This window comes from Sinohyriopsis cumingii, chromosome 12 (assembly GCF_028554795.1).
Source record: "Sinohyriopsis cumingii isolate HCF-2022 chromosome 12, ASM2855479v2, whole genome shotgun sequence".
Lineage (NCBI taxonomy): Eukaryota > Metazoa > Mollusca > Bivalvia > Unionida > Unionidae > Sinohyriopsis > Sinohyriopsis cumingii.
Window position 1 is genome coordinate 52,906,214 of NC_142972.1, and position 121,896 is coordinate 53,028,109.

Below are 121,896 nucleotides of genomic sequence, written 5' to 3' on the forward strand. Positions count from 1 at the left end.
AACAATTTAATTTCACAGGCAGTTTTTCAGAATGGCATCACTTTGAAATGGTGTAACATATATCGCTCTTAGATGCTATTATGATCGAATGAATTTAACTTTGTTTTGCATAACGCGATTTGATGCCATATATATATATATATATATATATATATATATATATATATATATATATATATATATATATATATATATAAGATTGCTATATTTCACTAATCTGGATGTAACATGATGTTGCATGTTATATATATATATATATATATATATATATATATATATATATATATATATATATATATATATATATATATATATATATATATATATATATATATATATATACATATATATATGGGGGCCCCGAGTGGCCAAGTGGTCTAAAGCGCTCTCCGTTACAGATCACTGCCATCTCACCTCTGTCTGCGTAGGATCGTATCTCGAATTCGGCCAATGTGGGTATGTGAGAAAGCTTGCCAGTAGCTTCTCGAGGGCCGGGTTCTTCCTCCACCATTAATACTGGACGTCATATATAGCCTATCGTGTGCTGAAAAATGACGTTAAACCCTACAACAACAATATATATTTCTTGCAGAAAGAAATATTTCTGGCTAGGTTATGAAGTTTCAAGGTTCCGCCATAGTTCATTCTTTTTAAATCTTATATCAAAAGTAAATAGGATATTGTCAACCTGTTAAACGAATGACATAAATATGTCTTTGACTAAAATAAGAAAGAACTTTTTAAGATTTGGAACCTTTGCATATTTTATCATTGTGATGATTATTCAATATTGTTTGTCCAGACTCTAGCAGACTGGAATCGGATGAGCTTTAAAAGTAATTCAAAAAGGCATTTGCCATGTACTTTGTCTTGTGTGCTGTCCGAATCTGGGAGGACTGTGGTGTTTGCAAACGGAAATAATATATTTGGAATGTCCTTACCATACTCACTATTTAGTATACCAGCAAATATTAATGTCCATGAAAGCATGAAAATGATGTTGACAGAAATTAAGTAAGCGTTCCAACTCCAAAAGTGACCATGGGTCATGAGACATATGGGACAGTGGTAAATGTCATGGAACCAACTTAATACAGTAATGCAAAACGCGTTAAGATTTGTCCCTTGTGAAAAAACATAACCACGATTTGCATGGAGCTCTTCCTTTGTAGCATATTCTCTACAGTTTTTCATCATTAATCCGAAATGTGAAAATGTACAATAGCAAGAAGGCTCTGAAATTATGCAAATAGGTTACATTAACCCAGGTTTCATTTCCACAGCACAATTCACCGTTCTTCATATTACTGTGACTGTGAAACGGATCCTACCATAGAGTCACAGCCCGAGTAACTTGTACATGACAGGTGCTATTGGCTAGAAAACGTCGTGCTTCTCGGGTAGGACGAATTGTCATTACTTTACAGAAAACGAATCACTTGAAACGAAGATAATCACCCGAAATTGTCGCTTGGTTGTTGTTGTTGTTATTGTAGGGTTTAACGCCATTTTTCAGCACACGATAGGCTATACATGGCGGCCATTAGGCCTATTAATGGTGGAGGAAGAACCCGGAGAAACCCCGGAAAGAACCACCGACCCACGAGAAGCTACTGGCAAGCTTTCTCACATACCCACATTGGCCGAATCTGAGACTCGAACCCACGCAGACGGAGGTGAGATGGCAGTGATCCGTAACGGAGAGCACTTTAAACCATTCGGCCACTCGGGGCCCCTTGTCGCGTGGTAATACAAACCTGCTTTGCGGACGATGCAAAATTAACGTAATCGAGGGCATTCCAATAAAGAGTCATGTTTCCGTGCAAAATGTCTAGACGTGCTTAAAAGTTACAATTTGTCATTTATATGTGTAATATAATTAAAGATTGACGCGAAAAATGTGAAAAAATAATTAAATTACTGAAAAAATGTTTTGAATTGGTATGGCCATACTAACCTACGATCTAAACAAAGTATAAGAATTGCCAAACACGTATGTTTTATCCATCACACCTAATATTCTACACTTCTGGTGTTGGATTGTTTTTAGCATTCCTTCCACGAGTCACCAAAGCGTTCGACAAACGGACCCTAGCTATCGCATATGCAAACGAAATACTAAAATTGGTTTTGCTTTTCATATCCTCAATATCATTGAAAACTCTTTCAGTTTATCGTTACGAAACGGAGATGATCAGTACTACCACCAGCCCGCGAAGGCGTCCATACATGTGAAAGCGTACTCGTGTTTACAACCTCACTGTATCGCAACCATTAGGGAACCTAAATCTTTCTAGGATCTAGACAAGGATATGTAATGGAGCTGTATTAATGACATTTATTCATTCTGTACGTCAACGACTTCCTTCTGTGATACATTCAGCTAATGGTCATGCAAGTTGGGTTTTGCAATATATAAGCAATATTATGTTTAGAATAATGAAAATCTAGTAATGGTATGCACCCCTTTTAAAAAAGAAGGTCTCTTTGACCCATGTTTCATGATTCACTGACTTTGGTTACATTTTTGTTATTTTTAAAGTTCATGTTTTTGGTGCTGTTCCGGCTGGACTCATAAAACGTGTTGATTGTCTACATCTCTACTAGTACCACACTCTCACATCAGAATAGGTCATTAAAACCGATATTTCATATATTGATGGATTTATTTTAAGTCATTTATATTAAAGGGTGGGGGTGCACTCAATAAGCATGCCATCCAACCTAAAGTTATGGAACTTGGTCAGAGGATCCCACTTGATAAGTGCTAGAAATCTTTAACAAAAGTAGTCGTGTTCACCAATATTTTACACTTCAGTGATGCTGTTGAAAGTCTGTAGAGGCATACAACATTATGAATGGGTGCATCTCTGTTAACTCAGAAAAGATCCTTGCTCAGTATTCCATATTTCATTGGCTTTGTTATGTATCGTGCTTAGCTAATGACCACGTTATTTTTATGACTGCTTTTCGTTTTTGTTAAATATAAAATCATGAAATGTTCTGCGGCGATGCAACCCTATTTGTACTACATTCTTATCCCAAAACAGGTCTCTGTGACCTATATTTCACACTTAAGAGACTTTATTTAATTTTTTGTGTTTTATTTCAGTGTCCAGGTCCTGTCCCTGTTTGAGGGATGAATAGCTGATTAATTGGTTTCACCTCGTGCTGTTACAGAAGACCATTTAGACTGCTCGTTTTTGTTACTACTTCGGACAAGGGTTTATATTCAGCTAATGACCTCGTATATATTTACATGCTATGTAAATACTAATCCACGTAGAAATTATTTTCTGATCAATGCAGTTTAATATATGAGTACATTCTCTTTTAAGTGGTCAAAATTCCATATTAATGGACATACATTGGCAGTATGCGTGACAGAGTACTTGTAATAGGTTAACTTTCTATTGTACATGTGAATGCGTTAGAAATGCTTCAGAATTTCGCTGTCAGCAACCTTATGCTACTTTATATTTTTTACAATATTGCTCGGCAACTAAAACCCTGCCGGCTGAAAAATACATATTGAAAACAATAACCCACCCAATCTCTAACGTTCTCTCTCCACAGTTTAACTCACCCCACCCCACCCCAAAAATATATATATATATTTACGTTCCATGCTCAAAATTTCTACACAAATTGACCGGTCAACAACCATGCCATAATAAACGATATTTAACAATGATAAATACCATGCCCACTAAAATACCTTTGTGTTTCAAGAATAACATCCCGCTGAAGCATTTGTATAGACTTTACAGGTCGAAGAACCCAACGCTACAAAATATTAAAGTTCATGTGGATAAAGAAGTGCAAACAACTGACAGGAATAACATATATGACCATCAAGTAAGAGAAGCAGACACTGTAGTAGATGATCGCTGTGACGATCGTCCACGTGGAGGGCATCGATTACTTGATGATTACTGTGACGATGGTCCACATAGAGGACATCGATTATTTGATGATCGCCGTGACGATGGTCCACATAGAGGGCATCGATTATTTGATGATTACTGTGACGATCGTCCACATGGAGGGCATCGATTATTTGATGATTACTGTGACGAACGTCCACATGGAGGGCATAGATTATTTGATGATTACTGTGACGAATGTCCACATGGAGGACATCGATTATTTGATGATCGCTTTGACGATCATCCACACAGAGGGCATCAATTATTTGATGATTACTGTGACGAACGTCCACATGGAGGGCATCGATTATTTATGCTGCAAGAAGAAAAGCATTTATGTAGATGCTATTAAAGTAGTCTAAAATAAAATCAATGAATTAGATATTGAAAGGTTTGACCAAGAGATAAAGGAAATGAAAATACGTGGGTAGAAAAAAGATGCGACTGAAAAGAAAAAAAAAAAAAAAAACTAAGACGAAAGAAAATATGCAAAATATTCAAAATGCAGGAGCAAAACCAGTTGGACATTAACATATATAGAAAATAACTTTCAAAGTAATATTAACAGCATGCAAATTAAAGGTAACGAAAAATTTACCATTTGGATAAAGGGAAAAAATAACTGTTTAAAGAAAAGTCCAGTTATTGTAACGATTACTGCTACAGATCATTACACTGCCAATGATTCCAAGAAATACTGCCACTGCTTTTATCCAACTCAGAAAAATACTAGTAGCTGGCAATATTTTTCATTATTTCATTACTTTGTCAGCAAATGACCCCACCAGCACAACCACTTATTCCATATCATACAGCTCCTGCTAACCCCTATCTTTTAAAAGAAATTGCTATGGGAAGACCAAGAGTTGCTGTTTTCATGCCTATAGCTGTAGTTATCATATATATATATATATATATATATATATATATATATATATATATATATATATATATATATATATATATATATATATATATATATATATATATATATATATATATATATATATCTGTAATAATCATACATATAGATGTAGTGATCATAGATATAGCTGTAGTAATCATACCTACGTATGTAGTAATCGTACCTACAGATGTAGTAATCATGCCTATAAGTTGAGCAATCATACCTATAGCTGTAGTAATCATGCCTATAGCTGTAGTAATCATGCATAAAGATGTAGTATTCATACATATAGATTTAGTAATCATGCCTATAACTTGAGTAATCATACTTATAGCTGTAGTAATCAAACATATAGATGTAATAATCATACATATAGATGTAGTAATCATACACAAAGCTGTAATAATCATACCTACAGATACAGTAATCTTACCTACAGATGTAGTAATCGTACCTATAGCTGTAATAATCATATATATATATATATATATATATATATATATATATATATATATATATATATATATATATATATATATATATATATATATATATATATATATATATGTGTGTGTGTGTGTGTGTGTGTGTGTGTGTGTGTGTGTGTTGTTTACATACAGTAATCATACTAATCATACCTATAGATGTAGTAATCATACCTATAGGTGAAGTAGCTGCATGCCCATGTCTTTGGCGTATTCTAACATTAATAAGCATGTTATTGCAATTGTAGACAAAGTTTTGAAATGATATTTTAAAAAAGAAGGCATTGGGGATAAACAACATAGCCAGTCACATAAAGAAAATTAACAAAGCTCCTGTAGACTTCGGCATATTTTATAAACATGATTGTTTATTTGTTTCGTTAGACAAACAAACATTTTATGATCTATGTTTAATAAACTATGAGCTGTTCAAGTTTGAAGGCTGAGCTCTTGTAATTACAAGACTCTCACCATTTTCGTTCTTCTAGTCTTCATAAAGCGTTCTCACATTTACTTCTTTTTTATTTTTGTCTGTCTTTAGACGAATTGGTACAGACTGCTTATCATCTGCTTTCCTATTCTTTACCGCGTCGGCATTTATTGTAGTATTTGTTCCTTGATGAAATTAGGCGTTTATATCGAAAATTGTATCCAATAATATTGTCAGTTTTCATCACCATATCACTAGCTAAAAGTAAATAAGCGTAGCTTAGTCAAATGTTTACATTTGCAATATATTGATGAAATCTTATTACCCACCCAAAATATGCTTAAGCGCCTGAAATACTTTGATTTAATCTTGTAGAAGAAAAAAAACAATGGGTTCATTTGCACTAATATTGCTGTTATAGAATTAGTATATATTGCCTTTATAGCTGGTTAATTTACCATACAAAAATCTCCAATTTTTTCGTTCAGAATAGAAATTATCATTAAGCAGAAGTTGATTATATTTCGGTTATATTATGTATTATGTTAAATTATTTTGGATCAATCATGTCGCATCATGTCGCAATTTGGGATTTCAAACTTGTTCATCGCGGAGCGACACTGGTCACCGAGACAACCGTTCGTTTTCTAAAAGTAGACACACAAAGAGCTTTAAACGTTGCTACAGAGTTTTTTGCAATGATACCTATCTAAAAAATTGTTAGCAAAATGCCGAAAGGTTGTATTTTGTTTGTTGTGATGTATCATTTCATTGTTAGTAGTGAATGTGTCAAAGCTCGGCCTCGAGTTTTCACTTTAAACGCTCGAACTCAAGTTAAATCTACAACTGACAGTCCATCTCTTTTGCTGTTTATGGTCCATTGTCATGAGCACATTTGCCCAAAAATGCTATAAACACAATCTTTCAATGTATGATTTTGTGAGAAATTATCAGAAGACATAGTTCAAAGTTCGGAGGGTAGGGTATTATGAGAGGGAAATTTTGTAACCAATTTACGATACAGTGCTTTTCTAATTTTTTTTTAAATAACAAAACACTTTAGGAGATATTATGGTTGCTGGTAATTGTGCAAAACCTTTTGGATGGAAGGAGGTAAATGTCCTTTAAAAATAGTTGGATAGGGTACAGCGTGTTGTTTTCTAGATTTAAGGTGGTAGAGTTTGATTGGTTTGGCTATTGTGTAACTAGTTGCATGGTTGGATAATATCTTACATCTATTCATCAAATATTCTATACAGTTTTCAAAAGTGTAAGTGCCAAAATAAAATAAAATTTATAATCTGCACCAATAAAGAAATAAGGTCAACATGAAAGAATCAGTGCAGTAAACGAGAGACATATGCACAGAAAGTACAGGATATAATGTGACATTAAATTTTATTTTATTAAGATTTATGCTTATATAATTTGTAATTAAATATAGGCAATCAAATTATTTCACACGTGAAATGAAATCAGATCTTATTGATGTGACCTGGTGCATAGGACCTGAAGGAAGCCATTAAAAGAGAAAATAATATGAAGCAATTTAAATTGTTTAAAATGTATGCCCTGAGTGTCGACACCATCATACAAAAGGAAAACATTTTTAAAAGCCAGCAAAAACTAATAAACAATTTCCGACAATTGCAGGTGGTAAATATACCTGCCTGATTTAACTTTCTGAATCATCCAGTTATGTAGAAGACGGTCTCGGAATGACAGTGAATGGGTGATACAGGTAATTAACATTTTTTGATATCTCATCACTGTCAGCATTTCTAGCGGAGGCAAGTACAATTAGAAAGCTTTTAAAAAAGCAAGTAAGCTAGATCGATGTTAAGTAATCACCTAAGGATAAAATATGACTTTATAATTAAGTTTCAGTGTAGTTGTAAACGGGGGGGGGGGGAGATTTTCAACAATCTGGATATATTAACATCATCTATATATCATAACTTCTATAAAAAAAAAAAAAAAAAGATTCGCCATCTTTGATACCGGTTCACATTTGAATTCGAGGCCGTCTCTGAAAACGGAACAGCGGTTCCTTTGTCTATAGATTACACTGATTTTTCAACAACTGAATTATGAGCCAATCAACGGGAGTCTGTTGCATAATGTACCAGCCTTGGATTAAAAACTGACCTCATTCAACAGTGATTCATACCCACAAATGCCCGACCATTATTGAATTGGCACGCTTGCATTTATCGTTGCTAAATGCACTGCAACACTGTAAACAAAATAATGTGTTTGTTGTACCTTTTCTAGATTTCAACCTTGTTTCCATCTTTCAAACCGTTTAAGTCCAATCGGAATCGCTGATTTCACTCACTTGACTCACCTAGAGTATGTGTTGAGGGCTTTTCTGATTTCACAAGGGTCAAATATTATTTTCGAAGATTTGAGTGATAAGTACTACATCCTGACCGTGCCTTATGCAATAGAAAGTGTGTGTGTGTGTGTGTGAGAGAGAGAGAGAGAGAGAGAGAGAGAGAGAGAGAGAGAGAGAGAGAAGAGAGAGATTTGGATTTTTAACATAGTTTTAACAATTTGTTATTCCTATCGCTACAATGTCTTCAGGGTGGCAGTTTATGGTGATGTCTAGCACTGGGGCAACATGCCGCAGACACGTAGTGTGATGTCCCACCCAGTAACATTATTCTGACACCAGGCTGACCAGTCCTAACACTAATCTCTTAATTCTGAGCACCTAGCGAGGCAACTGTTAGTACAATTTGTATAAGTCTTTGGAATGACTCGGCCGGGGTTCGAACCACTAGGACACCTTAAATAGAAAATAAAAATAAAGATTCATACACCGGCATAGCAACTTGCTTTTCAAATTATTTTAATAGCATTGGAAGAATGGTTATTGGCCTGTAGTTCATTGGATCCTCTATTGTTGCTGTCTTAAAGATGGTTGTAACCTTTGCACATTGCAGTGTACCTGGAAAGTTACCACTCATTATACTTAAGTTTATACAATACTTTAATGACTGCATTGTTACCGGTTGAGTAATTTAAAGAGTTCGTTGACAGATGCCAAACAATCCATATGATTTTTGTTATACTCAACCTTTTGAGCATATCAAAAAATCAGCCTCGCTAACAATAGCTATTGAAAAATATCTATCATCAGGAATTCCGCTTTAAGAAATGAAAGAATGGCATCTATTATGCATATTTAATTTATATTGTGTGCTTGATGTGTGTCCGTGATTTACGGTTATAAATGGAGTTTTTGCATATCTGACGTTTGTTATAATTGTAAGTTGTAACCAATATATTTCTTAGAATTGAAGTTCAAAGCCTAACTTTGTTTACGAATTATTGTAATTGCCCATTACTCTGGTTAGTTTTCCAGGATATTCTATTACGTCTTAGGTCAAGTTTAATATGTATAAATAAGGGATTGTAAACCAATTATTTATTACTGTTTTAAGATCAGTCAGTGGAATCATTTACAGCTATGTTCGATTAAATTGTTAGAGGAATTATTTATTTAAGTTATCCATTAGATTACAAAGTGCTCATTGACCTCTGGACTTAACATTACTTTGGGATTATTGTGAACTCGTTCAAAGACAGCATTGTGGTAAATCAGGACATTTGAAACTACTGGCACACCAGGACATTCAAAACTATTGGTACATCATGACATTCAAGACTATTGGAATTCATTACGAACATTCTATATTTTTGGACTTGTATTAAGACATTAATGATCATTTGGAATTTAATTCACAATTCCCAAGCCGGTCTTAGGCCGATTGGACCTATGTGGCCCAATCAGGCCCTTCGCTCACAGGGGCATACGTGCTTCAGTAATTTAAGAAATATGTTAATAGAGAGAAAGTAATTTGAAAGCGATGGAAGAAATGTTAAGTCCAATATCACATAAAACTTATTTAAAAGTTTATTTCCACATGCCAGCCTCACGTGGGGCCCCGCTCCTAAATCCATGGGGCTGCGCCAAAATGATCCAAATCGGGCTCCGCGTTTGCAATGACCAGTACCGCACAATACTGTAAGCATTTCTTAAAATTTATTAACTTTTCTCATTGTAACTTAAATATATAAATAACTTGTTGATTTTATTAACGTATTGGTTTCGCTTTCTTTCTGTCATATAATTTAAGACCTAGAGTCGTAATACATCAACCTCCTTTGAGATGTTGGTCTGTTACTAAATACGAGCCTCTGCGATATGGACCCGACAACGCTGTTCAACTTAGAAAATCGAGTTAGATAAGCGCACATACGAATGAACAAAGACAAACGTATAAATATATAGGTATAAATATATACGTAAAGCTTGCAATGGGTATTAGGGACATAATTTGCCCTTTATAGGGATATGGAAGATCAGTTACCTGAATTTTAGGGATATGAGATTTCTTTCAAGAAAATTTATAAGTTGCTAATTTATTCAGAGATAATCAGCAAACTTATTTCAAGGTTACGGTTTCAGCGACAGCACATATTAGAACCGCTGTTTATTGTCTCGCTTTCCCAAAGAAGAGTCAAAGCCATGTTGCGATCGTCACCATAGGCGTCAACACATCTTTTGTAACCAAGTATACACAAAACGATTTGATGGATTTAATAAATCTTGGCATGTGGATTTTACTCTAGTTTATATATGGCTGATCAAAGATTGCCTGTTATTTCTTTTCAATATTTTAAAAGATTTTCGTGCTCGTTTTCTACATAGAATATAATTTAACATTGAATATTTTGCATAAGTACTTATTTACCCTCTTTTATTGACCTACATTGTCTCTGAAATATACTATTTTCATGGCTCATCTTTTAATATTTGAGCATCATTTCAATAATAAGTTACTTATTTTCGAAATTACAGATGTATATCCTTCTTCAGTTTATCTCGCTCGCGTTCTTACATTAACACTTTCCGTGTTTTATTTTCTTGTATGAATTCCATCATCTTCTTTTGTTTTTCTTTCAATAATCGATCATTACTTACATCAAACTTAAAATGTAGTTCACTTATTATGTTACGTTAGTAGTTCTTCTCTTCTATCCCGTAATATTGTCTTATAAAAGGGATAGCAATAGTTTTGCTTCTTTTTTCCATCAACACAGTTTCTAAATATAATTGATCACAGATATTAAATTGACATCTGGAATCTAACAACAACATTTATGCTAAACAGATGAGCGTTGAATATGAATTTGGTTATATTTTCATCGAGGGTCAAAGCAAATTCAGTCTCACAACAAACGTAAATGCACATCACTGCCGATATGAAAATGTATAGTCAAAATTTTAAAAACAAATGACAAAACCGTTATTGTATTAGGTTCATTAAGTTTTAAACCAAATTATGTTCATTTCAGTTTTAAACCAAATTATGTTTATTTAAGTTTTAAGCCAAAAATGTTAATTTCAGTTTTATACCAAGTTATGTTGACGTAAGTTTAAAGCCAAAATAGTTTATTTCAGTTTTATGCCAAAAACGTTAGTTTCAGTTTTAAACCAAAAATGTTATTACGATACTTTACTTATTTATAAATTTTAAACATTTTAGTAGTGGAATGGAACCTCTCCACCCAACCACACCAACCCCTCCAAAACCACACCAACCCCTCCAAAACCAAACCAACTTATATACCGAAACTTTTGCAAAATGTATTAGGATTTGTGACTACAGGACAAAAAGTTGAATAAAGAAAGTTAATGGTCAACGGCCATAAAGATGGGACATTTCATCAAGTAAATGAAAATAAATATAATTTGTTTTGTACGAAGAGATTCTGCTCAGTATGTGTGATATTCAGAGACGATAAAAAGATCAATAAAATGTCAATATACAAGGAAATAATAACAATGGAAAAATGTACTTTTCCCTTATTTTGTAGTTGAATTTCACCGACGCATTTGAGCGTCATAAAGGAACAAAAGGGACTCGTATATATTGTCACACACACACACGCGCGCGAGTGCACGCACGCACGCACGCACACACACACACATACATACATACATACATACATACATACATACATACATACATACATACATACATACGTACATACATACATACTCGACTGCAAACTACGGGTGATATCAATGTTATGAAAGGAAAAGAATATAAAGGTAACATTATCCGGCTTAAGTTTGATCAATAATTCTGAAGACCAAACGTGAAGATGACGATCGTGATTTAGAGTCTCTTCAGTGTGTCATCAAGATACTTCTGTAGCTAAGAGATGAGTCATAGGAACAAAAGAATTGCAAGAATCAAAATGGAGAACCCCAATTTGGACCTTTGTTGAATACCAACGTTATTAGACGTTGTTTTTAATTGAGCGTTAAACACAAGCACGCTGATTCATGTTATACTGTTAGAGAGTAACATATGTATTAAATTTCCCTTTATATGATAATCAATGCATTTATGAATTAATCCTTTTGTGTCAAACTCGTGCTTTTGAAACATGTTAAAAGTTTTCATATCATTTTCTTTTTTTTTGTTGAAAGCTTCTTAAATTTGTGACATATGTCAGTCAACCAAAAGATCGTAGAACGTTCAGGTTTGAAAAAAAGATTGATACTTGAAAATATGTTGCTTATACTGCTGATATTTAAAACTTGCTCAAAAACATTGTCTTAGAGTCTTTCTCAGTACAATAAAAAACACTCTGGTCTATAATTTAATGGATATGATTTGTCTAGCTTTCTAAAATATGTGGATGATAGTTTCCTTGAAAATGACGTACAAATCATTGTTTGAAGAAGCAGGTAAATAGATTTGGAATTCCCTACATTTTCATGTAGCTTTCTCATTACCTTCTCGCACGACTAGCGTATCTATTCATGTTATTGCCCCCCTCCCCCCCCCCCCGGTTATTTTATACGATTCCTTCTTTTACTATAATTTCTCTTTTATTACTCAGAAAAATGTTCCTCGTACATTTTCTGATGTTGATACCCTTTTTAATTTCATAATTAATCCAGAATTTATTTTTTTGCCATGTTGTTATTTTTCTAGAGGGACTGGTTTTTGATAGTAAACTCCAGATATTTACTTGTCAAAGCTTATGAGCGTATTGATTAAAATTTGATCCTATGTTCCGGTTAGCTTTTACTGCTTTAGGACTTAAAATGTTTGCATTTTATAAAAGAAAATCATTCTCTTGAAATAATCTTCTACGTATTTTAATTGCTATTTATTCTTCGTCGTGATCGGAAACATTACTTTAAATTACATTAAGTTACATTGCTCCATATTATCCGTAAGAATTATTGATTCAGGCAAGCATGTTAGCTGCGTGCGGTTTTCATGTGGGTTCAGATATCAAATTTGACAATCTGCAAAGTTCTGTCAAGTCATATGCTTTTTTTGACACTAATGCTTGAAGAATATGCCATAGAATGCCATAGAATGGTAGACATCGTAACATAAATTTTGGAACCCAGAAATCTAAAGTGAAGTATATGTTTTCATTAATAATTAATCACTTAACAGAAAATATCAAAATGAAGGAAAGGTAACAATCTTTCAGTATTTAAATATCTGATTTTTAAATTATTTTGGTTTTAATTATTTAGAAATTCTTTCATATAAAAAAAAATTATTGAGAATAAATTAATATGAAGATAATGCGACGATATTGTCGGTGACTCTTTTGGAAATGTATATCTTTTCTTTGATTGCGCCTACACATCTTTGTTGATATTAACATGCGGACATATACATTTATGTGGGTCGCGGTTTTATCAAGAAGGAAATGAAACCAGGATTTACAAAAACGACGATTGACAAAATTAACTATAATGCTGATGTTAATAGCAAAAAAAAAAGAATGTCAAGAAGGTGTTTGGTATTTTAAAATTATATTGGAGTAAGGTTAAATGAGATGGACCAGCGTTTCCTGTGTACCATATAATCGAGAAATTACTGACCAATGACCACAAAATTAACTATGGCAAATCTTGTGAAATGCTAGGATATATTTGTCTGTGTTATAATTGATGGGCCGCTGCCAACAAGATTATTTAGAAAATTCACAGAATCCTGAAGTACAAAACACACATGCAAGTTTTAAGTCGTACAGTAGAATTTCATCTCCGACTCTGTCACATACCCAGTTTTAAATTCATACAGTGTGTAAACTAACGAGATACATATTTGGGATAAATTTAAGAACACCACATTTTACGAAAACAAAACAAACATTTAAGATTCTTTTGAGCGGTTGCTTCAGAAAGTTTCAAATAAAAATATAATGCGCACTTCTTTGTTTTCAGCACACAAATATTTTCTAAATATGCCTTTTTAATTGTATTCCTGACAACATAATCTTTTCAAACCAGGAATTGGAGCCATACACTTTCCAGAATAACTGAGGTAAGTTCCAACTTGGTCTTCTGTCAATTTAAAGATGTTAGGAAACAATCGTTCTAAGAACTCACAATTGCTTATACAATAATTGTTGTTATTGCAGCTGCATAGAGTATGCATTTGAGTCGTGGGTGTTACAAAATATAAATATTTTACTGAAGTGGCAACCCCCAAAAATGTAGGTACAAACACCTTTTTCACTTGTCAGTGTACTTATCAAACCGCACAGTTCAAGTTGACAAGCACATTGTTCAATAAATTGATTTTGACTTGTATGAACTATTGATAACTATCTCCTTTGGTCGATATGACATTTATTTAGTCTCTAACTAATAAGTACACGTAACGCCTAGATTACTGTAATATGAAAAAAAATTATGTGTATAAAAATATTTCTGAATAAAGATAGACAAATTGACTTAAACGATCGAAAACCAACTTGTGTACACTGTACAAACAAAGAAACACTGCAGGTAGAATTTTCAAATTAAGGGAGTAATGGACATTTTGTACGAGGATAGATGAAAACACAATGAGGCGTTATTATGTTCGCGTTTTTTATTCCACAGCTTCGACTCTAGATTCAATGCCAGGGAGATTTGACATGCTTTTGTTTGCATTGGCCAAAGAATCAACTTGTTTAAATAGAAACTTATTGTATACTGTCTCTGTTTACAAAAACAAGTCTAATGCAATAAGTATACATAACCCTTAAAGGGTTATTTCAGATGATTCACAAGCCTTGACTTGGTACACAAATCCTTATTGGTAATTATAGCTTATTCTAACACATTGAAGGAAGTTTTATAATATTTCCTCATACATGTTGAACTCTTATCAACCACTTTCAGGTAGTCCGATAACTCCAGACGCTATGGCTCTTGCCTTGTAGGAAATTTTCTGGTTTCCTCTTCATTCTTATTTTATTTATTTATTTATTTATTTATTTATTTATTTATTTATTTATTTATCTATTTATTTATTTATTTATTCATGTGAATCAGATTGAGATTTCTATACCGCATCGCAATTTTTCATTTAAAAGATAGTATTTGTAGCTATGATTGTTTGCTGACAAGTTTTGACTGCTTGAGATAACTAAACATCTAAATTCCAAAACGTTTTCTAAAATATTAAATTTATTGTTTTCCCACAAAGAAGGTGAAAATTTATTTCATTTCTAGTTAAGTATCAATTTCATTCTAAAAAACATTACCTAGAGAAATTTACACTTTTAATCTTGATGTTCACTAGTTCTTCCAACTTACATGAACGCTCTCTAGGTACAGAAATGGGAGTAATGACGTCATGGAAGCTGAAGAAACAGGGTAATTTGGATGAATTTGGGTTAATCCAGGATTTGACAATCACTTGTCAGTGTACTTGCTAGAATCGAGGATCATACCGGGGATAGCAGAGGTTCAAAGTGAGCACTGTATGGAGGCAATGTCAAGAAATGTTATAAAATCAAAACCAACAATGCATACTAAATGTTCAAAATTTATGGAACTTTATCAAAACACCTAGTGTGAATCTATTCATTGGAACTTGCAGTAAAGTTTTAAATGATGGCATAGTTTTAGACATGGGGAAAAAGTTAGTATGATACATGTTTGTTACTTACCTAATATCTTAGATATATCGTTAATGAATCATATCACAAAAATAAAATGAAATAATTAACAGACTTGTAAAATGAAGCTAATTTAATTAATCCATTTCGAAATCAATGTGCATTTATTTAATTTGTACTGGTGAATATAAAGTATTGTTATCAGTGCAACCTTAATTATGGAGCAAATAATGTACTGTTCAATTTATGAAAGACAGCTTATTTGTAAATTCGTTACAATGGCATCAATGGTGTGTTAGTATGCAGTACTAATATATGTTTCTTTACTACTATTCTCCCATCTTTTATTACGAACAGCCTTCTTTCGCTCTTTTATTTTCTGTTTTTCTCAAGGTCTTGCAAAAACATACAAATGACTGCGTATTAAAACCAACAGTAGTAGAAAACACGTGTAGGAGGAGAAGGAAACACAGAATACAACATAAGGTTATGAATGAGATCAGGGCTAGATTTAAACATGGTGAGGCCCTAAGCTATGAGAACCTGTAGAGGCCTTATTTTGTATGTGCTAACTTAGAATATGGCTGTTTAACAAATGAACTTGGCAATTTTTACCTAATTATTACAATGTAAATTATGTAACTTATATAAAATATATTGCATAATTATAATAGAGAACATATTATGCAAAAAATCACGGGTTAAATTATTACTTAAATATAAATTATAATAAAACTATAAAAAAATATTTAAACAAATTCTGAAATTTTGAGAGGCCCTTTTAGACTATGAGACCCTAAGTTGTACATTGTTTAGCTTATGCCTAAATCCGGCCCTGAGTGAGATGCGATATTGTACCAAAATAGTATTTTAAATGATAGAAACGCCTTAATCCTATTTTTTGGTGATAAAAAGAAAACAGTTTATTACTAATTACATGCAACTCAATTCGCGTTTCTGAAGAAAACCTTAATTGCGTATCACCATCGTCCTTTTCATTGTCTTTATTTTCCTTCTCGCAGTCATGTTACTCAGTTGCTTATGATTCGTAAAGGTGAACAGATACGATGTCAAACAATTCATAATAATGACATGCATTAATGTCATTGTTGAATCTAAATTCATTGTACGGCCTTTATTTGAACAGCTACATACCAAATATACTCCTTAAAATGTAAAATTGCATGGGGAGAGTGAATTTATGTCAGAATTGAATATCTGATTCGCTAAATTTGATTGACTGTGACGTCAATGCAGTCCTATGGTGTGGGTTGTGGATGGGTGAGAGAACTTAGTATCAATAATAAATTGTAGAGTCTAAGAGCGTAGCTAATAATATTTTGTCTCTTATTTCTAGAATAATAAAAGATATCTATATCACATAAGTCTATCCACTCAATGGTCAACATTTCACCACAATATTATTGGATATATTAAAGCACAAATCGGTGGAAATTTTCCGCTACCTTCTTAGGGGAATTAACCAAATGGAGTCATATGGTTAATAATAATAATAATAACAATAATAATAGTAACTTTATTAAACGATTGTTAAGCTAACGTTAATCTTCCATCAGAAGAAAATAAGTGAATCCACACGTGTTTAACAATGTATGCAAAAGTAAAGTATCCTGAATGACTAGAAGACAATGGACATTACCTAAATTTTAGTTAATATCTATTCACAACATAAATTTGCACACATTCTTATACTTGTACTCACTCTCTATAAAGGCATTGCACTAGATACAAAAATTATATTAAAGAAAGCTAAAAACGGTAATTAGCTACCTCAATTACTACATACACGCGCATAAACATGTATACTCACGCGCACAGTCACGCGAACACACATATCTCAACCATATATCCAGTGCACATATTTCCTTCGATATTAGCACAGATAGGAAATAAAATGTAGCACAAACATTTCTAAAGTCATATGTTTTATACAGTAATCAAGTATTTTGTAGCGGTGTTATAACTTCCAAACAAGAGCCTGTAAGCGAATGTAGCATATACAAATACACACAAGATCATATTATCCATAGGCCAAAGTGGGCAACGTGCCCAGAGCCCCCGAGGCTCAAGGGGCCCTGCATATTATCGTCTGATTTCACAGGGAGTGTGGTTAATAGTACTGTAACATTTTCTATGGACATGGCAGGATGGCTATGGGCCCCTATGTTTGGCTGTGCCCAGAGCCCCCAAAAGGCCTTAATCCGGCCCTGAATACACACCGGCATAGAAGTTGTATAGCATCATGTGTGAATAAAGCCAATCTAAGGAATAATCTTATCTGATAACCAACCTGAACCTTGGTTACCTCAAACAATCCATAAAATGTTGTTTTAAAGGCTGCTGTACGATATGATAGAGCCTACTGTACGATATGATAAAACAGTCTGACACTGAATGAAATATTATGTTGATGCTTTGTACATTTTACATTTATGGTATAGATGCAGCCTCGTTAAATTTGTGCGTAGAACTATTTAAATAGAAATACCTATACTGTATCAGTAGTGCAACATAAAACTAGCAAACACCATGGAAACACGTTAATAATACATGATTGATGACGTGCAAAGCCTTTCATTCTTTGTTTTCAGTTTATCTCACAAAGGACAAGATAATGCTCAAATACTAACTTAACATTCTTCTAAAAGTGCTTTTTTGATTGTATCCATCGGTGTGTATATCGCAACCACCCTTTTCTTCCATTTCTCTTATCAGGCTCGTTTGGTTTCTCTGGAGGACTCACTGTGTACTGAATGTTTTCAACAACGGTGTACACGAATGACTTATTCAACGCATCGTTAAACATTTCACAACCGTGTTTAAAGAGTGATGTTTGTTACCACATGGACATATAAGTTTTGCCCGTGTCCCATATATATATATATATATATATATATATATATATATATATATATATATATATATATATATATATATATATATATATATATATACGTGTCAAGTGAACCGCCTTTTGTAGGGTAAAGTGGATATCATGGTACAGGTATTCTTTATGAGACCTTTTTTTCTCTTCAAGTTCTCGTTGTTTTCAGCCATGCGTGAGATTTTCTATATTCAGGTTTTTGTATATCTTATAGTTTAACCATAATATGTTTCTGATTTTGTCTGTTATAAGTTTGCAATTGTTGTTTCATATTTTCCATGTATGAAAAACCTTCATATTTATATATGAGACAATTCGGCAATATATGCTTGCTACAATTTACCAACTTTTATTTCATATTTTCGTTCCTTAAAACATTATGATTTTGATAGTCTGATAGATTTCAGTGTCCATATCAAAGCAATAAGATCTTCACTCATCAGTCTGTTATGTGTCTTCAGTTTTGGATGATAACTCATGGAATGGGTCTGAACAATTATTCTGACACATTCAGATACCGTATTTTGTTGTAATATTTGGCACTGCTTTTTTTGCAGAACTTACTTTTTCATTTTTTATCACATTCAATCATCATTTGTTTTCAAATTTGTCAGATAAGTTATGCTCATGACAAGTCCTGCACTGAATGTTTAACACGTCATATATTGGTTTGGCATTATGCTATTCTTATCCCTGAGATTAGTGACTTTCAAGTTATACACAGTGTTGCATACTGCTTTGTAGTTATTGTCATCAAATAACCTAATGAAAAATATTATTAAATTATATACTTATTCATGGTCGAATACCAAGAAAAGAAGTTATATTTTCCTTTATGCAATTCCCCTTCTAAGATAATTACATTATATCTTGCCAAAAGTGTAATATATATCGTGTCTCAGAGAGCATAAATCTTTGTAGACTGGAAATTCATATACAGTTTTAGTTGCGTATGGCGTTGTGATGATACGAAATGAAATAGTTACAATTATATCAATGTTTGTCTACATGATGTATATATTTTTGCAAGCTATTCATTCAAACTTTAAGTGTTATGCCTGCTTGAGCTGTATATTTGTTATTCCGCACTAAACATTTCCTTGTATGTATCGCACAATATGTTGTTATACAGATTTAGCGGATAACATATGACGACCATTTAAATTCACATTTAACGAATCTCTGAGAATAGATTATACCTTTTGGCGTGTTTGAGAAAACCATAGGCTTTCTAATCAATTCATGTTTGTTTCCCAATAAAATTTAATTTAAGCAGGATTGATTCACTCACTCTACCATAGCATTTCAAGACCAGTCTGTATTGTACCATTTTCATATTATTTGTTGGGGTTCGGTGACACTGCAGGTCAGCTGGTATTTGTGTAGCTTTAGTTGCTGTGACGTCTTTCAAAGTTAAAAAGTTGTTTTGTTAAAACGCTTGTGTTAATTTGAAGAAGAAACAAATGAATAGTACACTAATTGGTTAAATAGCTATATTTATGTTTCTAATTAATATATTTGTTTTAATAATTGTAAGATACATAATTGTCAGGTAGCAGGCTTTGCAGTGTCAAGGGAGGTAATCGATGCACTACCATTGACAAGCGGTGCTTTGGAATGAGTCAAAAGATTTTCTCATTTTGTTTATTTAATTACATTTTTTCCTCATTTAGTCACTTTTAATGAAGACTGAATTGCATACAAAATAATATTAACCAAGGTAATATATCTTATTAGCTCACCTTTAATCAATCTCCTCGTCGTCTTAATATCATCCGAATCACTACTACCACAAGTATATTTATCGTCATGTTCATCGTCCTTATTTTATATTAATATTATTATCATTATTATTATTATTATTATTATTATTATTGACATTTCCTCGACCATGCAATTTTAAGCAACCATACATCTGAATAAAATTTAGTCCCAAGCCATTTAACTGTGTATTTATGTCCATTGGCTGAACTATTTGTAAACTGGTAAAAGCCAACTATTATCCCTGTCAGGGGTTACTGATAGGACACACAAATGTACCTTATAGAAAATTCATTTGTTGCCACGAAAATGAATGGGACTAAAACTGGTCCAAATTTAGATCTCTAGTAGCTAAGTAGTTAATGTGATTTCCTGCACAATATTTTCGTGCGCACACAGTCATACTATCCTTTCGACTAATCTTTGGGAAATTAAAAATCGATGTATCGTAATTCTTTTTACTGCTTGTCTAGGCTTTACAAAAACGCAAGCAGACTTAAATTTACTGCAAAATTCCTGAACATTGAAACTTTATCCGTGCTATTGTTCAATCATATCAGGCAGACCTGCTGAAAGTTTAAACAGAGAGATAGGCGCTAGACGGCGGGTGGTTACTCCATTACTAGAGCGTTACAGCATTAGGGTACATTATGTTAGAGATAAAAGGATTAGAGTGAGCAAATAAAGGATTCAAGATTAATCATTCTCAATTTCCTTTATAAATATAAGCATCTACCGGCTGTGTTATAAAGTAGATTGTGCCTAGTAGAAAAAGGAATGAAGATTTTTGGTATAGACTGGGGTAAGTAATGCAAAAATGTCATCTTCTCTTCAAAACGTCTTATTATTAATTCAAGCTTTTGTATCTCTAACAGATATTGTGAGAATTATTTGTAGACATTCCTACTTAACCGTACCATTGCATTGCATGTTTGGTTGTGTTTTTTATTCTTATTTTATACGGTAAATAATGTAGAATGCTGGAATGAGAAGAAAAAAAAAGAGTTGACTTAAGAACTTACCTTAGCTTGTAAATGGATTATAACGTAAACAGATGCATACGTTTTATGCACAATATGCATGCTAACAACTGAATATGTAAAATGCATATGTATATGTGACGTAAATGCTGATTCAAGTATTTTCTACAAAACTTGGGCATAAGAATTCAGACTGTAAGTTCAAAAGAATATCATTTTAAATTATGTAGATGGTTATTTTCGTACTGCGCTTAATTTTTTCACATGGAAAGAAAAATAAAGAATAGGTTAGGGTACATGTCCACGGTTGATCTTTCATAACCTTTTGTAGGAAGAGAATTTTGTTGAGACATAACAAGAATGCTTCCAAGTTTAGCCCCGGGAACAAATTCATTATTTTAATGTCTTGGCTTTAAGTTCGTTGCTTAGTGTGTAAACGAAGATCTGATAATTTTTTTTTGCTTAGAAAATCTAAGCATATATTTTTTTTATTGTTGTTTTTTGTGTGCTTCCATGCCCCTTGTATCTCATTTGTTTACTACATGTGTAATTTAATTTGTCAGTTTCGTCTAATTTTAAATAACAACAGAGTCGCTGTTAAGATAAACATCGTACTTTAAGACGTATTAATTTTTTATTGGCTTTAAACTTTGGGTTCGGGGAAGATGTTTCCGACCGTGAAATTGCGTTTCTTTTCACAATTCATTCTTTTTTAAAACGTAATTGAACCAGCGTCTACTTACAACTTATTCAACTAATATATTGAGCTCCCACTTAGGAAAATAAAGGGATGAAAATGAACGTTCCTGACAATATTCTATACATCAGGTTTACAATATAATAATCACCATGGACAACAGGAAATTGGGATAATGAATGGATGTTCTCTCTCTCTCTCTCTCCTTTTCCTATCTAAAACTGGGAATATAGAATCCATATAAACCTTGTGTGTTATAGATAATGATCTCCTTTACTGGGCATAAGAGTCAATCAAACGTGTAGATAATGGTCTCTTTTATTGTGTTTGAAATCTAATGATAATTCTAGATAATGGTTTCCTTTATTGGGCATGAAAGTCAGTCAAATGTTTATCGTTTAGGCTTCTTTATTGGGCTTCAGTCCAAATTCTAGATATTCTTCTTCTGTATCCCTATATTGGGCTTGAAAGCCAGTAATGACAATTCTAGCTACTAGTTTTCTTAGCCCCTTTATTGGGCTTGGAAGCTCATACAAAGTATAACTATTGGTCTTCATTAGTGCCATTGAAAGCCAATGAAAATTCTAGCTTTTGCTTTCCTATATTATGCTTGAAAACCAATCAAACCTCTAGATATTGGACTTCAAAAATTAATTAATATTCTAGTTGCTGGACTCCTTTATTAACCATGAAGGCTAACCAAAGTGTGCCAAAAAATAGGGCCGCTTCCCTGGCATGTCTGAACATTGTGTGTTGTTAAACTTGATTTGCGGAACTTCATTCTTGTACTCTTATCTTCTTGTAAACATTATATTCCACATTATTATAGGTCCACCTGAACACTGAATCATTTTCAACCGTTTATTTTTAGATTCTAGTTGTATGGTTTGATTTTCTTGAAATGGAAACACCCCAAACCCAAGAATTTGTTACATGTCGATATTTAGACTATTTTCTCAGTCGTTAAGAGGTGACATAATTCCGTCCCATCGAGAAGCTTTTAAAAAATATATAACATTGACCAAATTCAGAAAATTTCCTGTAGTAAAGGCATGTTCAGCATGTGTGCGAGTTCATATTTTGAAATGCCGTGTAAGCGCTCCTTACTAGACCAACGATGAACACATCATGTTCCTTGAATAACTTTAAACTGGGGTGGGTGGGGGATAACAATCTTCATTTCCTTGTATGAATTAGGAAAGAAATTAGGCTTTCAAATTTTGATAACTGTAATCAATTCTTCCTCTGAAATCCAGATATTCTATATCGACAAGTATCTAATCATTGGGTAGCAGTGTGATGACTGAATTGAACGTCAAGGTACATAAAACAGAAGAATGAAGTAGACTGACATTTCAATACATGTCTAATGCCTGACAAATATAAAAATATAATCTATCTTCCTGTAATCGATAGACTCTCTCTGTCTCTCTTTCTCTTTCTCTCTCTTGCCTTATTTAATACAATGCAAGAACCATGGATCTTAATCAAGCATCCTGGTCCATATTTAATACAATGCAAGAACCATGGATCCTAATCAAGAGTCATGGTCCATATTTAATACAATGCAAGAACCATGGATCTTAATCAAGAGTCATGGTCCTTATTTAATACAATGCAAGAACCGTGGATCCTAATCAAGAGTCATGGTCCTTATTTAATACAATGCAAGAACCGTGGATCCTAATCAAGAGTCATGGTCCATATTTAAAACAATGCAAGAACCGTGGGTCCTAATCAAGAGTCATGGTCCTTATTTAATACAATGCAAGAACCGTGGATCCTAATCAAGAGTCATGGTCCTTATTTGATAGAATGCAAGAACCATGGATCCTAATCAAGAGTCATGATCCTTATATAATACAATGCAAGAACCGTGGATCCTAATCAAGAGTCATGGTCCATATTTAATACAATGCAAGAACCGTGGATCCTAATCAAGAGTCATGGTCCATATTTAATACAATGCAAGAACGATGGATCCTAATCAAAAGTCCTGGTCCTTATTTAATAGAACGCAAGAACCATGGATCTTAATCAAGAGTCATGGTCCTTTTTTAACACAATGCAAGAGGATATTCGTGGATGAGATGACTCACAAGCTGTATAACTTGAATATGGTTTGTAACCAATGCTTGTCTGAAAAATTATGTCCTAAAGTAATCCAATGTTGGATTACAACAGTTCCTAAAGAACGTCTCTTTTGACGCGGAAATTAATACTTTTCATGATCGTTGTCGTCTTCTTCTTCTTTGCTTCTTCGTCATCATCTTTGCTCTCTTCTTCCTCTTTACTTCTTCTCCTTCTTTCTGTATCTCAGGTGCGGCATAACATTGCACGCTATGCTATCCATATTGATGATAATTTTTTCTGAGAAAGCCAAACTAGCTTTATTTTTTTAATCAGACCTATACTGAACGTTTTGTATATTTCCCCAAAAGACGGGGAGAGAAGTATACTCATTGCAAAAACGTTGTTGCAATAGAATTCTTTCTTTATGTTGGCCTTGTTAAAACTTCCGTATAAAGCTTGTTACTAATAGTTGATACAGGCAAAGAAGTCCGGTGACGTCATGTCGGTCAGCAGTGAGTATCAGCAACTAAATGATAATGCTCACAATTCCGCAATAAATACCCGTTGCTAACATTGTTTAAATCTGAAATACCTTCCAGTTTGCTCAATTGGATGGAGATCATGATATCCTTCCCTTTTATCGTTCATATACAATTTAATTTATATAGCTGCTTTTGAGTAGAAAATGCAATGTTAGATTGACTGTTGTTTTGATACCATTTACTGTTTTATCTGATAATGAAAAGACATATGTATATCATTATACCAAACTAATATTTGATCATTGTCCACATGATATTGCACCCTTCCAAAACACACAAGGCAATCACCCTATACAACCGCTATTCTGGTACCGAAGTAATCACCATGTAAAAATTATCCATTTACACCATAGTTAACGATGCCATACACTAGACATGTACCACCCGCAGTGCCCCCTCCCCCCCGTAACCCCTTAAACTGCAGGGGGGGGAGGGGCAGTATTAATATCAAACAACTTTTTATTGAGAGGGCGCTCAAAATTAAGTTTTGTGGGTGGGGCAGAATTTCTTACCATGACAATGACCAGTCTGGCTTATAAGCCTCAACATATTGACACGGAAAATAACATTAAATTTAAAATAAATATAGCCAAATAAAAAAAAGAGATACTATCAAGCATTGGGCTCAAGTGCTGTGAATATGATAAACGTGCATAGGCGAACGTTCACGGTAACTAGGGAGAGCTGTGTAAGGAAATTTTGCCTGGTACTGGCTGTGATACCCAGCCATGCCCCCACCCCTCTCTCGCCCCCCTACCCCCCAATTTTTGTCAACCATAAAACAACGTTTGATTGTTTTTCTTCTTTCCTGAAATTTATTACTGTCGAGTAAATGGGGGAGGGGACTTTATACTTTATATTTAGGCCGGTACGACCGGGCATTTCTGGGCAGTGTAAACGGGCCTAGTACGCATTTATCCTTAATGGTAACACGTGACATTATTTCGTAAAATATTTCAAATTATGTAAAATAACATTGTACAGATCTCCAATTCGTGTGGGTTATATTGAAATACCAATTCACAGAAGTTGTCGTGTATCTTAAACAACTAACGTCGAACAGTATACATCTATGCTACTTTCAAAACACGAATATTACTCATTAATTGTCTCTGCTTATCATAATATCATTAAATCCAATATCATAAAACCACACGGTGGTAATAGAATTATTCTAGCTATTTTGTTTTGCAGTATCCTCTCTGTGTATATGGTTATGTTGTCTGAGAGTGCTGCTGTAGCATGTAGCTAAACCGAGACGTGTCACATGCCATTAATTTAAGATTATGTTCAGAGATATTATAAAATGATCAAGAAACATGCCCAGCTCCAACCCTAACTCCCATTAACGGCATAACATGGATTTCAGAACTCATGAAACACAACCCAACCGAGACAAAATTGTGTTCAACACATATCTAAACGTACAAGCCGTAGCAAATTATATCTACTATCTATATCAAATCTGACCAAGTTACCATCGAAATATCTTACAATCTTACAAGTACCACTCCCATCCTCCTATAGAAAACATTAGACGAAAGTCATGACATAATCTGACAACTTCGATAATCTGACAACTTCGATAATCTGACAACTTTGATAGTCTGAAAACTATTTTCTTTTAGGAAAAGATAATCAAGAAATAGTCTATGAGGGTTTTGCTCTATGACTCGAACCGTTAAAGGTTCCGCTCCGTGGTTGTTAACTCTTCAATTATCACAAATCAGAGAAATAAAAAAAAATTGAATACTATACGAACAAGCATATTTGCTTATCACACAAACTTATGTTTGCAATTATTATAGAGGATGCAAGGGGCAGTAGCCAACATTAAAATGGCAGTGTTGCCGGACAGTTTCTTCCCATCGAATTTGTCTCCACGACTAAGTATGAAAACATTCAAGCCAACCATTGTTTATACACGAATGGTCAAACAGACACATTCATCAAGATCATATATTAAAGATATTTTCATATTAAGACATGTCCGATAAATACATGGATTAGATTTAAAAAGATATCACAAAAACAGACTGCTTTGTTGGCTTTACTAGTCCTTGTTTTGCTCATTTATTCCGCTTTGACGCGTACTTGCTTATGTTACCCAACTATGCTTATCAGGTTGACATGCACCTGTTCAAGTGCTGTGAATAATGATTTACTCCAAAAAGAACTCCAAAGTTTATTTGAAATTTTGCTAATAATAACTTGTAAAATCTGGCATAGGCAGGTCAATGTCAAAAACTTTTACAAATATGTACGAAGCAACAAAGTTGCTGTAAATAGTTTTATGTGAATTACTTCTTAGTTTGAATGAACAAATATTTTTATGTAACGATAGAAATGATACATTATGCTAAGATAATTCGTCCTTATATTGCACTATCTGATGTTTTCTTTATAACAAATAATTTTTTTTATAAAAATAATTGTTTTATCTATGTTGTTCTTCCTTAATCGTTACAAGAAACTAAGGAGTGAAGTTATTTAAAGGGCGATAAGTTGAATTATTCATAATTGAATTTAAGTGTAAAATTCGCACTGATAAATTTCATTGAATTTGAGAATTCGATGTTTCTATTAAGATCACGATAATTATAATCGAAGTCTTCAATTTTGTTTTAGAAAATTTTAAGCTGATTAGATGATGCTTCGGTTTAACACCCACAAGATCCTTCTTGGAAAAAAATTAGCTTGTAGTCATAACGTAAAGTTAGACAGATTAAAAGATGAGAAATTTCACATGGTTTTCATTTTTCGAAATTTGCTAAAGACCGATAATAAAAGCATATATATATATATATATATATATATATATATATATACACACACACACATACAATTAGGCGAAACACTTGACTATTAAATATTAAAGTACAGATGATTTTCATTTTCCTACACACACACACACACACACACACACACATATATATATATATATATATATATATATATATATATATATATATATATATATATATATATATATATATATATATATATATATATATATATACATGAACGCATGTAGGTAGGTAGGTACAGATGTAATTATAGGTGTGTATGTTTAAGCATGTACGCATGTAAGTGAATGGTGGCTTTAAGAACATGGAATGTCTATCTGCGAAAAAGGTGTACCCTTCACCTAGAAGACGACTAATATTTGTACTCTTTATCGCATTCAAGATGAATGTCTTGATGCAAACATCTGAATAGCTATGATATTAGGGAGGTTTAGAACGGTATTTTGCATCTAGGCAGGTCAGACCTTTATCTGCTTACATTATATCAACACCTGGCGCTAAATCGATTGGGGTGGTGTAATTTGTTGCCTGGCGCTTTAAAAAAGCACAAACTATGTACGTCTATTCCCATGTCCCACCTATTTGAAGAAACATTCACCACGCATAAAACACTACATTCATTAGATCTATGTAATTTGGGTGCTATTTTGATATGAGAAAACACTGAGTAAACCCCTTGTTTAAACGTTCCTGTTCTATTTGCATACTTAATAGTTTCTCAAAAAGTAAAATATCTGTCATCTTGAATATTTTAAATACCTGAGTTTGTTTTCTTTTCCTTTCCTTGAATAAATATAGTATTACATGAATCCGCTGAAGGGTTATTTCCCCTCTATTTCTACGTTTGGTAGTACAATAGATATCCGAAGTTTAACAAGTAGTCGATTAGATTTTTTGTAGGAATTCGCAACATGAATGTACACATATTAAACGGGGAGGGAAAGAAATTAAGAAGCAAATCAGCAAAGCAAAGAAAATTTGAGACAACTTTTAAATGTGTCCACATGCCAATAAGAGTCTTGTTTTATGTATACTAATACGTAAGTACCTAATCTGGCATACTTCAGTGTTGATTGGCAACTGGTTTTTAGGTGTGTTTAGAATCATTTTGATAAAAATTGCTGTTGATCTCGATTTGGGTTTAATGCTGTTTCTCAGTACAAGACAGGGTATACATAGAGGAGTAAATGACGGGAAAACCCCAGGAAGAACCACCGACCAAAGGGTAGCTACTGGCAGCTTTCTCACATACCCACATTGGCTGAGCCTGAGACTCGAATCCACGATGACAGTGAGATGACAGTAATCTGTGAATTCACGCGCTTTAGACCATTCGATCACCCTGGTCCCTTAGAAAAAAATTTACAATCATTTTAAGAGCACGAGGTCCATGTGGGCCCGATTTCGCTCACCTGCGAAAATTTGTCTAAAAGGCAAATGTGATAGTAAGAAGACAGGTAACGGGGCTGGAATGATGCTCATTTGAGGATAACTTCCAATATTTGCGTCAAAATGGTCTTATTGGACATGTTGTTTAGGATTAACATGTTGTGTACTTTTAGTAACTTCATCTGAACTAGATAATATATTGACATCGTTCATATGAATGTGAATGGTGCTTATGATAGGATTCTAACTATGAAATTTGTCCTCATTGTGTCGGGCAGGTTTGGAGAGAAAGTCTCGCCGGACCTTTGATTTTTATTTATAAAAATATATTTAAGTGATTATATCCGTACTTGACAGAAGATGAGTATCATTGGTAGATTTTATGGCTGGCTGCTATCCAATGGTTGCCACATTTATCATTATTCAAGCTCAGCAAAATCTAAGGAGCATTATGTTTAATCGAGACTGGCTGAGCCATGAAAAAGAAAAGGTTGCAGTAGATTCCACACAATTGCTAAGGGATTCTGTTACGGGATTTCTAACCGGATACATTCTGGAGAAGCGTATGCTAAGAATAATTCCTACTAAATTTCATCTGAATTGGCTCTGCCATTCTAGGGAAGAAATCGAAAATATATTTTTTTAACGTGATTGCTGCGTAGGCTATTTTGTTTCTATGGGAGTTATGTCTAACATAATTATGTCAAAGTGGCTCAGCCGTTCTGTAGAAGAAGTTGAACATTCAATTTCTATATACTTGCTATTGAAGCCAAACCGTTGTTAGAGGACTCCTTGCATAAAAGTATGACAGAACAGAGCCTAGAGGGCTATCCTACTAGGTGTGATCAGATAATGCCCAGTCATTCTAGAAAAGAATTAAAAATATGTTTATTATATATGTTATTGAAAAGGAATTCACATTACCAGAGGATCTATCCAAGACACAATTTTGACAGAGTATATACTAAGAACCATTCCATCTTAGTTTCCAAGTTTAAACAAAACTGGCTCAACTGTTTTTGAGATGAGATTGAGAATAGGCATTGAATATGGCAGCAGTGGGATCCACACTGTTAGAAGAGCCACTCTGAACACAGTTGTGACAGAGCATATCCTAAGAAACAGTCCTACCATGATTCAAGAAAATTGGTTCCGCCGTTTTTGAGAAAAGATCAAATATGGCTTTCCTTATGCTTGCTAAGGAAGTCACCTTTGCAAGCGAAGCCAACCAGACACAATGTTGATAGATCATATTCTACGAATCGTTCCCGTAACATTACCACCAAGCTAGATCAGAATTGGTTCAGCTATTCTAGAGAAGAAGCTGAAAATGGGTTTAACTTATGGTTACAATGGAAAGGTCACTGTTGCTAGATGGGCCATCTTAAACACAACTATGGTACATCGTGTCCAAAAAGATTCACACTCTTGTATCAAAATTGGCTCAGCTGAACTTTTTTCAAAAAGTTTTCCATATTTTTGCTGTCAAACTCACTCATCTACTTCGGTATCCGCTATAAATATGTGTTTGGAACAGAATGTTTGAAGGATAATTCCTGAAAAGTTTGATCGAAATTGGCACAACTGTTTTTGAACGAATGTGGACAATAGGAATTGTGGACAGACAGATGGAAAAAGTATCATCTCTAGTGAATAAATGTAATGTAAAACAAATATAAAATAAATAAAACTGACAAATAATTAAATATGAAATAAATATATATATTAATCAGATATAATTAAATCAAATATACATAACATTAATTACAGCCATGAAAACACGAACACTATAATGCATAGACTGCTTCGACTTAAATCGTATTATCCACATTCTTGTTAGATTTATACCTATCATTTTTATACTACGGTATTGAAAAGCATTATTAGGTTTCCTTTTCCTTGATCATCAACGCCCTATAATGCAGACTGGTATACTTTTTTATTTAAAATGTTGATGTCGGTATATCATAGTCGTAATTTCATAGTTCGTATCAATCATCACATGTGTCTTGGCTAATATGGACTGTTGTTCATTATCGTATATACTCGGGTATATGTTGCCTATTCTACTGATTAGTCCTAACAAGCTGTACAGATCTAGATCTGCCTGCGTAGTGTTAAATGGTATATCTAAATCTGTTCAGTTTGCAGTTGGGCTCAGTTTATAAGCGAGTATATACGTTATATGCACTGCATTGAAAATCATACCAGGATTAGTGTTGTCCCTTAATTGTGCAATATTTCAGTTTGCATAATTTATGACATGCAATCGGTGTTTGATGTGCTTCTTGTCCTCTCCATGTTGTTTACAAACGAGGCGCCAAATGGAGCTGCTGAGATACGTAATCGCCGATTTGTAAACTTGCAAATCTATATTTAAGATAAATGTAAGTGGGAAACAATTTATGGACATATTCAATCAAGAGTATATGGAATTATTCATTTATCATGGCTAACAGTCACGTGATTGTGGCTCTTAAGGCAGTCATCATACTTTCAAGTCAGCTGTCTTCTTGAATGAAATGAATAGAAGGCATCATGTATACCAATTACACAAATGAAAATAATACTTCAGTACTCGCACTATGATCGTAAAAGTACGATACTGTACAGTTATTACCGCTTTAAGATATCACATCCGGAACTGAAAGAACTCCCTTTCACCTCTCCCCAACACGCTCCCCCCAAAAAAAAAAAATAAATAAGTTGCAGATAGGGTATATTCGAGAAATAGCAGATAATAACACAGAAATGCATTGTATAATAATCGAATCTTTGATTTGAAATATCTAGTTCAAAGCTAAAGTAAAATTCCCCCATTTGCGCAATAAAATATTTTCAAGCGATTTGAAGTCAAACGAGATATACATTTGTAGGCATTAGTAATAGTGCCAATGACTGCTATTTTAGTATCTTTTATTAAGTACATCTACGGAAATATTAAAAACTAAAAGAAAAAATATACACAAACCTCAAAATTAGCAGGTATTCTTTGTGGCAACGAGTTTTAAAAGTTTAGAATAGTATTGTGTCGCTTTCAGTTCCCGGTTGCCATATATCGAATGAGAGGATTTATATAACGTATTCAACCTTACAAATCTGAGAAACCAGAAAAAACTGCGAGAAGTGAAATTGCTGAAATTGTGTTCCTAAAAGACAGCACGTCAAGAGATGATGTGTCTTATATCTAAACTTTTGCACTTGTCCCTACTGATTTCAAGTGTTTGGTGATATTCAAATGCTCATAACATGGTACCTGTCCCTGGGTGATTCCTCTCAACACTCATATAACAGTATCATTACCCAGATGATTCCTCGCAACACTCATATAACAGTATCAGTCACCAGATGATTCCTCTCAATACTCATAAAACTGTATCAGTCCCCGGCTGAGTCCTCTCAACACTCATGAAAATAGTTTCAATCCTTGGGTGATTCCTCGCAATATTCATTCAGTATTATCAGTCCCCGGATGTTTCATTACGTTGATAAGTTAATACTTTATTTTTAAATGTTATCCTGAACATGTGTCTTACGTTGATAAGTTAATACTTTATTTTTAAATGTTATCCTGAACACGTTTCTTACGTTGATAGGGTAATACTTTATTTTTAAATGTTATCCTGAACACGTGTCTTACGTTGATAGGTTAATACTTTATTTTTAAATGTTATCCTGGACGTGTGTCTTACGTTGATAAGTTAATACTTTATTTTTAAATGTTATCCTGAACACGTGTCTTACGTTGATAGGTTAATACTTTATTTTTAAATTTTATCCTGAACGTGTGTCTTACGTTGATAAGTTAATACTTTATTTTTAAATGTTATCCTGAACACGTGTCTTACGTTAATACTTTATTTTTAAATGTTATCCTGAACACGTGTCTTACGTTGATAGGGTAATACTTTATTTTTAAATGTTATCCTGAACACGTGTCTTACGTTGATAGGGTAATACTTTATTTTTAAATGTTATCCTGAACGTGTGTCTTACGTTGATAAGTTAATACTTTATTTTTAAATGTTATCCTGAACGTGTGTTTTACGTTGATAGGGTAATACTTTATTTTGAAATGTTATCCTGAACGCGTGTTTTACGTTGATAGGGTAATACTTTATTTTTAAATGTTATCCTGAAGACGTGTCTTACGTTGATAAGTTAATACTTTATTTTTAAATGTTATCCTGAACGTGTGTTTTACGTTGATAGGGTAATACTTTGTTTTTAAATGTTATCCTGAACGTGTGTCTTACGTTGATAAGTTAATACTTTATTTTTAAATGTTATCCTGAACATGTGTTTTACGTTGATAGGGTAATACTTTGTTTTTAAATGTTATCCTGAACGTGTGTCTTATGTTGATAAGTTAATACTTTGTTTTTAAATGTTATCATGAACGTGTGTCTACATTTAAAATAACTGTTAAAAATGTAGGCTTCACGTTTATATATTTAGATTCACTGTGTTTACATTGTGAGTCACACATTATGATTAAAACCAAATACATGTACACATTTTTATTTGTCTGAGAACCAATGCATTGTCAAAATGGGTTAACCTTCGAAAACTTAAGATCTAATTTACGGTCTGGAAAAAGAGAGGAGAAATACAATCTAGCTGACATCAACAAGTGGTCATTTTTCAGTGTTAAGTTGCTTTTTAACACCTGTTCAACTTTCATCGACAGAACGCATTACTAACGATATTGAGAACAATAAATCTGACTGCAATGCCATACCGCTATCTTGTATTAAGAAATACGAGCTCCATATTTGTGAGAATTAGACGCCAGCATATTTTGTTTACAATGACAGAACCTGTCGCCATTGTTTTCCGTAACGTTATGCACCCAACTGTTTATTTTCAAGTTATGTGAGGATGTTAAAAAAGTCGAACTAGTCGAGATAGTAAATCAAAGATCTGTCAAACATGTTACTGTGAGAAGTAAGCTTGTTAGACCATAGCTGTCTCCTGAATTAGATACAAATCTACACGTAGTTTTCTTTAATGTTTTCTGGAACAGATTGAAAACAGCGGAGTGATATTTGCAGAATTTGCAGTGAATACTATGCAGTTTTGTTATCTATCTCTATACTGAAGAAAAAGCTCACAAAAAACAGCAACGAAGACAACGACAACTTTATTTCATACTATTATAACAGGATTGGGTATCAATATATTTTACTTTAAAATATACCAGTTTAATAAATCGGTTTAGAACAAAAAAGATAAAGAGGACCTGAATATTATAACTATTTGTATGTTAGTCTAACGCTCGTGTTTCCATAGTTCTTAAATTACCATTGACGATGCTCTATACAATTGATAAACGAAACAAATAAAAACAACAAAACAGATGGTGATGTAAACTATGTATTTTAGTATCTCTTTTCGATGGAAATGCTTCCATTAATATTTATTGTTTGAGTCTCATTTTTGGCAAATTATTGAACAGTGAAGTCGATCAATCTTTGGTATCTTTACAGAACGATTAAACACATGGATCGTCAGGTCTGTATTATGATACATGAATAAACATATTCATTTATTTGGTTCTCAAGGAAACAGCCAATAGTATATAGTATATGTTTACCAAAGAATATTTATGAATAAAACTAAAATTGTAGATATAAAGTGTATAATATGAAAAACATCGTTTTATATTCAATTCAGCGCTTTACATTTTGCGGTTTCCATTAATCATGTTTCATTAACCTGCTGATAACATCCAAATTAATGTAAGTTTTGAAATAAGTGTAGGTGTTTAAAATTTCCATACATTACAATCATATAATTGTTTACATCCAATATATGCACTACCAATTTTCGTTCTCTGATTCGAACTTGATTGTTTTAAACGTAAAAGACTTGCAAACGTGTTTTTTGGTTAGTACAAGTATAAACATTTTCATAACGCATATTCATTATTTATGAACCAGTCTGTTCGCATTTCTGCAGAATCGCTTTAATTAACATATATTTTGATAGCGATTGATATTCCCGATGTCACTTAATTAACGTTATGAAAATAAACTGAAATATATATTTTGTTTGTTCGATTTCAAATTTAGCATGTATATCTTTGCGTTAATAAATTCCACAAGTTAGGAAAATATGCTTATACAATTTTATGTCTACAAAACCACATAAAGCGCATTCATTATGAAGCAATATCCTGTTTTGCATTCATCTGATATCGGTAATACTATCCATCTATATATATATATATATATATATATATATATATATATATATATATATATATATATATATATATATATATATATATATATATATATATATATATATATATATATATATATATATATATATATATTTGTGTGTGTGTGTGTGTGTGTGTGTGTACCTCTACCTGAGCCTACAAATAAGGCTTTCTAACTTATTTAATTTGCAATAACAATATAAGAAAAATGATATATACTAGTCTACGTAAAATTCATAAATATTTAGGTGTACTTTTCCCCAGTACATGAAACAATTGTACCATTACCTCCAACACGATTCTCAACGCGGATAAATAATGCCCAGACCCAAAAACAAAGTTAGAAATTTATCTAATTACAAGAAATCAATAATTCAAAAGTAATTGCCTCAAAATATGATTTGATGATTATTTGCAATCATATAAAACGTAGCTCTGTTATTTTCCGCCAACGAGTACAGCAATTTTCCGCCCCACAGTTCGGAGAGAAATATTGTACAATACCGCTGATTTATAATCTTTCACCAGTTGTGTTACTTGCTATCATAGCAAACTTTCGTCGAGTATTTGATTGTATGATTAATGAAGTGGACATATATGATAAATTTAAAACTGGCTGAAGTCATAAAACAATGTTAAGTATCCGAGATGTCAAGAAGGGTAACGAACCGGTCTAAGTTTTGGTTATTATTACTGTCTACAGCCTATTCTACCAATAAATTAGGGTTAAGTCAAATTCGCAGTAAATTGATAAGTTTTATCGGTACAAAACCAATTGAATATTTTATTGGATAAAACTATTGAACCATAATTTTAAAAGCCGAATAGTTGTGATTGGCAGCTGTCTCTATGTGTCACCAGCTTTTAACTCCTGCAGGTCTTCCGGAGTCTCTGTGTTAGTTTGCTCTATGTTTCTCCTTTGTAAGAGTCGGACACTCCGCTAGAACTTGTATTCAGTCTTTCTAACGTTGATTAATTTGTTTCATTGGTTAAGAACCAAAGAAGGTCTGCAGTGTGTAGATAGTGTATAGCGCAATATTCATATGAATCAGAAAAAGTTCCGAAATAACTATGTCCTTTGCACTGATAGCGGTGTGAACATAAAATCGGTATGCAATGCAAAACATGCCGGTCGGTAATTAACCTTAGCAAATCAGTTGATCAACATTTTCACCATTAATGCACCATTCTCTACTTTACCTATGACCTACAGAAGAAGGAATATTATTTTATTATAATAACATGATGACTTATTTTTAAAAAATCACATGTTTTCATACTGTTACTTTTTGTTTGTGATCACTGGCATTGTCTGGGTTCAAAGCGCCCAGCGGCAATGTCCTTTAGTGGCGTCCTTCCTCTGCTAAAACAAACAGTTTTTATATGAATCACTCCAACCCCAAATCCCCACACCGGCCCAATATAAGATTTATGAAGAATTACTCCAAGTACACTAAGGTGAAGATGAAAATTTCAATTGCAACAAAGCTCTCGAGGGCGCCCATTCGTCCTGAGCCCAGGAGTTACTATCCCTCCCAACCTCACCCCCTCGCGCAGCCACTGTATGCGATTCATCTATATCAAGTGATAACCATTTTTTAAGGGACGCTATGGTATAACAGAATTATGCAATGCATGGCAGATTTTGGACATATGGATTTTCTAACTGACGCACAACTTATTTTTTTAAACTTTCATTTCCGCTTTTAAATCCCTGGTTAAATTATTATAATGGCAATGAAGTATATTAGAATTATATTTTAATCTGTAGAATTTACGTAAGATTCTGTATTAATAAACACGTTATGGTCTCAAAGCAATAGTCGCCGTATATATATATATATATATATATATATATATATATATATATATATATATATATATATATATATATTACGGAATGTCCAGTAATTGAATCTCGATATGGTCAATCGTCCGGCAGCTCGAGCCCATTTGCAAAAAGATGTTTGCATTGTTATACAATGATAAGCTCTGATACAATGGTAAGATGACGATGACAGTAGTCTTTTTAATATGAATAATGTATTTTCTCCATTCTAAAATGAATTTGAAAGAGTAGTTAGGGCAAAAAATAGATGTAGCCAAGACAATAATAAATTTCTCCAGCCTGAATAACTGAGCATAATCATTTTGTCCTTTAAGCAACAAATGAAAGTGAAATGATCCAAAAACAAGTAAGGTATGTTAAACTCAATGAAGTTTATTGTTGTTCACAAATAATAGTATTGCGATAGTTTTATTATGTGTTAACAAATGCCAGTCAGTGTGTACATATTGCAAAGATGTTTTATTTAAACTGTCTTTTAAGACGTGAATAAACATGCAATGATCTTGTTACGACACAATCTGGATTTTTATTGGATCCAGCATATTAGAATCAAATCATGTAATTCTACTCTCAAACTGCAAATTCAACTTAATTAAACTTTAATGTCTTTCATTGCTAATTGCAAATGTGCTTTACACGACAAGATTAAGTAAAATATTTGCATACAACTTTGCATTCGCAAAGAACAGATTTCTTCACCATCTTTTACTGTCATGACCCTACTATGAAATTACTTCTCCATGATACTGAACGTTTACAGACAGAAACTTCAACAATCGTGTATCGGAAAGCTAATATATCAAATTAGAACATGCTTAATAATAGACAGTGGTAAAAAGTGCCAGAAAGTGAAAACAAAAATACAGAAAAATATAGTGACAAAAAGTGGAATAAAGTTGTAATGGATGATAACATTACATTGCATAATTCAGCAAATATCAATGGCTTTGGCATTACAAGAATATATTCCAGACTGTGGATTCCTAATGCAGTGTTAAGGTCAAGGCAGTGTGTTAAAGTAATTTTCCATGAGCAGGCCATCTTTGGGCATATTAACGTCCCTTGATTGAACTGGTGGCTTTTGAAAATTGTAAGGATAACACGTCTAGCTAACAGTGAAACATACCACAAATACTCACACAAAAATAATTACAAAAGTACCACAAATACTCACACACAAATAATTACTAATGATAAATGAATAAAAGGTTCTTAAGCATATATAAATAATCAAGTCTGAAGGAATTTTACTAGATTCCAAATGTATTCAAAAAGGTTCTTTTGAAGACCAGGCTGGAGTCAAGTGACTACTTTTGGTACATCTGCAAGGCCCTTTGAATGATGAATTAATATGGTCGATCTATTTTCACTACCGGAACATAAGAAGCAACCATAACACGTGATTCTTTCACGTTTGCGCAATACATTAAATCTCTGTCCTAGTGGCAATCTGGTTTCCCTTACTTAAAAACGTTTTTTTGTGTGGCTGTGCCAGAAATTTTTGTTTAAGAGAGACACGTTCAACAAACTCAGTTAATTAACCATAAACCCTATTAGGAAAATTTCATCTGCGAGTTTTGACTTCTATTGCTTCAAGAAGAATACGATATGAGAAAATTCAAAACCTGTTAAAAGAGACAAGCCAGAATAACACTAGATACAATGAAAATAAAAGTAGATGCAAAATTTCACCTTTTGCAGAGACAATCTGCAACAAAAGTTTTTTAAAAAACTGTTTTCTTGTTGCAATTCCTCATTTTCAAGTTAGTTTAACTTTTGTTTGATTAAGTTACATAGAAAAAAAGTTTTGCATTTTAAGTTTGAAACAATTTACTTGCATGCTTATTTCAATTATTTTATAAACATCTACTTTTATTCTTATGGTGGCTTGTTAACTGTTTTAATTACATACACGTGGAAAGAAAAAAAAATCACCGTGAATACAGATGTAGTGTTGAGTTTACGATTCCATTCACTCGAGTCAAGCTCTGGATGACAGCAAGATTCTATATACTGGCATCGTATGTCACAGTTCAGACTTGACAACATTACAATGTAGACAAGACACTGGTGTGGACTATATTGTTTTCCTGGAGATTATGAAAAATGAATGACGTTCCTGTTTGTACTAAGCCATGGCAATGTTTTGCGTCCATACGACCCGTGTGCTTCAATAACTATCTCATTTCATAGCTGTCGGGCGGAGAAACATGATATATTTGTGATTATAGCATTAATTATTAGAACTATTTATCATGTATTATACCCGACCGCCATGAAAAATAAAAAGATCGTTCGGCTTCATATATCACACCAAATCAATGGATTTGTGATGATGTTTGGAAACTGTAGACAGTCTTAGTTGATGCAGGTTTTACTTTACTCCATTCATTACGTACGAATTATCACAGGTAGGCTGTAGTTTCCATTATGACTGAGATCGCGTCTTTCATGCATGCCGTTATGGGTCCGTTGATTTGAGAACCAGTCAGATGAATATGTAAATTTGATTCTTTCTTCTGATAAGATATGAATACAACATTTAAACAGCGTTTTTAAGATAGCCCAAACTATGGCACCGATGAAATATTACAATACTTTTATTTGTTAAAAAACAGAATAAATTTTCGATTTATCAACTATATTCTGATGTTTTATATCGCTTCTAGAATAGCAATATTTTTGTATTTCACAATAAAATAATCTGGGATTGTCTATTAGTGTCACTCATCGTCAATTTGAGTTTGATTTAAATGTTCTCTAATGACATTTATTAGTATTATGCAAGTTTTTTCTTGAACATTTCTTAGTTGAGTTTCAACACATTAAGAATTTCGTTGTAACCATTTATCTCAAAACATTTGCTGCCCAGGTATATTGACTAGTTTTTTATTTACGGCCCAACACAATTATTGGTCCACATACAGCCATATCAAAAAGTAACAAAGAAATAAAAAAGAGATCTTTCTACACAAAAAATCACTGCTCAGTATCATCTGTCTCTTTGTACTCGGAAGACTAACCGGATGGATAATTTGCTTTTGTTTAGAAGCGATTACTTTTCTTAAGCTTTCACTCGCACACAAAGCATGTACATCCTGATTAGGCTTCGAATATATGCAACACGTGATCTTGTTCTTTCATGATATCAATGCACACGCAATGCATATAAACAGTATATCTGTTGTCGAACATTGGTGTCTCAGAGGAAGGCATATAGTTTTGCAATCCGTGTTTTATATTTTGAAACTTATGTGTTTTAGCGGTGTAATAGATCAAGAACAAAACCAAAACAGAGCAAGCATGTTCAGAGGATATCCTTGTAATAATGCAAAGTTTGTAGACATTTTCGCAATGCGTTCTGTCGTAGTCGGCGTAACACGTAATCATTAAGACTGCCGTATGGTCTTGGCTCGCCATAAACTGGTCACTTGTGATGGATAACATTTCGTATTTGGGGACAGGATATCTTAACGTAGGGTCCAGTGGAGGAAATGACAAAGGGACAGACCATATACAAATTTTGCGAAATCTTGGGCCATATAAAATAGGTGTTATAAAATGATATTTTCCAGACGAGTTATTAATAAAGGCGGACTAGAGAGTACTATTTTTACTTCGATGGGAGTATTAAGATTTTGGTGTGAGAGAAAGTTAATCTGATACTTTAAGCTAAACGAAGGGCGTGTATTCCAGACGAAATTTAATGTTTTATATGATTTCCTTGCAATAGTTGACAGTCCATGTTTTCCCTTTTAAGGGGAAACTGGTACCTAGATATACACAAATAGTACTTTTCTCCTTAAGTTTTCAAAAAAACGAGGTCTGGAAAATTTGCGGGACACAGAAACAGAGATTCAGTTTCATATAAAAGATAGAGAGAGTCTCGAAAAAGTACAAGTAAAAAATAGCTCCATACCTGTGTACCACGTATTGGGAAAGGGAAGCAGTCAGTCAATTTGCGGATGAGTACGTGAAGAGGATGGGAAGAGAGAGACAGAAAAACAGACAGGCAGGCAGACAGAAGAAATAATGCAACGCTGACCTGTCAACAACACTGGTTTGGAAAGGGCCGGAATCAAACAGGTTATGCTGAAATACCGCAATTTTAGCTTGATCATTCACTGTCTCTGTGACGAAAGTTTGTAATTCTGTTTTTAAGAGTAAGTATATCATTCAAATGCCATGTTCAATTTGATTTTATGTACGCAATTGACAGAAGTTTATATTTTACATGCGAGGGCTAGTTTGTTCTATTCCATATCTTTGCTCAAATTTCGGTTATTCCATCAATTAAATTTTTACTTTAATTTGTATATTTTAATGAAGATTATGATTGCTGGAATTCTTATTGTGTAACTCTAAATTGTATTTTTTTGAAAAGAATATGATTGTGTGTATGTACCACAACACTTGTAAATTGCGCAAATATTTTACTGTTTCTCCTGCTTTCAAGAGAGATAGGTAACAACTACAGTACAGTATAAGAAAAGTGTGGATATTGTCAGGTCTCTTGTTATAGCATAAGAATAGATGTCACGAGGTCAGAACCTGCATTGTAAGCAACTTTGATGAGCAAACCATTTTTAGAAACGGCACACGTTACGAAGAACCCTTCATTGTTTTTTGGGAATACGCGAACATGCAGAGTACAAGGGTTGACGAAAAATGTTATAATTTCTTGCGTTGCATTGCAATCTTGCAGGAAACATACACACATACACACAGACGCACGCATACATATATAACACATTCGATTTTTATACAAAATTTAGAAAATATTTCATTCACTTTCTAAACGCCTTGTAATCATTTTGTTATATTATATTAACGCCTAAATATTGCGTGTACTGGATTATTAAACGTTATTTAGAGTTTTTAATGAGAGAATTTACTGTTGTAAAAATGATTTTGCTGCATACTTACTAATATCAATTTAGAAACAAAATACCTTAAAAGTTCTAAACCATAATATGTTGGTACTTTATGAAATCATTCTGTAAAATACTATCGTCACAAATAATTTTGGTAACTGGGCTGGAATGATTAATTCTTAAGTTTCTGTTATATCGCCAACGTATTCGATATTTAAGTATTCACATTATATTCTAAAACTACAGAAACGTAAAAAATTATGAAGTTGGAAGATTTTAAATAAATAAAATAATTATATATTTTAAACATATAATTTCTTAAGTGTTTATTTTTTCCATATTGAGTCATGTTTGATTTCATTTTAAACAAATCTTGCTGCGCCACAAGCTCCAGAGTCTGATTTTCTTCTTGCAGTTCGAACCCTTACCTCTGTGCACCCCAGTAATGTAAAATAACATCACCATCGCCAGGAGTCACACTTCTGTAAAAGGAGGCCATAATGATCTCAGTCTATGTATCTGACTCTCTCTCTCTCTCACTCTCTCTCTCTCTCTTTGTCTCTCTCTAAAAATTTTACCGGCAATAAATTATGCATGTTGAAAAGAACTTTACTTAAATAATCTGACCAAAATGATATGTTACAATAATTAACCGTAACTTCGTAAAATGTGGTGGAGAATCCTTGTTTAATAGATTCCTTTACAAATTATATGAACCGCTCCGGTAGCCTAGTGGTTTGAGAGTCTGTGGGAGGTCATGTGTTCGATCCCCGGCCGAGTCATTAAAAGACTTACAAAAATGGTACTAACAGCTGCCTCGTTAGGCGCTCAGCATTAAGAGGTTAGTGTTAGGACTGATCGGCCTGGTGTCAGGATAATGTGACTGGGTGGGACATCATGCTACATGTCTGCTGCATGATGCCCCAGTGTTAGATATCACTATAAACTGCTACACTGCAGACATCGTAGCGATATGACTGAAAAATTGCTAAAGCTACGTTAAAAGGTCCAAATCACACACACACACACACACAGATTATATGATACCTATACACTCCAAAACATTTTTCCAAATCGTATGGTTGCTCATTGTTTTTATTGAGATAAAATTTACGATTATGATCTAAAACATGAATATTATGAGTGCGAGCCTATCTTACAAAATGCACGTCTCTGACTCTCGTATTTTTACATTATCATTATATTATCATTAAAAACTTGGTTATTGAACCAAGTCAGCATAATATGTTTGCATAACGTTTTCACAGAAGGTCTGAAAAGACACAAAGACGCCAATCCAAATTTGTTTTCAAAAACACCGAACATATTGAAAAAGATATATATTAAATCAATCAAAACCTGTTATGATTGCCTCCTAGAAGAATATAAATTGATTTCTGTGTTCCGTACTTTTGAGGATCATATTTTCTGTATTTCTCATCCAATGTATTATATTGCGCCTATAATGTTACTTGGTGGATTTGGTAATGATATAAACAATTAATTGTGTTTTCAATGCAGCCAAACTTGTAACTACTTTTCAACATTTTAGCAATCCTTATCTTAGATCTCAGCGTCAACAATCCTTTTTTATGTTATTTTAGGAAAAAAGTTCAATTTCACAATTTCAGACAAGTTTGAAAGAAAATTTCCCTATTAGTACTGAGTTCCAGACATAGCCTACGATTGCTATTTTTCATCCTTCCAATCCAAACTACTTTCGCTTTTATCGATTTTATATACATGCCTCTGGCAAATATTTCTCACATTTTAAAGTTTGTATGAGTGATTCGTCTGTACCATCTGGGAATAAGAAAGTGCGCTCTGGTTATTTCGAGAATCAACATTCATTATCTTGTACCTTAATGACTTTTATAATTGCATCCCACTTTAAAATAAACTTACCAAAATGGAATTAGCACTATTTGTTCTGAATGGCTGGGGTTGCGAATAGAAGGAGTAGGAATCCTTGTATTTTTCATATTTTCAAAGTAATTTAACGAGACATAAATAATTTGAAGCCCCACAGCCATCTCCGAAATAAACCTCTCGGTTTAAGTTTTCATGTGTAAAAGCTGGCAAAGCATGTTTAAATCAATTGGCTATGTATTTTGATGCAAATTTATACAGGACACATCCAAAAGAGAAATTCGACAACAGTCTTTGATAAATTATTAATTTTATTTCCCTTCGGTTTGAAGGTGATAATGCCTCTTTTCTGGATAGGTGAAAGTCTTTTTGTTTCAAATGTCATGCCTCCTTGCAAAGAATTTATGGCACTGTCGTACAATTTAGGAATACAGAAGACATCGATTATTTCAAAGAAATGTGAATATTTACATTTCTTCTTGCATGGAGTTTTTGGTAATAATAATTTTGCTTGTTTTAAAGCATCTTTTTGGTCAGTAAATACCATGCCATAAATATCTATAATAATAAGCATATTTTTTTAATGAAAATCTTAGTTTCCAAAATAATAAAATATTTAACTAGTGTCCTCAAACACTTCATTCCTGTTTTCCCTTAGTTCGTGTTAATTTTGATCCAATAAGCGATGATCTATTTTTTCAGCGGCCTTTGTTTTATTGATTTCTTCCGGAATCTGTGTTTCGTCTTTGTTTTGTTTTTCCCTTATAAGCTGAATAACATACGTTTGTCCCTACTTTCCGTTGAAAGCATATCTATACAAATGTGTTCATTTATTAAATGCGTATGACTATCATCAAGTTTAGTGATGTCTATGCTATGTGGCTGAGAAATGCTATGCTTTAACTCTGCATTTTACACCTTTGAATATTTGTATGTAGAGTATTCAGCTTTCTTCACATGGAGTAGTTAAACTTTAAATAAATGTTTTTCTTGCATAAATATTCCTAATTAATAATTGAGAGTAATTGGAGCATGCTAAGAAAGGGATATTTTGTCTTTATATTTTCATTATGTACATCAAGTGTCCAATTTCTACTTGGTGAAAAAAATAATTTCGCTAGTTCGTTAGAGTTTTTCTTATGCCAGCTATATCACTTCTTTTCCATGTACATATCTCTTCATGTATCTACTGAATTATAATAACTACACAAATTAGTAACTGTTTGCCTTGCCTTGGGCTTATCTATAGAAAAATAGTTTACTGTATTCATCACAGGATCCACAACAAGATTAAAATCTCAGGAGCAAATAACGTCATCATTTTCAAATTTTGCAATCTTTTACATACTTCAATGGTAAAAGGATACCACGCATACTGTAGACTGACACGAATAATTACTAAAAACACGAATTGCTCCAATCAAAGAATGTTTTCCTCTTTCGGTGTAAAATTATTATCTTCATATAAGAAGATAACATATTTTTGTCGTTTTTTTGTATAGAAGTTGTGAAGATATGTCCATTCTTTTATCCTCTAGTCCTTGGCAGGTTATTGAAATTAGTGTTATGTAATCAGTTGACATATTAACATTTTGATTCTCTAACCGATATTGCATTAATGAGTTTATGACAAGAAAGTGTGACGTATCTAGCCACAAATTGATAGCTGGATAAAAATAACAGTAACTTTTATGTGCTGTAAAATAACAGGTCTGGGACTGATACAAATATAAATAAGAAGAACAAAAAGTCAAATGCATAAACAAGAGGACAAAAATATAATACAACAAAAAACAAAAAACAAAATCAAAACAATAAAAAAGATAAGATGATACTCGTTCCGAAGTAGATGCGATGATAAGCTTTCGAAGTGGTCGGTTTATCATCCTGCCTGTATCAATAAAAATATTGCTATAAATATGTGCTGTACTGTATCGATACCCAATCGGGCATTTTAAACAATCATCTTCGCTTCTGAAATTCAGTTTTAAAAATAACATACCTTGCTCGTTGAAGAACATTCTAATAGAACATGGGTCGGCAACCTACGGCACGCGTGCCACAAATTGGCACGTCAAAAGATTTTGTGTGGCACGCGAAAAATAGCCAAAAATCGCAGTTTAAACAGTGTTCCTCTCTTACTGGTGGCACGCGTTCGTTCATTTTGTAATTATTGCGGAAAAAGCGGCACACTATGTAAAATATGTTGCCGAACCCTTTAATAGAAAATAAGTTTTAATGCTTAATAGCATCTTTGAACTGATCGATTTTCTCAAATTATTCAACAATTGTACAAAGTCACCATCATTGTGTATATCTATGGAACAAGGTCATACTTTATCTAAACATCAGAGTTCTGTTATAAATACACACACAAACATACGCAGATGATTGTCTAGCATATGTAGTTAATCATAAAATCAGTAAACAGTACACGCCGTTGATTTACGCACGTGCCACGGTAGAAGGTTATAAATTAAGAAAATCAACAGTATGAACACACGACACTTTACCATGTACAAATTAGTTTACTAGCGTAGAAGAAAACTGGATGCGAGGCAGTAGTTATTTACGAAAACATACGCCTTCTTGTAGTTTATGACTCGTTTTAAATAATTGTACAACAATTTTCTAGACAAAGATTATATTTGGATAAGCCCGTTTCTATTCCAAGGTCTTAAACACTTTTGCGCCAGTGTCCAAGTGTTTTTAAGTTTGTAAGAAATAATAGCACATGGACTACACAGTCGAGTGCAAACAATTATTCATGATTACCAAAAGTTAGAGCAGAGTATTTTAAGAATGTGTTATATATATGCCTATACAGCTCTTTGGTGCAGTTTGCAGAGTATTGTAAGAATTTGTTTTACATATGCCTTTACAGCTCTTTGGTACAGTTTGCATATTATTGTAAGAATTTGTTTTACATATGCCTGTACAGCTCTTTGGTACAGTCTGCATATTATTGTAAGAATTTGTTTTACATATGCCTGTACAGCTCTTTTTTGTACAGTTTGCAGCATCACATTAAACAGGTGTCTAATGTTCAGCCTTTAAGAAACTCTAATGATATAGATATTTTAATGAGAAATCCTGGTTGTAAGACGGCATACAATTTATAAATGTTACATTTGTTACATCTTTATAACAGTCTGTGCACCGGTATAATGTGTATTGTGTTCTGTGTTTGCATTTATGCAGCAGATACTAACCTTGTGGATTTTTCCTAATTTCACTTATTTTTCTTGTACGTTTGATTTAACTGCAGGACCATAATGTAAACAACCAGTTAGCTAATTACGTCTCCGTAGATAAATAAAGGATAGTAGTAGTAGTAGTAGTAGTAGTAGTAGTAGAGTAGTAGTTTAATTCTTATTTAGTACAGCTTAGAATCTTGTGTAATTAAATTTTAGTTTCTTTTGCAATTATTCTATCATTATAATTTAGTCTGATTTCAAAGAATTTGCCATTGTTGGATCATATCGAAACATAATTGCGTCAAATTTTTAATTTGTATCGGTTACTGCTTTTTCCTGAATTGTTTCAAACAAAATCTTTGACTGACGATAAACTCATTTTTTTAATCTAGTTTTTCTTTCTTTCTAGCAGAACATAGGGTGAGGTTGATTTATTAATATTATTAAAATCTGAAGATTTGCTGGTCTGGAGTACCTACAGAACTCTGTCTTGGCATTTGCACCCATACGCATGCATATATGTCCGTTAACGCTTTCGCATAAAATTAATTTCACACTTGGGTACTTCTACATGAATAACGTACTCGCGCTTTACCCATTGTGCTTTAAATGTTGTGTAGTTTAAAAGTAATTCAATTCAAAATTTACAAATATAGAATTATTTTGCGTACCCTAAAGGGGTAACTTGTGAAATAAGTGTCACAGAAACTATTGTGTAAACCACAGCAAAATGATTAACTTTTCCGTGAATTTTATAGCGGTTATTCGTTTGAATTACGGCCTTTCATTAATATTCTGTGCTTCAGCTTTACGACTAAGTTCTTGTTTGGTCGAAATTTACAAAAACAAAATCAAACCTGTTGTGTCAAAGATAACTACAGGAAAATAACTTTTGGATAGTCATTGTTGCCCTTCCTTTTCCTCGATTTGGCTTTAGCGTGCACTTTTATCTTCTAATTACTAAGCAATTATGTATGATAATTTGACAAAAATCATGATCGATTGGTGTCAAGGATCTTTGTTCAGAAAACATTTTTTTTAGCTCAGGCGCAAGGTTAGTAAATTTTACAATTCTGTAACTTCGATGGGAATAAAGTCAGAATAATTATATTCTTCAATCCTCTTACCTTGACCTTTCCTTGCAAAATTTTAGTGACGTAAATGAACTCCAGGTATCGTGCGCTTGAGCTTGAGTTTTTGCACTGGAAAAAATTCCAGAATATGTGATCAGGCGTTTATCGTTTGGGTGCTTCATATATTCTCAATTGCAAGAGAAGACATATCAAGCTGTAATGCAGCTGCTGGAAGCCGAATGAATATCGAGTAATAGGCAATTCATCCTGCAGAAGTATGACATTTTGTTTGGTTTTATCCGCACTGTTAACCCTTGGTGGGCTATTAATCGCGCTTTTAACCCATTTTTGGACATATGGCTTCCTCGGCATCCTATAGCTCTGTATATGATAAGTGCTTTTAAAACTCACACATAAAAAGGTAATCCTTCTACGGTTAGTAATACCTTGAGAAACTGAACCCCTTAACATCTTGGCGACATGTCGATTCTGCGAAATTCAGAATGAGTGGTGTATGAATGTGTTTAAAATATTATAAATGTCAGTAGCAAGGTTGTATGCCTGGAGCATAAAAAAAGGTAAACTAATTTTATGATTTGGACATTTTTTGAAATGACTGACATGATCATTTCCAAATCGTAACGTGTTTTGACCTGAAAATAAATGACCAAAAAGTAGACGAATAAGACTTTCTGTTCTTGTGTTTTTATCTTAACCCTCCTCATTAATTAAAAATATTTTCGCTCATTTTAGAGATAAACAAATACGATTAAGATGCATGAGCTCATGCATGAAATGTTGCACAAACGCATCATAACAATGTACAGTTTCTGGGACTTTGTGCACAGATGATGTGTATCGGTGTAGTGGTTATATCCCTCCAAATATAACGAGCCGCATAACATGAAACCCGGCTTTGCTTATGTCGCACCATTAGGTATACAAATTTGCATCCATTTATCTGCACACCAGTGACGCACTTTTGAGGTTTTTCTTATATTGGTTTTAGCGGTACTTTTAACACATTATTGGCTATATCATGCCATGGAAATGGGAGCTATGTACCCTTCCCAAGGATATATCTAGGTAGCTGGTCTGCACTGGTTTGGCTGTGTATCGAACCCACGACCTTTGGATTATACGAGTTCAACGCTCTACCAACCGACACGCTTGTAGGACAGGGTTGACATAGTGTAAATGGTACTCGTTTATATATAAGTAACTGCATTACCCCATCGTGATTAAAATTTGCGAAAAATGTGAAGTTATCTCGACTTCAGGAAGATGTGAGATTGATCAATGGCCGCCCTTTTTTAAAGCCAAACTACACATATCCGTGATATATCTTTATGATTGTATAGGAATAGAATCAATTGATGGATCTCAAAACTTCGTTAAATAAACAAGGATTGATCAGCATGCTTCCAGATCTGTTTTGTTGTCCCTCACCGCACAAATAAACTATTAACAGCGCCAGTACTTTTTTCAGTAATATAATCGGTACAAATATTTAACTTTCATTTATTGTAGCTCCATGTTTCCATAAATTATGAGAGATTGCACTTCAAATTACTGTGAGCAATTAAATTAAAGTAAAAATAAACTATATAGCTAAACGTACATCTTGTCATCTTTATTTAAACCCGAAAACGGTTTATTCAATTAACATCATCTTTGGCCTGTTCTTCCAGGGCAAAGTCAGTTGAATTCTTAATCTACACGAATAGCTTCCAAATGAACTATGAACATTTTCGACGCTTTTAAAAAATAAAAATAACGAGAAATAACGATTTTATAAAAATATATAACACTTCAAAATACAAATGTTTTGCTACGTCTAAAAGAGCAGAAGAATCAACTTACTCGGAGAAACAATATCACCAAATAATTATCATCATTTAAAAAGATTTTATATGCTTGTGGACTTCTAAGGTGGCATAAGTGGTTAGAGCGTCCAGCTCGGAATAAATGATTACAGAACGTGTGATTTTCGTGTCAGTGTCAGGTAAGCTACCTGCTCTCACACGCTGCTGTTCGGAAACAATTCCTAAAAGGAATCATATTTACTATGGAAAACGGAATGGAAAAAACAAGGCCTGGAAATGTTTCAAATTAAAAGGTGACACTTTTGGCATTTTTTTTTTTTTTTTGCATATGTTGAATTATGTACACACATTTTGGTCAAGCTATAATCTGTACATAACCACTGTGTAGTATGTTTTACGTGTAAAATTATAGTCACAAAACAAACATTATGTTAGGATTTATATTTAATTATGTACAAATTCTTATTAATCCAAACAAATTTTGTCAGGCCGCTACCGGTCACCTTACATCAGTGAATCACTTATATTAAATTGCGGAGAAGTCGTGACGTGCTTCTGCTTGCAGAACATCCGGGTCTTTATCATACCTTTCAACCTTACGTTCCATATTAATTCATGTTCTTTATCGAACATAAGCTTTATGACCAATACATGTCATTATACAGGGCTTTCCTGATGAGCATTACTGCTACACCTAGGTTATTATCACACATAACATGAATGAATCAGATCACTCCGCGTACCGAAGTGTCGAACCAATTGCACACGTCAACCGGAAATCGTGACGCGCTGTCGACAATCTTGTCTCTTCTTGTGTACATTCCTAAATAAGCGTTGCGTCATATCATAACTAGGCAAATATTTTGAACATAAATTTATTTTGGACAAAGAATTCACTACGTGTCTAAAATCGATGCTTGTCACTGGACTCAGCCTACTCGTACAGAGGGGATGTTATAACTAGCACGTATTTAAAGTGATATATTTCCAGGAATTCCATGGAAAAAAATAAAATGTTAAATGTGTAATTAAATGATATCACCCATAATGAAATGCATGATATATAGATACATACCTATATAGTTGATCATCAGCTAGGGAATTTATCTTCTCTTAAGCCGCTTAAACAAATACCCAGACACCATATAGTATCCACTCATCTATCTACCTAATTGTACATTTGAACACCTTACAGATTTAGAGTGTATAATCTTCTTCTCTTTTGGCGGAAAAATCACGTTTTTGTCTCAAATTACGAACTTTGCTATCAAGACGACACTTCCTCTTTAAAAGTCAAGCAGGGTTCATGAGAAATCTTGATTTGTAATTTATTTTTTTTTTCAATTCAAAACGACAGTGCCATCGAATGTCGCGACCTTGCACTAATTTGAACATGCAATGGCGTGATTTATCAATGTAAATTTTAGGGATTAAATTTATGTTGTTCGGAATAAATTCTTGTTGACATGATATATCGTGTGATTAAAATCTCTAAAATCTTTGTACGTCAATGCTCGTCGAAATATGATGAAGTTTCTTCAATTGATTTGTCTCCACTTAACTTTTAAGATGTTTTAAATAAGTTACACTTTAAATTTTCATCTTCATCTAGGTTAAAACAGTAAACAAAATTGTTATAACCGTTGAAATGCAACCTCCATTCACTTCCAAGTCTTCGATATCTGGAGTAAATATAACAATAACAGCCCCCAACACCCCGCCAAAATAAAAGTTTAAAAGAAAAAAAATAACACTCAAAAAATCAAACATTCAGAAAAACTCCTCTCACAAACTTGCATAATTTCTGGCTTTTGTTCGTTTCGGCCAATAGACCAAACACCATATCATCAATTTGTCCGTCTGTGTGCATAACGTTGATTATTTTGCAACATTATTTCGAATACAGTGACCAGATAGAAATATTTCTCTGTGTCAGTGGTATCAACGGTCTTGTGTGTAAAACAGGATACATGACTAAACTTCTACTGTTAATTTGTGCTTTCTGCTGAATAAAAGACTAAGCAAATATGTCGTCAGTATAATCGTTTAAATCAGAATTGGCAGGGACTCTGGCAGTAATCGTTTAAATCCGACTTCGCAGATACTTTGGCAGTAATCGTTTAAATCAGAATTGGCAGGGACTCTGGCAGTAATCGTTTAAATCCGACTTCGCAGGGACTCTGGAATAATCGTTAAAATCAGACTTAGCTAGGACTCTTGGACTAATCTTTAACACTATCAACGTCAATTAGTAGTTGAATCAGCCTAAATAATACAAATAATGCATCCGAGTATAAAGTGTGTTTTCCTTAGTTTGTTAATCAGCAGGTTACAAAGATCAACTAATTGTTCTTCCGAACAATTTAATTATCGAACATTTAGCAAAAACATGAAATAAAACAGATTTTCAAACGAGGATAAAAATCTACAATATAAATTCACTGATCCGTGCATAGATGAACAGTTACGTACATTTTTTTCCTAAAATGATTTTAGAGGGCAAAGTAGATAGCATATTACGGTCTTTGAATTTTCATTGCTATTTGATGTACAAACTACAATTAGGGAATGTATTCATTGTCCCTAGTCGCCACAGTCGTTATTCTCTTTATACTCATATAGATCTGAGTATATATGGTCTGGAAATCCAACCTAACACCTTTGTGAAAGCTAGTTAATATTGAATATTGGAAAGGTTATTTATAATATTTTGTCATTTCATTTACTGACCAATGGGTGGTTTCCAAGCAATGAAAGGGGCAAACTGCTTTACTTGCTTTTAGTTGGCTGGGAACCATATTAACTATGCCTTGAAATACACTTTCATTATTCTTTCATACGCAGATGACATTGTCGTCTTTACGGTTTGCCCGAAGCCTCCCCCCCCCCCGGGATAATTGCTATAGCAGCATTGTACTAAGTGAAAAAACTTGTGATAAACACATCAAAGCAAACTTTAGACGTTTAGAAAAGGTGGTACTTTATCTGGAAATACGGAATTAATTTAACGGTGAGAAAAACTTGAAATTGTAAATACGTCTACGTATCAAAACTTCTGACATCTGGTTCCTTTACCAAAACACAGACAACATTGGCAGAACCAGCTAAGCTAAAATTGAGATGGTTTGACTTGAAAATTGCCTTGATAACTTTACATCTTTAAAAAGAAGCCATGATTTAAATCTTTTTGACAGTCTGATGAAACAATAAATCTTGAATTACTACTGTCAAGTTTCTTTCTTTATTCCTGCTTAATGCATTTTTTTCTTCTCCAAAAACGATATTGGGAAAAAAATCAACACACAATCAATTTCTTCATATGTAATTACTGCATACAACAATTACGTTAAATAGAGGATATTACATATACGGAAACATTAATCGAGTGAAGTGGACACATTGTATTGTCAAATGGCAAAATTCGTCGATTTTCATGGGTGTTCTCCACTCTGTGCCAATCTGATTGACAGCTCAATTACTACATTGATAAAAGAAGCTTTAAAAGTTTAAAAGAATTAAAAAATAATTATAAATTGAACATGTCAATCTCATGCTCCACACATTGCAGATTGATATTGCAGGGGTGGGGGTAACTAGAAACATATCTGAGATGTTCCGTCCGACATACGTCATACGTAATAACTTAAAGAAATTATTTTCATAATTTATGAGTTTTCTTTTAACGATTTTCGTTCCTCGTTTTGTTCTGTTCTACATTCAAACGTACATTTCTAGGTGCTAGCAAGTTTACAGTCTAGAAGGTAGTTGACGGTGTATCGAATGTTCGATTGTCACTTAATTTCAGTTTTCAATCAACTCTAATCAACGTCTAATTTTCCATCCTTTTTATAAGCTGTTGTGATGCTAGTTAAAACTGGTACTCAAATACTGTAGAACTATAACGAAGCACATGTTTGTTTTATCTTATTACAATGTATACCCTTTGTCGTAGAATATTACAGTTATACAATGATGGACGGGTGACACAAAGCACTAAGTCATGTAAGTCAGTCGTTGACAGTTTGCAACATTCAGGTAGAACACTAATTATTAAAAAGTTAGTACTAAAAATCAAATTTTAGCTGTTTGGAGTTCGTTTATAGCCATTTCTTGATGGCACCTCATTGACTGCATACATATACACCAGAGGGTCTACGGCTAACACATTTGAAGGTCTGTATCTTTACAGTACACCCTAATGTGGAGTGAGAGAGTGGAAGGGAGGGAGAGAAGAAGAAGAAGAAGAAGAAGAAGAATGAAATAGGCCTTTATAGTGGTCTGAATAACACACATAAGGGCATATATACTTCCTAAATGGAAACTATGAAAGTAATTCCAAAACTGCTACTGCTACTGTGGCGATAAAAGTAGTATCGTCTGGGAATATAGTTTGTATGCTGATCTATTTCAGTATGACACTTTTAAATACATAATATATATATATATATATATATATATATATATATATATATATATATATATATATATATATATATATATATATATATATATATATATATATATATATATATATATATATATATATATATATATGTGTGTGTGTGTGTGTGTGTGTGTGTGAATACCAAATAATGTTGAAAGTTGTATAAGCTCTACTAAAATAAAGTAAATTGGGCATATTTTTCTTGTCAAGAGTACGATTTTGTATATATATATATATATATATATATATATATATATATATATATATATATATATATATATATATATATATAAGATTTTTAAATTAAGCCCAACTGGATATTTTATCCAAAATTATATGGATCGTCTGAAGAACAGAAGCCAATCATTATTTTACATTAATATTACGAATTTCGTAATCAATCTTTACGTCGAAGACAAATGTTCTTTCCAATAAAGAAATGCAATTGCTACAATTTGAGCTTTTACGTTAATGTACTAACCATCATCCAAAATCAGTGAATTGAAAACTGTATCCGCAAATTCTTTTTTGTGTTATTGGAATGTGTCCACTTATTCCGTTTGGTTAACTTTAATAAATAAAGATTATCTCTGTTAAATTAGCGGATTAACTTGAAGTCCATCTTACTCATTTCAGCGTTTTCCACGAAACACTATGTCCAGAACGTTCTTTAATTAACAATGTAGACAATGTACGATATTTAATGTGGAGAGAGAGAGAGAGAGAGAGAGAGAGAGAGAGAGAGAGAGAGAGAGAGAGAGTTTTATATTTCAACATAATTTGGCAAAAATGAAAGAACTGATTTTTATTTATACGTTATGATCGGTTCAGTGGAAGCTAAATGCTGTACATAAGAGACAAACTATGTTTTTTTAGCGATGTCGAGGTTTGATACTCTATACGAAATAAAACCAAACTGCAAAACTTTGTTTTCTTTTAAATTGTTTTTATTGTTTTTATTGTTGGCATTGTTCTTGTTGCTGTCGTTGTTGTTGTACTCTCATAAGTCAAAGTTAGAAGCAAACATTATTCTTTTGTGAAACAGAAGCAAATAAACTAAAATAAGGTACACGAATGCAAGTGTCTGTCAATACAATCTCTTTGAATTTGATACCAGCTGCCATTTCATCAGATTTTAATTCAACGTGAGATTTAGACTATCCCGATCATCTCGGACTGCTTAATAAATTACTCCCATTCTTTACAACTCAACGCAATTTTATGCCGCAGGCTAAAAGGGAGCATACATTATTTTGCATCATCTTGTGGGGCTTTGACGATGTTGATCATACAGTCAGCTTAAAAAATAGTTTCTCAAATTGCAATTGGCTATTAAGTGTATGGCCGACTTTCTGTTTTACCTCGGGGCAAGCGTGTCTTTCTTCGTTCTTCTATATCAAAGTATCCACCCGTCCTCATTGCTTCCTGTTTTAGATCAGAACTTGAAAGGTGTTGCTCGGTAATTCATTCAAAAGTTTCAAAAACACAGTGAGGTTTTGGAAATGAAGAAGCTAACCACGGCCCTCAGACTTTTTCCTATTGTGTCTGAACAATGTTTCTTGCGAAGATTAACTTTTTTCTCCCACCCTTTGAGCTCATAAAACTAACGATCATAAGTGTTATTTGAAGGCTGTTAAGAGTAAATTGCATTGAAGGAATGACAGCACATAACATTTAATGTTTTCAGAAGGTTTCAGTCTTTAGGAGGAATACCGTAATTTTAGGTTTAAAATTAATCTCCTTCTGCTACCATGCACAGACACAGTCGACTGTTTTTAAAAGTCCACGGAAATATTAATTTTTCATTCGCAACTTCTAGGCAAATCTTACGATCACTCCAATCGTATAAATTGTCGATGTGAACCGAATAGATCTGGTTTTCTCTTTTTCTTTTTTGCGAGGAAATGATTTTCTGTAAATTACTGCTCCGACGTATATCAGATGCATATTTGTGTCTCTCAGAAAATATCCGAGGTGGTCCGAATGAATGTCGTAGGCACTTATATTTCTCCTATCATCCATTACACAATAGTGTATCTACAGAGCATATGAAAGACTTATAAGTGACGCATCATTTTAAAGTAGATGTTATAACTGTTAGACAACAAGGGAAAATATTTTTTATTTATTTTTGTCATCAAGACTTTGTGAAGTTGGACACGATTTAATTACTAAACGGAGAATGAAAACCTTCTTGACACAGATTTTGTTATTAATGAGTTAGATGAACTACTACTACTACTGCTACTACTACTACTACTACTACTACTACTAATAATAATAATAATAATAATAATATTAATAATAAAGATAAAAATATTAATAATGAATTATATTTCCCCATCTTATCTGGTGCTTTCATATACGCGTTTGATTTTTATTGAAAGACTATTTAGCAAGCATCAACAATTAAAATACAATCAATATCCTGAATTTGCATCATTTAAGTTAAATTATAATTTAATGATTTCCTAAACTTTCTTTCTGTGGAATAAAAAGGACATCAGAGTTTACAATTGAGAAGCAAAGAAGTGAATAGTTATCGTCTCTACTATCTAAATTCCAAATATTAGCGAAGTATAATACCAAAGACTACCCCAACATTTCAAATATATTCGAAGAATATTTTATTCTTTACGAAATCCTTGACAGAATATGTCGCATAGCCCCCCACCCCCCCCCCCACCCCCGCAAAGAAACAAGTAGGAAATCAGCTATTTTGAAATATCGAGTTATATTGATATTATATCATTCATGCATTTTTATGATGACCTTTCAAGGTGTCTTCACAATTCTTCCAAGAACACGTAAGTCTGCTCTATTTTCTATATACATTTCAAATGTCAAAGATTTAATAGAAAGATCAGGATAAATAAAACTATCTCTGCGTGGCATTCGTCAAGCATGCATAGATCTCAGTGCAATTTCTTTTAAATTGTAAGGTAATGTTTGGTGAATTAGTACATCAGGACGATACAGACGTAAAGATGCGGAGGCAAGCCGCATTTATTTATTACCTTATTTAGCTTTTTATTTATTATGCGTTCATCTTCCGTTAATCAGTTGAATTTAAATTTTATCTACGTATATTTATATCGCCAAATTGTCTATTTATTAAAGAAAATCCTTAATTTTTACCGTTCTCTGGTGTAGATAGATTTTAATTTAAATATTTTATCTTTTAAAAAAAATTCATTTACTTTCCAGCTTGAAATAAACACACTTTTCTTTGTTATGGCATCTATTATATTGCTGTCGCTCCGCTTCATATAAGTGATCTGTGTTTTAGTGCTTCATAAACGAGCAAACGCTTGGAATTTCGTTTATATACTTTTTTAAAAACCAGGCCAATTGCTATCCCCATTGGTGAGTTTATGCACTAAAAACTATGTATTTAAAAACCCGAGGCACACTTACCATCTATGAGTAGAAATAGCATAATTATTTTCATTAGCTGTATCGGCACTTCTTCTCGAAAGAACCAATATTATTACAATTAAATTTGTTTCGAGTACTCTGTTATGACAAAAAAATTCCTCCTCTCTTCACACCTACAAAGACATATTTTCTTCGACGAGTCCAAAATATGTTGAGTCTTTAAGAAACAGAAAATCAAAATCTAAACCAAACATTAAAACTGATTATCTGTGCCCTGAATGAATGCCAAAAATACAGTATTTTGCCTTACGGTAAATATTCAGTGTTTTCTCTTTTGTTCCCAGCGTTAAGATTTCTGTGTTACAATCCCAACAAGGTTACTATCCGATTGTTCGGTCGATAATCTAAATGCCTTAACTTAGTCACGCCCCAAACTCATCGCACATGCGCAACACCATCAGATCGCTACAGTAGGAGCAACTACAGGGTCTGTTGACGGTGACAAATGATTTTATGTGTTAAGGTAAATATTAGATCTCTCTGATAGCAGACGGTCAGGAAGGATACATGTTTTATATTTAGCCGAACATAGATTAAAATGAACGAGGGGACTCATTAACCAGACAATCATTATTTTTTTGTAGTTACAAGATTAGTCAAGATCTGTGTAACATCACAGCGGAGACGGAAGCAGACAGGGATGGACTAAGTGACACGCTGTGTAGCCATATCAGACGACAAACTATTTCATTCCAATCCACCTTGATTAATTGGTAATGTGACGAAGGTTTGATGGATAACAAGCGATTACAGACAGAAATTTGTTTAAATTCCGATCTGAGTTGATCACAGGCATTAAAGGAAATCTATGTGTCATAAAAACTATTTGCCTTCGCCCCTGGACACTTGTTAAAAACACACGTTTACTAGTCCAATCCGCAGTGAAGTGAATAGAGAAACCGCAATAGAAGGGGGATATAATCTAATTTATTCTGAAGTATTTTCTGCATGCCAGGAAGATGTAAAAAAAAAAAAACAACAACTTGTGGTGATAGGATAGTCGTCAGATTATTCAATGGATGTGAAATAAATACAAGACAGTGTACTTGAAACATTCACAGTGGAAACATGCACATGAATAATGTGATAATAGTGCACCCAGGCAGGTACTGTAACAGATCTTTTAACCTATGTGCTTAGTGACAGTAAGAAAAATGGTTGTTTAACACATTTCGCACTTACCAATATAACTCATGTTTATTATTATTCTACAACATACTTAATGTGTTCAATATATACTATCACACTAACATGTGATCTTTATCATAGATTGGAAGCTGTATGCACAGTTGTCCAAGGATTCTAGAATTCGTGCATATGTCTGAGAATTTCATCGCTATCTGAAATTTGTTAGTGTGAATGTGATGAAGTTATTCACTTTCTTATTCATGACGGGCATTAGTTTCACGTTTGGATTGTTTTTGGGCCTATTGATACATTTACCTCCTTCATCACTGCCAGCAACATTCATCCAGGATGGATTCGGAGGCCCTCGGATTCGAAAGAATCTACAGACCGTCGGTAACGTTTTGCCGGAACCCGCTATAAAAGCTTCTTTGCCTTGGATAGGATCAATAAAACAATATTCATCTGAAGCCGATTATAGCCCACTTTCACCTGGTCTAAGTAGTGCGGACAATAAGGCTCAAGTGGGTAGTTCTACACGAAAATCTGGCAATTTAGATACCATTAATCGGATCCTAAGTGATCAATCGGATTCTCTTGTGCATGCCGATTCCATGCAAAATAAACAGGTTTACAATGACACAAATGGCGAAATAACAGGTGACCACGCATCACGAATTCAAGACAGCATTGATCTAAACCGAAAACTGGAACACTTAGAAAAGTCAGGTGTTGAAATTGTACTGGACCAAAGAAAAAATGATAGTTTTAGCCAAAGTCCTTATTCATTTAACAATCATAATCAAACTGCTTCAAGATTTTCTAGAGATAAAATTTTAGCGGACGGTATATTTTGGGCGCCCTCGATAGAGCTCGCATGCCCTAGTGGGTTTTCTAGCAAGGATCATGCAAATTGGAAGAAGAAAGCAAAATTTGAAAAGATAGTCAAAATGGAGGAGGGATGCGGACGTATGCAAAACCGCTTGTTGACATTTCAGGACGCCAGCAAAGCATGTGCCCGATATAGACTTAACACAGACCAGACTCAGGGAGAGATTTATTCTTATTACCTTGGTAAATTATTGGGTATAAAAAACTTGGCTCCTTCCACTATACAGATTGTCAATTTCAGGGACAACCAGTGGAGTATGGTTCATGATCAGTTGATAAATTCCCAATGGTCTGAAGAAAAACCAGTTATCTTTGCCCAGTGGATAGACAATCTTAGCCCAGCTTACATTCCACACGAATTCAGAGAACAAGAAAACGGAGGTTTGCACACGGATCTTGATTATCTCAGTGAAAAAACCAAATCAGAGCTTTGTGAACTTTTGCAGTGGTCTGATTTGATAATATTTGATTATCTAACAGCCAATTTAGACAGAGTGGTCAACAACATGTTCAACAAACAATGGAATGACCAGATGATGAACAGACCCGCTCATAACCTGGAGAAAAGTTCTGATGGTCATCTAGTCTTTCTTGACAATGAATCCGGACTATTTCATGGATACAGGTTGTTAGATAAATACTCACCTTTTCATCAAGTGTTATTAGATTCATTGTGTTTATTCAGGAAGAGTACAGTAGATACTATAGAAAGGTTAGTGAAATCAGAATCAATCGGTGATGAATTACAGAAATTATTTGAAGCAAATGAGCCATTGCATAGGTATATTCCAAAAATACCAAAAAGGAATATCAAAATATTAAACGATAGACTTCGAGAAGTTTATACACGAATGCACAAGTGTTATTTGCTATATTCCAGGTAAAACAAGGTTAAACAACATGGGTTTTTATTGCTCACGAATATATTGTCTTCAGAAATCCATCCTTTCTTGTAACGTTGTTAGACTGCTCTCTCTTACTTCGTCGTTACTAATAACTGATAATTTATAGTTCCTCTTACATCTCGTCAAACGAGATTTGTTATATCTTATATGATGTAAACATACATTAAATCAATGGGACCAAGTCCCAATTTAACGGATTTTATCTTGGCTCATTCATTTTTTCCGCGACTCTACTCCTATCTTTGACGATAATAACATGCAGCAATGTAAGCTTGAACGCTCTCTTCGTTATGCTACTTATGTTATTTTACCTGAACAATACTTAAATCGTGATGACTGTCTTAAAGTCTAGTAAAATACAAGGGCACTTTTTATTGAATTTAAACAGGTGTCCAGCGACGTTACACAGTGGCAAGTAAATTGTCTGGAAATACAAATTTCGTACTGATATCACACAGAACGACAGTATTATCATCCTGCATGGGAGTCCGCGTTGGGTGTCACCTGCCTGTATCCGCTCACATCAGATTTGTTTAAAATCCAATGTATAGCATAAAAATATGGCTTTCCACGGACCCACCCCCACAACAACTCATACCGACCCCCATTCTCCTGTGAACCTTTAAATATTATTTTTCTTCTTGTCGTCTTCTTGTTTTTTGTATATAAAAACTAGTCTTGCCTAGTGTACATCAACTTATGTATTTATTCTCATCTTTTAATATTTCTTTACGAGACAAAATCATAATTTGTCATCTTGTTCAGTAGAGAATATATAGTCCCATTTTGTTCCCATAGAAGCTTATTTAACTATTTCAAGATAGGTATTCATAACGTTTTATCACAAATTTCCCAAATTAAAGGTTCACGGACGCATTGACATTTTTAATGTTATAAACATTCGTAAAAGGTTATACTTTATAATATAATTGCAACTTGAAAATTTTATTTAAGTAGAACCTTAGCTGCATAATTACAGTTTAGAAGAAGACAAAAATACATTAATTAGAAAATATATATGAACTAAATCATAATACGTCATTTATATTCAAAGAAGAAATCGGAAGATGGTGGTAGATTAAGATTATATGGTCTTTCTATTTGCCATTCTCTGCAATACTCAGGTTTCACCATGCTTCGCAAATATAGCTAAAGTAGGAATAGAATACGAAAATTTGCAGTCTTTATAAAAGTTATACACATTTCAATGACAAATCTTACATTTCTTATAACAGTATGACAAATGATACAAATATAACAATGTAAAAGAAGCATACAAGCCGAGTATGATTTGGACGACTGTGTTTTCCAAATCACATTTTAGCTTTTCATTTTCATTTTAAATATGTAAATATATTCTTTATAATTCTTATTATGTTGAATTGCTGCAGTTTTTCTTTCATCAATATTTTGGAACCAACGTGTTTTAGTATTATGAAACGAAAGAAGAAATCGAACGTTACAGTTTGTGTACACTTGTGTCCAGCTCAAAACTTTAATCATGGTATGTAGACCATAAGGAAATATCATAATGAACAATAATAACAACAACAACGAGATTAAGAAGAATATATAACGTCATTAAGTTAGACCGAAACTAAACTAGAAATAATGGCACCTAAAAAAAAAACGAATCATGTTTGTTAGAGGCAAATCATGACATTATCCTAAATAATAATAATAATAATAATAATATTATTATTATTATTATTATTATTATTATTGATGATGATGATGATGATGATTATGATGTTAATGATGATAAAAAAGGCACACGACAATATCGAGAATGCTACTACTGCTACTGCTACTACTACTACTAGTTAATTTATTATTATTATTATTATTATTATTGATGTTGTTGTTATAAAGTCTCTATGATTCGTCTCATACTCTATGTTGATGTTGTTCTTAACAGAACCCACTGATCTGAAGAAAAAGAAGTGGAAAAAATAATCTAGTTGCATGTTTTGTTGTGTTGTTGTTGTTGTTGTGTTGTCATTGGTTGTGCTTTTTATGTCATGGTTGTTATTCACTCAAATGCTTGTATTGTTCCTGAATTAACGTGTATTTTGTTAATCTATTAGTCCATAAATATGCAGTGTAAAATATACAGACACCAGTGATAGGAAATGAAAATGGTTATTCTTTTTTATTTGAAAAAAACAAAACAACTTAGCTTCAAGTAATCACAGTTATTTGCATGTTAGCTTTTCCCTTCGAGCAAACAGTCTACAAAATACCATGACACAGAAAGAAAACCTGTCTAATAGTATATGCCTTGTTATCGTTACCCAGTTTAAATCGGTATAAAATCTTACATTCAGATACGCGTACTTGAATGCAGACATGTACATATTACTCCCTTCATTCTATTGTAAACTCAGTCTATGATATACACAGTGCTCTAAAATTTTCAGTCGCTGAGGTAACATGGCATAAAATTAATATATCATTACATCAGGACTCGCGACTATGGTAAATAGGAACCTTTCTTTTCCGATTTAAACAACACACCCGCTCTACCCCATAAAAGAGTGGGATAAAACGATATTTTCGTTTAAACATTGTTTTCTTAATTTTGTATGAATAACATTTACAAAAAACTTCAAAATTAGAAATTAAGATTAGAAAAGAGGTCAATGGCTCATAAAATTCTTCTTTCAAGATACAAACAAATGTAAACACATTATCTACCTACAATTATGTCATAGTACAATAGTTGAAAGTTTGAATATTGCAGAGATTACGGTTGACACATGTGCATTAAGTCACAAAAAGGAGAAAAAACTTAGAATATGAAGGAAGAAAATCAATTTCAAGGTGCAAATGAGATATATATGAAGAAGAAAGAAGAAAATTAATAGCAAATGCCGGGTTCCCGTTGAAGGAATTAGTCAGACTTATCTTCTATAAGCATATAATTGCTTTTATAATCAACTATGAACTATAGACACAATTAGGATGTTAGAGAACAAGTACTTAGTTTAGTGTTTTAAATTTTTCAAGAAATTTATATACGGCGTCAAAAGTAACAGCATTTACTTAATATGAATTCGGAAAATTTCCATATTAAAGAAGTGTCTAGATTTAAAAAAGTAAGAATATTAAACTTTGATCGCAGTTGTACTCACAAAAGAAGAGAAATTTGTACCTGTGTTATTCAAGAACATATCTACATGAAGGTGAATCAAAATACCTTCTCCTTTAGAAAAATGCTTTCTTTACCTGTATCACAACATATCATTACATGACGAATCAGCTATCTTGTATTTCAAAATTTACATACTAATTCTGGTGTGCTGGAATAATGGAATACAACTATTTATTCTCGACCACACTACAGTCAAATCGATCTTTGAAAATATTAGTTTTTGTTATTATTATTAACTACTATATATATATATATATATATATATATATATATATATATATATATATATATCAAAGGATTTTAGTCGATTGACTGGTACGATGTTTAGAAAGTCATGATTTACCTGGCAACTGATTTGACATTACTGAATCCATATAATCTTCTTTTCAAACATGCATCTAATTCACTCATTTGTCGTCTTACCCATTCATCCATCCTTTCTTCCTTCCTTCACTCACAAGTAATTATTCTTTTCCTTCCTATCTCTGTCTCTGTCTGCCTGACCGTCTCTCCACTCTTTCTCATCCATCTATCTATCTATCTATCTTATCTATCTATTTATCTATCTATCTATCTATCTATCTATCTATCTATCTAGGGGACCCGAGTGGCCGAGTGGTCTAAAGCGCTCACCGTTCCGGATTACTGCCATCTCACCTGTGTCTGCGTGGGTTCGAGTCCAAAGCTCCGCTAGCGTGGGTACGTGGGAAAGCCTGCCAGTAGCTTCTCGTGGGTCGGTGGTTCTTCCCTGGGTTTTCTAGGGTTCTTCCTCCACCAGCTATACTGGCCACCATGTATAGCCTATCTTGTGCTGAAAAATGGCGTTAAACCATAGAACAACAACAACCTATCTCTCTCTCTCTCTCTCTCTATCTGCCAATCAGTATATCTATCTATGTGTGTGTGAATATTTTTGTCCCTCTCGAGTCTGTCGATCACCTTTTGTTTGTGCTTTTGTGTGTGTCTCTTCATTAATAAACTTACCCCATGATCAATCGTATCAAACTGTTTAGTAAATACTCTATAAATACTCTCTAAATGCTCTCCCTCCCTACTACGTGAGACTATTTTCATGATGAATAATACAGTACATGATGTTTTCAATCGATTCTTACTCGTACCCATCTTAAATAAGAGTATTTTCCTTACACAACTACATCCTAGCTGAGAACTGTTTCATCCTACATACAGTAAACATTTAAAACCACACCCTGCTTTTCCGTAGTTCAAGAACTTAACCACCCAAACTTGTATTGGTATATGGGGTGCACTTGAGTAAGATCTCACCCATTCATAAATTTCTGAAATTATCGCAGACGGGGTTGTCCACAAAGCATGAATGCACATATTGATCATGTTTAGGCATTGATTGGTATTTTTGGCAGATCTTGGGCGGGGGTGGTGGTCTGAAAATATGTACATCCAATTTCTGTACCAGATCAGATGTTTGACTGCACGCAAATAAAACATTCGATCTCCTTTTACCATTCCGAATGGCCGGACTTTATTGGCAGATAACTGATTGTACCATCAATACCCTTATACAAATCAGATGCGACCTCGATCATTCTAAATGTTACTTTGGCCATGTGATTCAATCCTCTGCGTAACTGTCTGGTGATGATTATCCCGTCGATTGACTGTTATCACGATTCAACAACGAGCCAAATTACAAAATGGATTAATTATCAGTGGTCTCGACAATTATCTTTGCTATGTAATACGTCAATTTGATGAAAGTTAAATGCATATACATATATGATATATATATATATATATATATATATATATATATATATATATATATATATATATATATATATATATATATATATATATATATATATATGCATATAACTTTCATCAAATTGACGTATTACATAGCAACGATAAATGTCGAGACCACTGATAATTAATCCATTTTGTATATATATATATATATATATATATATATATATATATATATATATATATATATATATATATATATATATATATATATATATATATCAGTTGTTTTATTTTATGCCAAATATTCCATTCTAATGACAAACATTCCGATATAAAACTGCGGTCAACCCCCAAACACAAATTCATATTTAGATATTAAAATAGTGTTTAAATTTCAGTGCTTCAGCTACTTTTAACAAATAATTTAGACATTATTATTATTATTATTATTATTATAGAAGACAGAAAGAACTGTTAACATATGCATCTTTCATTAAAAAAGATCGTAGAAAACTTTGAATGCTACAGCCTGATGTACACGACACGTTATCAATATAACCCGCTTCTCACTCCATGTGCGAATGCGCTTGATTTAATGTATGCAAATGAAAAATGTTCAAAATTTTAATTATTATTTCTGAATCATGCATGCATTTTTACCCACAATAGTAATAATAATAAGTAAATAAATTAAGACACAAATACACGAAAAATTTGTTAATGTACATTGTCTAAATATAGGCTATTCATTAAAATAAATAATACTTTTTCTATGCGGAAATTTTCTTTTATTGTTATTTTCAAGTTTAAACTATGCAATGCGCAAGAACATTTAGACAACTTTGCTAGCTCTGCTTCAACATCACTGCAAGAAATGGTCCGGTTGGTGTAGCGTTCACGTGGATAAATTTATTTTGTGTAAATTATCTAAACTAACAATGTCCTTCGAAAGTTTATGAATATATACTGATAAGTCACGTGTTGCATACAGTTTGGTCGTGTCCTTGGGTACCCATTGTTTGATACAATAATTAAGTAATAGTCAATGGATACGTGCTGACTGATATCAAGGAAGAATACCTGACATATTCGTATACAAAAAGCATAAAATAGATTGACAAATTTGAAGGCTAAGACAACGTCAGCTTTTCATTAAGTTTGGTTGACTGATTAATTGGAAGATTAATGAACGTATTCAGAGAATTCCTAGATTCTGAAGTTACAAAATACTTTGTAATGAGCGGCAATATCGTTACGTTATTGATGCTGCAAATCATTTGCCTATTATATTGACAACATTAGGCCAGAGTAAAACTAAATAAAATAAAAAATTTACGCATTTGCGAAACTCGTGCATAAAAGAAGCTTCAAAAATTCAAACTCAAGTTTTCTCAGTACATGAACAAGTCTAAAATTACATAGTTAATCAGATTTTAGCATTTGAGAAACATTTGATAAATACTAGACCATCCATACTTTGAAGACAAAATAATGTTTACACGCCGTAAATAACGGAACAAATCTTTATTGTTTTGAATTAAACAGTTTACGGAGAGGCGACATACAATTTGACGAATGTCAGATGAAACCATCAATGTCGCAATCAGGAGATGATGCCTGTTTGTTTACAAGTTTAGACAGATTAAAAGTGTGAACAATACTAGTTGTTTTGAAACCATTCATTACAGAAAACAGAAGCGTTAATTGATTGACTTCAAGCTTACAGATAATAATGTTTATAAAAAAAACAACATGCAGCTTTACCAATTACATTATGGATGCTCGCATGAAAGATAGCAGCATCCGCCTTCAGAGTAAGACGATCAAGTGGTTATATAACGGAGTCGATGACGCACTGAAGCATGAACTGCCTTAGGCCACAGATCGATGTCTAAGGTTCGAGCCAAGCAAATGGCACAGAGGTGACATATCTGAAGAGTTCGCCTTCCATCTGATGCACTATGGTTATCTCCGAGTACTCCGCTTTTCTTCACCCCGCAAAGGCGGCCTCCCGTACACTACTACTAAGTGTATGAGGTGGGTCGTAAATATAGAAGTACCTACATGTCGGAATGCGTAATCAAACTCATTTCTAGCCATCAATACATCTGAACATAATATTATGTCAGCTACAAAATAAGATTTTTCGAAACTCTTACGCTTTTCTTTATGTCACTAAAATTTATTACCAGAAATTTGTTGTTGCTGTTGAGTTTAATTATAGTAGCGTTCGCACAATTGTGCATGTGCCACTTTTTTCTGACTGCACCGCAGCCTGCTAGTTGTTCCTGGGGAAGGGGAAGGTGCCACCTCCCCCAGGCTTTTATGGATTCAAGGAACCCTGATAGTTTGGCCTCAATCTGTGGGTCCATAAAGGTCCCTACAGTTGAATGGTTGGCTGTCATTAGTGGGAAGGAGAGCTCGGGAACGGTCCTGCTTGCTTTACATCGCTGGTTTCTTGTTGCATTTGCCTGTTGTTGTTTTGTTTGTTTTTTTTTTTTTTTTGGGGGGGGGGGGGGTTTTCGAGATTTTTTTTTCTTTTTTCTTCTTCAAAATGTTCTAAAAGGAGGGGGATGTTCTATGCTGTTTATAGAGGTTCTTAGGAGATATCATGTATGAAGAGAGATTTTCAAGGTTATTATGGGATTACTAGTCGAGGTGTTTAGGGTGTGTTTCCTACGTTATGTTATTTATAAGTTTTTAGATATTACCTCTTTAAGTTATTTATTAATTGATGTTTTTAGAGATTGAATGTTATTTATACTTTATTTAGCAAGAGACCGGAGTCCTAGCCGATTGCACTGTTCGTTAAGGACATCTAGGACAGGAATCCTAGCTGATTACTCGGTTTGTTAAGGACATCTAGGACATCCGATTTTGCGGTTTCCTTAGTTTTTTATAGGTGCTTCGTAAGTGAATTATTTATTAATACTTTTATAAAATGGAATGATATGTTATGGATTTTTATGTGGTGGCTTCTAAATTTATTTAGCTAGTTACTGGGTCTTTTGGTTTTGTGGGGATAGTAATTATATTTTTTTCCTAAGTCCTGCTGAGTCTATGAATTGATTTATATTTTTATATGCTGATTGTTTGTTTTTATTAGAGTCCATAAGTAACTCTGGGTATGTGTGTGGTGATCCAATCTCTTTTTGGTTTTTGATAAATATTTTCCGAGCGGGTTGATATTTTGGGCATATATTGAATACGTGGTGTAGATCTTCGGTGGTGTGTCAGTTAAAGCAGTTAATGGTTGCTGGTTTGGGTCCTATAAACCTTCCAAAACTGCTTGCTAGTTTAGTTTTTCCAGTTATTATCCTGTTTATGGTTTTCTGTTCTAAGTAGGTACCCTTAGGTAGCTGTATGTTCCTATCTACGTTTTTGGGGGTTTCATGGTGCTTTTTACCTTTTGTGGAGGAGTTCCAAACATCTTGCCATGTTTGGTCTATATATGTTTGTGCTTCTGTAGAGCTATAGTTAAGCTTGATAGAGTTTTGATCTCCTAGTTTGGTTTTTGCAACTTTGTCTGCTGTTTCGTTGCCAGAGATTCCAATGTGAGACGGTATCCACATGAGCTCGACTAATTGATGTGCTGTGGTGATATCGTCGATTAACTGGCATGCTCTGTCGAGGAATTGTTTCCTAGAGTGTGTATTGCGATTTTGGATCGATTTGATAACGCTTAGGGAATCGCTTATAATGACTGCTTTAGGTATTTGGTTGTCTTTGATCCATTGTAGTGATTCAAGTATAGCCCAGAATTCAGTGGTGTAAATGGAGCAATAGTCAGGTAATCTGGATCCCGTTTGTATATTTAATTCAGGGATGACTATTGCTGCTGCTGTTCTTGGTGTGTTGTTTGTTTTTGGTCCATCGGTATATATTTTAACATAGTCCGGGTATTTTTGGTTGATTTCGTTTACCAGTACAGGTTTTAGTAAGTTTTCTTGTCCTTCTTTATTGCCTAATTTGGTAGCTTCAATGTTAATCCTTGGTGGTACCAGAAATTAGTGTTTGATAGCAAATGAAAAGAATGGACAACACTATTTTTTAAACCAGGTAATATTTTATCTTACTTGATACAGAGACCACTCCGGTGGCCTAGTGGTTAGCTTGTCTGCCTTGGATGTGAGAGGTCGCGAGTTCGATCTCCGGCCTAGTCATACCAAAGACTTATACAAATGGCATTAACATCTGCCTCGCTAGGCGCTCATCATTAAGAGGTTAGTGTTAGGACTGGTCGGCCTAGAGTCAGGATAATGTGACTGGGTGGGACATCATGCTACACGTCTGCGGCATGATGCCCCAGTGCTAGTCATCACTATAAGCTGCCATACCGCAGACATCGTGGCGATATGACCGAAAAATTATTAAAGCTGTGTTAAAAATCCAAATCACACACACACACACATATATATATATATATATATATATATATATATATATATATATATATATATATATATATATATATATATATACACACACACACACATACACACCCTTGATACAGATACATAAGTTTGATGCAATTCTAAAATATGTAAAGGCAGGTGATCTCGATCAGTTATTAGTTTCGGTTTTAATTTAAATTCAGATCAGTTTTCAAAGAGAACTTAACGTTTATTTGTGATCGCCTAATTATTCAACTTTATACAAAATGGCTTTAAATAATTTACCTCTGTTTAGCACCATAAACTTGTCAAGGGGATTTACACGCGTTTCACACCCTATTGATAGCTACAAACATGGTAGCTTTTAATAATTTGCAATGAATTCACGCTATTCAAGAGCAACTACTAACGATGAAAGAAAACAGAAGATTACAAGGATGGTGAATTTTAACATTTCTATCCTATGCGATTGTTCCTTGCATATGAACTAGGCCTTTCTCTATTGTTCCCGACAATCCGATAAGAAAATGGACACGGGGCCCGGATGCAAGGGTGGTGGTGGTGTCCTAAAATCTCTTAAAATATTTCAATAACTTGTCCAACATTTTAATATTCTTTACAGAATTGTTCAGGTCCTACTCCATCACCAAATTCTTGTGCAGTGTTTGAAGTTTTCCACATGTGTTCCTACCACTTGTTGGTTCCCATTAACACCTAAAATGTGGACAAATTAACGAATGCGTTTCCTTTTAGAAACAGAGTATCATGCATCTGTGTATTGTTTAGTAGCAGCAGTTAAAGTGGTTGCAGTAGTTTACATAAGGTTTTATGCAGACTCTCACGAAATTCTACTAAGTAAATTTGCATGTTTGCATAATGTACTTACGGGATAATTTACGATACGCATTCCTATTTGTTGCAAGTCATTATATATTTGCATTTAGTCTGGGCTTTAGTTTGCATGTCGAGTGGAGAGCAAGACAAAGTTTTTCAGTCTCAACTTCAATTATTTCCACTTCACGGACCTTTACTGCGGGTGAAATCATAAATTTCAATCTGGAGCTTGAAATACTTTGATGGGTTTTTTTAACGAATAAGTGTTTCTCTTAACCCGAAATGTGATCACAGTAGAAATAAAGTGGCTGTCTGCCTATTGTATTGGAGGTTTGCCGATAATGTTAGATATAAGATGGAATCATAAAACATAAGTACTCAGGAATGTGTTAACAAAAAAAATAGAGAACGGACAGGTAGACAAATAAAAAGACACAAAGACTACCATTCAAAAAGACTGACATATGCCAACACTGACATACACAAAGACTGACAGACACGATGACAGAAATAAAGACTGGCAACACAAAGACTGACATGCTCAAAGATTGGCAAAACAATGATTGACATACACAAAGACTGACACAGACTGACAAACACAAAAATTGCCATACACAAAAACTGGCAAATGCCAAGAATGACATACACAAAGATTGACAGACACAAATTCTGACAGACACAAAGACTCACACTGATATATATTAAAATATATCAAACATTTCATCTCAAACACTACAATTAAATTCAACGTTTGCAAGAATTGAACGCTTAAAATAAAACAAATGTATATCAGCTTCCAGGTGCAAAGTTAAGCTCTTAGTGCGACCGCCTGCATTGGAAGGTAGTCTTCTGTCTACAGTTTGCGGATTTTTCTCCTTTCTGCGTATTTATTTTCAATAAGAAGTTTCACCCCAACCAATGCCACAGAGAGCAGGTTTATAGCGAGTAAAGATACAGTGGAGACAGGCAAAAAAGTGCCAAACACACACACACACACACACACGCACACACAAACAAACACAGCCACATGCACACAACATTAATTCATTGTTCGAATGTTCATAAAAAACTAAGGTATATAGGTTTTTAATTTTTATATTTTATTTTTTCATAAATTTAAAATACAAACTCAATCATGTCTTGATCGTATCAAAACACACAAGTATAATTAAAAAAGAATTGTTTTGCCATGAACCAAAGTAATTACAAGGGTCCTTCTGCTGCCATGCTCATGTACTCATCCTATGTATGTAATGTATGAGTTTAAACTGTACTTTGATTTAAAGACTTTGGCAACTCACATTCCACTACAAAAAAAACTTATCTGATTGTTCTACTGTTAAAACATTTTTGACGACAAAAAGAAGGATGAAAGACACATCCAAAGTCTAAGGCCCTTTACATTGCTGCAAGGAGGCCATACATTCGTTTTCATAAAACAAGGATAAATATGTTTCAATGCACGTGATGTAACCGGTGATGGCAAAATTTCAAGTCTTAATCACCGCTTGCATGACAGATATATCTATCTTGTCAGATTACGTACAATCCATACATAAGCCCTACAGCTTACATAAGTGGCTGAAATGCTTTTAAAAATATGAATTAACATCAAGGAAACAAAACATATGTAGTGTCAAAATAACGATAGTCCTTAGTTATTTTCCTGCTGTGGGGATTAATGCTACCGTGGAAATACTTGCACGAAATCATACATCCATTAAAATCAGACATAACATAGAATGATCATGTAAGCACATACGAATCAAGTAATCAAAGGTCTTTTTAACCACAACATACATTTTTCATTACTGATGGTTATACATCTTTATTTCTCTTTTAGCACGTAAATGATATTTCCTTTGTCCTTCATGATTTGCACCGATTTACGAATATAAAGTGAACAGTACAATTTAGGGTTAATTCATACTAAGGCTTCTTGATTGTCTGAGCACCTTGAACATCGCGGGTTTACAATTAAAACAAAAATAATAAGACAAGAAAGATTAGCAATTATTTCGTACAAATTTGGTTTGAGACCTACTTTGGATAAGTATTAATATCCAAAGTTATGTATTATAATGCTTGAGAATATGTGTTAGTGTCTGCATTTCCTTCTCCCTCACTCTACGTTCTCTTAGTTGAAAATCAGCAGACCTACGAAATCAGACATCCATTGAAATCAGACCTAACACAGAATGATCATGTAAGCATATACGAATCAAGTATTCAAAGGACTTCTTAATTACAAAATGGCTGGGACCAAAGAGAAAGATGTTCACGGGTGAGCGTTTGTGACGTTCTGTCGTATTGGGGTGGGCTTCTCCCAATATAATTTAATTAAATTAAATTGAAAGTTCCACCCTGGCTCGTTAGGTTAGAAAGTTAAATTAGTGATGATGTAGATTTACAGCTCTGAGCCCCCAGTCAGCAATGCCGACGGTTAAATTATAGAGAACACGAAGATGAAATTCAATCAATAACAATTTAATAAATGTGATAATTTAAAAACGATAACTTCCAATCACTCGTCTTTCCCTCGACCAAGTGACAGCCTAATTCATCCCGTGATTTACAGTGTGAGTTCGATTTTCCCCCGTCCTTGCATCTACTCATCTATTTCTTCCCGCTGATTCTTCCTTCATTCCGTTCCTCTAACTCCCCCTTTGTCTCTGTTTCCCTCTCTCCTATCTCCTCCTCCAACTTCGCTCCCAGACTTCAACTTCTCCTGACTTCTCTCCTTTCTTCTCCTTTCCTCCGTCTCTACTATCTCCTCCTCCAATTCGCTCCTAGACTTCAACTTGTCCTGAGTTCTCTCCTTTCTTCTCTTTTCCTCCGTCTCTCTATCTGAGACTACGGGACCAAACTGAAACTGGTCTGTCCCTCAAAGCTTCCTGTGAAAATCCACAAGGCGTTAACAAATGTTTTATCGAACCTCACCTCACACTATAACGACAATTAACCATCAGATAGCTGTCGCTGTTTCGGCCGCGCATGCATACACATCGAAATTCCCACACACTTCTTGCAGGGTAAACAATGGCGTAATAACACAGTATCAGCGAATTGTTATACAGACATCAATACATTGCGTCACGTCAGTATATACACATATATATTTAATCTCATCGTACTACAATCTGACAAAATCAGACGCATGTCTGTACATTACAAATATTCAACAATGGCAAAATCTATAATCATATGAACATATGTGTTAGTCTACTATAAAATACCCACATAGTAAATTACAATATTAACTCTTACGACGGCTGGCAAGCTATATAATTCTTTACAAATATCAACTCATTTCTTCAAAATATGCAAACATATTAACAAAACAAAGTAATTCTTCGTACTACGATTCTAGTACTAATAAAGTATACATACGACCTACAATTAAAATGCAGTCGCATTCCACAAAGACAGAACAAATATCTACTGACCTTTGAAGCTTTCTGTACTTAGACCTTCCCGCTCTAAGATTTTCCCGCCATTAACGAATGGCTATTCGGAGTTACGCTAACCTCTTCGCTGGGTAATTTCTCTCAGCGAACTAACTTTTGCCGGAAAACGCAGGGATATCATTCTACCCAAATCAAGGTCTCCCCCTATCTCGATTCTGATTGGGTGGCGCTGTGCCCCTGTCCAATCGTCTTAGCGGCCAGTTCAACCTGTCTGTCTGTTTGCAGGGGAAAGAAGTTAGGACACTCCCACTTCTTCAGGCAATTTCTTTTGATCTTGGAAACATTTCGACACCTAGGTGATAATTGGCTGTCTGTGACTTCGCAACTCCGATGTCCTGTCCTTCGATTCTAGCCACAACAATCTTACGTAACGGATTAGTGCTAGCCTTCGGCAATGTTCGACATCAAACAATGACCCGTCAGAATTACCTTGATTATACATGTTTCAAACTGGGCTACTCTGGGTCGGGGTAAACATGACACCGTTCTAGTTAAGATAGCACAACCTCATAAACCAGTGTTGGCGTACCCCCTTTTGGGACCTCGGTCTTATTAGTGAACCCTTTCTGTCCTTGTTAGTGCGAAATTTAGTGATTTTTTTTAATAATGTGTAACCACTGAAACCCTTTTTCATATCACCGGTGGTACAGGTACCACACTTTGGGAAACACTGCTATAAACACATTTAATCTTTTTTTTTTCAATGTTTCTGTTTAGTGAACCATTCCCTTGATCTTCTCGTGTTTTCCATATGAGCCATAACTTTGAGATATCTTTCATGAAACACTAAGTGGATTATACGACCACTGACGTCACTGAAATGTTACAACCGTTTTTTTGTTGTGGTATTTTGTTCGTGTAACTTTCTCTTTTTCCGCTCTCTTTGCATAGATGAAGTGTTCAAATGTTCATTACGTACTTGAAATCTATTCAGTATGTCTACCATGAATGCGTTGAAAGAAAACAGCTATCATTTTGAACAAGACTTTTCATAGTAGATTTAAACTTTCAAAAAGCAACATAACAAGGACAAATAAACAATTAACACATTTATCATGCTTGGACTAGGCCGGTTAAATGACTGTGACGACTGTTTACAATTGCTGAATTTTGCATCACGTGCAGAAAATACTGATACATATGAGAGATAACTTGGATGTATCATTACTGATTGCGTTGGATGTTTGCCACTCGAAACACTGATTTGCATAATTTAAGATAAATAATACAAATACAGTGTCATGAAAATCAGATGCCGGTCGATAACCTTGAGACGACAGTTTGATCAACAATGTATCATAAATAGAGGACAATTTCTTTGACATATTTTAGCATGTGGTAAGAAAAGTCTCTCTTTCTCTCTTTATATATATATATATATATATATATATATATATATATATATATATATATATATATATATATATATATATATATATATATATATATATATATTTGCGAGAAATGGTCGACATTAAAGCAAATATTTGATCAAAACTTTGAAACAATAATTATCTTTCTATACTTTGTATACTTTGGAAACTGGTACCGTTCTCAACTATTCTTTTTCATGCATTGTTTTATCTTAGCTTGGAACCTATTTCATAGGCAGATTATGCAAGCGCATGTTAGGGAGATATTGTCCTGTGTACCCGTGAATTATGGATCATCGACAGGGGCGCCGAAAGAATTATTTCTGGGGCGGGGTGTGAGTGTGGCAAACATGTAGTCGTCAGCTAAGCTTTATGGATGCAGGCCAAACATCAGAAATGAAATCGGGAGAGGGGGAAGGAGGTGACAACGGAGCAAGCGCCGCCCTATCACCTTGCCCCTATGTGCGAGCTTTAAAGTTTGCTTTTTCCTACTGAGTTTTGCATCGAAATTAGTTGGCACTTTCTATATATGCATATTGAACGAGGCAATCTGATCATTAATTTACATATTTCCGCGGACAAAATACAGGACCCTAACATATAGCCACACTAGGGAGATTCACAGGAAGTTTCTGCAGAAGTCAGCATCAACAAAGGGTTTCAATTTCAGCTTCGTTTCACGTACAACAGGGACTTGGAACAAATTACCATCAACATTTGCAGAAGCCCCGGACTTGGTATCTCATACACAAGACCTTTCCAGCATCACATTAAGGGGTCCCCGCGCTTCAGGCCTAAGGTCGTTCTTATGAGTTTGTCAAGCTATATTCTCCGGTAAATATGAAACGCTGATACAGGCCGCACGTAATGCACGCAAATCGCGAAAGTTGATCTAGTCTAGACATAATCAGTGTTTGCAGTAGCATACCAATCGAAATACCGATACTCTGGCCCCACGCGGTCATGGTCGGCCCTAGGCCCTAGGCTCCTAGGCCCCGCGTACTCCTAACGCCGTCTTTGCACACAATGATCCAAGCTAACTAACCAGTGTACATTATAACAATACATGTACGCTCTAAATATTGCTTGGCACATTTGCAGTCAATACGATTTTTCTGCAGAATTGAAACTATAATATCGATTTTTTAATGTAACAACTTTTATTAATAACTTCGCAGATCAGGTAACCGGCCTGTTTAAAAGTAGTACATTGAATTAAAGCCCAATGAAACATTATTGATACATTGTATTTGTCGCGAGAGGTTGTCTCCATCCACAATTAGCCGATTACTAGGAGCAAACGTCTCGGAGTGAAGTGTTAGTGAGTTTCCATGATGCCATGGTCAATTAATAGCGAATTCAGATCAGAGCCGCATGAGTGTCCCTGTAGTACCGTAGTCCTTATTAAAATCTCATGGTACGCATTGGTGGAATCAATAAGAAGGGACTTTGCAGATACCGTTTATGTCGCCATGATGGCAAATGTGATGCAGTTGTACTGGCGAATGTGCCTTGAAACCATGAAATGACTGGCCTAAGGTGGCGTAGTTAAAATAGTTCCCTGTGTTAGGTGATAGTTGTATAGTTTCTACAGCGTAAATTGCTTACGGTGCGGGACCCTGATGAAGAGAAACCATGCAGATGTGCGTTGACAGATATTAGGCAAGTTGTGAGATCTGTGGTCTTGCTTTTGTTAGAGTAAAATTTATGTATAGAAAGGACACGTCGGGCCCTCTAATTTACAAATGAAATTGTATGGAAGTCTTTGGAAATTAGGGGTAAATTTATTACTTCTAGCGGAATCGCGTCAGAGTTTGACGCCACTCGGTCAAGCAAATACCCCTGGCTTGTAATAACAATAATTCAATATGAAATTTTATTTAAATATACTGGTTTGATGACACCGATCGACTGGAATATAACGGTTGAATTCAAGCATATCAGTAAATTCAGTTTCTTGCAGAGAGAAGCTTATACTTTCATAGTGCTTCCCATCGACGACCAGCGTTGTGATAGGATGATTGATTGGTTACTTCAGTTAGCACTCTCAGACTGTGACCCTGTTGAACAAAATAGGTAGATCATGCTTAACATTACCATATGTGACTCATTCAAAACGAACCTTAGTTAATATGTTAAAGTTGGGCTTTACTTATTAGTGCAAATAACAACGTGGAATGGATTCACATAAAAAAAAAAATTGCAGGTGGCACTTTATTATAATGAAACAAACGTGGCATTTGATAAGGATGTGTTAATTTTCCTACTAACGTGTCCCTTGCGTTTTCACATGGCTGTAACAGCCGTTCTATTGTAGTGCACCGTTTCTAAAGATATAATAATCGTTGTACATAAAACGTATTATTTGATATTAGGTCAGCATTTGCGAATCCCATTGTGAAGTTTAGTGGAACTCAGTAAAAGTCAATACTGTGTTCTCAACAGTGCTGCTAATCGTAACGACAATGGTTACCTGTCGCATTATCAAAGTAACTGCCGTGGGTAACAGTCCCGCGATTATAGTAAAGGTGGTGAGTAACTGTTCCTTGATCAAAGTAACTGCCGTGCGTAACTGTCCCATGATTAAAGTAACGGCCTCCATAACTGTCCCATAAAGTAACGGCATTGGGTCACTGTCCAATGATCAAAGTAATGGCTGTGAGTTACTGTCCCATGGTTGAATTAATTGTCGTAGGTAATTGTCCCATGATCAAAGTACAAATATTTGTTGCATCGACACGATTCCAACAAAGATTTTCACTGTACCCGAAGAATGGTGCTAAATGTAAACGCTTAAATGGACCTATATAGAGATTGAAATCACGAATATTGTGATACAGATTCCAGCAATGAAGGAAAGGGTCTTCAGCAGAAGAGCACACAGTTCTGAATTTTCCATCTATTGCAATAAATACAAATAGTTTTTGAGGCAGTAGCATAGGAATAAAACACAACCATGTTGTTACTGAATGAATGATCGTTAATAAATGGACGAAATTTCATATTGTTACATTGAAGTGAATTTCTGTGATTTGCACAAAGTGTCCTTAAAAATTAGATAAGGGCGTTTTTGTTTAATCTCGTTGAAATGCACCGCATCAAGATTTTAAAATGCAGATGAAAAAATTTTGCTGCGACTACTGTTCTTCGGCCAACCTCAGCATGTCTGTGGCATGTTCTCCACATTTTGTTTAAATCGATAATTTCATACTTGAATGACTCGCAAGACACATAAAACAACAAGTACACAATGTGAATCACACCTGCATGCAATAGTTAACGACGCACGAAAACAAACTCAACATGTTCAATAAAAATGACATGAGACCACCAGTCCATTGTGTGACAAGGATACAGACACAATGGAATATATTACAGCTATTTGCGAAAGAACTGCCATTATCATACAGAAATAAGCCGCAGAATTGTATTCTCACTGCTACTAAAGTCATAAAAGTGAAATTATGGGAAAATGACACAAAATTTACTCAGACCATTTAAGCCCTTATCAATCAGGATCTGAACCTTTGAGTGACAAAGACTATCTTGCAAAACTAACGAGTGCTCAGTAGAGTGCTCAACAGTGCTCACAACGCAGTACATTTTAACATTTTAGAAGGACGGTTTGCTGAGGAGGGTTGCTCTCCAGAATAAAGGGTTGTCTTGTATCAGACAAGTTAACAATTTATTAGAAAAACATTGTAAAATTTGGTACAAATATGAACATAAGTTTTGAATCGAAGATGAAAAAGAAGTGATGAAAAGACCCCAGAAGTATAATATGAACACAAGTTTTGAATCAAAGATGAAAAAGAAGTGATGAAAAGACCCCAGTGGTTACCTTCTGCTTTAAAAGTGACATGACTAAATTCCGAGTCGATCAATATTTTAATGCGGAAATATACTTATTGTATAACATTTACAAGGATAAATACAAAAAGGCATATTACGATACGAATATTTTCCTTTAAAAATGAAATCAGTTGAAATCATGTAATTGTGCATTTTAGTTCAAGTTATTTATATTCTGTCAGTTTCTTTGGTTCTTTATTTGGAACACGGAAGAAAGGAAGGTGTAATCTAAATGCAACAAAATACAACATTTTTTCTAATTTCTCTCTCCCTAGCCTATACATATAAAGAGCTCTTCTCTTTGTAGAGCAGACATAAGCTTTCATATGATGCGCACTCAAACTGGATGCAGAAATTTAAATCATATATGGCTTATGATTTTGACCTGAGCTTTTCTCGCACGAATCCGTCTATGCTTGTGGAATTTTCCCCCAAGTGATTGGTATTCTCGTATAGCATGAAGCATAATGTAAACTCTTCAATACAAACATTTCAGTTTTCAGGCTGACTTTCCACTAATTTAAGTCCAACCAACGGCTCAAGTCTTCATATCTTCAAAATGTTATAATTTAGTCATAAGTTATTTTCGCACAGAAATGCTAGCATTTGCAACATTCGCTCTGAGTGAATACGTACGCAGGAGAATAGTCCCCATACATAATATTAAAATTTGTTGAATTCGCTATGATTATTCGCTCTTTTTTCAGGTGGTAAAGTTTGACTTTTTATCACTCATCAAGTTAGGTGTTGTTCCAGAACGCAATCTTCCACACGCTAGAGTGGACTTTCTCACTCCCCTGCTTTATGCACATTACTCTTGGTAGTTGACTTCCTGTCATTCGTACGTTTCAGTAGCGAATAATGTCTTTTGATATGTCATTGCAAGTGTATGATCCATACACTCGTTCAGTTAAAGGTGTAACACGATGTACCCGATGACTAGGCTTTGTCAATTCATCCGATCTGGTAATATGTTTATCTTTCATTTCATATAATTTTGTTATGTTTGCCATGTGTTTTGTTACATGGGTATGTAAACATTTTCAAAAGATTTCACTTAGGACTAGCTCTTCTAATCTCATTCAAATTATTTCATTAAGTAGTCACACATTCCACCAGCTCAGTGTGAAGCCCGCTCGTCAAGGCTTTCTTGTTAACATTGACACAGAAAACATCTAACTCGGTGAGAGAAAAACGTTATCTTTTATAGCGACCTCGATAAAACATAACATTTAGTTGCCACAGTTGTAAATCACTTTGAGCAGGGTAATTCTCTCATAAAAGGCCCACTTCGGGTCCTAATGAAATCAGAGGTTACATTTTATATTTCAAAACGCCCTGACTATAAATCCGTTAACGTGTATTACTGTGTTATACACGGGAAGGTCATATCACTCTTTCAACACGAGAGACTATAAACATGGATTACCGGCTGATATGGGGTGAGGGTATAACGTAGTCATTCTTATTAGTGATATATCGATATCATGAAATTTATCAAAAGTAACTACTGCAATCGATTGGAAGGATTGAATGAAACAGTATATAGCGATTATAAAATCGATTGTATTGAAATATAAGGTTAATAATAATATTAGAGTTTATGTATGGATTCCAGTTTTAAGACATTAAGCATCTCGGAAAGAATGGTAAAAAGTCATGCCCATGAAGTCTATTATGGAGAACTCATTCACTCCTAATTATATTGACTGTCTTTGGCAAAATACAACGAATTTCACTGGTTAATGATAATATATACAATGATATCACTCATTTGTAAAATGCATAGGCTTTTTTTTTTTTTTTTGTCGTCTCTTTCTAACATTTAATAAGGTGCTTGATTCTCTTGATTGCTTAAATAACGATAATAACGAATTCTTAAGAGCTGACTAAAATACGATTGAGATGCCTTTCTTCCTAAAATCTAACATGCGTAACTCGTCTTTCAGTCATGGTTTTTGTCAGAAGTTCAGAATTTGTGTCTTGTTACCGAATCTCAGCGGTAAGATATTGAGGTGCATAGTGGGACTGGAAAATTATGGATTCCTTTAAAGACATGGGCTGGCGTGAATGTTTGATCCCTCAGGTAAACCGGGAACAAGTAAAGAACTTTACGAACCATGCAACTTTAAATCCATTTACAATGCGCTTGATTGCAAAATAATCAAAGAATGTTTGATTAAATAAGGCAAAGTAATTATGTTATTCCCGTCTTATCTTTCGGAAAAATGACTTAATAATAATCTAACCATAATTTCTAATTCCAAGACCAGGGAAATATAACATTTGACTCAACGTACACACCTTCGAGATCAAAGCTAAGCCGTTTTTACATCGCCAGGTTTCTCGCGCGTGTGTGTGTGTGTGTGTGTGTGTGTGTTAGAGCTTCAAAGGATCGCATCATCTACAAAGTATTTAAATGCAATAAATATTGTATTCCACGTTCTCTACTTAGGTATCATTATGTCTGACATTTAAATTAAACTGTGTGGAAGAAAGGGTATTTATTATTGGCTGCCATTGACCGAACAGTTTATTATTGGCTGCCATTGACCGAACAGTTGTAATGCCATAATTCTCAGATCCAAATGTCTATGGTTCTATGATTTTTGGCAGTCAGTTTTACTCTGTAGACATTCTTCTCTTGATGATATTGTAAATATTATGTCATTGTCCTTCAGATTTCATTTCATGCTTAGAAAGACCGAATCATGGTTACTCCTTAGGAAATTCCACCAACAATGAAATCGTGATTGAGTCCTAACATTCTGTATCTTTCCTGTGTAATATTGTGCTCATACAGTGTTTCTATGCCATCAGAAAGACATAAGGGGATGATAAATCCAGATATCTTGAAATTCATTTTGCACTATTCCAAAGAATAAAGGCAGGAAATTGTACCTAAGTTTTTATATTGATTTTTATATTCAAATGGAATACATTAATGTGCCGAACGTGCAGATCTACTCCTCAGATGGCACGTTTGTATGATGGCATGGAAATAAATATTTCTTTTTCTTACATCTGATATTATATCTAGATTCAAGATGTTCTTGATACAATAAACGTAATACATAGATGGAGATAATGGCAATCCTTGCCTGATTTTCAGAGTTTCTAGTTTTCTCTATGGGCTGGTCATTATGCTGCGCTCTATACACGACTTCGCTGGCATTTATTTATTTGGGACAACAGCCGTAAAACATGCTTCATTCTGGGACCACACCTGTATCGTCTGCTACTGATTAGAAAATATTTCGTGAAATCAAAGCGACATTTAATCCGATTTTACACAATCTAAGAACTTTACTGAAGTGACACTTCAGCAAGACTTGCTTATCGTCTTACTTTCAAATGTTTTAAACCGAATAAATCGCAATGATATTATACCCAGAGAACCTTTAAAGCGGTCGTTGAGTGTGTGTAGAAATATTCGATAGTAAAAAGTCGTGCTATAAATGCAGTCCATGTTCAATATGGAGGTGGTGTGAATACAAATAATATGGATATTACCTGCACCAAAATAGAACCGGTTGAAGGAAGCCAGTTGAAATGTTTCTGGATACTATTGCTGAGCAATAGCGTCTTTGAATTTTTGACAAAAGGTCAAAAAACAGCAATCATCTTTACTTCAGTTTTTTAAATGCAAGTATCAACAGGTACGGGAAAACGTTCAAATGAAACTTGAGCATTTCTGTTGATGGTAATAATTGAGCCCTGTTTTTACCCCACCCCAAAACATCTCTTTATGTCGTCATCAAAAAATATTTAATATCCTGAAAATATGAAGCTCAAAAATTTCCTATCATAAAATCAAAGGGTTCTATGGCTGAATTCAAACATGTAAAGTACGGATACAGTAACGAGTGAGTTCAAGATGTTTGTTAATATTGCTGGAAAAAAGCTCCCGCTGTGAACTATTTCTCTCTGTCGACTTCACTTGAAACAAATTTCAAATATTCTGAGTGGCGAGAATGAGCAAGTGAAAAGAGACTGACCATGCGGTAACAAAGCAGCCGTTTGAGTATTTTCTCATTGGACTAGGACTTAATTCCTGGCTTTGTGCTAAGACCATTACGAGCAGATTATATAAAATTAATTCCTAGCACGGATTGATTCTTTAAGAAAAGTCAAAGCAAAGTATGCGACCTTATTCGGTGACTCGAGAGCGTTTGATTAACTTTCACAGATTTGCTATTGATAGTAGTCAACATAAGTTGGAGTAAAATACATCGAAAACTATTCTTATGCGGGAATATTCAAGGTGAATGTGTTTTTTATAAATGTATTTCATTTCTTTGTTTTGTTAATAATATGCTTGGGTTTTGTTGAGCTGCATACCTTTGGAACGGTACAATCATTGCATCCAAATATTAATGGGTTCCTTTGGATGTTTCGTTCACGTACTGTCGAGACAATATAAAGATTCTCCAGCAACAGATGTATTAGTAAAGATGATCCAAATTAATTTCAGAAACTTGAAAACGTGACCAATATGGTACCTGACATTTCTATATAAAAGATGCGGTTTTCAAGCATAATTTAGTTAAAGGCAATTGATCAATTTATTTATGTTTCGGATTTGACGGCACTTTTCACACATATATGCTATATTATACAGAGCAAATGTGAGATGTGTGCCTTACCTAATGGCACGCAGAGACAATGTTGTACAGAAGTGTACAAGCACAAAGAGTGTTTATTCAATACATGTCGGGACATGAGGACGGCTGGAACCCATGTTGAGAGATCGGAAATAATGAAACAAAATTAATATCAAATTGCAGTCTCCAGGCTGTTTCAAAGGACTTTAAAAAAAAATAAAGAAGGCATCGTTCGTTTTTCAAAGATATTACTGATTCTGCCACAAGTTGATTATGCAAAAAAGTAATATAATTCTTCAATAAATGTCAGTGCTGTTATACAGGTGTTAATGTATTAATTTAACGTCAATGATATTATACAGGTGTTAATGTATTCATTTACGTAAATATCGCAACGTATGAGGTAATTTATATTTAGATAATTTTTTGGATTCGATATAAGGAAAAATGGTATGTCGCTTTTTCCCTAAAATTGTATGTAACATTTTCTTTTTTTCGTAACTTAGCAAACTTTCCTGATCCTGTGAAGCGTACATACACACAGAGATATAAATATATAAAGTGTTCGTATGAAGCAAATTTATGTTCCAGTTACGCTGGTAAATGAAATTGTGATCAGATGAAGGGGCAAATTTCTATCGATCTACGAAAAGCACATTAGTTTGAGCCAGAGAACAATTAATTAGATTTATGGGGACAGGCCTTGTTAAATCGCTACTGCAGTGATTCCAAATATCTGGTCGGTAGTGGTAGTGATTTTTAAATTAAGCATTCATTTACTTAACCGCGAGACGGACTATTAAGGACACGGCTAACTTCGATTTCCTAGTGGCACTGTCAAACTTGGAAAATTTCTAGAAACCGTTATTCGAAAACCAGGAAGGTCAAGTTGACCCAATTTTGGTGACTAGAGGAAAAGGCGGTAAATATATTTTATCCTGATTGGTTACGCTAAATAAGGAGCGTGTTTCCCAAACGAAATTTCCTAGCTGTAAATATTTCCCCATCGAAAAATCTAATTAGTCTAAGCTTTGCTGCAAGAGCAAAGGAACAGGGGACTCCGAGAGTCAATTTGGAAGAAATTCTCTCGTAAAACATTTGTCCAATGGGCCGGATGTCTGGAAGGTCGAAGGACTCAATTTTGGCGGTAGAAACGAACAACGCTTGAAAGTACAAAAAGGGGAAAATAGCTCTTCAGACGTATTCCCAGTAGTATCATTAGATGTACCTACGCACTGGCGTATCCAAGCATATGTGTATCTACATGCTTACATATCCACCTACCCACACAAAGTTTGAGGCCCAAAGGAAGACGAAACAGTAAGGAGGCTGGGAGAGAAAAAGAAAGGAAAAAAGATGCAGAACAGCTACAGTGAAATTGGTGTGAACCGGAGAGAAGCAGGTTATACAATTGTACAAGGCAACGACTTCGATTGTTCACTCGATCGTATGATGAACTAATTCTATCAGTAAAATAGACCAACTATTGTTTTATAAATATATTTGTGTTTTGAAATTCGGTGAAATATTTATTCCAGAAAGAAGTGTATCTTCCTAATGTGTTGTATTATCAACATTGTTTATACAATTGATTAAGTTTTGATTTTCTATGTACGGGGACTCTAGTCGTTTTGTTCTATATATCTGCTTATATCTCTATTTATTCTACCTATATGTTTACTCGATCCGGGCAATAACACCGAGGGTGATCATCTCCCAGATAACGAGAACCGAAAACAGCGGACACCTTGAACGAAGGTACAATCCGCGTTGTTTCCTTTTACTAGAACATGTGTACATCCTTGGTATATCAATGATACAGCGTACACATTGAATATATTGGATGCAAAGTGTGCAGTGGAACACGCAACAGAACAGCTATACTGTTAAGGCTTTTAAGCAATCCAATTTGCTTTTCAATTTCAATAAAAATGTCAGTGCATACGTGGATGTTTTTGTGTGGTCAATTTATTTATTAAACATGATACAGCTGCGTCTTTTCAGGTTAAGAAAAAAAAATTGACATCAAAACATTACAGATCCAATACACCGATCCACTTCAAGACTATTGATTTTCTGTTAACCAAGTCTGTTGTTGTTCCGCGTCACCTGATAAAAACAAAGCAATTTGCAAATCAAAGTCGAACTAAATGAAGACATGATAGTTGCCACCATCAGTACGAATCGTGTACTTTGGCTCAGTTCGTCGCCGTTTTTCTGAATAAATTTGCGCATTGGCAACAAAATGCAAACAGAGTATCTCCAATATTCCATATCAAATAATGTCCTTGAGTGAATTGTCTTGTATTTAGATCAGTGGTCTAGCGCTCAGTATAAGAGGAAACGCATATTACCCGGATTCTGGGGGACAATGGCGAGCGCAAAAAGTAAGGGACACGCATTCCCACATACATACACATGCACTCCGCGAGGTCTTACGATGCAACAGCTCTCGACACAACTACAGCTTTTGCAGAGGTAGATTTCCAAAATTTGTAAAATTGTTGACTATTGTTGTGTTGAAAACGTGAAATATTCCTTGTCATTGAGTGTTTTTATTGTATCACAATGAGTCACACCAAGACTGATAAATTTGCATGTGCTGGACTGTTACAAGAAAGTACATACTTCAAGAAATTAAATCTCTGTTGTCATGAGAGGCAAACCTTTGTAAGAAATTTAGAAATATGTCAGCCATCAGAGAGAATGCGTACTTTTGACCTTTAATGCAGCGAAGGTGAGACTTTTTTTTAGCACTTCATGCATTAAAAAGTCTAACGTTAAGACACATTATCAATAGTAACGCGCGCGCGCGCGCGCGTGTGTGTGTGTGTGTGTGTGTAAATACACGAATTCCTTTTAATAGTAACTTCCTTCGTTTCGTAGCTTTTAACTCATATTTTTTAACACTTTGTCTTTATATTTTTTCTTGTATTGACACCGAAAATGTTTTGTTGAAATATAATAAATTAGACGCGATCGCATACCACGAACTGTCATACTCTAACAATTAACTTATAGAGATTTAAAACTATTCGCACATAAACACATACTTGTATACACACACGCACACACACATATTAAAATAAATCAATACCAAAATTTTTTAAAGCCTTACTTTACTTTGTGGCTTCCTTATTCCCAAACGTTTCTGCCCACAATATTGTAATAATAAGCCGTATATTGGAACGTGATAGAGTATATACGGTCGACTGAGATAAATCTAGATAATATGCATATTTTACTGGCTTTTGGCTCATACAGCGTTGTAGTGATGGGCAATTTGGTGTTATCAACCACGAGTTTGATCTCAGTGATTTTATATCCACATATTGCTTTACTGCAGCAGTGTCATCATCAATTGGCTCTTGAGTCAGTTGATTTTGACTTTCGTTCATAATAAGGTCTTCATCTCCAGGCTTTGTTATATTCGATAGTGTATTTATGTATATGTAGTCCTTGATAAACGCAACGGACACACACGAGTCACTGATTCCCCCGAATCCATTTATTTCTGCAAGGTTTTTCATGGCAGCACCTCGCAGCTTCAAAACAATATATTGAATGATCTCGTTAGACGTTTTAAGTTTGACAGTTTGACATTGGAAAATCACATGCTTGCCCGGGTAGACGTGAACAACACGCCGGCTGGTAAACTTGGTCAAAAACAATTTGGTTGCAAACCTGTTCAGATCCACATCAGTGCCGCGTCGGATTGAGTAGCTTCCATCGATCAATTGCCTCCTTAGAGAGAGAGAGAGAGAGAGAGAGAGAGAGATGAATGAGTGTAAATGCTGTTGAAGTGTTCTGCCCGTGCTTTAAGTATCTTTTCTTTGTCAGTTGGCAGTGTGACGCTGTCAGCACTCAGTATTGGATATATTCCTTATGACTACGGCCCGCAGACTATATTTAAGGCATCATAGAAGTTCTTCATGTCATTCCTGTCTTCGTAGGACTGAATCGGATATACCTTATTTCTCAGCAACGGGTCTTGCAACACTCTGAGTCTCTGAGTTTGCATTGGACATTCATCCTTAAGTTGTCCAAGGTTGTCTTCATGGATTAGGAAGTGCTATCTTCTAAACAGGCTTCTAACTGACGTTTCTCATTCAGAGGTCTCTGCATGGCATCAACCTGCCTTCGCATCAAACCAATATTGATGATTACGTGTGCTGGAGACATAGGGTTTGTAATGCAGCTGAGTACGCAGAGTCTCTGAAGAATACAGAGTTAATCTCGATATTGTTGGAGTTTATATCTCTTGTATTTAGTAGGCTGCAAAGTACTTCCACGTATGCCTTTTTTACATCTCCTGATTCAATCCGGACACGTCGTTTGTTTGTGTCGTCTGCTACGCTGAATCTCGATACTGAGCTTGGAGAATATGAGCCAGTGGTCAGTTCAGCATTCAGCACTTCTCACGGTAATTTTACTTGAACACCCTGCTTGTCTCTGTTTCAGACAATGAGAGTGCTTGGAACGTGGGTGCATCCAGGACCTATTGTTGCGGTTTGGTAGGCGGAAGACTGTTGGTGAATCGCAGGCCGTATTCTGCGTGTTTCAGCAGCAGGAGGAGTTCGCTGCTGCTGCATTTTTACTTTTACCTGATCAGAATGCAAATCACAACTTGAAGCTCGAGAGTATTTGTCTCCTGTACGGTACAGTTGCGTCCGATACAACAGCTTTGTGTGTTCGTGATTTCTTTTATGATTACATAACATCACCAATAAGTATTGATGCAGCAGCTAAAATGGCCTTAATGTCATCCTTGATTCACCTAGAATGTGTATCAAAAGGGTATTGACGATGTAAAACAAGCCTGAAAAGTATATTAGTTCAGCAATGGAACAGACAGTGACTATTTTGGAAGGATTACCAACATATATTTAGGTAATTAGGAAATAAAATAATTCAACAATTTGCAGTAGCAAAGAAGTGTTATTTAAAGAGAGAAAAAAAACAAAAAAAAAAACAGAAATTAGAAATAGGAGTGTCAATATGCAGATCAACATTGTTCGTGGTATGAGTTAAGAAGCACGCATGATAATAGACTACATGAAACACAACATATATTATCTATGTTCAAGAAGAAACACACGTGTAGATAGACAGAAAAGATAATACAGAAAAGCACAAAATATAAATTTGATGCATGATGCTAATTTAAATATGCAACCGTTAAAAATCTACAATGCTTAAAAAGATTTACCATTTTACTTGCACGTCTAATTTCGTATTTTAGAATTTAGATGACAAATAAATTTCAGATATGATGCTTGGAAAGTGTACCAGACATTATTAGAATGGCGGAGTCGAGCAAGAATTTTGTGTTATATGTGGTTTTAAAATAGAAAAATTGTCGTACAAAATATCAACAACAAACAAGTTCAGTCTGAAACATGTAATCAGACGACCTCATAAAAATTAATGTTCTTAGGAAACAATTATGGTGCAGATGGAATAAAAGAGATATCCAACTACAATGCAAAAATTTAAAAAGATACCTCTAACATAAAGGCTATAAACTTGTGCATGAAATCATGAACCAGTTACAGGGAAATAAAATCTACATAAAACGTCTTAACATGGTTATGGATGTATTTAAGTTATGTGCATATTTTATTCAAACCAGATGCTGTAAACAGAATATAAATTGCACATTTCTTTTAGGTAAGAGTTTCCATGTGTGATAAAGGTATATATCTATACAACGATCTGACACGAAAACATCGTAACATTACCAAAGCCAAATAAAAGGGTGAAAAGATGCTTCATTGCATCGATAATTTCAAACAATTTGTAACACGACATGGAGCTTTAATCTAACGTATATTGAGTGTTAGCATTATAAACACCATAACATGATTGTATGTGATGTTACAAATTGTGGAATAACGGGGATAGGGGAGCGGATGGGGCTGTTGCCCATGGCGTCGAGATATCTGGGCGCCAAAACCACGGGCACCAGAGGTATTGGAGCGCCCATTTCCCCTTGGGCGCAATTTACGACACTGGTGTAAGGACAAATTTTATACTAGATTTGACTGAAATTGAATATAACAGCTCAGTTGATTATGTTGCTACCTTCTGTCCAGTATTAATGAAAAATGAGACCTACAGCAGACGATTGCGCTGTATAGGCCGTAATGTACTTGTAATATGTTCGATCATTGGTTAGAATTATTTATTCGTGCATACCAGAAAACCTTGTTTATAATAAGTGATTGCAGCAGCATTGATCATTGTTTATTCAACAAATCCTCAAATTCACGTGCCACATTTTTGTGTATACCTATCTCATCGTATTATTTCATCATATAAGATGTCATTGAATATTAAGTTGCTTGACTTTGAATTTTCCAAACACACATTTTGATTACTATTTATTTTAGGGACATTTTTTCATTGGTCTAAAAACAAGTAAGTGATTCATCAGATCGATACCATTGTACTAATACCATTTTTACCTTCCATTTTTTTAAGCATTTAACAATTTTTGTCAACCCTGAATTTATATATAATAGGATCAATTAAATCGATTTGCCTTGTTGAAAATATTTTATCCGTACATTTAGGAAGACAGCATTTTGCAGGGACAGATTTGCATTTTGAGATTCAAACTTTCTTACCTAGTTTTATTCAGGCGACTCATACGTATCGGTTATCAGATAAACAATGAAGTTCATACATACTTGGAAACTGCTTTCATAGTCAATGACATTAACTGGTAGCATACGTATCGATCTGTGATTATTATAGGTTATTGATTAGGATAAGGCAATACATCTATTCCTTTTAAGTGAGCTATATCCACATTTATGTCATATGAGTTCTATAAAATCTTTCCATAATATGCACTCCTTGTCAAAGTAAGTGGAAAGTGTGCGCCGTATGTTCTTCTACAGTAATACCTTGATCTTCCGGTTGTACATGTCTTTCCCTTCAACGACCTGTGCCTTTTCTTTATTTTCTCTTATTAAATATTTCTCTATAAGCATCGTGCATATCGTTTCCCTTTTTTTTTTTGGGATTTCACATTTTTATTTTCAATACACATCTATTACTGTTTTACTCTAATTGTATCCATTGATAAATATTTGGTCTGCCAGCGTGTAAACAATTTATGGTTGCCACTGGTTACCTACGTAACTAACAATGACTCTTCTGTTTGGAAATCTTGCTAGTGTAATATGTACGTAGACTGCTCATTTAGCCAATCTCTCAAAATAAATGTTTTCTTATGTACAAGGATAGATAGTGTCAAACTATGGTCCATGAAACTAATATAAACAGGAGCATGCGCACAAGTTCTGAATTCATCGTGTCATTTCTATCACCAATAAAAATATCCCTCTTTGTTTTGGAAAGGCGGACGAATACAATTTTGAAACTTAATGAATATGACATCGAAATATCTAACTCTATTGGTAACAGCAAAATAAAGCAATGTTCGGAAATATTAATCAGAAATTTACTTTATGGCTGGTACAGATTTGTTTCAGATTGTTTCTCAGGTGTTATGATACAAATTCAAGATATTTCATTGTTGTTAGATTTTTTAAAATCACACAACAAGAGCAAATATGAAATTTTCGGAAATTACAGTTACGTTATTCAGTGAAAGTTAAATATTTAAGACAACCGTGTTAAATTCAATGATAGAAAAGCACATGTTTAAATATAAATGAGACTGTATTGCCTTGATGCATTAAAAAGCGATGTAACATTTTAAATATTTCTGTAATAGTATGGTTTGACAATATCATTTCAATATGAATTTCCAGATAGTACGTATTTATTTAAATTTTTTAAACTGTTTGAATAATACAGATAATGTAAAATATTATATTTTACATTTTGTTTTTTGTTTCCCTAAAATCACTCACGGATGGATATTGTAACTTAATAATTTTGATCTTTGTCCTAAATTCACTCATGTATAATTAAAGTATATACAGTCATGTTGATTATTTTGCGCGACGTAATATTTTAACTTCTGACATTGTAAACTTTACCCCTTTTTTACGTCTGACATTGTAAACTTTATCCCTATTTTAACCTCTGACATGTAAATTTTACCCCCTTTTTAACCTCGGACATTGTAAACTTTACCCCTGAAGACACCTTTGTTTGATTAGATGCTATCTAGATTTGATAAATAAATTAAATTTATTTGTATGATTATTATATAATATCACCTTAAATTTATATGATTTGATTATCTCTGTTAGAAGCTGGATACAGTTAGTTTGTAAGAAGATAACAGTGTCTAGATCATCTTCATTCGATCATCTTTAAGTGATCTTATGGATCAGCTGAACAAAACTGTTGGACAACCGGGCGTGACGCCAGGGTCTCAATCTTTGATAAACCTTTAGTAAAGAAAGTGGAATATTCATTCTGAAAAACAGGGGAATAAAAAGAGATTTCTGGCTGAGACAGGAATCATATTTCTTAGAAAATGTATTGTGATGGGTAGGTGTTTGTTTTTAGAAGAAAAGGCATTTTTGTTGGGGATGGGATGGTGGTAAAGTACTTTGGGGAGGGGGCTACGGTGTTTAAGAAACATTTTTGGTTTATTTTCAAGTGAAAATAAAGCTGTTTGTGTCTGAGACAGAACAAATCCGGTCAATGCTTCAGTTGAGAGAATAATTACTGGTACAGCATGCAAAATGTATCCAATCTTACGGGGATTGTCACTCGTTTCTGGATGTCACACGTTTTCTAAGTTGATTGTTTTCCGAGGTTAATAAAAACAGTTACACATCCAAAAAGGTACATCGATAAAGCTAGAGTTCATAAAAGTCAGGTGAGTTTGAACTTGAACTCATATTGTTGCCTCCTGTACTCCTTGACATTTAAAGTTCCTGTAAGACGATTTCAAGGATCAAAGCACAGAACGATTTTTTCCATTTTCACTCAAATCTTTTAGTGATTTTGTGGTAAACAAATTATAATACATATCAATGAATATTTTTAGTCAAAATATGTCGTCTGAAATTCAACTGTCGTATTTTCTGATTTATTAATTTAAAAAAAAAAATCTTCCCTGCAGTCGCGAGAACTAGAGCATAGAGATGGTCAAGCGATACAAGAAAGCGTTCTTTCACCTTTCTATCGTGGTATTTCACATGTTTTAACACGGTGTAGTGATCTTTTTCTTTGTCAACCGTTTCTGTTTAATATTGTAAAGCTTAACTATCATGGTGTTCAGATTGACATTTATGCATTCCTGTTTTCATTACATACACCGCGTTTTGTTAAATAATAAATCTTAGATTTGTAATAAGCACTGCAATAAAAAGGTATATTTAAAATCAGTCTTCGGATTTCATTTTATTACAATTTTTCCGATTTTCGTACCTGATAATTCAACTCCAGACGACGTACACTATTATTTCAACTGAAACTGTACCCGAAGAATTGTTGAAATATCTCCTGATTGATCAGATTGGAGAGTTAAGTGTTTCGCACCTTTGTTAATTCTCGCAGTGAGTGTGGTGGCAAACTGACACCCTATCAGAAATTACCTTAATGGGATTACGTCGGATATTTATTGAAAATGTACCACAGAGAGTGAAGACTTCACGGAGATTTTCCATGATAAATTGTAAATTAGGGTATTGCCGTCTCGATGATAGGGTTTGTTAAACTTAATGCAAGTACCGCACACACTCAGAAGTAAAGAAAAGCTTACAGAGACAAATCTTTTAATGGGACTTACCTTTAGTAGCGCCCCTTATATATATATATATATATATATATATATATATATATATATATATATATATATATATATATATATATATATATATATATATATATATATATATATATATATATATGTGTATATATGTGTATATATATATGTGTATATATGTGTGTATATATATGTATATATATATGTGTATATATGTGTGTGTGTGTGTATATATATATATATATATATATATATATATATATATATATATGTAAATATTTTGCAATATTTACTCCGTACCAATAGTCGTCGAGACTTAATTTCGAAAATAGATTAATAAATGTGATAATTTTAGATTACATGGGTCCATATCTATAGGCTACAGAAATTGTGATAGTTCTACTTTTATCGGCTTTTCAACCCCAAACTAATAAATTAATTGTGCAAGTCCATACCGGTAATGGATAATTTAGGCTTTAAATACGTTCCTAGATTATCGTTGTTATAGTTATTATAAATGGTAGCAATTACATCGGCCCCACCTTTATGTACATGTATACAACTGTTATTACCACATTGCATCGCCGAGACAAAATAACGCTCAAAGCCTTCTTTGAAATACTTCTAGGGGTCACTAAATCGCCATTTCTAATTCAGTTTGAAGTACATTTAGGTCATAAGTTAAATCTTGTTCGCAAAACTCAAGCTGTAAAATGTAACATGAACGTAATAGCAGTCCGTGTTGGTCATCATTTTCCTAACGGCTAAGGTGCCACTTTTTGCTTCTTCGTCTAGTCCAACTACAAACACAAAGATACCTTGATCTGCCGTTGAATAATGCACTAGCAGATCACGGTCTATGTGGTTCGTTCTAATAATTACTCCTAACAAACCGCGTAGATCCGGATATGCCGGCGCATCATGTAATGGCGTATCTGGATTTCTATAATATGCAGTTGGGATCAGTTTATAAACGAGGGCATACCGTATTCTTTTCAAAGACGACTGAAGGAGCCATTATAAAAAGCCTGTATATTTTTTTCTGGAAAGAAAATAATACGACTGTTGTTGCTACTACTGCCTTTCAAACAATATGACAATATACTCAAATCCTGTGCTATCCAGAAAGATTTCCGCTTGGAACTATGGATACTGAAATGAAGCAAGTTACACCGAGTATCTTTGAAAAGTAACACAGTATGTCCCTCGCACATGTAGGACCATATGTGTTAACGATCTTCAGTCCTGCAAAGGATTTTACATTAAATGTAATTCTTTTCTTTTTTCCTAAGTAGTAGAACAGGTACTTAACAATTAGTAAGTCTAAATCATTGAATATCAGATACACTATTATCTTATAAATAATTCAAGTTGGCCAATTTCTTTTGTAAGATTTCATGCAAAGTGAAATACCTTCATCGATAATTTTAGCTCTACGTTAGTTGTGGTCTTGTGTTAAGAAAAACATTAACATTGCTGCTCTTTGCTCAATGTAAAGAATTTGGTCAAAAAGACTAAATCATTTGAACCTTTGCTTTGGGTGATTCAAATTTGTCTTTGTAATTTAGAAGCCCATAGACACAACGTGATATACATTCGTAACCAAACATATTAGAAATCCACGATACAGACTGATTTTCATACGGAAAGTATACAAACTATCGGTTTGTAATATTATATGATATGCTGAAAGGCAAAAGTAAGACAACTGGTCAGCAAACCTGTGAAAATAAACTTCACAGATTGTCTGGGAGTGCCGATGTCATTTTATGAAAGGTTAGTAACTGGGGGATTTTTTTAAAAAATATTTTAATTTTACCGGATAAATGACATTTGTGCTACAGGTGTGGCCATTAAAGATTGCCAGCAAAGACCTGTTATAGTAACACGATAACCGGGTTGGATTTCGAATTTACAACAGAATACTTTTGATGGTGATGCAGATACAATGTTTAATGACGAATGACTTGAATGAGAAAATAATTATGAGTAATACGTGCGTATAATATCCAAATATTGGACCAATTAACATAATCCGTACGAACTAAATAATAAAAATACAAATAAATGACCTTACACAGTACAAGGACAAGGGGTAAATGATTCACAGTGATTTCACAACGAAAGAATGATATGTTTTACTCAAATAGTAAAACTTATCTTACTCATAGTAAAAATGTATTCACTCAAATAGTGAAAAGGATGAAAACAAAGTGACAGATGTACAAAATATCTTTAGAGTCCAAAAAAAATACACTTGTTATTACAAACCCCAAGATTAGCCCACAGCTAAAAGATTACAAGCATGGAGTTACACACTCCGTCACCAGCACACTTGGCTTCCAGTGACACTGGTCAATCACGCAGTCAGTATTCCAGGTTGATCAACTGAGCAATAAGCGCTCACCAATCTCGGTCAACAAGGCCCGATCACCTGCTACTCGACCGGCAACACTGTTTATTCAGCTCTACGGCTGCTATGGCTCAGCTTCGCAGCTGGTATGGTCAACTTCTATGGTTAGCTCTGCAGCTGGTACCACGTCGACTCCGATCACTCCGATAATTCTGATCACTCTGGTCAGCTATACAGCTGCGACTCCGATCACTCTGGTCAGCTAAAAATACATTTAACACCGTGTAATATGCATGACACGGGCATATACGATAAAACGTAATGACGTTATATACGGTAAGCTACACAGATTACATTATCGGCACAATAATCACAAAACAATACACAAGTTCAGAAATGAACCTAACCGTGCCCTACAACAATCCTACGGTACTAAACGTTTCTTAAAGATGCAACTTTATATATTGCTAATATAAATCTCTTGCTAAGTCACAAACAAGAATAGAAAATATTTGCATGATACAACCTAGGCCAAAGCTACATAGAAAATATACAAAAATAAACGAGGTAGTAGTATAGTTATAACTTAAAAACAATAAATTAATATCTCACATACCTCTACAGCTGAAGATGTGCAAGTCCTTAAAGTAGACCGCTCATTGACAAAAAGTTTCGTAATGTAAAGACTTTGTCTTACGGTGAGGCATTTGTAGACAGACGATGCCGCTATACATCGTCTGTGCGCTGGAAGTTTTCGGTTCTTCCCATCAAAAGCACTTCGCACGTGGGGCATAAGATGAACCGAACTCACTATTTCGAAATCTTTGTAGAATATACATAAATCATTCTCGGGTATCGTTGTACACAAAAATATACGAAACCCGTATACATTTACTTAATAAATGAAAGGATTTATACAATTCCGTGACAGTTTTTGTTGCTGTTGTTTTGGGTTAACGCCATTTCTTAGCGCATAAGTTATACATGGCGGCCAGTATAACAGGCGAAGGAAGGACATAGGGAAAACCCCAGTAAGAACCATTGACTCACGGGAAGCTAGTGGCCAGCTTTCCCAATACCGCCATTGGCGGAGCCCGCCAACAAAGACTGAATCAACTCGATTATAAAGAGAACATTCCAGATTGTTATTCTTGATTACATAAACATCAATGATCATGTTTATATTGTATTTCCAAAACACACACACACACACACACACACACACACACACACACATGCATACATACATACATACATACATACATACATACATACATACATACATACATACATACATAAACATACATGAACTCGGAAATCTTTATGTTCTAGCCCATGTATTGAAGACATGGATTTCGATGAGACCTTTGACTCCAATATGCACAAATCAGTACTGATAGACAATCAATTAGTTGGCAGAAACATAAATTAAATGCAAATTAGCTGTGGATTTGGAAACACTCATGCTTCATTGACTCGCATCAGGGGCCCCGAGTGGCCGAGTGGTCTAAAGCGCTTACCGTTCCGGATCACTGCCATCTCACCTCTGTCTGCGTATGTTCGAGTCCAAGGCTCGGCTAGCGTGGGTACGTGGGAGAGCCTGCCAGTAGCTTCTCGTGGGTCGGTGGTTCTTTCCTGGGTTTTCCAGGGTTCTTCCTCCACCAGTTATACTGGCCGCCATATATGGCCTATCTTGTGCTGAAAATGGCGTTAAACCCCAGAACAACAACAACAACAACAACGACTCGCATCAATATCAACTGCTGATCATGCATATTTGGGAAGGTGGTCATCAAGAGATATCAATTTTATCCTTTTTCGCACTGTATCTTTATCTGTTATATATGGTTAAAGAAAGTTGACTAAAGAAAGTTGACTGTCTCTTTGACATCATTTGTCTCTGTTTGCCTTCTCTTCCTTATTGGATCGACTTATATACATCAGTATATTCAAAAGATTTGATAATATTTGAGAAAAAAGAATAATTTTACTCTCTGCTTCTGGGTTGTTCGTGTATATTTTGCACAGAAGCAAGAGCTGTTGAAAGCAAATTGTAAACCATGTTGACAGTTGATAACAATTACAGTCAACTAACGATATCGTGTGGATTTGTTGCTCTCTAGTTGTATGAAGTAAACGCTGCTCCACATCTACAACAACCTATGTCCATTTTGTAGTTCCTACCTAGCACAAAATTGTCAATTGCGTGATATATGCATCATCATCAGCTGGTTTGATTCGCCTAAGGTCTGGAAAATAAAAGAGCGATTCATTCCAATGCTCTTTTTTTAGCGGCATGAATGATTGCAAACTGTGTTCAATCATTTCAGGATTCTACAGCATGAAATATTTGTCTCTGATATTTACCTAGATCAGGTAGAGGTTTTAACACAGGTGTGCACAAAACGAAGGGTAGATACTTATTATTGGCGGGTTACTAAGTTAGGATACCTTATTTTGAAGATAAAAGAATTAGCACACGCAAATAAATAATTCAACATCAATCAGTCCCGACATTTATTACGACATAGACCGTCAGTGTCGTTTTGTCGAGGGAAATGTAGTATGGAGTATTGTTGTTTGTATGTGAGTATCGTCTTAATTTTCTATTTCTTCTTCACGATTACCACAAGGTTAATTGTTGTAGCCTAGTCCGCTATTCCAATACTGCAAACTATTTCATTTTAGACTTTCAATGTATATTTTACTTTTTTGCCATCATTCTTTTTTATCTTGCATAGAAAGGTTATTTACTAGTGAATGACGCAATTCAAACTATCTAACAGTTTTTGCGTGTTCAGATTAAAGTTTTCCTCAACAACATGCATACGACATCTGTATTTGCCATTAAACTGCCAAGCTGTATTATAACGAATAATGGATGAGTTGGTATGATTACATAAACTGTAATGAATATTAATCACCAAGTCTTACGACCAGTACACCAATTTGTGCGCTACTACTACCGCACGCGATTCGTACTTAGCTACGCGGGACGGTTTTTTTTTTTTTTTTTTTTTGGTGGGGTATAAATTTTTAGTCTAAAATTTGTTTGGTTCAGATGACAGAATTAATTGCCGTTAGTTATATGCGGTGACACACGTAAATAAATAGTTACACTTGCCATAGGCATTCGCGGCGATCTTTCTCACGTACAACTGAGAAAATCTAACATCCTGTCATTGCAAGCAACTGAAAAAGCATGGTATTTTTGAATACACATGAAAGCCATATTTATAAAATTCAGAAATTATTTACTTATCCCTGTTCTCGAAACCGTTACTTTGCCATTTCTTAACGTTACTGTTTCGGTTTTACATCGTAATTCCTGGTGTTACGTGTTCCTCTAGAAGACCTTGGTTTGACCTGGATAAACAAACTTTGATTTTAATGAACAGATCACGTGTTGCAGTATGTGATGTTAAACTATCGGTCGAAATTATGTGTGATGTCTATAAATAACTCATACATCTAGAATCAAGATTGACCGTTGACAAAGCTATGCAAGCAGCATGAATCATTCGATGTGAAAACAAACATATATCTAACAACAATTAATACACGAATGGTGATCCTTAATTTAGTTTGCTTATACGGGATGTGAATCATATTTCTAACGACTGAATATGTATAAAATGAGCCTTTCTTTTAGACGAAACTACCCTATTGGAAGTACAAATCTGTTGCTATATATTCCAATTGAAAAAAATTCGTGCGATTTATTTTCTTCAAGCTGAGTCAGCTTCAGTGACATCTTAGGTCATGTGAGCAGAGAGAAAATATTCCGATTGATCTTTGAAATTTCCTTCGTCATTGGAAACTGCCTAAATATCAGTGAAAGTTATGGAAACATCTTTATATAAGAAATTGGTGAAATGCTGCAAAATCATCAGATTCGGTCAAAAGACCATATATACCTATATCTAAACCAAGGCAAACGGGTTTTATTTATGCTGATTGTGACAAATTCAGTTGAGTGACCTACAACTCTTAAATTTGATTGTGACAAAACCAGCTGAGTACACTACAACATTGAATAGATCATTGTGACAAAACCAGTTAAGGACTCACGCTACTAATTCTGTTCCGATAGTAAACCTATGCAAACACCATGATTTTAAAAATTACATAACTAAACATTTTTGAGTGTTCACGTTACCTATATTTATCAGTATAGATGAAAGCTGGATGTCAGTCTCTGTTCAGAGAAAAGGATATAAGCCGCGGCATTTTCTGGACCTGCATGTGTTAGAAATATATGCTTTCAATTCCGCACCAAAGAATCAGGTGCTAATTTTAGAAATGAGTGTTCCAAACTCAAGCCTGATAAAGGACTGAAACTCCATCAACAAAACAATGTCTCTATTTTTATCACTTACAACTAGGATGAGCTCTTAAAAGATTCTTTTTACTGAAACATGTATTACATTATTAACCAATCATGACCAGCCAAACCCATATATACTCTATTTTGTGTTCACTCATTTACAGGCTGGTTCCCATTTGACCATACAATTAGTACCGCGTGTCCTTAAGTGCCATACACCATTTTAAGTTTGATTGTGACAAAATAATTTTTAACCTTGATATACTTATCAAGGTAAGCCTACGACGTATGTTAATTATAAACAACTTGCGCATATAAGTATTTTTTGGTATACTACAACATTATTTCATTCTTTGGTCACCTTACATTAAATTGATATAATGTTCCACTAACTATATTTCAAAGAAACTCAGTTATTCCCTTATTAATGTCCCATTGCAAAGACGTATACAGTATTCCAGAGTAAATGAAAAAGTGCAGAAAGACCCTTTGTCTTCGCTTCAACACTTCATGGCTCAATACAAATCAGAACAAAGGTATTCCCGTGGAACACAGAAATAGCGACGAGAATCACGCGATTTGAAGATAACTCCTTATATGTGGAAAGCTTTAAACTTAATATGATTGAAAAAAATGAAACGGCAAAACTTTCAAGAAGAATATAGATTTTGTAATGATATTGAAATGGTATAGGTGGCTTAAGAATTCATCCACAAATTCCACAGTATATTTTAAAATCGCGTATAGCCTCAATTATTCACTTTGTTTTTAAACTATTACTTTTCTTCCTTGTGACTCATAAAGTCCTCTGATTTCTAGAATCCAGCATTGATGACAATACTTTCTCGAACCTTGAACGTAGAGAATCAAGAAATACGGATCATTCCAAAAGGTAACATCTGTCCCCTGGGACACTCGTTATGCCGGTCATAGCTCCCTGGCTCACGACATTGTGCCAAAAATTCGGCTGACCTGAAGACATAAATGCCTTGTTCATGTCCTCGACCGTGATGATACATTAATTTCACACAAAATTGTTTGCAAAACCATGATACCAGGACAACAAGTGTCCGGTTTCTCCACTCCCCAATACAACTGACATTTTAACCCCAAAGTATTCGGATTACAAAAATAAATTAATTCAGCTATTGTATCATGAAAATAGGAAATCCAACCCATCAGTGTGTTGCTTCATTCTGATACCGACTGTTACATTTACAATGTGTAGAAAGCTAGTTCATGTGATTGGGGGGGGGGGGCGGGTATACTGTGGTTCAAAAGTTAATGTGTAATCTGTGTTCCGTTGTAATTAGCAAAGCATATTTCTCTATATTATTAGAATTATTTGTGCCATAGTTCTTTTGTAGATCGGCAAAGGTGAATCTGAGATAAAGCAATTAACACTATCGCTGAGTCTTTGGATAAGTACATGGATTACATTTATATTTGAATGGATTATTTTTTTACTCACTTTTAATATTAGAACGTTACGAGTTCGGTTTCATAAGAAATCCTTATTTGCAATGCACGATTTTATTTCCGAAACAGCCACTGAAGGTAACTGTGAAAACGTTGTGTGAAAACGTTGTGCTCTCTCTCTCTCTCTCTCTCTCCCAGAAACTAATGAAAACTGAATACAATTACAAAAACATCGCTTCAAAAATTTCTGTCATAGCGCAAATGTATGCTTTGCGTCATTTAATGCCTTTAGAAAGAATGTTATGCTTCAACGGTTTCCTTACAGCTTCTTCAACTTGTCAACGATTTGATTATCGTTGACATCATCAAAAACAATTGTGCCCAATCCATTTGTATCCTAATGTTACATTTAAATATGATTAAAACAAACAAAACCATTGTATTGTAGTTATAATATATCAGCGCACCTGTAACCATATAGGTTTTTGTTATTATACTCGCAAAATGTAAGAGTGCTTGTACACAATAAATTTGTAAATATTATGAATTATTAATCAATGCTCTCTCTCTCTCTCTCTCTCTCTCTCTCTCTTTTATTAATCAGTTCTTCAAACTGTCATTAATCACGACTTATTCTACAAATTTCTCATTATCTTCACACGCCGCCAATATATATCGTCCTGGATTCAACTTGTGCCTGTAATCAGTTTAAATTTACAAAGGGGCTGCGCACGTACAACTGCAATCCGCTTGTAACGTTGAACTCAGCCAGGGGCAGTAAAGAACTCCGACACAAGGTCCCCAAATTCTGAATCTCTCTGAACACTCAGAAGAAGGTTAGAATAATAGAAAGTTTCGGATTTTCTCCACCTAGCGTATTGAATTCTATCCGCATATTATATATATTTTTTTCTTTCTTTAATTAATTATATAATTTAATCAAAAGAGATGAAAGGACTGGTTCACATTTTATATCCCTATATCTGACAATGAAAGTCCTAAATCTCTTTGTGCTCGTCATTCTACACTTTTGTCGGATAATGTAGAGTACTTTGTATTCATGAGTTACGTCGCCTTTCATAAGAAAATGATGAAATTGCACCTAGTACATGATCTTCAAAGGACTGGAGATAACAATCACAATGTATTTACTAAGATTACGATTAGAACGTGGTTTCCAAATTTCAGAATAATTAGAATATTTTCACAATTGAATGAAGATAAACCAGGTAGACAGCACAGTCAGGGCTATTTGGATCATACAAAGCTACAGAGCGTTTAACTGGAAACGAATGCAAAAGAATGGCAATATACTGAATACCGTATTTATCCAGCCAAACAAAATTTATTGTAAATTGTCTAATTTTATGACTTGCTTACCTCCATGAGTGGAAAATTGACAGAGACTTGGAATTTTAAAGACGGTCTTTGAGAAAGACTCGTGCATGGCAATGCATTTCTTATGACGTCTATCTGTCTGAAAGTGAATAAGGAAGTGTATGTTAAGAATGTATTTGACTGTTGCGTTTCTTTCCTGGGTCAGTTATGTTATGTTTGCCGCATATGTTTTCCTTCAAACAACAAATAGTCGGAGACAGTTGTTATCGCTGGTGAAGTTATTTGTATGCATACTTGACTGTTTAAATGTCATCATTCGGGGTTAAACAGTCACGGTTTAAAACGGATTTCGGCGAAGTAGAACATGGAGATTTGTTGTATATGTTTATGTGCCGTGTGAACTGAGAACAAATTTGCATATTTCCTCCCTTTATATTTTGTATTGACTTTGTTTTGTTACAAATTTAAATGAACAGTACGGTGAACACAACAATGCCACCCAAAATACCTCAGACCAAAAAGATGTGTAAGTCGTTTATCTCCTAGGAGAAGATATAAATCTGTCGTGAATCTAGTAATGAAATATCGCACTGTCGTGCTATTTGAATGTTGTTATTACAAATAAATGGAGGTTGTTAAATGCTACAAATATGGAGAAACGCAATACAATATGCTAACGATGTAAATATTGCTACTTTATAAATCAGATTGATTAGTGAAGATAAAAGGCATATTTTACTTACTAGAAGAATTTTTGATTACATGTTTAATTGCGTACATAGTTGAACCATGACTTTCAAAGATTTCCATCATGCTAAAATGAACAAACAAACAGCCACACATATACAGTGTGGAAAATATCAAAGCAGGATTTTAAGACCAAAAACACAAAATGGAGGCAAATGCTACACAGACGTTAACCAAATCATCACAACAAATAAGCTACGAACAGAGAGCTAGAGCAAATGTTTTGTGGTATATGACGTGACTGATGTTTAGTAAATCATTACTGTCGAAGCGACGAAAGCTAAGAGGCGAGTATCAATTTGAATTTTATGTATTGCGATATATAAATAATTTAAACAGGAGTATATATTTTCTTAAATTATGCTTGGACTGCAAACAGTGAAAACAAATTGAGACGACATGCGACATGTTTTTAGGGAAAGCTTCAAAGAGCGAAAACCTGAAAAGTTAATTTGAGGAAAGAAAGGTGTTGTACAAGTGTTGTAAAAAGTAAATATTAAGGGTTTACTTGAGAACCAAAACAATGAGCACGCTTCAGTTTACTCAGACAAAAGAGTATCATTTTTGGAAACGTTTAAAAGAACCCCAAAAAAAATAAAATGCGAAAGTATTTTACCCAAACTGAAACCAGGAAATGGGTTTACGTTTTTCTAAATTTAATTGAAGAATACAATGACACTCATTAGAGATGAATAGCGATGAAGCAAGAAATGATGGACACAGATGACAAGTATGGATCAATTTATTCAGTTACTTGACAAAGTATACAGTTTGAGCACCAGCATTTGAAATCTGTGAAACTGAATTTCAAGCTAAAAAATAATTTTTAAACACTGTTCCCTTAATGACATTATCGGGAAAATATTTAAAATTGCAGAATTGATTTTAAGTGATACGGTTGTTTTGAGACTTAAAGAATTTAAGGTAAAATATAAAGAGGTCGTGTTTTCCAAGCAAGAGGTATATCTGTAAAACAAACAAAATGTTACACATTAAGAATGTGATAAGATGAGAACAACGTTCACGATACCCTAACAGGTCATTTAATGAAATTCCTGTAGAATTATAAACAAAAATATTTTTTTTAAATAACATCTACAATAAGATTACAATACAAACAAAGTGATACAATATGCAGCATTTAAATTTCTTTGGAATTTCATTCAAAAATAATTTTTAACAACTGCACAAACAACTTTACGTTTTGACTGGAATAAAGTTTTGCCATGTACAATTTATCATTCCATATCAAATTGTTACATAAATATTACAACACACTTGACAACCAAATGATCTTGAAATGTGTGTAAATATATGATTTCGGAGATAAAGTTTTCACCGAACATTTTAACTAAATTTTTATTAAGGAATGAAATTAAATTTCACTAAGAAATGGTACAGTCAATATTGAATATTATTGACAAACTCCATCGCATCAGAGATTATGTGTATCGCATGAACAGTCAACCATATGCTTTAATAAGCGCTACAGAAGGAAATGGAAACGTTATACAAAATACCAAACATTGAAAGAAAGTATAAAATCGGCGTAATCAAAATGGCAATAGAGTGTGGGAAATAAAAAGATGGCGAGAGGAAATCAGCAAAGAATTACACGTGGATGTGGAAAAACAGTAAAATGGGATCACGAAAATTTAATAGCACGTAAATAATGGAAAGCTAGTGCAGGCATATATACAATGTTGCTTTTATAGACCACAGAGAAACATTTTAAGACTCTAGTCACAAAACGTTTGTTTTAAAGAAATAGAATTCACCGATAATGTGATGGACGTCAGTTTACCTTACCTTTATTCAATAACTTAATTTGAATTAATTCAGTTCAATGGGAAAATTATTTATTTATTTATTACTTATTTATCGTGTGCACTACATGCCAAGCCACTTAACAGCGTCATCAGCAGCAAGGTGCGGGGCCTGCAGTTCATCGTGGAACTCGTCAGTGGACCAGTTGTTCACATTGTGCGACATGGTCTGTAGAGCTCCACAGCTACATGAAGAGTCAGTGACCTGGCTCAATCGTACAAGGTTGACTGCAAAACGACACTGTACTTGCAAAAATAATCATTCCATATAAAACGTGTACTACAACGTGAAAGATAACAAGTTACCACACTATAAAAGTGTCATTGAACTAAACACCATTAAAAACTTAAATAGGCAGTCCAACTTAGAGCAAAGGACGAAGTATATTGATACGAAGCGCATAGGGACATACGACACTGACAAAAATCTATTGAAATAAGTAGTTATTGATGGTTATAGTTGTGGGATATTTCACAGGCATTTAACAAATATAAGTGTTCTAGAATTAGTAAAACTCATATAAATGATTTCTCAAAAACCTTCTCTCCGAATGAAATAAGGTTGAATCCAGTTGTCAACAGCATAGGCAAGCAGCCCAGAGATTTCATTATCTTTACAGCAATTTTACTGACCGGAGATACATTAAACGTAGCAATAGAACAATGATAGATGATAGCATGTATCCACGACCATTGATGAAAATGATGTCAAAATTGTTGACAGTGGTTTTTATTATCGTAAAAGAGATGCAGATATAAATAACTTCTAGAAAAGGAATTTGACCGGTTACAAAATCATGGCTTTAGTCGTGGTTTTGAACATGGTTGCCGTGTTCATTTGACGGTGCGGCAATGGGTTAGACAAATCATCATGAACAAAATATAAACAGGTTTGCACCATATAAAAGATTCATAAGTAAAAATATTGATTTTGATTTTTGACCTGGGCTAACATGTTTGCTATTTTGAGATATGATTGCAAAAATTTGGTATTTTGTTTGGTTACAATTATAATCGGAAATACATCCAGTGACTGGTTTAAACTAGGATTACATTCTGCCATCAGTAAAAATGTAGAATCAATGTATTCAAAAAGCTGATAAGCAATCTGTGACAAAATAATAAGAAGTTGTAGAGGACAATACAGAAGGCAAGGTGAGTACAACTATATATAGAAAAAGGATGATGATGATGATGTTCCTCAGATACTTCACTTTCTCATAATAAGTGGCATTATAGTCAAAAGAAAGAATTGACCATGAAATAAACAGACAATGATACTAATGGCTGCAGATGCTATTCGATATTTCTTTCTAAAGTGGCTTGACTAATTTACCGTCTTACCTGGCGAAGGGACTAAACATTTAATTATTGGTTGGTGGAAGGGAAGCAGATAGGGATTTTCTGAAAATAATTTCGCTTCTCAAATACCTTGAAAACAAAATTTGAATAGCAAAATAAAATTTATTTTAAAGTTAAAACAAATACCATATCTCAAAATAAAACCAGAAGACCCTTTCCCCAATAATGAATCATATGTTCGGTCCCTAACTGAGAAAAATAATTTCTAATAATTATTTAGCAATTGTTAAAAATTGTCTGCTTTAAATGGTCTTTGCATCCCAATGTAGCCATACTGCCAACTTGAGAACTTCTACAGTTGTTTACATAACTCATTAATTCCATTCCTTTAAATTTAGTAAAAATTCTTTTCTTTCTTCACTGCAGGTGGAAGCTCTCATTCTTATGTGAGAAACATCTATTCTTCGTTTACCTGCGGATCAAATGGTTAATTCGTCAATATTATTGGAATGTCAACAACCTCAGGGATCTGTTTTACTGTCTTTAAACGACGGTCGATTCCCAAGGACAACTGTATGGTATCTCCTCTGCAATATGTGACAGCCATTTGTATGATGATTTTGTCAAATTTAATTTCACTAGCATCCCTTTTCCAATCTGGTCTACTATTACGCTAGGTGATAGAACTGTGTTGATGCTGCGTGTTCTGAAGACTTGAAGTGTATTAATACCAGGTTTCTCATAATATAGCATTTTTGTATTTAAAGGTTTCATTGTTTCAAATTATATAGTAGATCATCATTTCTAATAACGTCTGTTTTCTTTGTTTAGTTCAAACGTAATTGAATGAATAATTCACTTGGTGCGTTTTCAACAACACCAAATTAGGCTTAACTAAATCACATGCAATATTGCCAGTATCATAGAGTGTGGTTTCAATATTTGCAATTTAATCATCTACAAATACAGAATTTTCAAATTCTCTCACATCAAAACCTTCAACAACTTTAGCAATTTTTAAACAGGGAAGAACTTTGTCATCGATTAATCGATAGATAGTGGGTTAGATGGGTTGGGTATTTTGTTAATTTTGTTCAAAAAGCACAGATGATTCTGTTTTCAATGCTGATTAAATGGCAATGTTACAGAAACACACAAAAGCGAACCTCATAATATACCCCGGTGACGTGTCTAAGAATTACAAGATGACAAAGTATTTTCTACTTATAGCTCAATCACAAAAACGATTTAAGTTTTTTGGCAAAAAATAACGTTTGCAAAGCACATCTTGTATTGTTGGATAAATAGCATCTATCAACAGGCAAATGTTCAGAAAAAGACACAATCAGTATTACCTTTATTTACTATGCCTCACTTAAAATCTGTTCTCACTTCCTACAACATGCTTCTTAAGAAGTTGTTGAAGATGTCCTTAGGTCCGCGGAGGAACTGTACAACTATTTAAACCATTCACGTGCTCGCAACTGACTGACTGATAGCACGGGGACTTTTACCACACAATTTTTTTTAACATTGTAGAAGCAATCCTGAAGTCAAATTTACATTGCTAAATGCTGTCAACTTTTGACTTCTAAAATACACATTGTACAGTTCGGTCAGTAGTATAACCTTTATACATTGGAACATATCGGCTGAAGTAAAGAAAGGTTTCCGTCGCAATTTATTATGTGTTCTTGCTGTTGCATATATCAAGCTTTACAGAAAGATATTGAAGATTACGTTTGACCAACTATCAAACCTGGATATTGCAGAAGTTGCAAAACTGATTATACCAGTCGTTCTTGAGCCAGCCTTTAAATGTCCTCATAATAAAATATGGACTATTGCAGTATAAAATTATTACCCAGTAAATGTCTCACCAAAGGGGACATTTACCAATGAGAACTTATCGTCCAGATGAGTACATTTCTCTTTAGGTAACAAGCCCCCCACTCCAAAACAAAATGCGTCGTGTATCCCCGATGGCGATAGCATAAAATACATCAGTAAAACATATTATGTGAATAGATATTAAAGCTGTCACAAGTATAAACCGTGCTTGGCGTCGACTTTGTTGAGATATGCCCCTGGCATTCCAGTAAAAATTGCTTCTTTCTTGTATTTAAATTACGGAAACAAGAACAAATTCTCTACCATAGGCGGGTCTCCTTTCTGGACTTTAAACGTTTAGTCTGCACAATATTAAACAGATTAAAAATGCACAAGAGCTTCAGCTGGCATGTGGATAACGGCAGGCGAATTTGATAGCTTCAGTTATCAGCGCAGATGTTATTTTGACTTGTAGAGGTTTGGTGCAACCTTCATCGGAGCACAAATGAAACCGAGAAAACGCCAATGAGATAGAAGATAAGCACTACAGAAGACCTAGACATAAAATAATTTACCAACAAAGCAACAAAACAGACAAACAAACAACAAAAAAAACACACCAAGACATAGAGAAATTTAACAAAGCAAAGAAAGTCAAAATATAAAAAGAAGATAAAAAGCGAAACAGACAAAGCATAAACACTTCTTCGGAGGAAAGGAAGAAATTGAAGGACAATGAGATTTTAGACAATCTTGTAAATGCAGTAACTCAGAATAAACATACAAATATTTAGTCCTGCTAATAAATTTAAAATGTAATGCTGTATGCATTACAATAGGTGGAGTACGCGATAAAGAAACCTATTTTGCCAATCCACCTGATAGCAGAAACGGTAAACTAGCGATGTAGTTGAAATAATATATTTTGCTTTTGAATATTATATTTTCAGTTAAATGAAAACAATACCACTTTCATATTATAATGGATGAATTAACATAGAAAGCTTAATGACAAAACTTAACTCATGATTAGATAAATAAGTCACCTGTGAACTGAAATTATATAATCAATTAGCTCAAGTGGTAACGCAGGTAATGCTGTAGGTGTCATTTCAATCCAGTTTCGTGTCAAAAGCAATAAAGAAGAAATGAAATCTGGCATGGATGACACATCCTGATAGAAAATACATCATTTAGTCTCTCCCACGAAATGCTATGGCATATTGAAAACGAATTGCATGTCATGCAATTATACAGTACACAACGAAAAGAAGAACATTTTTTATTTCAAATACACCGAACTGCTTATACCGAAACTAAGCTTCATCCTAAAAACTAGAAAAATAAATCAAACATAAAGATTGATTAGCAAGTGCTTAGCCCAACCCTAAACCCACACATATAGAAACAAATAAACTGCAGTAAACTTTAATCTAAATTAAAAATAAAAAGTTTCTTTTCTTGTATTTTTTTTTCTTTCTTTAAAAAAAAAATAATTATTTTTCTAGGGCATCACAATCCTACAACATGAAATTAAGGACACTAACATCTTTTCCTGCAGCAAGGTCATCGCAGATTATATGTAGTACAACAAACGCAACTGCACTTAGGCACAGCCTCTCCTCGAGACAACAATGAGAACACCAAGATAAAATCCCAAAAACTAGAATATATAAGGTGGTCTAAAAAGCTCAAGACCATCAGGCCCGCTGCACAAGGCGGCAAAGTCTATCAAGATAGGAAAACTTACTATAACCCCAAAATTAATACCTAAAAGGTGGTCCAAACCCCAAGGACCATCAGGTCCGGCTGCACAATGCGGCAACCAAATACCTAGCGAAACTAGTTAGGACCCTACACTTAAGAATATATGAGGTGATCCAAACCCGAAGGACCATCAGGCCCAGCTGCACAAAGCGGCGCACCATCAAGTCTAGGAAAGTTTAAATAACCATACACAAAAAGGTGAACCCAGACCAAGAACCACCCCACCCAAATCAGACTCAATAGATAAAGTTTAAATAACCTACAGACTATCACTAAGCGGTCACTGGTGCGGTACCTTTAAAAAAATACGGCAGAGAATATATCTCCAAAAAATCCGTCAAGACGACAATTCATTAACCTTTTGCCAAGGGAGTCAAAATAAATTATACCCTGGATAAACCAAGGTGCCTTCCTAGTAAGCAAGCTCCTCCTTGACCGAACCTTCCTCCGCGCCACCCCCGAACATTAATTTAATAAACGTGCATAGCACATATTAAATACATGAAGGGAGAGGCACTTTTCCCTCTCTTCATGAACAATTAATTAACCCTCCACATGGGAATAAAAACCTAGGTGTCCTGATGTGACGTCATAGTGGCGACCAATCGCTACTGGTGTCACATACTCCTTGGTTGACACCATGCGCAGCTAATACAAACTGAATTGATACCTTTAACGTGAGTGTGTGCTGGCTCTATCTTACTCGAGTATAGCCTTACATTCAGGTCGCTAGGGTCTATGAAGCCAGTCATATTGACCCAAGACCTGACAGCTCATTTAAATAGTGCCTTTTATGTACAGTAATGCCTGGGGGATGAGGCTCTAATTCCTTCCCCCGGTATCAATTAAATAGTCCGCTTATGGACATTAACCAGACGTACATGCCCGTATGGGCGAAAACGTCTATAATTTAAATGATGATGATGATACCGAAACGACAACCAGTAAATTCATCAGGCGTTGAACATTGAGAGAAAACGCACCATGTAACGCGAATATATCTACAATTTTCTATTACATTATCGGGAAGCATATTATTGCATGTAGCCTACATTTGCAACGACCCACACCAATAACTTATCATTAACTATATACCGCTCCGGTGGCCTAGTGGTTAGAGCGCCTGCCTCGGAAGCGGAAGGTCGTGGGTTCGACCCCGGCCGAGTCATACCAAAGACACCAAAGACTAAAATGGTACTAACAGCTGCTTCGCTTGGCGCTAAGCATTAAGAGGTTAGTGTGCGGACTGGTCAGCTTGTTGTCAGGACAATGTGATTGGGTGGGACATCATGCTACATGTCTACAGCTTGATACCCCAGTTCTAGACATCACTATAAACTGTCACACTGCAGACATCGTAGCAATATGACTGCAAAATTGTTAAAGCTACGTTAAAAATCCAAATCACACACACACACACATCATTAACTATTAGGTTTATTATTCTAGATTCATGCACACAAATGATTATATACACACGACACATAAATTAACATAAACTTCAACAAGAAGATATAAATTGTGAATCCAAATACATGCAGAGAGTAGATTTAGTCAATCGGTATTGTCTTGTTTCGTATTTATTTTATTCATGACACAGGACATTCAGTTTTACAGATGTGCGTGAATGTGTATGCATATTGCACAGCTGAGCAAACATAAGATACAATTTGTTATGCAATGTATTGTGAATGATTTAAGCTTATTTTTATATGCAAGTGCACGTCACTCTGCCTTAAGTCTTCACAAAAATGGAAATTCTTCCTCCAGTCACTCCCATCTCCAAGTTACGAGCAAAACAAATAATGATACTATCCAGTTTTGATGGTCGTCTTTATAAGATTTAAGTGTTATTTGGCTCCGCTGGTTCCCATATTTGTGATGTATAGGTGCCCAAGTCTATTGGAAAGGAACTTTGTTACTATATGAGAAATAGGATATAATGCATTGTTATGTATATGATGACGTCACGTACAAGACCGTCACAGCTGAGTTACAGTATATCTCAGGGGTGGTCTCATTTGTGTTCGACGGATTAAGGAAAATAAATGTAGCGTGTCATTACCTGGGCATGGTGGATGAAGATATTGATTTTCTATGTGCGATCCATATTGGTTGTATGAACTTAAAGCTGAGAGAACGGAAACAGAATTAAGCATAATTCTGAAACGTTGCGTTAATTCAAGAGGGAAAGATAGAATTATGCATAATTCTAAAAGGCTGAGTTCGTCCGGTGCACAGATAATATTGTGAGCAGATAACATGTTTACCTCTTGACTCTAACTAGATACTTTGAACTAAACTATCGTAGAGGGAGTGAAACAGCCACCGATATCATCGGATCTCACCGCCATCACCACAACAACCCCAAACAACAGCTACTACTACTTCTTTTTCTTCTTGTTCTTCTTCTTGTTCTTCTTCTTTTTATTGTTATTATTATTATTATTATTATTATTATTATTATTATTGTTGTTGTTGTTATAGCCTTTGAGTCTTCAAAACTCTATAAACAGATAGTTGTTGTAACATGATTGACTCGAATGTCTGGTTTTAGTCGATATACATTGCTTAATTGAGGCCTGAAGTCTCTCGAATACCTGGCGTCAGTCGAAGTACTGACCAAGTTCTCAGTCGAAATAGATACCTGGTGCGGGTCGAAATACGTCGTTTGGGGCCAGCGAGCGTCACTTGAAAACCTGGTATCAGTCTTCATTTTTATCATAAGTATTAATAGTACTTGAAAAGCTCAAACATCGATCACTTGAATGCCATGTTCCACTCAAAGTCACACTTCAACCCCGACATACAAATACCATTTCAAACTTGATACTAGGACCCAATTCCAATCAGCAAGCGGACTTTCAGAATGTTGTTATCGCACGTGAATGCATATTAGAACGCGGAGAATTCAGTGGAACGATACTTATCCAAATTAATCCTTATTATTGGATGATAAATCCGATATTCTTTCACCAATAAGACAATATGTTAAAATAAGGTTTGATAGTGTCTCTATGTACAAAATGTTCGTTTACTGCTAGATACTAGAAGATGGCTTGAGACAGGCAAAGACCTGTTTCAGCTTGTATTGTTTACATTTTATTACGGAATCTAAGCTTATGACTGAATGACCATATGTTTTTGCTTATTGTTTTCTTTGTCAACGTGGTGGTGGGGGGGGGGAGGGGATTGACGCCATTGTCAGCACTTTATATGTTATACATGATGGTTGGCCTGTATATATGGTGGATAAAAAACTCGAATAAATAACCAGGAAGACCCAACGACCCAAAGAAAGCTACTAACCAACTCTTACATACCTGCGTTGGTCGAGCAGACGCGGACAGATGAGAGAGGCTTGTGCGAGTACTTTAGACCACTTGACCAGAGAGAGAGAGAGATCATTTTGCATATATAGGCCTACTGTGCCTTACAATAGTAAATCTCTTTTACGACGAGAAACATATCTGGACGACACAAACTATTTTTAGCTTTTATTAAAATTGTATGTTAAAGCCCTTGCCTTTCTTTCCATCAATATCTGTTTTGTAACTATATATCAACTCCCCCATTTCGCTTTCTCTACATCTATCATTTGTGTCTGTCCCATTCTCTCCAGTACTTACCTTCAATCAAGCTGCGTCAATATGCAATGTTGCCAATAAAGAACTTTTAGCAGCACAGTAGGTCATACTCCCCAATTGTTTGGCATGGTTCTCTTTGTGGGTGACTTCATGACCTCGACCTAGCCAAAAACTCAGAAATGATGGTTCTGTAGAAGCTCGGGCTGTCGAAGTTTAACTGTATATTAATATATCCGCTCTTGTTGAAAAACTACGTGGCATATTTTGTTTCAATGTTCAAGGTTTGTAGCAGGTTTTTCATTACTATTACTGAATGTGATACCGTTAATGTCATTAAAAATGCTTATTTTGGGTTGGAACTAATCTGGATGTATCGAACACAAAGATGAAAAATACGGTAAAAAATTTCAGACCTAATAAGTTTCTTTAATAATGAAGCATTTTTTTTCTCTCCATAAACAGACATTTCCTTACATCTGAAAATGATAGTCTAATATTAGAAAATTAGTCCAACTTTTGAATATTAGAATATCGACTTTTTAATAAACAGACAATGATTTTCTAATATTGGAAACCTACTTTATTGGTATAAATAGATTTTCTAATATAGGAATATGAGTTCACTTTCAAATATTGTAAAATCGTTATTTAATAAATTATTTCCTTTTGTCTGAAACTACGTTTCGGAAATCTGTTGGGGCAAATATGAGCATGTCGTAATATTTGTAAATGCTTTTAAATTGGAGAAAATCAGCTTGTGTCTTATTTAAAGGTACTATGACTAATTAACAGACAGACAAATAGTTGGGCGGATGAATGGATGGATGGATCGACGGATGGGTGGTCGAACGATAAGATAGATAATTACATGCAAGATTATTTTTAGCAAAATCTTGTCGAAAATTTCATAGTGCTTCATTGTATTTATATTAAAAGCTCTGAGTTTTGAAGAACAAGCTAAAGTCATAATAATTTAATCCCATAGATCGATATCAAGTTTGTTTCTTTCTTCTTCATAAATTTACAATCTTTGCTGTCCTTACCTTGACAACACAATGAACTCGGGTATCAGGCCTGAAATGTACACCATGGGTAAAATCGGAAATAAATAAATCAGGGAAGTTGTAAAAACCTATTTTATGATATTGATATTGGATGATTTGATCGATTCTGTAGGAGAAAAGTACTGATAGCATAATTACCCATGGCGGGGCTGTTTCCTGCTCTTAACACCTTTCTACCTTTGTCCTAATAATATATCGCTAAGGGACATATGAATCAACACCAGTGCAAATGTTGACATTATACTTTTTAAATAAAAACAAATACCCTCCCCCACACACACATTTTTTTATTGCAAACAAAAGCTATGTGTATTCTTACACAAACAAAACGTTATGTTTCAATTCTAGTGTACTGGATTTGTGTACGCCACGAATTTTCCCGGGGGGGGGGGGACAAAGTTTGAAGTTACGCCACTGAACTAATTTTCATCCATGCTGTTAACATTTTTCTGGTTAAAATAACATGCTTACGCCAAAGAAGCTATAATTAACTTTATGACACAAAGAATTCATGTCAACGGGGCAAAAATACATTGAGATTAATGCATTTTCTAAATACATGGCCAAACGGTTTAAAATATTTATTCTCTGTTCCTTTCTCTCTACCAATCCTCCTTAAAACAAAGCAAAAGAAATATATTTTGGTGGAATTTGAGTATCCATACAAGATGTGTGATAACAGAATGCTTACATATCCGTATATACATATGTTTACTCTGTCAACCCAATTAACGCGTGTCACCATGCCCAGACAATGATATTGTATTTCCATTTGATTTTATACATCCCACGATTGCAAATTTATTTCCAGGTAATTATCCTTTTGACGAAATAAGCTATATTTACACTTCTCGAAATTCAAACTCATTTTGATCACGAATGTTTAATATATTCTATAAACTTTGCTTTTCTCATTCTCCATCTTGAATAACTAATGTTTTGACATTAATCCACAAAACATTCTAATTCGGACGCTATTCAGTTCATCTGCGAAAGATGCAATAAAATTTTTATTTATTGTGGTTAATGAAATATGTTGTTTTATGATAGTCTCTAGTGTCATAAAACTTTATGTTGTTCTTCATCTCACTGTCTTAACACGAATGTATGCAAATTCTTCATTTGTTATAATAGTTTTCTCATCATATTTGTTTATGAGCTTGTTATAGCAAAATTTGTACATTGGTACATCAGCCATTTGGTTAACTCTAATACTCTAAATCCACTATAAATTAGTTTCCTTTATTTTAGTTTCTCATTTTTCAGTCAGATTAACACCAAACCATCCTAGAAAATTGTTGTCATAGCAAATGACAGATATTTCAGGAAATTTTTTATTTTTCATCTGTACTGACTTTCATTGGTTTTTATGGACTTTTCTGAAACGTTTATTTTTCATCTCAGTCTTTAGTTTGATGTTGATTTAAGCCATGGTTGTTGATAAAAAAGACAGCTCTATATATATTTCTAAGACTTAACCTAATGTAATGCTTTTAACATTGCTTTAAAATAACCTTTCTCTTTGTTTCTTTAACGCACATAATAGCTCTGCTACCGTATTTTATTTTTTTTTAGTTTTGTAATCATTTATCAACTTCAAGGGAGATAAATCATTTTCAATTGAAATTAATTTATATGGAGATAACGGGAATCGACATATCCACTTCTAAAATACAAATAGAATCATAGTCGTCTGATATTTATAGCAATATTCATTTTATTCTGCCTGTCTATAGTTTGTACGGGCAGACTTGGCTCATGGCTCACTTCTACACTATATTTGTATGTTAGCATTTTAGCCTAACTAGTTTGGCTGATTTGCTTGGGCGCATGTATGTAGTACCATGCTAAGTCCACCTCTAACTTCACCCCCAGTCATCAAGAACATGTCATAGTCTGTTAAAAGTTCAATTTCTACACTGTTATCTTGAAACTTACATAATGATCTAAGTCCCAGTACACAGTACTATTAAAGAGGGTCTAGTTTGTAATTTCCCATACAGGTATTTCTTAACCCCTCTGAAATGTTACAAAGCATCAATGTATCAATTTCTTTCCCTATACAATTTTCATCTTGATTTTCAAGTTTTGAAGGTTAAAATGTTCTTTGACATCATGAACATACCGATTAATGTTATATGCTTGAGTTGTTACATGACGATTAAAACTTTTCTATTGGAGGTACAGATTTTTCGTTATGCCTCTCAGAACTATATGTGAATTTGTACGTGCAAATGCATTTCGCCAAATATTTAGATTAAATTTTAATATACTGTTTCAGTGGTCTAGGGAAGTTTCCATTATTTATACGTTTATTGGTCCAATTAAGCCAGAACTATCTGCAGAAACTGATTAGTCTTCTAACAGCCGTTTCTTTCCTTCTTTCATTAACCCGTCAGCTATGAAATCCTTGCTGAATGAAACACATTTATCGTCGTTGTATGGGATGATTTCTACCTCGTCCTTTAGATCATTTTAAAACAATGTCTCGATGAATGAGTGACTGTCATTATCAGGCAAATTAGGAATGGACAACGATATGTACTTTGAATGTTAACACTGAAACTGAAATAGTTATGTGTTGGACAAAAATACTTGTCTATTAGGTAATCATGGTCATGCACATTTTAAGCTGTGATTTTCTTCTGTCATATGTTTATTTTAGATGTACTCAGTTAATATGTTTTTCGTCTTCCTATTTGAATACCATTGTTTTGAAATGTTCTGTCTTAATTCTATATTGGCATGGTTTCCAGTTGTACCCAATGCATAGTAAGGTACCTCAATACAATCTGTTCCTCTGTAAACGTCTGGTTTGTGTCTCCTTTGTCTTGAATTAATATACAAGCATGATTGACACCCACCCACCCCGGACTGTGTTTGGCTTATTTTAATTGTATAGGATTATACCGTGTACTTTTGTGTATGTGCTTCTCATCCCGGTTACACGTTTACTCTGGCACGATATGTCAGGCTGAGCCTAAAACCCGTGTCGGATTTGTACCTTTGGGGCGCTAGGGTATAACGATACCTTTAAAAGCAAAATGTGGTGTGTGTGTGTGTGTGTGTGTGTGTGTGTGTGTGTGTGTGTGTAATTTGGATTTTTAACGTTGCTTTAACAAGTTTTCAGTCATATCGCTACGATGTCTGCAGTGTGGCAGTTTATAGTGATGTCTAACACTGGGGCATCATGCCGCAGACATGTAGCATGAAGTCCCACCCAGTCACATTATTCTGACACCAGGCCGACCAGTCCCAACACTTTCTTCTTAATGCTGAGCGCCAAGCGATGCAGATGTTAGTACCATTTTAATAAGTCTTTGATATGACTCGGCCGGGGGTTCGAACCCACGACATCCCGCATCCGAGGCGGACGCACTAGGCCACTGGAGAGGTCTAAAAAACAAATCAAAATTAAATACATACGGAACTTTTAAGTGATGCCGTATAGTTTTTATAAATTTACAACTAAACCCTCATCGGATATTATACCACTCGAGTTATCTACATTGCAGCACATTATGTTGTGTTCGGGTGATATTTCTGATGTTTAAAATATTTTTTTTTATTGTTTTATCTGTGCTAAGATCAAGTTTTGAAAGTCTTTTATCCAAACGTAATGGTACCTTACATATTTGTAGAAATTAGCTCCACGATATAACCAACATGTCAACTTTCTATCAACTTTCTAACTTGCAATGAACCATTCACTGTTAAGCACTTTATGATAGAGTGTTTTGACCTGCAACCTACGCGCGATCGTTATTAAATTGTGCATGACATGAAGGAACGTTTTGATACTATAAACATCACTCGTATTACAGAGTTCCTGAAAGGAGTAAATATTTACTTTAAACTCTAACTTTTATGCTATTACCTTGTGCAGTTTTATGCAATATATATATACCGTCCCTTTTTAATACCTTTTCATCATTTTTTATTAATATACAACATTTACATCCCCCGTTCATCGGGAAGCTTTATTTTGCACCGTTACCATCTTACCGTTTTAATTTCAATCATTTGTTCTTTTATATCGCTGATCGATATAAGACCTTTTATAATTTTTAAAAGATTATACAAATAACATTTTGTTTGGCGCTAAATAGCCTAACAGTACTGATGCGCCGTTAAAAATAAAATCAATCAATCAATCAATCAACTTTCTATCCATCCTTTATTCCAGCAGGATTGACTTAATATCTTTACAGCTCGCTATCTCATCCTTCAACTATTTTATTACATCCCCATTTATTCTTACGTGACTGATCAGGTTTTCTATTTAGATGTTCTTTCTGTGACTGCGTATCGCACACCTAAAATTTCCGTCTCGCATATCGAACCCGGAACTACTTTTATAACTTGAAATTTCAATATTAGTCAATAATAATATGGGGAATGATTTATTATTAATATACATTTTGAACTATTTGAAAAGATCAACACACGTTTGAACTTTCAAGAAATGAAGTCATATTATGTGAAAAGGGCTGCTTGTGCCGAGGGGGCTTTTGGGGAAGAACAGTAAGTGGCGGCGAGCAGTTTATGGGTAGTTGATGGAATCTGTGGAGGTTGATAAAAATATTTTGGACAAAATGTTTGACAATCAGTTCTCAGATGAACCAGTGTGCAAAGTGATACCAAACATTATAGAAATGGAGAGACGAAGTATTTGGACGCTAAAATCTTTCATTCAAAAGTGGGTTGCTTTTATTTTTAAAAATGCAGAACAGTAAATGAAACCTGATGTTTTTTTACCATGAGCCAGATGCTAGTAAGAGTTACAACCCAGTTATAGACAGATAGTTAAGGGACAGCAATTAAGGCTACAAACAAGTTCGTCAATTGCCGCATAGTGCTGAATTCTGGGAGCAATGGCCTTAAACGAAAAGGTCTATGAAATCTCTTGAGCCATCCACCTGTTATATCTTGTTCCCAGCAGCAGCACTAATGACACAGAGAAATACACTGGACAACAAATTTTTACAAAAGTCATGTTACTGAAATAAAATTAGTCAATTCTTATCAATTTTTATGTGCTGAACACGAATATGACAGTCAAATTGCAAAATTGGCTCTAGTTTTTTTGTAATCTGCAAGAAATTAATGTTTACATAACGAAATGCATTCCAATAATAAAAGGTCAACTGTAATAGCCTACCTATAAAAAATCAAGTCATTGACTACATCTTAGATTTCTTCGCCTGTCTCTTGTACAGCTGTTCGGGAGCATCTCTGAGGAGTGTCCAGCAGTAGTCAGCCAGCATTGTAGTGGACCATTTTCCCTGGTATCTTTGTTCCATTGTTGCGATATCTTGATGAAAACGTTCGCCGTGTTCATCACTAACAATACCACAGTTGCTAGGAAAGAAATCCAAATGGGAATGAAGGAAGTGAATCTTTAGAGACATATTGCAGCCAAGTTTCTTATACTTCATCAACATGTCTTCTACTAGTTCCTTATAGTTTTCTGCCCTAACATTTCCGAGGAAGTTTGTAGAAACTAGGCGAAAAGCATTCCATGCTTGTTTCGCGTCACCTTCCAGCAAGTTGTTGAACCGGTCATCTTTGAAAAGCTCTCGAATCTGAGGACCCACAAAAACTCCCTCTTTAATCTTTGCTTCGCTGAGTCGAGGGAATTTTTCATGCAGGTATCGGAATGCTGGCAAAGTCCGGTCAATGGCTTTCACGAAGTTCTTCATCAAACCTAGTTTGATGTGAAGGGGTGGTAGCAAGATTTTCTGAGCCTCAACCAGAGCTGGGTGTTGGATATTCTTCTCTCCAATGGCTACATTCTGCCTGTGAGTCCATTCCTTCCTCATGTAGTCCTTGCTCGGCTATCCCACTCGCATAAGAAACACATGTATTTTGTATATCCTTGCTGCAGTCCCATTAAAAGGGCAACTACCTTCAAATCACCACAGAGGTGCCAGCTGTACTTGTTATACTCAATGGAATTCAGTAGCTGCCTTAAGTTATCGTATGTCTCTTTCATGTGGACAGCATACGCTACTGGAATAGATGGAAGAATGTTTCCATTGTGCAAAAGCACAGCCTTGAGACTCAGTTTCGAAGAGTCCACAAATAGTCTCCATTCTTGTGGGTCATGAGTGATTTTTAAAGCATTCATGAGGCCCTCAATATCGGAACAGAATATCAGATTACTTTCCTTTCTGAAGAAAGGCTCCAATTGCTGGTGGCGCTTTCGATATGCAGTAATTGTGACATCTTCTTCTAGAAGATTCCATTGTTGGAGTCTTGATCCTAGCAATTCTGCCTTGTTCTTTGATAAGTCCAAATCACGAATCAGGTCATTTAGTTCTTCCTGTGTTATTCTGTGTGGGGTTGATGATGCACCACAGTGAAAATCTGGATCACTGCATGCTGATGGACCAGAAGAAGAACAGGTCGACTCACCTTTGTCTTCGTCAGATGAATCAAGAGAATATTCTGCTGGAGGTTCTGGAATAGGAAGTCCCTCACCATGTGGAACTGGTCTCAATGCAGACGGAATGTTTGGGTAGACTATTCTCGACTTCTTTCGCTTCGTTATTCCGCCGGAAAGAGGAGGAACCAAGCAGAAGTAACAGTCATTTAGGTGGTTGCTTGGCTCTCTCCACACCATTGGGACTGCAAACGGCATTGATGACCTTTTGC

The 121,896-nt window shown here is 34.4% G+C and overlaps 2 protein-coding genes and 1 long non-coding RNA gene across 3 annotated transcripts; 2 read left to right on the forward strand and 1 right to left on the reverse strand.

Annotated features, from left to right (window-relative positions):
- The first annotated feature begins 21,040 nt into the window (after positions 1-21,040).
- LOC149786445 (four-jointed box protein 1-like) lies at positions 21,041-60,767 on the forward strand. Its single transcript, XM_089976890.1, has 2 exons — positions 21,041-21,167; positions 58,234-60,767. Exon 2 carries the CDS (start codon positions 59,014-59,016, stop codon positions 60,547-60,549), a length of 1,536 nt encoding a protein of 511 aa, XP_089833016.1. The 5' UTR covers positions 21,041-21,167; positions 58,234-59,013; the 3' UTR covers positions 60,550-60,767.
- LOC149786446 (uncharacterized) lies at positions 54,626-121,065 on the reverse strand. Its single transcript, XM_089976891.1, has 2 exons — positions 120,207-121,065; positions 54,626-57,993 (listed from the first exon to the last, which is right to left on the reverse strand). The coding sequence occupies exon 1, from the start codon at positions 121,059-121,061 to the stop codon at positions 120,423-120,425; it is 639 nt and encodes a 212-aa protein (XP_089833017.1). The 5' UTR covers positions 121,062-121,065; the 3' UTR covers positions 54,626-57,993; positions 120,207-120,422.
- LOC149786447 (uncharacterized) lies at positions 80,241-107,794 on the forward strand. Its single transcript, XR_016424921.1, has 2 exons — positions 80,241-80,341; positions 107,418-107,794. It is a non-coding gene; the product is annotated as an uncharacterized LOC149786447 (long non-coding RNA).
- Positions 121,066-121,896: the final 831 nt, after the last annotated feature.

Excerpts from the sequence above, each read along its gene's own strand:
- LOC149786445 (XM_089976890.1), top strand. The coding sequence starts at position 59,014 with ATGAAGTTATTCACTTTCTTATTCATGACGGGCATTAGTTTCACGTTT.
- LOC149786446 (XM_089976891.1), bottom strand. The coding sequence starts at position 121,061 with ATGAGGAAGGAATGGACTCACAGGCAGAATGTAGCCATTGGAGAGAAG.